At 38.2% G+C, this 131,350-nt stretch overlaps 8 protein-coding genes across 20 annotated transcripts; 5 read left to right on the top strand and 3 right to left on the bottom strand.

Moving 5' to 3' along the window:
- The first annotated feature begins 8,357 nt into the window (after positions 1-8,357).
- Positions 8,358-26,625, top strand: LOC306884354 (bone morphogenetic protein receptor type-1A-like). The gene is made up of 11 exons (XM_079440143.1): positions 8,358-8,594; positions 20,276-20,441; positions 20,551-20,653; positions 20,747-20,843; positions 20,951-21,041; positions 21,406-21,544; positions 21,624-21,816; positions 21,901-22,198; positions 22,278-22,453; positions 24,319-24,449; positions 24,573-26,625. The coding sequence occupies exons 1-11, from the start codon at positions 8,525-8,527 to the stop codon at positions 24,696-24,698; spliced, it is 1,590 nt and encodes a 529-aa protein (XP_079296269.1). The 5' UTR covers positions 8,358-8,524; the 3' UTR covers positions 24,699-26,625.
- On the bottom strand, positions 25,837-44,861 carry LOC306884341 (multimerin-2-like). Of its 4 annotated transcripts, XM_079440121.1 has the most exons (9): positions 44,782-44,861; positions 40,824-41,187; positions 33,956-34,078; positions 33,207-33,313; positions 32,750-32,824; positions 31,867-32,034; positions 29,596-30,032; positions 28,005-29,520; positions 25,837-27,427 (listed from the first exon to the last, which is right to left on the bottom strand). In XM_079440121.1, exons 2-9 carry the CDS (start codon positions 41,156-41,158, stop codon positions 27,024-27,026), a joined length of 3,165 nt encoding a protein of 1,054 aa, XP_079296247.1. In that variant the 5' UTR covers positions 41,159-41,187; positions 44,782-44,861; the 3' UTR covers positions 25,837-27,023. The 4 variants fall into 4 exon arrangements, with proteins under 4 accessions (XP_079296247.1, XP_079296248.1, XP_079296245.1 ...); XM_079440122.1 differs by lacking the exon at positions 44,782-44,861 and having other exon boundaries at positions 33,219-33,313; positions 40,824-41,264; XM_079440119.1 differs by lacking the exon at positions 44,782-44,861 and having other exon boundaries at positions 33,201-33,313; positions 40,824-41,259.
- A 5,425-nt stretch (positions 44,862-50,286) lies between these two features.
- LOC306884474 (uncharacterized protein) lies at positions 50,287-57,026 on the top strand. 2 transcript variants are annotated; one of them, XM_079440363.1, is made up of 5 exons: positions 50,287-50,572; positions 54,494-54,535; positions 54,657-54,784; positions 55,501-55,572; positions 56,168-57,026. In XM_079440363.1, the coding sequence occupies exons 1-4, from the start codon at positions 50,452-50,454 to the stop codon at positions 55,555-55,557; spliced, it is 348 nt and encodes a 115-aa protein (XP_079296489.1). In that variant the 5' UTR covers positions 50,287-50,451; the 3' UTR covers positions 55,558-55,572; positions 56,168-57,026. The 2 variants fall into 2 exon arrangements, with proteins under 2 accessions (XP_079296489.1, XP_079296490.1); XM_079440364.1 differs by having other exon boundaries at positions 50,305-50,572; positions 55,501-55,557.
- A 1,146-nt stretch (positions 57,027-58,172) lies between these two features.
- Positions 58,173-59,826, top strand: LOC306884371 (uncharacterized protein). The gene is made up of 3 exons (XM_079440166.1): positions 58,173-58,366; positions 59,110-59,352; positions 59,467-59,826. The coding sequence occupies exons 1-3, from the start codon at positions 58,294-58,296 to the stop codon at positions 59,514-59,516; spliced, it is 366 nt and encodes a 121-aa protein (XP_079296292.1). The 5' UTR covers positions 58,173-58,293; the 3' UTR covers positions 59,517-59,826.
- On the bottom strand, positions 59,721-74,430 carry LOC306884352 (glutamate dehydrogenase, mitochondrial-like). The gene is made up of 13 exons (XM_079440141.1): positions 73,849-74,430; positions 67,472-67,552; positions 67,322-67,377; positions 66,427-66,490; positions 65,841-65,935; positions 64,710-64,889; positions 63,730-63,867; positions 63,429-63,566; positions 63,217-63,297; positions 62,813-62,936; positions 62,063-62,154; positions 61,894-61,956; positions 59,721-60,878 (listed from the first exon to the last, which is right to left on the bottom strand). Exons 1-13 carry the CDS (start codon positions 74,249-74,251, stop codon positions 60,759-60,761), a joined length of 1,635 nt encoding a protein of 544 aa, XP_079296267.1. The 5' UTR covers positions 74,252-74,430; the 3' UTR covers positions 59,721-60,758.
- Positions 73,616-87,153, top strand: LOC306884343 (shieldin complex subunit 2-like). The gene is made up of 9 exons (XM_079440125.1): positions 73,616-73,759; positions 78,724-79,981; positions 82,581-82,688; positions 82,870-83,064; positions 83,342-83,488; positions 83,868-84,074; positions 84,165-84,402; positions 85,397-85,512; positions 86,774-87,153. Exons 2-9 carry the CDS (start codon positions 78,814-78,816, stop codon positions 86,947-86,949), a joined length of 2,355 nt encoding a protein of 784 aa, XP_079296251.1. The 5' UTR covers positions 73,616-73,759; positions 78,724-78,813; the 3' UTR covers positions 86,950-87,153.
- Positions 87,154-87,817: 664 nt separating this feature from the next.
- On the top strand, positions 87,818-99,538 carry LOC306884239 (nuclear factor NF-kappa-B p100 subunit-like). Of its 7 annotated transcripts, XM_079439966.1 has the most exons (27): positions 87,824-88,029; positions 88,483-88,538; positions 89,353-89,474; positions 90,169-90,344; positions 90,412-90,523; positions 90,744-90,783; positions 91,375-91,444; positions 91,553-91,593; positions 91,810-91,908; positions 91,992-92,143; positions 92,324-92,436; positions 92,532-92,690; positions 93,250-93,354; positions 93,442-93,530; positions 93,645-93,783; positions 94,296-94,430; positions 94,541-94,717; positions 94,810-94,951; positions 95,208-95,322; positions 95,417-95,624; positions 95,732-95,901; positions 96,422-96,524; positions 96,770-96,993; positions 97,105-97,186; positions 97,272-97,435; positions 98,717-98,828; positions 98,928-99,534. In XM_079439966.1, exons 6-27 carry the CDS (start codon positions 90,745-90,747, stop codon positions 99,002-99,004), a joined length of 2,715 nt encoding a protein of 904 aa, XP_079296092.1. In that variant the 5' UTR covers positions 87,824-88,029; positions 88,483-88,538; positions 89,353-89,474; positions 90,169-90,344; positions 90,412-90,523; position 90,744; the 3' UTR covers positions 99,005-99,534. The 7 variants fall into 7 exon arrangements, with proteins under 7 accessions (XP_079296089.1, XP_079296093.1, XP_079296092.1 ...); XM_079439965.1 differs by lacking the exon at positions 89,353-89,474 and having other exon boundaries at positions 87,828-88,029; XM_079439968.1 differs by lacking the exon at positions 90,412-90,523 and having other exon boundaries at positions 87,842-88,029.
- Positions 99,539-99,835: 297 nt separating this feature from the next.
- Positions 99,836-116,431, bottom strand: LOC306884240 (PH and SEC7 domain-containing protein 1-like). 3 transcript variants are annotated; one of them, XM_079439969.1, is made up of 13 exons: positions 115,944-116,431; positions 114,157-114,342; positions 113,737-113,817; positions 113,498-113,610; positions 113,283-113,341; positions 112,491-112,580; positions 107,379-107,422; positions 105,252-105,439; positions 104,834-104,904; positions 104,549-104,706; positions 103,482-103,626; positions 102,510-102,653; positions 99,836-102,431 (listed from the first exon to the last, which is right to left on the bottom strand). In XM_079439969.1, exons 1-13 carry the CDS (start codon positions 116,021-116,023, stop codon positions 102,180-102,182), a joined length of 1,611 nt encoding a protein of 536 aa, XP_079296095.1. In that variant the 5' UTR covers positions 116,024-116,431; the 3' UTR covers positions 99,836-102,179. The 3 variants fall into 3 exon arrangements, with proteins under 3 accessions (XP_079296095.1, XP_079296096.1, XP_079296097.1); XM_079439970.1 differs by lacking the exon at positions 115,944-116,431 and adding an exon at positions 115,025-115,256; XM_079439971.1 differs by lacking the exon at positions 115,944-116,431 and adding an exon at positions 114,587-115,119.
- Between the last annotated feature and the right edge of the window lie 14,919 nt (positions 116,432-131,350).

Here is a 131,350-nt window from a genome sequence, read left to right on the forward strand (position 1 = left end):
TCATTCATCACAGTATTTTTTCCCTGTACAGCAAAACTGAATCATCTTTTACGTTCATCATACAGGTTTGGAATGACATGACTATTGGTAAAGGATGAACGAATGTAAATTTCTGGGTGATCTATTATGTTAATAAATGCAAAACAGTGACATCTTGTATGTCTTGTTATTTGTGTTGTGTAGCATGTGACAGTCTATTTACAGTAACTGCTTGAGCAATTATTTGTTCAGTCTTGCCTTGAATGTTAATTAATGATCAATTGTTATGCAGATGTGATGGTCATGTGCTTTTTCCCAAAGTGAATAGATGGTTTAGTGTAGGGGTTTTCAACCCTATAAGGCAATTAAATTGTATTTTGTATAAATAGCCAGTTTTATAAATATGTCTCTCTTTTTCTGTAGGAAAACAATTTGTTTAATAATGATTATAATAATGTTATTATAATCAACCATTTATTATTTTATTTCAATCACTGTTTTATTTTAAGGTATTTTATACATGTATTTATATTAATCTTATTTTTTATTATAATTATAATTTTTTATATATATAATTATACACTTCTTTTCTCTAAACATATCCTCGGACCCCTAGGATATCCCCCCAATTTAAAAATGCCTGTTTTACCTCTTATTGACATATATTCTATTTGGCTCGGATCTGCCCTCATAATAATGTGCGAAATCAATGACTTAATTGCTTAAAAGGTTGCAATATCATACAACAATAAACACAGATGTTTTTCCCCATCTATCTGTTTTTTAAAATATCAGCCAGGCCCAGATTGAGTTGCCCTGGAGCCCTCTAGGAGTGTGTTTCAATCTCAGCCACAGTGCAAGGGATCGGATTGCAGTGGGAGTCTGTGGCGAGGTGGCAGCGCAGGGAGGCTGGAGGGGAAGAGGGGGTGTGGGGGCGGGAGGGTTAAGAGGCAGTGTAGATCAGGTTACATATCCCTGCCTGCGTTCCTCGGGCTGCTGCGCAGTCTAAAGTCAGCCCCCCACCCTCCCTGACTCACTCTGGAGACAGGATGGCTAAGCAAGAGGGAAAAACACACACGGCCACCTCAAGACCTGGCCCCGAATGTATCACCCATCCCATCTTAAAGGTGCTGATGTATCACTCCCACCATTTAGTCATATCATTCTGATCTAAAAGGTGGAAAACGAATCCTAAATGAGCACGGCAATTTGATACACGCTACTGAGCTTTTATTGAACAGACTTTTCTTTAACACTTACTGTAGGCTGCGGAGTCCTCTGTGCTTGCGCTTCCAGTGGATGGTAGGAAAGTGAGGTAGAGCCATTGATTTCTTTAACTCTTTCTATGCCACTGTTGGTTAGTATGATGGCAGATCAGATAAAGATAGATTGGATGAAGCTATGCAGTGGGAGGCTGGTGCAATGCTGGAGAGTGGTCTCTGTTTATTTAGTATGCCCCAGCTGTCCTTTAATGGTATTGATCTGCTTTAAATACACTTGGCTATCGGAGTAAATTATTTAGAGTGGCACCGGATAGGGTGAATTCAGTGATGGGTTGGGTTAGTGCAAAGACAACCAAAAAGATTTCTGTCTGGTCTTGTAATGAGTCACAATGCCTGTTTACAAATATTTAGGGTATTTCATTTGGTTGTAGAGACCCAGATAATTGAATTACATCTGCCTGTTTTTTTTTTTTAATGGCATGTAATGAATATCTTGTGAGAGTTGTAATGCTCGGAATGCTTTTGACACACTAGGCCTTGCTTATACCAGCACTTTTCTATTTGTACAGCAACTAGTCTAATTCCACTTGGTGGCAGGCTTTAGATATATGCTTTTGATATAGTCTCTTTGTTCTACTTTAAAAAGCTGATGTTAAAGGGTTACTCCACTCCAAAATGAAAATTTTGGCATTAATCACTTACCCCCATGTCGTTCCAAACCCGCAAAAGCTTTGTTCATCTTCTCAACACAATTTAAGATATTTTGAATGAAAACCGGGAGGCTTGTGACTGTCCCGGTGACTGCCAAGTAAATAACACTGTCAAGGCCCAGAAAAGTATGAAAGACATTGTCAAAATAGTCCGTCTGCCATCAGTGGTTCAATCTGAATGTTATGAAATGACAAGAATACTTTTTGTACACAAAGAAAATAAAAATAACGACTTTTAAGTTATAACCTCTTAAGTTAAGTCTTTGAAGTCTAAATGTCACTCACTTTCTGTTAGTACTGTCTGTTTTGCATATCTTGCAATACTTGTTCGACTTTGAATTTATTACATTTGCAAATAAGAATATATCTAAAAAAAAAAAAAAAATCTAAATTATGCACTGGGAGTAAAACACCTTTTAGTTGTACTCCCTTTAGTTGCTCTCCTCCATCTGATTCATCTTTTCCGTTAAGCTATGTTGTAGGTTACTCTGTGACATTATCAGGTTCAACATGATGCACTTTAAGTGAAGTTATTTAAAGTTCATTTCACAGATTTCTGAACTATGAGTTATCATGGATAGAACTACCCTATATGGCAGTAATAGAAACAAAGCAACTATGTTTTAACCCCTTTATCAAATGTATTTTCACTTGTTCATTCCTCTGGAGTATCTGTACTTCAAAACAAGTACTGTAGCAGTGCTTCGCCTTTGTTACTATAGGTTATGCTGACTGGATAATAAAAATAGTGTGGCTGATTTGGTTCCAGCTATTAACTGGGTTCTCATGTTACCTTTGTTTTAAAGATGCAGTCCAAAATGTATTATTTATAAACACTTTTACCATACCATTGTATTTGTTGAGTATATTAAACTGATAGCAAAAACAAAATTATAAAGATGTAACATACTTTACTGCATAAAGATTCTCTTCTATATTTTACAGGGTTTTGTGGTACTATGACAGAATCCAAATGCCATTTGGACATTCAGCCACCTGGATCCGGATGACACCTGTAGCCAGCCTCCATGCTTACCAAACACTATGCCAACATGCTTCACAGAAATGGATCTTTCTGTACGGTAAGCAAACCTCTGCTAAAAAAAAATGCCACTTCTTCTGATATCCCCTGCATTACAAGTAGGGCTGCCACTAACGACTATTTTTATTTCGATTAATCTATCAACTAATTTTTCGATTAATCGATTAATCTAAATGATTAATTTCTTGCAAAAAAAAACAAAAAATCAACAATTTTACTTAAAATATTTTATCAAACCAAATGAAATCCAAATTTCTATGAAATCCTTTAAAGCAAAAGTGAAGTGCAACATAGAGTGCAAGAAGCAAGTGTCCATATCAGTCCAAATCACTGAAATCAAAGATCAGTATTATAGTGTGAGAATGACAACATATCCACACATTCTAGTCTAATAATAATGAAATTATAATCAAAAAACACTTTTTAAAGGACTATTTACCAGAAATATTATTTACCATGTGCAGTATTTCTGAAAAAATACTTTTTTAAATATAAAATCAATTAATTGGAGATGCTTTTTATTATAAAAATTTAATGGAATAATTAAAATGGAATCCAGAAAATAATGGAAAACAGAATTTGGTACAGATAAAACTGTAAAACTAAATTAATTAGACAGGCTTTTTGATTAATAAAATTTAAAAAACTGAATTTGGAAATAAAACAGATTTCATGAAAGATATAATTATAATGTTTTGTGTGTGTGTGGTAATAAAAATAGATGTAAGTGAACAATAGCCTTTAAAATGACTTAAAGTACATATATAATAGCAATGATGCTATAATAATTAGTTCAAATAAAGTATCAAAAGCAAGAAATCATATGGTTTTATTGAACAAAACAACAGAGCTAATGTAGATTACGTGTTACAACAAAGGTCTGCAGGGGACGCCGACGGCCTGACGATTATTTTTACACATTACTGTTGAATATTGACCAAGCACCATTTAATTCAAACGTACACTTAATCTTTAATATTTGGCCATTTCTTTAGGACAGATTACATGAATATGTGGACATCTATCCGTGTAAACTCAGAGTGAGGGGTTGAGCTTTTATTTTGAAATCGCGATGTATTCTCCTGTGTTTGTGTAGATTTATAAATGATTTACCTTACAAATCTGATGAAATGGGGCGCGTTACGTTCCCAGATGAACGTTATAATAAACACAAACTCACAACAGCATGCAGAGATGGAGGATGAGACGCTCCACATGTAAACAATAACAGTTTCTGTGGAGCTACTGTGAACGCAGCCGCTGTGAGACGCACAAACTTAACCTACACGCATGGAAATAATTAAAGCACATATACTGTGTGAAACGGCATCGCATATAATTTAATTGAATCATAGCGTTTGTGAATTCACAATTATGCTTAATTATGATTTTTTTAATGTTTAATATATCATGCCCTTGGAAAATAGTCTAAAAATGTGTTTTATGGATTCTTGTCCGTGAAATGCGCCACTTCCGGTATTTTGCCGGTTAGTCGACGCGAGCAAAATGAAGTCGACGATTTTTAAAAATCGACTAGTCGACTAAAATCGACAAATCGCAACAGCCCTAATTACAAGCAACCAAGAAGTGTGTTTTCATGTGGTGATTACATGACCACAGTAGATAAAAATGCTCCCTACATCAGAGATGGCCGGACAACGAAGGCAACAGCCCTACCTAGGTTCTCTCACACCTGAGGGGCAGACTTATGGTTAACAGGTGCTAAGCTGTGAAATATTCAGAGAGGAATTTTCACAGAGGAAAAATTATTTTCACTTAAAAAAGAAGTAGTGTGATTAATGATAATGTATTGCTGAAAATGATATTTTTCTCTGAAAATGTTGAAAAATGTGTCTACCAAAGTCTCTTGAAGTAAAGGGTATCTCAGTGCAGGGTCATCATGTCCGGAGATGGTTCAGATTTGAAGACTAGTACGGTAGGTCTCTGCACTGGACCCATCTCTCATCAGTCCCCCAGCACACCCAAACACTCAGAACCTTTGGTGGAATGCGTGAGGCAGGTAATGGAAAATAAACGTGCAATAAACCTCTGCTGCTTCAGTAATTCCAGGAAATTTGTGGACTTTTCCATCTCCATATTTGTTCCTATATAAATTCCAAGGGGAAAAAAATTGTCTCAGTTTAAAAGCAGAGAAATATAATAACACAGCGCAGAATGTTTTTTTATGGGAACTGATCAATTTATTAAGTCAGCATGAAATCGAGATATTTATAAATGATTAATTCATGCAATTTTTAAAAATTAGTTTGTCCTTGTAATCTTGAATCAAAACCATTAAAATGTCCTACCTCTGGCACAAGACAATCGCATTTACGTTACAATAGGAAGGAAAACACAATCGCAAATTCCATTTCCTACTGACTTATGATAAACAGGAAAAAGGAATGATAAATAACATCAATAACAATGCTGTAATGTTAAATACAAACAGTAATTCTGATATAATTAAAAAATTTTATATTCATACAAATTTTGCACCATAAGACGTTCAACCATTTTTTAAATAAAACAAACAGGAGGTAGTCTTAAAGTCTTTTTTTTTTAAGCAACTGTAAAAGTAATGACAAGTCAAGCAGTCGACACTTTGAAATCATTTTGGGGTAATTAGTCCAGTTATAAAGCACAACGATCAAATCGGCTTCCTACGTGAGATTTGTTTCGTGTTTCACAGACGAGCTGTTCCGATTTTAGTTGGTCGAGCTGAATTTCTTAACTTCTTAGCTAAAATGTGCTCAAATTTTGGGGGCTTTGTTCTGGAAATGGTGTCTCAACACATTACCCCTCCAGAGGAATCTGGCCAAAGGAGCTCATATTGCACTCAAGTGCTCCACAGATTAACTTTTGTTTTCTTCTCCCGCGATCCACTGCTGTGTCACCAGTCTTGTCCTACCTTTAAAGTCTCTGCTTGACTGACTCTCTGCGATGCAGCTGCTTGTCAGTGATTGGTGTTGTCAGGAAGAGATGTGGGACTTCGGTGAGGATGAGAAGAAGAGAGGATGATAGAAGAGAGAGAGTTGGTCGTGGGGCACATCTCAATGTGCCTAAGTATTCTTATGCTAATCCTTTCCTGGGCGCAAAGCAGCCAAGCAAACAATGGCAGCGGAGCCAGAAAGTCTACCCTGCAGTCTAGCAGGCCTTGAAAGGCATGTCGGGCATAGCGCCGACACTGAGGGAAGGCACCCTCCAGTACTGGGAGCCCTGCTGTAAGGAGGGGCCCCAGGAGGGACCAGAGACCCAGGCTAAAGCAGGCCAAGAGAGCGGGGGTGAGGGAGAGACAAATACCAGACCACTCTGCTCTTCATGCGGGCTGTAGTTAGAAGTGATAAGAAAGGCAAGATTTATTTCACAGATATGTCTATTTCATAATATTATCAAACATCGGCTTTTTCTTCTAGTTGTAACCCCCATCCAAACCTTCTGTATATGTGTTGCGAACTGTCATTTATGTTGGGTTGTTGACCTGAGGGAACTCTTGAATTATGTTCTGCAGATTAGGAACGTCAGATATGACTCCCTCCTCAGGGATTGAGAGCGATTCATGGTCAAGCATAAAGCCTAAAATATACTTTGGCTGACTGCGTTCCGTGTACTGCGTGTACCATGTACATAATTTTTGTGTCAATGTGGATAGTACGTGTAAAACAGTGCACACGCAAGGTGAAATGTTGAGACAGAAGAGTGTCAAACTCGTCCATCTGCGCGTATCAAGTACACTTTAAAGGCTGTACATAAAATTGGAGCGGAATGTAGAAGATAAAGCATAACCAGGCTTTAAAGTTGACTCCAAAGGTGCACCATAGTTACACATCCCCATACAATACCCCTATTCATTCAGCCTCCTAACATAAATTTATGGCGCCATCAAAGACATTCAGAGGGCAAAGCTCCAGGAGTGTCTGATGAAACACTGAAACACAGTGTACCTTATATATTGCTTTTTAAGATCTGTGGTACTTTTGAAGCAATAATAGTGATAGATGTCCATTCAAGACATATGACCGCTGGACTTTGAAAGTCTCCAAGATTTAGCAGTTGATTTAATCAGTCTAATATTAGAAGTATAGTAAGCAATTTTCAGGGGTGTCCTTGCTACACTTTGTGTATGTGTGTGTGTGTGTAGATCCAAGTTTTGACGTCTTCACGTCAGGACATGACCCAACTTGTTCAGCCATTCACGTATAAAACATCTCAATAAAAGCTGATTTTACTTGCAGAATGTGAGTAATTGCTTTCATTTCCTTGGCGTTTGGGATATACTTTTGAACTTTCTATTCATCAAAGAATCCTGAAAACATCACGGTTGCAATAAAAATGTTAAGCAGCACAACTGTTTTCAACATGGATAAACATGGAGCACCAAATCAGCATATTACAACAACTTCTGAAGGATCATGTAACTCTGAAGACTGGGACTTTCAAAACTAGTGACTAATACCTCTAAACATCCTCCAGTACTGTGTTGCCTTTCTTCCCACTCTTTCAACCTTGAATGTTGTGGGGTTTTAGCCCCATATTTCATTCTTAAAACAAAAGACAAACTGTTCTGTTCTGCGTATCCTTAGATAGGACTTTGTGTGCTTGTCTAATATGGTATTTTCACCAAATCTGTGTACACTTATAAATTTAACATAGCTCTTTGTACCGTTCTTTTTTCTAAAGTGTTTGAAAGCGATTCCACCTGATATGTTTTGAGGCATCATCTTTGCAGCAGGCATCATCTTTGCAGCAGGCCTCAAAGCTAGCCTCAGCCTCTTGTCTCTGTGGGAAGGTGCCTTCACAGCCATCTTGTCCCCTTGCTTTGCGGAGGCTTGCTTTGTTCCCTTGTTATCCGGTCAGGGATGTGTGAAAGTGGGGCACAGGTCGGGGCTCTTTGTCCCCCTTGGGCAAATCAGAAGTGACAGACACCGGCCCACTCCGCCACTAATTTGTCCCCCCCCCCCCCCCCCAGAACAGACTTCGCTCAGGGCCACTAATTGCAGCGAGACGCACAGGCCTACAAGGTAAAAGACACATCATGTTATTAACGCTGGAAGGGGCCAACGGGGTAATTGCGGAACATACTTCATCAAATTATTTGGGCATGTTTCAGCATTCAAGAGCCAGCCTGACGGGTTGAGGGGTCAAGCCCAGAAAAAACAAGGGGGCAATGATGTTCAGTGCTACCACGAAAAATTACAGCACTGCTTAATCAAGTCTGTTTTTTCTTGTAATATTGAGTAATTATTAAGCTATAGATGATTTTAGACTTTTTTTATTTTGTGTTTGTAGACATTGTGTCTAGAAAGATGCATTGAGACGTGTATGATCTGCTCATCACATATTCTTTGTTTCTTTTATTATTTTAGTGCCGTGGACCCCGTGAGGAGGGATCTCTGAGTTTCTAGTGCCATCATCATCCCCCAGCTCTTCCTCTCATTCTCTGCATCTCTTCAGACATAATCTCTTCAGCTCCACCTGTACGTTAGTGTTCGCTGGGATTTCAGGAGCATAAGCAGCCGTCATCACTGATCTCATCTTCACCCCAAAGGTTACGACTACGCTGTTTGACGATGGCACAGCTTTTGTATGTCACTGTGGTTTTGGTCGAAGTCTGCCTGCTTCTGAGGCTCTGTGCTGGAGGTAAGGGTGTTTTCTTTACTTCACACCTGTCTTCATCTTTCATTTACAGTAGCTTTAGCTTATATTCATACTCTTCACATAAACCAAGCGCAGTCTCAAGCATGTAAGTGGAATTCGAACAAGGTGATAGGTGTTTGCCTTTTTACAACTGCTCTATGCAAACTGCTCTGAAAGTTGTTATATATTTAATTCTGAATGGAGAGTTTAATAATTCTCATCAAATGTACTCTTTTGAAGAAATTAAGAAATATATTGCTGTTGTGTAGTAAAATAATAGTAATTTAAATTTTCACGCAACGGCTGTGTTTTAACTATAGTCTCATACCACAGGTAATTTAATTTCACAGATTGGTCTTTATTTTACAAAAAAATAAGAATGCATTGCTTTGTTTCATGCTATGAAGCTCTTCATTTGATTAGAAAATAAGGCAATGTAATGTTGTAAATTGTTAGGCCTATATTTTCATTTGAACAAAATGAGATACAGATGGCTGTTTTTGTGATTAAAGTTGGTTTAGGGGAAATTCCTTCATCACTTTCTTGAAGGTACAAGTATAAAGCTGAGACACTGGTTGTTTGAAGTTTCGCATTCTCTTGCATCTATTTGTTTTTTTGGGGGGGCTTTGATGTGTTTGCAGTACAGCAGGGCAGGAATCATATGTGACCATCTGAACATTTCCATATGCTTAATAACGTGATGTTTACTGATGTCAAAGAAAACTGATACCTTTTGTTTAATAAAAACGCCCTCCCTGAGACAAACTAACTGATGGTTGCCTGTGGACAATCAATGAGTTGTGAAGGCAAACAGCAACAGCCGATTACTCGGAAAACAGTTTTAGCGCACAGAAAAAAAAATTAGTTTGCGTTGAAAGGCCTACGGCTTTGTATTTTAGCTCACATTGTTTATGTTAACATACTTTAACTCTGAACTTCTGCGTAAAGCAATACTTTGTGCTCTGGGTTAGAACACCCTCTGAAATATCTGAGGTGTGTTTACTCATGCCAGGGAGTTCAAAAGACATCTTTCCCGTCGTGACTCACTCCTGAACCACGAGCCTCTCAGAGGCCCCCCACTAAAGGAAGCTGTTGAAGTGATTGTTGCCGCTCTCTCTTCCTTTTTTAGCACATTAACCATTTCCTCTATGGCACTTCACAATTGCTAGTTAGTAAGAACTATTCCAAACACACTGTGTTCTCCGGAAATACTTGGGCCTTTTTGTGCTGTTGATCTTCAGATTTAAGCCCCTATTTAGTAGATTTTAGATATTACAAGCGGATTGCTTGCTTTCTGTTCCACACTGCCTATAAAACTTCAGTGGTTTATTACTTTTTTTTTTTTTTTTTTTTTTTAATTCACCTACATTTTTCAAATTAACAAATGAAGCATTCATTTATATGTTTTGATGTGTATGTTTGAGAAGTTTTGAATTAATCATATTTAGTCCACACTTAGATTCAACACATGCCACTCAAGGTGAAGGCTATTTTTTTTTTTAAAAGCCTAGTCTTTTATTTGATTCTGATCAATTAGTTGAAAGAAAGAAAAGTGGTCTTGTAACATGCCAAGTAGTCAGATTTTCAAACAGCTCAGTTTTCCTTTAGAGTTCATATTATATCAAACATCAGTCTAATGTCCTTGTCAGTGTATTTTTGTACAGATGCAGCAGAAAAGTAGGAGATGGTTGAAACCAGAGATGCAGTATGAAGGCGAGGACATTTGACTTCTCAATGCGCTGTTGTTTCTCTGAGTGTTACAGTTGTGTAACTGCTAGTTAAATACCTCTATAGTACATCTTTTTTACCTTGCTCATCAGATGCACCCCTGAGATGTAATTTCAGGCAGGTGTCTGCACCTCTGAAATATAATCTTCAACATGAGCTCTGTGCTCTGGGTTAGAACACCCTCTGAAATATCTGAGGTGTGTTTACAGTTAACAACATGGCACCGATGATAGCAGCTATTGTGCGTTGCTCTTCAGTGTTCGTGTTATTTTTGTTTGTTTTTCCTGTTTTTTGTTTTTCAAATACGATCAGTTTTACCAGGGATGATCTGCTGAACATTCGGCAGAACACACCACAAAATCTTCTACCAGATTTGGATTTTTCGGACGTTTTGCTGGACATTGTAGTTGGCGGAGCCGTAGCTCTGGTCAAACGCTACAGGAGGCGCAGGCAGGGAAAGCGAGCCGGCGCGCTCGTGAAGCTTCGTCAGCGCGGATTTCGAACGGCGTTGCCTAGCATCCATCTGGCGAATCTCCGCTCTCTACCCAACAACACAGACGAACTCCTTCTGCTCTCCCGGACAAACAAGGATTTTTCTAACTCTGCTGCTCTGTGTTTCACAGAAACCTGGCTGAATGGCGACATACCGGACAGCGTGCTACATCTGCCTAATTATCAGCTGATCAGAGCAGATCGGGACACGGAATCAACGGGGAAATCGCGCAGCGGCGGGACGTGCTTTTACATCAATGAGAGGTGGTGTACAGATGTAACTGTGTTAAAGAAGATGTGCTGTTCAGATCTAGAAACGCTCTTCATTAACTGCAAGCCGTTCTATTCGCCGCGGGAGTTCTGCTCGTTCATTCTTGTGAGTGTTTACATTCCACTTTGTGCACGTGAGCACAGCTTTACAGAAACTCGCTGATCTGATTACAGAGAGTGAGCAACAAAACCCAGACTCTGTTTAAATCATTCTCGGGGACTTTAATAAAGCAAATCTCTCCCGCGAACTGCCAAAATACAGACAGCACATCACATGTCCCACCAGAGACAGTAATATATTGGATCACTGTTGCACAGCGATAAATGACGCATATCACTCGGTTCCACGAGCAGCTTTAGGACTCTCTGATCACTGTTTGGTTCATCTTATTCCGTCCTACAGGCAGAAACTTAAGTCTGCAAAGCCTGTATTAAGATCAGTTAAAAGATGGACTAACGAAACAGAGCGGGATCTACAAGCCTGTTTCGACCTCACTGATTGGACTGTTTTTGAAGCTGCTGCAAATGATCTGGACGAGCTCACAGAGACTGTAACATCTTATATAAGTTTCTGTGAGGACATGCCAAACTCAGACAGCTCCATCAGGCCAAAGAAGATGCTCACAGAAAGGGGGATAAAGTATTGTACAAACAGGCCAAATACACACTGGAAAAGGAGATCAGAGTGGCAAAGCGGAATTATTCTGACAAGCTCAGGAAAAAATTATCTTCCAGTGATCCTGCTTCAGTGTGGATAGGAATGAAGGATATCACCGGTTACAAGACATCATCCCCCAGCACTCTGGAGAATCAACACCTGGCAGACGACTTGAACGAGTTCTTTTGTCGTTTTGAACGATCACCCCACACCTGCCCTGAACACCTCTTCACACAACCATTAACACCTCCAGCAACCCCTCTCTCCCCCACATCTACAATTCAAATCAGCGAAGAAGATGTGTGCCAGGTCTTCAGGAAAAACAAAAGAAGGAAAGCACCAGGTCCAGACGGTGTGTCGCCAGCCTGCCTAAAAATCTGTGCTGATCAGCTGGCCCCCATCTTCACACAGATCTTCAATAAATCACTGGAGCTGTGTGAAGTCCCCTCATGCTTCAAACGCTCCACCATCATCCCTGTCCCAAAGAAACCCAAAATTACTGGACTTAATGACTACAGACCTGTGGCCCTAACGTCTGTAGCCATGAAATAATTTGAAAGACTGGTTTTGGCTTATCTGAAGGACATCACTGGACCCTTACTGGACCCCCTGCAGTTTGCCTACAGAGCAAACAGGTCTGTGGATGATGCAGTCAACATGGGACTGCACTTCATCCTACAGCATCTGGACAGACCAGGGACTTATGTGGGGATCCTGTTTGTGGACTTCAGCTCTGCTTTTAACACCATTATCCCGGAAACCCTTCAAAATAAACTAACTCAGCTCTCCGTCCCCACCTCCGTCTGCCAGTGGATCAACAGCTTCCTGACAGACAGACAGCAGTTAGTAAAGCTTGGTAAATTCACATCCAGCACCTGCACCATCAGCACTGGAGCTCCTCAGGGCTGCGTTCTCTCCCCACTGCTCTTCTCCCTCTACACCAACGACTGCACCTCTAAAGACCCCTCTGTCAAGCTCCTGAAGTTTGCAGATGACACCACACTGATCGGCCTCATCCAGGACGGTGATGAGTCTGCTTACAGACAGGAGGTTAAGGAGCTGGCTGTCTGGTGCAGTCTCAACAACCTGGAGCTTAACACACTCAAAACTGTGGAGATGATTGTGGACTTCAGGAGAAACCCCCCTGCTCTCCCCCCACTCACCATCATGAACAGCACTGTGACTGCAGTGGAGTCATTCAGATTCCTGGGCACCACCATCTCTCAGGACCTGAAGTGGGATATTCACATTGACTCCATTGTCAGGAAGGCCCAGCATAGGTTGTACTTTCTTCGCCAGCTGAGGAAGTTCAACCTGCCACAGGACTTTCTGAAACTGTTCTACTCCGCCATCATTGAATCCATCCTCTGCACTTCTATAACTGTCTGGTTCAGCTCAGCGACCAAATCTGACCTCAGAAGACTACGGAGGGTAGTCCGGAGTGCTGAGCGAATCATTGGTACAACCCTCCCCACTCTCCAAGAACTGTACTTATCCAGAGTGAGCAAAAGGGCTGGTAAAATCACTCTGGACCCCTCACTCCCAGCACAATCCCTCTTTGAACTGTTACCGTCTGGTCGACGCTACAGAGCTCTGAGCACCAGAACGACCAGACACAGGAACAGTTTCTTCCCTCAGTCAATACAGCTCATGAACACTCAACAATAAACGTGGAACACACAACTAATACATTATCCATTCACCACACTCACTTATTGCATTTTTATTTTTCTCATTTCTAATTTGTAATTTGCACATACTTGACCTGTACATACATAGTTGTCTATATTATATATTATGTTTTTTTATTTATTTTTTTGCTGCTTTGTACATTGGTTATTGGCTATTTGCTGTTATTTTGTTTTTATTATCTGTGTCCTGTTGCTGTCTTTCTGTTGCACTGTGGAGCTTCTGTCACTACAACAAATTCCTTGTATGTGTAAACGTACTTGGCCAATAAAGCTCATTCTCTCATTCTCATTCATTCAAGAAACAGAGAGGTGACATTGGCGACTGAAAGCCCTCAGTTGCCTCCAATAGTGCAAAGTGCTTTTTTCCCAAGCAATTGTGGACTTGTACCTGGCTTGAATAGTGAATGAGATTAGCACTCCTCCTAGGGGAGAAGAAAATGTGTTTTAAATGCAGGCAGGCATTTAATTGGGTGAGGTAAACAAATAGAAATGACACAGACATTTTATCCCAGTTTATTGACTTAATTCATAATTTTTCGATATTGTCATTGAAACAATGTATTGCTGTGAAAGGAAACTGTGTAATTCAGCTTTGCTGTAGACTGAAATCTATTTTTGATTTTCTTCTTTTGCTCTTTTTCTTCCCTTTGCTCTTTTTCTCAAGTGAGAGAGAGAGGGTAATGGTGTGTATCTGCTGGAGAGTCTCATTATGGGGGGATGATCTGCCAGACCTCAGGCTCCACTGTAACTGGCGGCAAAATTAGGCACATATGTGAATGTGGAGGCTCTAATGGGCCCTTCTGACACATCAATCAACGCCCACAATCAGTCACAGGCCAGCAGTGGGCAGAGATTATTTGCCTTGTCAGAAGAACTGCTTCACAGCTATTTTGAAGAGTTTTGAAATCCTAACATTGTTGTAAGTTTAACTTTTCTGCCTCGCCCATAGATTTTTGGGCAGCTACAGTGAAAACCAGATTCAAGATCCTTCAATCCCAAAGTCATTCATCAAGCTCCGACCCTTAGTAGAGAGAATGTAGAAGAGGAGTAAAGAGTAATGGAGAGGGATCCCTGGGTTCCTTTTTGGGGCTTTGCCCATTTGATCCTTGTCCAGCCTTCTCCTAATGCGAAATTTCCATCCTAGGCCTGCATATCAGGATCTGCCATCATAAAGGGGGACTGTCTCCCTTAGCCTGCATGGACTCAAGGCCACACAACCTCTTACATTTGCTTTATGAGTAGCTCAATTACTGAAATTACCTCATTGAAATCCCTTGCAAGCAGTTGAATTAGATTAAGTCTAGACAGTGTAATAATCTTTGAGTTGATTTTTATAGTTTAGTAAAAGTAACATTAGACTGTGTGTTTGATCCACTTAAGAAAGAAAGATATGGAGTCTGTCCGCACCCTGAACGAGAGCACTTGAGAGGCTGAGTGTGTCATTTTGCGGTCTAGAATTGTTCTGATAGACTGAGCATATCAAAGGCAGTGTCTCACAGCTTCACATGCGTTATCTGGACATTTAACTGCACTGCCTCCATCAGCTCTGTTTTCTAAGGATGTTGCTCCTGCAGTCTTGTGTTGTGATCTCTGTTTCTCGCTGTCTCACATTTTGTTTTTCACTCCCATAATGCTGTTGGAGACCACCACAATTTTTATTCAGCGATAGCTGGAGACCTTTGTCCGTTTTAGAGATTTCCTGGAGTGTTGTCAGTAGTATTACTTCTGGCAAGGGTGGCCTCCGGCTTCCAGTATGAATTAAACAGTCATTGTATTACGTGTGTACTCAGTAATGCTCACAACACCCTATTTTGGGTAAAAATAGGTAATATAATACTTTTCTCTAAAGAAACAGGATTCCCTGAATTATCGTCATTGATATCATTATCGCAATAAATACCAGAAATATTGTGATATGTATATTTAAGCCCATATCGCCCATCCCTACTGCTCGTTTTCTGAACCTTAACCATTAAAGGCATGGTAAGCAATTTCTGGAAGCCAATGTTGATATTTGAAATCACCAAAACAAACACACCCCTACCCCAAAAGGGTCTGGTCCCTATTTTGATAGATCCACCCCACATATATATAGCCTACACAACCCAAGCAACGATTAGTTCTGTGAAACATAAGCCGCTTTTCCACTGAAATTACCTGGAACAATATGTCCCAGGAACATTTTTTCCCCCAGACCTGTTGCTGTCTGCATTTCCATCGCGGTCTAAAGTACCAAGAAGATTAGGCAAATGGTGACTTAACGTTAGGTCTGCGTGTGATTCTCAAGACCAAGTACGCAAACTTCGGACTTGCATCCTCGGTAGTTCAGACTTCACGAGTTAAGACTCAGGAGTGTGAGTTCCTGCCGACAGAACGACGCAAGTCCAATAATTCTGCAAACAGCAGCGTACTTGATAACATCAGTCAGCTCACCTTGGCTGCTGCAATCTTCCTCACTGTATTTACAGACGAATTATATCAAACATTGCCTCTTTTCGTTTTAATTTATACATATTAATAGAACAATAGAATAAACACCAAAGATTACCTGTTAGATTTACCCAAACCTAATTATATCTTATGTTTATCCACTACAGAGACATCAGAGCCAGCGGCAAATGTCAGAAGGACTAGCCGAGGTTATGCTCCTCTCTTCGGGATACATGAGCAGTGAGCGCCCGCTGATCGCGTGGAGCTCACGGCTCCGAAATCGGCGAAGCTCATTTTCAAATAGGCGCTGTTTTTATAAATAAACCGCAGATTTGAGTTTTAAACAACTATATTCTCGGCTCAAATACACGCGTCCAGTGTAGGCAGACTTTACGGTGTTAGATGCTTTTGAAAAATTGCATACCCTGCCTTTAACTGATAAAATTAGAATAATAAATTGGTATTAAAAATAGAATGGACAAGTGTCTGTGACGATACATTTTAACGTGCAAACAGCAGCAACCGCAAAACCTGGAATCACACATCCTCAAATTTTCACGCACCAGCAGCACTTCTGAGAACAGAGAAAAACAGAATAAAATAAATAGGCCAACAGTAAATATATATCAAATAAATAATTAACAAATTAAGATGACAAAACTAAAACACACTGAATCCTTCTGTGCGCTTTTAAGAACGGCAGTCGTTTTCCCTTCAGACATAAAAATATTTACAGGCCTATCTCAGTGTACGAGTCTTTTTCTTTTTTTTTTTTTTGCTGTAGGCCTATGGACAGACTGGAGTGCTGCCTGATAACTGTTATACCTGTGACAAAAACACCATCACAAAACAAAAATCCCCTCAATTTGCAGTTCGGTACTTTCCATCCACGGTCATATGTTTCTATTCAGGACGTGTTTGCAGCAGTGTTGAACAATATTATAGCCAATTCCAGACACATCTGTCGATTTCATGAATGCAATCCACTCACCACCCAAAATGCAGGTGTTCAGTGAAGTTCTGCTGAGTTCTACACGTTCGCAAATTCTTTCATTAAAACAAAGAAAGTGTAGACATGATGTAAGTAAGAGATTTAATTGTGCAGTGTAAAGCTTCTTTGATTATTTTTAATTAACTTTGTGAGATCGCAATGATCTACAGTAACTAAGATAAGTGACAGATTTCCAGTGATTATAAGAGGTGCGCCCATTGCACACTATAATCCGGTTAAGAATTTACTTACTTTCACTCACGAATTCACCATTAATCCAATATTGCCACTTGCCATTGTGTTACGTATACTACATCAGTTAACTAAGTGAAGGTGAAGCGGGTGCTTGCTCTGCAAAATGTCTGTATACAGGCTGCATGTGTCGACATGCGCCCACGAGTAAACAAATACTGCATGTAAAGTTATTATTTTTTTTATTTTACCATGCAGCAAACTTAAAAAAAATATATATATTTTTAAACAGTTTAACTAAATTCTTACTTTCGGTTAACTGTTAAAATATGAGCATCCCTAGTTGTTATATAAACAGTAATGACTAAAACCATTTATTTCTCATGAACCTCATTACTTAATATGGTTTGTGGAGTGTTAAAGAGATATTTCACCCAAAAATTAAATCTTTTAATCACCCTCATGTCATTACAAACCAAAAACATTTTACCGCACCGACTTTAATTGTTTGAACGAATAACATATTTTCTCCAGTGCAATATTTTGGAAAAATAAGTTACACGAGGGCAAGAAAATGATGACAGAATTTTTAATTTTGGGTGAACTATCTCTCTAAGCACCCACAGCATGGTAAAATCCATTTTAACTTCTTACATTTAATTCAATGTTAGTTTTGTTTTGCTGTGGAACATTCAACAGTTGCAAAGCAAACTGCTGCGATATGCTTACACGTTAGGAAAAATGTTTTTCACGATATCATATTTCTTTTAGGCTGCCTATTTTGTTAGACTCATACTGTGTTTATATTGAGTTGTATGTACTCGATCACATTTTCAGTGTATGTACGTTGTAGGCGATCCATTGAATTATGCAGTGAATCGAGGAGCAACAGAGGCTCCTTTATTATGCCCAGCTCTCTATTTAATCACTGAGTCCTAATAGAATTAGTCCAAGAGGAAAGTCCAGTCTAATTGTAAGATCAGCAGCACACGAGGAGGCCGTGTAAGACAGACTAGTAATGGGATCTGAGGATGGAATGCAGCTGATAAAGAGAGCGCCGTGTCGCCCTGCCGCCCAATCTCTCAAACTGCTGCTTTGTGAGTGATTAGCTGTTCTACCGACAGGTCTGGACTGGATTGGAGTCATGCTTAACAGAAAGCTACAGCAATACATTCTCATGCACTGTGACATGATGATAAGACAGTAAGATCAGTAGTGACATGTCTCCGAGGCCTTTATTGAACTGAAATTCAAACAAAAAGGAAAATGAATGGTTGTAAGTGTGTGAAACAGAAAGGGGCATACAGGGATGCACATGGTAGTTGGGCTGCATTTGAACAGGAGCAGGTTTAAAGAAAGACTGTTATTTTTTTTAGTTTTAGTATATTTTTGGTTCTTAAGTACTGGTACTTTTGGCATCACTACTTAAGAGATTTTATTAGGGTTGGGTATCGTTTGAATTTGATCGATTCCGATTCTTTTCGATTCCAGTGTAATTAAATAATATCAAACATTTATCCTGTGTCTCTTTTTTTGAAAACCATTTATTGGAGCTGAATACCATGAACAAAAATCAACAGGCTACATAAAAACTGGACTCTTTAAGAGCTGTTTGTGTGCAAAATAGAACTGCATGATTCTGAGTATTTTTTTCTTCCAATGGAGGTTGTGGTTCTCTCATTATTCTGAAGAAAAAACATTAGACAACTAAACAAAATCACATGTAATTCATGAATGAATGATTCAAGGACTGTTTCATTACTGGATGAATCAGCTTCTTGAACAAATCTCTCCTATGATGCAAAGACAAAGACATTTTAACAACCCCTTTTCGCCACCTACTGGCATAACAATGTAATTGTAAATGTAATCTTCAAAGCTTCATTTGTAGTGACAAATTACTTTCAAAAGGTGATTTACTCTATTTTAATCGCTAACATACACATCAGAGTTTAGATCTGAACTATAAACATGTATCCCAGTATTTCTGTGATTTAATTGTTTGAAACAGAAGTAATGATACTGTGTGGTTGAAAAGACTGTGAAGCTGTTTCATTCATGACAGATGACAGCTGCTCTCTTTAGGTCAGCGGCAGCACGAATGCAGATTTAAATGTTTAAATCACACTGGTGTGATGTATGCTGCACGGACAAACCAAGTGATCACAACATTTGATTGTGATCGTACACGTCAAAGGTTGAGGAATGAAACAGATGAATCATTGTAATTTAGGAATAGAATCACGTTGGTGTTTGAATCGTGTTTGGGATCTTTAAGGGTCTATTAAATTAAAATGCTTTGTCATGGTGACACCTCTCTTGCAACATGTTTAGCTATCACAGATATTATACTTGGCTTCTTTGGCTTCTGAACACACATGCAGCCAAAATATAGAGCGCTTAGATTAGCAAGCTAGGTCCTGGTAGATCTCAAGGTCGGGTCCTCACAGATGAAGAAAAAAGCGCATAGGAATCTAAATTTCTAATTTTAATTTAACAAGTATCCGATTCCAGACCTTAAGTATCCGATTCTGGAATCGGAATCGATTTCCGATTCCCAACCCTAGATCTTATGAAGTGAAATAAGATGCATATTGCTAGCGTTTAACCTAGTTTTGTCATAGTCACTACTGTACAAAGTTTGGGGTCTGTAAGGTTTTTTTTTTTTTTTGGAAAGAATTCCCTTGTGCTCACTGAGGCTTGCATTCATTTGATCAAAAATTCCATTAAAAAGGAAAATTGTGAAATACTATTAGTTTAAAATAATAGTTTTCCATTTTAATAGATTTTAAAATGTCACTTATTCCTGATGGCAAAGCTGAATTTTCAGCATCATTGCTCCAGTTTTCAGTGTCACACATTTCAGAAATCATTCTAATATGCTGATTTGCTGCTCAAGAAACATTTCTTACTATTATCATAGAAAGTTGAAAAACTGTTGTACTGTTTAATATTTTTGTGGAAAGCTTTAGAATTTTCAGGATTATTTTATGAATATCAAAGGAACTGATATATAATCAAATATAAATCTTTTGAAACAATGTAAATGTCTTTTACTGTCACTTTTGATCAATTTAATGCATCCTTGCTGAATAAAAAGATTAATTTCTTTTTAAAAAAGTTAAAAAAACTTTTGAACGGTAGTTTGCGAGTTTCTGGAACCACGACATTGGTTTATTAACAATTACTGGTCATCTTGTTTCTCTGCTCACCTGGTTTTTGTCATTTACAGCGAGTCAGAATCCTGATCATGTGCTACAGGGCACTGGAGTGAAGCCTGGCTCAGACTCCAGAAGGCCTGGGGACGACTCTACTGTGGCACCAGAGGATGCTGCCCGCTTCCTCAGCTGCCACTGCTCAGGACACTGCCCTGATGATGCCAAGAACAACACCTGCGAGTGAGTGTCATAGGCCATGGCACCTTTTAAGTGATTATTGCACGTTTGTGCATTGTTTATAGGTATCCAAAAAAAATTAAGCAGATTTCATTTCTTTAAAACATAACAGGACAAATGGGCAGTGCTTCGCCATTATAGAAGAAGATGAAAATGGAGATGTGATCTTAAGCTCAGGCTGTATGAAATATGAGGGCTCTCGCTTTCAGTGCAAGGTAAGGAACGTTGTTTCTTGTAAGTGATTTATGCTTTGACACCTTGTGAAATTAATCAGACTTTCTAAGTTTGACCCATTTGATTATTCACAGGATTCACAGTTTGCACAGACACGTCGAACCATCGAATGCTGCCAGTTTGACTTTTGTAATCGAGACCTAAAGCCAGAGTTACCGCCTCGAGACACTGGTATGCTTCAGTACGAATTGCCTGGTAGATCATACATGCCTGCAGATTGAGCCCTGGCTAACCTAATGCCTTAATGATGGACATGTTTTCTCTTGATCTCTTTACAGAACCACCAGACCCTCACTGGCTGGCCTTCCTCATTTCAGTGACTGTGTGCTTCTGCACCCTCATCTGTGTCACTGTCATCTGTTATTACAGGTGAAATCATCACGTCACTGAAGCAGCAAAACACACTGAAGCTCTTACATATAATAGCCGCTTGTGACGTGCCCATATTTTCCACATCAGTGAACTTTAACTGTAATGCTTGCTGTGGTTTTTGCATAGTACCTTTGAAAACACATGCCACCCACATCATGGCCTGTTGTTGTCAAAAGAGAAACACTTCTCTTACTGCAAGTAGGGGCAAGACTACTAACTATGGAAAAGTTTGCCTTTATAACAAATCAATCTTTTAATGTGTTTGAGTTATGTCAAAACGTGTCATGTTTGTAAAAAAAAGAAAGAGCTCTCAGATTTCAAGTATAGCTGTAAAAAATATTTAGTTTTTGACTGTCTTCAGGTATAAGTGGCAGACTGAGAGGCAGCGCTACCACAGAGACCTGGAGCAGGACGGGGCCTTTATCCCAGCTGGAGAATCTCTGAAAGATCTCATCAACCAGTCTCAAACCTCAGGCAGTGGATCTGGGCTCCCCCTGCTGGTGAGAAATCAGAAATGCAGACAGTAGGATCTTCGCAAGACTGTAGCCGCATTTTTTTTGTTCCTGCTCATTTTTACAGGTGCAGCGCACCATTTCGAAGCAGATCCAGAAAGTGCGTCTTATTGGAAAAGGCAGGTATGGAGAGGTGTGGCTCGGCCGGTGGAGGGGTGAGAAGGTAGCAGTGAAAGTGTTCTTTACTCGAGAGGAGGCCAGCTGGTTCAGAGAGACAGAGATTTACCAAACCGTGCTTATGAGACATGAGAACATACTAGGTACACTTCGTCATTCAAGATGATCTCGTTCATGCGTAGTGTTTGTAATTGTATATAAATTGTGTAATAAAACTCTGTCTGAAGGCTTCATTGCTGCTGACATTAATGGCACTGGAGCCTCTACACAGCTGTACCTGATCACAGACTACCATGAGAACGGCTCTCTGTATGACTATTTGAAGTTCACCACTCTGGACACACAGGCCCTGCTCAAACTGGCCTACTCTGCAGCCTGTGGCTTGTGTCACCTGCACACGGAGATCTACGGCACGCAGGGAAAACCAGCCATCGCTCACAGAGACCTGAAGAGCAAGAATATCCTCATAAAGAAAAACGGTACCTGTTGTATTGCTGACCTCGGGCTTGCTGTCAAATTCAACAGGTGCTTCGTCACTCTTTGTTCATTTTGAAGTGGTTTGTTCAGTCATTTTGAGGAAGTAACTTTTTTTTTTTTGTCTCAGCGACACAAATGAAGTGGACATCCCACTGAGCACACGTATGGGGACCCGACGCTATATGGCTCCAGAGGTCCTGGATGAGACTCTGAATAAGAACCACTTCCAGGCCTACATCATGGCAGACATCTACAGTTATGGGCTGGTTATATGGGAAATGGCCAGATGCTGTGTCACTGGAGGTATTCACTGGCAAATCTTTATTTTGTTTTGCTTTATACATCTGTTAATTTTTTGAAAACACTTTAGTATAGGAACCAATTCGCAATATTAACTAGTTGCTTATTAGTATGCCTATTATTAATGTATTGTCTGTTTATTAGTACTTATGAATAGTGATCATCCGATATAGATTTTTTTTATATACCGATACCAATTATTTGCATGTTTATGTGCCCGATAACCGATATGCAGAAATTATATTTATTTACTGTTATAAAGTCAATAAATGACTGAGTGAACAGTTTTATTTATAAAAAAAAGCATCAGCAGCAACAGCACTAGTATTAACAATAAGCAAAAATAAATGTAGAATGTCTTATGTTTTCAAATGGAGAAAATAAAGGACAGGAGTGATATCAACTTCATTTTAAACTACAGTTTTAGTAGGTTTATAAGCTGTTTAATAGGCCTATAGAGTAAAGAATAATTCACTGGATAATGTTAATATAGTTTTTATAGCATTTCTCAACTGGAATGTTATATCAGAATTCTTAATGTTTTCGTCCTTCTAGATTATGAAATGCCTGCTGACAGCTGCTGACAGTTTATCTATGCATTTACAAAGAACTACACTCAAACTGTATCTTTTGAATTATTTATTATCTCGCTCGCGGAGATAATAAATAATTCATTTCCATAGAGTTGTATTTATTTAGATGTTTATTAGTGAAATAATGGTTATATAGTAAATATTGCTACAATTTAAGGTGTTTTAAACAAGTGAATCTTATTAAAAGTTACATGTGGAGACCGTGCTGAAGCATTTCCTGAGCATCAACCACATCAACCCGCTGAGCAAACAGCAATATGAAGCGGCTTCACAAGACCAATGATGAGCAAATATACAACAGACAGAATTTAATTTAGCGCTTTTATTTCCAACATGCGCTCATTCATGGCTGTATTGTTTAACTCATGCAAAGTTCCGTCCTTATTGGGAGAGGACTTGATGGTTTTAAGTGTGTCGAGCTCGTCCGTACACACATCCGTGGCGAGTATACTTTAAAAGCTGCGCGGACGTGGCTGTGCACGAGACGGGACGGAACGCAGAAAGTGAAACTTTCCCGGGCCTTTAACCTACGTGACTCCGACTTCTCGTAGACTAAACAACTAACAATGAACATAGACAACAGAATTGAATTCAATTCAGCACTTTTATTTACAACGTGCTCATTCGTGTCTGCGAATTATTTAATTCAGGTAAAGTTATTAATGCATCTAATTTGTGCATTAATGGCTGTTATGTTAAATAAAGTTTACTAGCTACAGCAAATCAAGTACCTGCACGCCGTGGTTGTCTCGTCTCCCCTCAGATGCGCTGCAATGGCGATCCTGCGCGCAATTCTCAAAACACCCACAAGATGGCATTTATCGGCGAATCCGATATTACAAAACCGATATCCGATTATGGTAAAATGCTTAAATATCGGGAACAATATCGGTAAATCGGCCGATCTCTACTTATGAAGCACATATTCTACATCCCTGGTCCTACCCAATACCTGAATTTAACAACTACCTTACCTTACTAACTATTAATAAGCAGCAAATTAGGAGATTATTGAGGCAAAAAGGCCTGACTTCTCAATCATTTTGTCTGCATAAGCCCCGCCCCTTTCTTTTAATTGACCGCAAGCTTGCATTCAGAACTGCCTCCATCCAATCAACAACTGATGGATAGAACCAAGTTTTTCTTTTTGATAATTTTCACTCAGATCTGTCACTACTTCCGTATTTTGATCTAAAATGAAAACTTCCTGTTGTGGATGCTTACAGAATTGAAACCATTCGTAATTAATGAATTCATTCAATGATTGTTTCTCAGGTATCGTTGAGGACTACCAGCTGCCATATTATGAGATGGTGCCATCAGATCCTTCTTATGAGGATATGCTTGAGGTTGTGTGCGTTAAAGGACTGCGGCCCACTGTATCCAACAGATGGAACAGTGATGAGGTGTGTAATCCAGCAGATGGCAGCATATTTACATATTGTATTTGCAGAATGTTTACAGATTACTAATAAATATGTGCAGAAGAGATATGTATTTCATGATCTAATAAGAGTTTGTCTCGCCAGTGTTTGAGGGCCATGTTAAAGCTGATGTCAGAATGCTGGGCCCACAATCCCGCATCGCGCCTGACCATCCTACGAGTCAAGAAGACTTTAGCAAAAATGGTGGAATCTCAAGACATTAAAATCTGAGTGGCTTCTATTTCGTCTTTGACATCATTGTCCCCTTCACAGAGGAGGAGGAGGAGAGTCAGTGATGGTGACATCTAACACAACTAACTATGACACATAGCAAGCTCTCTTTCTCTGCTGGATCAGACAATGGTGCCTTTGCTGCTTTCTGTGAAAGCTGTATCGTTGCAAACTTGGATCAGAGGATTACTGCAACAGGCTGAAACAGTAGAGTGGGAAAGATTAACGTAAACCCCACTGCCTTAAAATACACTCAAGTTATTCAACATATGTTTCTTTAGATTCTGGGATAAACTTCCTGCCATTTGGATGAAATGCCGTTGACTTCTCATGGAATCTGTGTAAAGCATACTGTGATTTAATGTATGTGTAATATATTATAGTAATAGATGGACTGACAACAGAGCAAAACAATATGCTATCAATATAATCTCGTCCAGTTAAGAGCTGTTTGTAGACTATCTGATGTGTGGCATTTAAAAATCATAATTTAACTATACAGAAGTTCTTCTCTCATCCCCCACAGAAGGTTAAAGCTAAAGAGATGCATGCTGCTTTTTCAGTAGATGCAGTTTAATTTATCAAAATGGTTGTTGCCTAAACCATATATTGTTTGCGTTTTTAAAGCATGCTATTTTTAACATCCTCAAAATAGAAGACGGCATGCAAGCCTTTGACCATATTGTTTCATAAAGTTAAGCAGCTGCCGATACATCTCATTTTAATTAGGAAAGAAAACTCCTCATACTGAGAGGTCGAGTGGATCTCCTGTTAGCAGCCATTTCTTACTGAACTGCGGTCAGTATGAACATCTCTTCAAAGTTGCCAAACTCAGTGTAGTGTTTGTTGGGGTTAGGTCGATACAATGCTGAGTTCACTTTATTTAAGAGATGCTGGGTGCAGGTTTTTTGGTACGGATTACTATGAATGTGACTTTCGAGGATTTGGTGATATTCTGACCGTATGTCCTTGCCAATATTATGAATCTTGTGTTTGTACTGTGTTTATGTTTATGAGGAGGCTGAAGGTGAAGGGTTCGACTGTAACATCTGTTAGTCATCAGTGCTTTATATTTCAGTAAGGGCTGCCAAAATACGGTCTTAGTAACTGGTACGATCCAAAACACACATTATTGTTGCATAACATGTTTACAGAACTCCCATGCAGATTTCATTTTATTATTCTTTAGAAAAGCAGTGTTGTGTTCTAGAATACTTTTTTTATTATTATTCTCAGTGCCATTGAAAAGAGCAATGTGATTTGTACTAGTAACAGAACAATTCACAATAGTTCTTTCCACCACTATTTGGACCCTTAAAGACAGGATGTGTGAATATACAATGTGCCAGACTAAGGTGCTTTGTCACAATACTTTCACAACAGTATGCCCGGAAATGCCAAAAGGGCAACTTGATTAAAACAATATCCCAAGGTTACATGCTTACAAAAGTATTTCAAATACTCCAAAAATAAATAATAGATCTATTAAAGGAAACATTCTCACTTCAGAGTTTATAACTTCAGCATACAGTACAGTATGCTAGAGAAACACTAGATTTGGTGTATATGAATATACATTTGGTATACATTTGTTGCTCTTACTATACAAGAAATCTGCATCTGTGAAATTGATCATCTACATCAAATGCTTTTCTGTGGCTGAAAGGGATTTAAGTTAGCTTTGGCTATTCCAGAAGAATCTCATCTTTTTCGTTTCAATAATTTTGTCTGCATTTCCCATAATACTGAATTTTGCTTCTGTACTTCATCCAAAAACTGAGAATGCACCTCCTCACTGTAATCCGAGTTATATTGAAAGGACTCTTACCTTTCTGTATATACGCCTGTAGATATTTCAGTGTGCTTTTTACTATAGTATCACCCAGCCCATCGTTATGTAATATATTAAACAACCTGTCTAATTTGGAAAAATGTCTTTTTTGTTTTATTCATCCTCATGTTGAAAGGGTGCCTTAGGATTAGGCCTGTATAGTATTTGTCCATGTAATCTTTTAAAAATATAATTTTAGTACTTTTTTTTTTATGTAGGTTATTTAGTTTTTGTATGAACTGAAAAAGTACAATATCTTGACATCTTTTTAGGGCTTATAAGGAATATCGTAGTTGTTACACTGAAACCAAATGCAAGACTTATATTCCACCAAGTAGGGACGCATCTTCTAAATCTTGCTCCTTGAAAACCTGTCACAATTTCTAGCTGTTATTTTAGTCTCAGATCCTGCAAGAGAAATTTAAGTGGTGAGCAGTGCAAAAAAAGCAGTCCTCAAAAGCAGTCCTTTTTCACCTTTAGTTAGTTGCATGTTCTCAGGTGGTCTGCAGCATTAGTAGACCCGCGAACGTGTTATCTTGTGGGTTGTTGCGCTCTACAGTTCCCTGCACCAGCTCTAGACGGAGTTCCTCTCCTTGCTCCATCTGCAGGATGCAGACACGTGTTGCAGGTGCACCCAACTTCCTCGGGTTCTGTCGCAAGGAGGCAGCTACCTCTCCACCTCTCTTTAATTGAGCCAGAGATGAGCCTGGTCCAAAGTCAAGTGTCACCACAAAGAGGTAAGCGCCAGAAGTAGGAGCACGAAATATGCCTGTTTCTGGCGAGTATAACTGTCCGTGATTTAGGGACACGCTTTCAAAAAGTACAGTGCCAGATCCGTTAGCACCTTCTGTAGTGCTGGCCAGGAACATAATTGGACTATCTGGGAGCTGACGAAGCACTGTTTGAAATCAAATGATAATGAAAAGGCATTAAAATATGAATGCTGTGAGAAAAAAAAAAAGAGACAATGCAATTACAATTGACTCTCATTGGGGGTGCTCTTGTCACAAATGTCAACTAACATTTACTCTAGGTTCAATGTGAAAAATATTTGCATTACTTCAGTCTAGAAAATTTTATATTTAGTTATTTAAGGCAATGGTCTCTGAAGCATGGAAACCTGCACATGACATAAGGAGAATGAAAGTTTAATTATTGCCATATTGTACTAATTTGTTTCCTTTTTTTTTTTTAAATCATGGCCATGATTTAACTAAAACAAAGTTGTGGGAATTAATTCTTAATTTGTGGCCATAATATCACCCCCCCCCCCCCCCCCCCCCCATCATGTATTGTACAAGGCTCTGTAACTATAAAACAATAGAATATTAAAATTATTTTGAAGTGGCAGTTCTTTAATAGACAAACAGCTGTAAGTTACATTTGCAGAGGTGTAAACTGAGGATGAGTTCACAAGATATATTATTAAGTGTGAATACTTTTGCAAGGTACTATATGTTTAAATATCTCCTTACCTGCGGACTCCAGTGATGCATCCCTTTTGATGCGGTAATTCACTCGTTCTCCTGTCTGAACAGCTCTGTTATCTGCTCTCTTCTTTTGTTTCCTGTTTTGCTGTTTTGCTTCCTTTCTCATAATCAAAGCTGACAGTTTATTCAAATCCACAGACACCTCAGAGCCAGCAAGTCCCTCTGTATTACTGAAAATGCTGTTAAAAACTCCAAGGTGGGTCTCAAGGTTCTTACGCAAAGTATCCACCTCGGACTGCAGTTTCACCTCCACACCACCAGTGGCAGCAGTTTTAGTGCAGTTGCAGCAAGAAGGACAACGATGTTCCTCAAGCTGTTTAATGTCAGCTCCAAGATCTTTCACCATTTTCTCTAAAGTCCAGAAGTCATTATCAGAGTACTCTGGCAGCTCCTCGGACAGGTCAAACCTTTCATCCCCACGTCTCCTTTTGATGCCCACCGAGGCCCAGTCTGAAAGCACTGATGGCTCATCTGCTGCTGTCACCTGAGGGGTAGCAGAGTTCAGCATTGAGGCCAAGCTGCGACTGTGTCCATTGATCTGCTCTTGCATATCTCTGATGCTTTCCCTCAATTCTGGTATAGAGAAATGTATTTTTTCCTCAAGAGACCACGCCATGAACGCCAACACCTCTTCCCCAAGCAAAAGCTCCAGTACCTCTGAGTGACGAACAGTATCCTGAAGCAAGGTCTTGAAAATGCTATGTAGCTGCTGGATTTTCTCGACCTTGGTCCTATTATGCTCTTGGAGTGTTTGGATGTCCTGCTGGCTGCCCAGGAGAGAGGCCTGGAGTTGCATCACATTGAGCTGTAACATTCTGCTCTTTTCCTGTTCAAAAGCAAGAGACTTTTGCACATTTAGTAGCCCTAGTCTCAGATCTTCCACTGTTGGAATCCAAGCCGGACTGTGTAGCATCTCCTGAGCCTCACGCTCACGGGCCAGCTTATTTTCATTCGCTATCTCCTTCACATTAGCTACAGTTTCTTCCAACTGGGTCACCGATGCTCCAAGCGCGATACAGTCACAATCCCCACTTGCTGAATTTATATTCTTGTAATACTCTGTATAGAGATCGTCGACATCATTCTCCGTCTTCTGCAGGGTGCTTTGGAGAACACTGATGTTGCTGTTCAGCTCATTAATGCGGTCAAAAACTGCTACCTTGGCTGCCTCCACCTCTAAACCGGTCTCCATAAACTGAACCTGGCTATTGAGGCCAGTCTGGACTATTTTCTTTTCCAGATCTGTCCAACCATTCTGGAGGTCCTTAATGCCCTCAGTCACTTGCTCATGACCTTCAATCAAGCCATTAAGTGTCACTGTGCTGTTGACGACTTTGTTGTCCAGACGCGTGATGGCCTCCCAAACAGCTGTGCTCTCATAAGACTGACTCTGTGCAGGATCGGTCTTCTTTTCAGGCCAAATCTTCTGAAGTACCTCGTCCAGCCTCTCCTGCTCTTGCTGCACTTCAGACATTGATGTGTTCAGGGAATGGAGATTCACCTAGAGCAAGACACACATTCAGTACAATAGTTCTGCACATATAAAAGTGTCTTGAGGTTGAGTAAAAATTCTGACCTGTAACATCTTTTGGCTACGTTTGAGTTTGACATCTATGTCTGTCTTGAAATTCGTCAGGTTGTAGTGCAGCATGGTTTGCTGCGCGTGGAGCATCGCTTCTACCTCATTGCGGTGGTTTCGAAACTGAGCTTTCACGTCCTCCAGCTTCTGTAAACCCTCCCTCAACTCTGCCTCAACAGACTTCTGTGGAATGTGCTCCTCACCACCAACCTCCAGAGGCTCTGTGACCCTCCCCTGCCCCTGTTCATGTCGGAGTTGGGCCATGTCCCACTGCAAACCCTGCACCTCCTGAGAAAGCCGTTCCAGGGTTAGATTGAAACTGTCCAACATAGGTTGCAGCTGAGACATCACAGCCTCTTTCAAGATTGGTAGGAGCCCATGGTGAAGGTAAGGTGTTTCAGGTTGAGGAACACCTTCATTTTCAGCATAAGGATCTGGGAAAAAAGAAAGACATTGTGAAGAAACCAAGACACGTGAACTTTGAATTGGCCTTGTTTGGAGATAATCTTAAAACAGATGTTGTTCTCATTGGTCATCAGTTTCTATGAACATTCTAAGCAACTTACAAAGAGGGGAATCCCAGCAACAATAATGATTTGGAGGATAATAACCACATTGCCAAAAATAGAAATTTGATTCTATTGTCATTCTTGGATAATAATTTTCCCTGTGGTGCTGTTTGACTTTTTGTGCTGCTCATGAGGAAACATCAAAAATATGTTGGAAAGATTTATATGTCAATTTCCATTTTAGCCTGGGTCATTCAACCAACCTTTTAACTGACCCATCAACAGCCCAAGGCCTTTCACATCCCCTGTGTTGTAAGAAACTATGTGTGTGGTATGTTTTTGTGCACAAGGTTTAGTTAAGAGTTTGAAGCAAGAAGAGATCTGTACAATTTCCCTGCTGGGAAGCTGAATATAGAGGTCATGTGCTGTTTTTATCCTTTTTATGGTCTGGAAAAGCTTCAGAATTTATGCTCCAGCTGTTTTTTTCCTCTGTTGTAAAATCTAATATATATGATTGAGTCAACTTTTATTACCCTGACAACATTGTTATTACTAGTTGAACCACACATAACACAGACACAAAAGCTCTGCCTACCCAGAACAATAGGGTAACAAGAAAAAAATTCTCAATTCAGACTTCAAAGTTTTTTCTTTCTTTTGTCTCATTCTGTGAGAGAATGCACATTTAAAAGAGGCTCTCAAGCGTTATTTATGTGACAAATGTGTCCTTACATCAATACCACCCCAGCTGTTCAAAGTTTTTTCAGTGTTGTGTGTGCCTGGATTCAATCTATATCTGAACCTCTGTCGTTTCCATAGACCATTACATCACACTCACAACCATACAATGTTTGTATGGAGACTTTTTTCCCAGGGAAAGAGGATATCCTGTGCAGGAACTCCTAATGAGAAGGGACAGTGAGGAGTTGTCATAGCAGAGGAATGGAGGTTTCCCCCCAGTTTACAGCATTATTTACTGTTCTGTTAATCCGGTATCCTCTGGACAGAACAGAAGGATGTAAGAGAGACCGGCTCTGGACGAGACAGACAGAATAATATTCCCATAATATCTCTGACAATGCATATTACAACCAAAGTAAATGTCTGGTAAGCAAGTTTATGGTATGGACACACGTGATCTGTTTTCTGTAGTTTTTGGATGTACGAGAGAGTGGGAAGAGAGACGTGTTGAAATATATATATATATACACATACATACATATACATATATATATGAATTATAAGTTGTAAACTAACTTGGTTTACATCACCCTGGTTCCCTCAAAAAAGCCAATTGTATTGTTTCATTGGCTTTTGGATTATTGCAGAATATAAAGTCTGTGATCAACAAGGTTTATGATTCTCTCACATTATGTCACATTAATCTTTACAAATAAAACATAACTTTTACCAATTTTGAAGCCTAAATAGAATTGCGAGAATTGAAAAACTAAAGGTAGCCTGTAAACAAAGCACACATTGGTCACATGACTTTAACTTCACAACCTTTAAGCTTCTGAAAACTCTTAAAAGAAAAAAAAGTTTACAGGTTGGAAAGTTTGTGTTAGAAATAGTTTCAATAGTACAAGCATAAACACAAGAAGACTGTAAAAGTTGAATATAGAGTTGATGAGTTAACCAGTTTGGCGTGTTGCTGTTTCATGTTAACCTCTGCAAGTCCCATTTAGCAACTTGTTTGCAAGTTCTATGTGGTCAAAGCAAAGTCTGTGAGGAATATTGCATATAAAATATAGCATACCTCTCCTCTCAAAGTGGTCATGTCCAGCATGACGGCTGTGTTCATAGTCATCAGTGGGCTCTGCTGCAGTTTGATTCTCTACATCAGGTTGTTCAGCTTCATACAGTGGACCGCTAAGCATTTGGTAATCATTCTGCTCTCTGTTCTCCTGAGTTAGTTTGTTATGTCCTTAGAAAAGAGAAGAAATACAGTAGTACCAAATCTTATGTGGCGTTGTGGTTATACTGATTGATGATGCCTTTGCCATCATGCAGCTCTTCTTATTTTGTTACTCACTGCACAAATGTGACCTGTGCACTTTGACCTGTGCATTTGAATCTCAGGAAGGTCATTAGTATGAGTGCTTCGTATCAGATTAATCAGCAGCATGGGAATTTCCAAGTTTGCGTCCAAAGCCATTGTTTGTGTCCCAACAACCAGCTCAAAGGAATATTTTTAGAGCTGTGGATTTGACGGCCTCCTCTGAAATGTGCTATTATTCTAGCGTGCTCCAGTGCATGTGTGTATTTACCCAAGACCTTTTTTGTTTTGTCCATGCTTGGACTGAAGCACGGTCATACACGTTAACACCCTGTGTGGGCTCGCCCCTTGCCTTCAGAATGCTCATACGCCCTTTTCCGTCCTCCCATGTGTGGCAATAACATTCCCATAGCCAGCTAATATTTGCACAAACACACTTTTGTAATTTCCTCACTTTGTTTCAGCAGCCAGGCTGTGTCAGTCTGTCACAGGTATATAGTCATGCATGGCTAGAATGCTGTATTAACTAATCAGCATGCAGAGATACAACTATCCATGTTGTATTAGAGTTCATTCAATTACAGATGGCAAAACAGTAGAGCTTTAGCTTATTTAAAGATGAAAGAGTTTTTACACTACGTACGTCTGTTTGTCGCTTCATCTCCCCCTGGATGTGCTATGCTGGGGTCTTCAGATTTTGAGACGTGGCCGTCTGTGACTGAGCACAGAAAAAAAACAGAGAAAGAAAATTGCCTGGTTTAGCCGTTCTTATGTTTTCAAGAACATATGGCACCTCACCAGTGAAAAGCTCCTTTCACAAAAGCCGTTTTGCTTCTGTTTAGGACAATCTGGTCCAATTTACAGTAGATGAAAGAGCCAAGCTTGGTCATTAGAAGGGGGATGCTTATATACTTTTGGCCAAGCAGTGTATTCAAATCTTTAATGTTGTTACATGTACACGAGAGGAGTAACACCATGTCAAATTTTTGGTACAGTGTAGAAGCAAACCAGTTTAACAAGTCAGGCATGGTATTGCAAGCACTTTTTGTTCTTGGGTCCAGTATCACCATAAGCACCGTCGTGCCAAAGCTCACCAGTACCTGTCTCCTCACAGTTTTTCCCAGCATGCCCTGGGCAGCATCGCCACAACAGTGCAGTGTAGATTTTCTCCTTCTGTCTGTACACAGGCCGAGTGGACAGCTTGTACCTGCAAACAAATTATGTTGCATAACGATTAAGTTATGAGATGTAATACATGTTTTTATGTAAAAATACCTGTTCTATTCTAACATAATATGTAACAAACCAGTAAAAAAAACAACCAATGGCATGAGTTTATGGGCAGGACTAACTGTTTGTTCATCCAATAGAATGCACTTTTTCAGCAACCTATAGGTTCCAGAAGTGTTTTTCCCATTCATTCTTTGATAGGGATTTTAAAAAGGCTTTGTTTAGGAGTTATACACCATGAACCAAACCAGCTAGGAGATGAATTACAAGTTTACAAAAAATAAATAGGTCTTTGAGAAGTGGACAAAAAGACAAAGATACAAGACTGGACGTCTTTAATGAGACAAACTACAATCCTATAAAACATTGAGAATGACAATTGAATTAAAAACATATAAAACTATTGATTTAAAGATATTCATTTGGCACAATTTATTTCTCATAATTACGTAACTCTGATTGAGAATTGATGATTTCTCTGCAGAATCATGGGTATGAAAGTAATTTTTACTTCCGGATCCCAACTCTGGCAGGTGATGGAACAGGTGATGGTTTGGTGCTTGTAGTGTAGAATCTACATTTCACCTATTTCACTTTTAAGATATAATGTATTACTTACATGACTAGCTGGCAGTCTGGGGTGCCGTTAGGACAGGGACTCTGGGACTTGATGGTGTACTTCTCAGTTCCACAGGATACTGCCACAGAAACAGCACGCTTCTGAACAAACGCACACCAATTCCTGGAAGGGAAAGTGAACATCAGCCACACAACTTAGTAAGTATACTCTGTAGTTAGGAAACATCGGAAGAATCCAGTTCGGTCAAGGCCAGAGGTTCATTGTACCAATGCACGTAACAATAATGCAGTTATTTTTGCATACTTGTGTTTAGCTGAACCTTTTTTCTCCTAGTTCTCAGGGTCAAGCCTAAAAATATTTCATTGTCTGCAGGCAAATATTAACCTACAAATGACACATTATAGCCCTTTAATGTGTTTCTTGGAATGCATCCATGGTAATCTCGAATTAGTTTGATGAATCAATGGCCGGATGTTTTCCTCAAAGTTCTTGGAATAAACACCATTTACAGCAACATTAAGAGTAAATATGCTGTGATTCCTGCACCAGCGCTGTACATCAAGACAGCTTTTTACAAATTAAATAATAATCAGGGTCATTTTTGACCGTTTCCTTCTGTATATAAAAGTTATGTAACTATACAAAGCACATGAATATTTAATGAGGCAAGCACTATGGCAGCTTATGATTGGTTGTCTCTTGCTGAACAACTTGACTTTACTTTCTCACACACTGTAAACCTTCGTAGATATCCTCTTTTCAGGGTTAAAAGCGCTGCAAAACACCATTCAAAATTACAAGAGTGAAACTTTGAAACAGTTCCAATCATATGTGTTTGCAGAATTTTCATATCCATTTGAGCTTTGAATATGTTAAAATATTGGAACTTTTGTCCGACCGTCAAACCGGATATGATGCATCTAATCAAAGGTATGAGATTAGTGAAGAACAAAGTTAGAATTACCGAAATATTTCCACAAAAAAAATAAATATATATATATATATATATATATATATATATAAACACTATTCCTTTAAAATGGATATTTATGAATAATTACATCCAAATGATATACATTGTTAAATTAATGTTGATTAGCCCTTGAAAACCTATACTTTTCTTTCAAAGGAACTGTTTGTGTTGAATGAATAATGAATGCGTGTTAGTCTATATTTAAACATTTTATCATTGCGAAAGCAGGAAGGTAACAGCAACTTCATGACCAACTTGAAAGTACTGGCAAAATGAAACAACTGTATGCAAATGTTGGAGAAGAAAGGCAACTTTACACATAGCATGAACCAACTTGGTGCATTAATAATATTCTGTAAAGCAAACACCTAATTCAATAAGAATGAGTCTGAACTATTGGTTCTGTTAACTGGGTTTTAAAAAGACCTTAACTCAAGGTTAATTCAAATGTGAAAAACCTAACTTTGTATTTCCTCACTTTCATCCAGGTGGATGCTGCACACTGGTGGTGGATGAGGAGATACCCCCCTTACTATGTAAAGCGCTTTGAGTGCCTTGAAAAGCGCTATATAAATGTAACGAATTATTATTATTATTATTATTTCTTAGTTATTGGAAATAAAAAATACTTTGATTGTAATGACACTGCAAACATTTGCATCCCTAACAACACAATGTGTCCACCAAACTTTATTCTATAACACGATGTCTCTACCACTTTATTTTGGCACACAGTTGCTTCCTTTCAAACCAGGAACCAAAGAATAGGTGTCTGGGTGCCAACAGTCATGACTCATTGATAATAGTGCTGAAAGCATGGCATCCCTGATCTGATCTGGCAGTGAGGGAGATGAAAATTTCTCTATTGATTTACAATGCTGTAAAAAACAGAGCCCCCTTCTGACCTGGGCAAGCCCAAACACCCTGTTCCTACTTTGACCTGTTGCATACAAATTAGGAGATTTTTAAAAAATGGAAAGGTTACTGCTTCACACAAAGGACAGAGAAGGTCCGTACCACGTCAGGTTTTGAGAGGTTGGTTACATACACTGATTGACGGTGGCTGACCAGAAAGACAAAACACTAAGATTTCATTGGGTCCAGCTGTGAGGTATTTTTCTTGAGGTCATGCCAGAGTTGATGATGATGAGCTGTAGTTATTTTACATCATTAGAGCTGATCTTTGACATGAGTCTTTGTTACTGATTATGAGTTAACCGGTAACACTGAGCAGAGATCAGAGGTTTGTTGAAGTTAAAGGCTGGACAGATAAGGCTCTGTGGGTAGATGTATTTGGAAATGGTCCTCTGAGGAGGAACATCATCCTGCAATTGGTTGTTTTAACTTGCTCAATCCTCTTGATGTATGATTCATAGTCCACAAGCAAGACGGGTCAAAACCTCCCTGCTAAATCCATCACATCCACTGCCGAGTTGTGAATAGTTTTGGGTGTAATTGTTCAGTCTTTGGTCAATGGTTAATGCATTCGGTATGAGCTTGAGAATGAGAAACTCTGTATTGGTCTCTCCATTAATCAAACATGAATGTAGGGCAGATCAGGTCAAGAGGACCGAAATAATTTATATTTCGAAAGAATTTTGATGACTAAACGACTGGGAATACGCCGGGTTGAGTTTTTGATTTGTGAAACGTATTGTGTGGTTCTAAACTCACAGGCCATGATACATTCAACATAGCCAAATGAATCAGTTAAGCAAAGTTGCACTTCAGTTATAAGCCAAAACACAACACAAACATACTCACTCCAACATTATTGGTAAGTTACAGCACTTTATGGATGATTAGTAATACCTAATGCATTTTAGATCATTAGACTATGAAACTTACATGCAGCATGACTTATACTATAGAGCTTTGCGCAAGGCCTGAGCTGAAACAAAATACAATTGTGTACCATACATGCCACAGTTAGCCTTACATAAACAGCTTTAGTGCTTGTCTCCAAATAGAATAAACTGTGTGAACAAAAACAACTCACATTTTCAGTATACAAAGTGTCAGAATAAGGCAAAACATCCGAGTGGTGATTCTTGTGCAACACAGTAAATTTTCCTGGTAATGCACATAACCTGAAAATGTCAAACAGAGGGGAATCGTATTGCAGACGTAAAGGCGTTTGTCTATGTTTTGAACATTACTTGATCATTCCTCTGACATTATATTTGTCTTGATAACTAAGCTGGCCGTAATGTGCTCATTGATTAATAGGATCTGAAGGTAAAGGGATTAAAGGTCTCAAGACAAGTTACTTAAAGCATGTGAATCATTATAGTTTACAAGTCTGTGATTTTGCTTTATTCTGGGGCAGACTGGGATTAAAGGATTAAAGGATGGTGCACAACAGTCTTGCTTCTCGCTGCCTTCATGTCTGGTTTATGTTAGCTTCTGTAACCCTAAGAAGAGGTTAAATCGAGCTGGAACGGTCTGGAGCAGAATTCTGGCACCCATGATACAGAAAGGAAAACAATTCAGTTTGTTTGTCAATCCATTCAATTCACTTTTCTGTCTCCATTTAGTGAGTTTACTTTTTCAAAAGACAACAATTTCACTGCATCACACACAGAAAGTTATCTACAGAACTGGGTGTTAAATTGTGGACCACATATACTCCTTTCCCTAATCAGCACCTTTCATGCTTAAATCAGACTTCGTCACTTCCTGCCATATAGTTCTATGTATGGACATCTCTGTAAGCACACAGCCTTTTCCTTTTGCGTTTTGCCGATTAGTGTGCCCTCACAGGAAGGAAGCGTCTGACGCTCTGTCCCTCCAGCAAACTTCCATCATCCTGGGATCCTTACCAAACAAAGATACCCATGGACTTCCACACATACAGACTGACATGACCTCTAACCTTTAGCCCCTTTGTTTCATACTTTCCGTTGGTCCTATGTCATTTTCCAGAGAGTATACTGCAAAAAAAATAATTCTCTCAATCAGTATTCTGTTTTTAATCTTGTTATTAATACAAATATCTAAACATCCGTAAGACAATATTAACAATAAGTTAAACTGAACAGGATATCATTTAATTAAAGGTAATGTACACTATTGTTCAAAAGTTTGGGGTCAGTGAGATTTGTTTATGTTTTTGAAAGAAGTCTTATGCTCACCAAGGCTACAAAACAGTAAAAACACTAATGTTGTGAAATATTATTACAATTTAAAATAACTGTTTTCTATTTTAATATGTATTCATCATTACTCCAGTTCTCACATGATCCTTCAGAAATTATTCTAAAATGCTGATTTGGTGCTCAAGAAACATTTCTTCTTATCAAAACTGTTTTTGAGGAAATCGTAATACTTTTTCTAGTATTCTTTGGTGAATAAAAAGTTAGAGAGAACAACATTTATTTGAAATGGTATTCTTTTGCAACATTATAAATATTTTACTGTCACTTTTGACCAATTTAATACATTAATGTGGAAAAAAAGTATTAATTAAAAAAATATATTACTGACCTAAAAATTTTGAATGAAGTGTATTTTCCTTACCACACTGTAAAATATTGAACATCCCAAGCCATAATATATTACGAGAGAAACTTGTATACAAATGCCCGTTACAAATCAAAGAGCTTTGAAAAGCTGCTTTGATGTTTTTATCAGCAGACATTTATCCTGCTGCATATATACAAAGTTGAAATATTAAGGCTGAATATTAATGGAGGATTTAGTTTGACTTTGGATCCTCTATACAAGCTTCCCATTGCCTCTGAATGTTGTACAGCAGCTGCAACAGATAAAAGCCCATCCATGTCATTCCTCGGATTCTAGTCCAAGAAATAAAGCTCATTATAAGCAAGTGAAGTGGTGAGTTTATATTGATTTGAGCACAAAAAGGAAACAAGGATTTTCGTGTTCCTTTTCTTTTTTCACTTTTTCTTTTTTCTTGACAGACAGACCTCTGTTGAAATCGGTTAAAACCCAAGAAGTAAATTGTATGCAAAACTTTTTTAGGGCCAGGTCGTAAGCTAGAGCAGCTTCCTGAGACAGACCCAGGATGAAAGCAGATTAACTAAAACCACATCAGAGAAAGAAGAGAGGATTTGAAATATAGAAACCGAATACACAGGCATGGAGAGAGGTACACATGAGTGCCACGTCAGAACATCCACATTCAGATGAATTTAGGGGATTTCAATGACAAAAGATGTATGTGTTGATGATTTGACTTTGGCAAAACAAGGTTTTGTTTCTTAAGAACATGTAATTTGTTTTGACATTTGATTTGTTGTGATATTCCAACAGCTGCTTTTTGTTCAGAGAGCTTGAAAAACTTTGTGAAGTGAAATTTCTATTTAAATTATTTCCGACAATTTTTATTTAATTATCCACATAAGTACAAAACATTCCCTTTGCTACCGTGATCAGTGATTTGTTTTTCTCCAGCTCCCTCCAATTTTGTGCACCTGGGCATCAAAATCTCTCTTTGTCGCTCTGTCTTTCTTTCTAACTATTCAGAGCTGTTCATGCGTGCCAAGACATCACATCTCTAAAAAAACAATCTTTTCTTTCATCCACAGACCGAGACCTCCCCTAAATTCCACCTGTTATTTAACAAACTTTTTATGTTACCCTAATCTAGGCTTTAATGATAAACAAAGAATTATAAAAGACAAAATAAATGGAAGCATTGCATTGCAATTGCAATCTGTAAATACCTGTAAATGTCAAAAATTAAAGCATATAATTATCCAATATACAATTTCTGCAGGTGGCATTTAAATAACTGATCTTTAAAATCATTGAATGGTTCTGTAAATACCTCACAAGTTGTGTATAATGGTGTTTATTGCTAATTCATTCATGTTATTAAAAACTACACCTACAGAAGTTACATTTATTTGAATTAAATTACTTATTTTTTTAAATCATTAGAATTGTGTAATTAATAAAATTACTGTACAGTACTTACTACCTCAAATCAAATTAAACCCCGCATGAATTGGACGTTGAGGCAATGCTCAGTTCAATTCTGAATGGGGCCATAATGGGACCTTAATCAGACCCAAACCAGATGTTCTTCCTTTAATCACAAGGACAATATTAAATACAAAATGAGGGTGTTATCAGAGACTCAAGCATGCTGCAGAGCAAACTGGGGTGTAATGTATGCATGCAGGTTGACGTAAAGAGTGACCCAGCTCTTGTACAAAGATTAAACTCATTAAAACATTCGGGTCCTATCTGCTCCAGGTAATTAGGCTGAATTATATGGATTAGCCAGAGTGAGAAAGAAATGAGAAAGAGAAAACAAATGGGCACCCTTGACACTTTGAGGAGATGTGGGGTTAGAGGAGACCTTTAAGCACAGAATTTTCTTAGTAACAGGTACCTCCAAATGTTTGCTGGAACTATTTTCCTGTGTTTAGCTTCTATATCAGCCAAATGTTGATTGTAACAGAGATGGGGAAGATAAGAAAGTTGAGGAAGTGATGGAGAGGAACCAAGTTTATTTTGTTTTTACAGCAATTGCTTCACAAGCTGCTCTGCTTCAGCCTCATGTGGCTTTTTTTTTTTTTTTGAAAGAGATATATTCTTTTATTCAGCTAGGATTTATTAAAATGATCAAAAGTGAAAGTGAAGAAATTGTTACAAAAATGAGCGTTCATAAGAAGATAAGAAACTTGAGGAAATGATGGAGAGGAACAAAACTTCACTTTGTTTTTACAACCTCACAAGCTGCTGCTCTGCTTCAACCTGGGTGGCTCTCCAGGATAAATAATGAGCTATAAAACCATGCAAACCATGCACGTTTTTATGACATACATGTAATGAGCCAGATTATGAGAGAATTACCCTGAATTAACCTCAAAAAATTACTTTGTATTTTTGTACAATGTGGTAACGATTATGTGTTTGAATCAAATGAAGCATGTTGAATGAATGAAGAACAGCAACACTTACCCAGTGCGGAGTAAAGAGCCCCGAGCTGATGGATCTGATGGGTCCCCTGTTCCCTCTGGCACGTCTGGAGAAAGATGTCCAGGAGTGGGATCATGGTGTCCATGACCGAGTGGATGGTGGACAGATCCATAGACATCAGGGCTCTGCCTGTTTAGTCCTTGACCATGATGAGGTGCTCCAAACCCAACCAGTGGAACTCTGTGGTCCCATCCACCACCATCTGACATGTCCTTCAGCTCATCCTCCTGTTCTAGCTCCGGGTCTCTGGCTCTGACCTCACATCGTGCTGCGAGAAGCAGCCCCTGGAGTAGCACGGCCAACCTCAACACCACCATATCTGTGTGCTCCTCAAAATGCACAGGAACTGTTACAAACACGAGAGAACAAGATGTTGTAAAGCCGTTGCTCTCTGGTGCCTTGTGGAAATTCTCGCCCCCCCCCCCATCTAAAAAATGATCCTCTCCCTCCCTTCTCCTGTCAGTCCACTCCCCTCCGTTCCCTGTGCCCTACCTCTATCTATTCCCCTCCCTCATCTAAATAGTTTCAAAGACCTCCAACAATCCTCGGAAATGCCCCCACCCCACCCCCACCCCCACCCCACACACACACTTCCAGCTTACTCCCTGCGGAAAGGTTGCGCAGCCTGGAACAATGAGGCTAGTCAGCTCTCAGGCTTTACATGCTCAGAAGTGCTGGACACACACACTTGACTGTATGAGTGAGGAAGCAGTCCATTTCTCTTGGCTGGTCACCAGAGGTTTTACACTCTTATCACCTCTTGCTGCTCTTGTCTCCACTCGACACTTAAGTAGCTCAGGAAAGGGATGTTAAAGCTGAACGCAAGTGTATTACAAGAAGATAAAAGGACAATGTTTTTTATACATAAAACCATGGAAAAAACTACTCCGTTTAAGAGGAAACTCCAGTATTTCATCCCTGTAGTTCTATGTGTTTTTTCTCTTTCTTATATATTCAGTAGCAAATAGCTTGAAGGAATAATTCATCATAAACATGAAAAAGACATTGTTCAAAAAAAAAAAGTCTATTAAAATTAATGCTATATTTTTTTGAACTTTCCAATAATCAAAGAATCCTGAAAAAAAATTATTATAATTTCTACAAAAATATTAAGTTGCACAACTGTTTTCAACATTGATAATAATAAGAAATGTTTCTTGAGCACCAAATAAGCATATTAGAATGATTTCTGAAGGATCATGTGACTCTGAAGAGAAATTCCACTTTGCCAATAAATTTAAAAGGAATCCTAAACTTTTAATCTTGACATCCTGTCCTCACTGAAAAATTCATCAAAATTCATTCAAGTTAGTGAGACTAGCTAAGCTTGATTTCATTCATGTTTGATTTTAATTCAGTTATGATATTTCTCCAAAGCGTATAACAGTATGTACTGTACATAAACTTATAGATACCATTTACGTCCAGATGATTTTTGCATTATTTTTGAAGCTTGAAAGCCCAAGCCCCTGTTATTTGTAACTGCACAGAAACGATAGATAAATTCTTCAAAGAAAGTGTTTGGAACAGGGTGAAAATGATGATATAGAATTCTCATGTTTAGGTGATCTGTACCTTTAAGAGATATGAATAGCTGGGAGGCCCTCAGCTGGCAGCAGTATGTGAGGAAACAAGGATTTATGACGTTTATTGTTTAGTCAAAGGATGAGTCAGTGTTTTAGTTGAAATAGTATAGTTTCTATGCTTTACCATACTCACAGAAACAGATGTTTTAATGGTTCTGTATAAACAATGATCAATATTTTGTCTAGAGCTCATTGAAGAGAAAGACTTTTATACCTTTTATTAAGTAAACTTTGAATGTTTAGCCTATTAGAAAGATAAATGGCAAATAAATAAATAAATAAATAATCTGAGCAGTCTGGAGGTGAACAAAACCATTTGTGTGTTAATATGGTGTTCAAATATGAGCTCAGAAACAGAGATTGTATTGCTGAGAAGAGATCTAAATTTGGTCATTTTTGAATCAGGGAATATAAACTGTGATGAGTAGGCCTATGACAGACTACAACGATCAAGCCTCATGCAGGACGCTTACTTAGAGTCACCAGTAGATGCCAGTGCTGTAAAACAAAAGTGAAAGCTAGTACAGCATGTTGAATTCCTGAAGTACTATTGATATATTGCTTGCAGTGGTGGAAAGAGTACTGAAAATATATACTCAAGTAAAAGTACCATTACCTTCCAAAAAATGTAGTTTGAGTAGAGTAAAAGTACTTGTCCAAAAAACTACTTGAGTAAGAGTAAAAGAGTAGCCTATTTAAAAGTACTCATGAGTATTGAGTAGTGAGTACTGAGCTGTGGATTCAACCCCATCATAATAAACGCTGTACACTGCAATTTATACATGTGTGACCCTGGAGCACAAAACCAGTCTTAAGTCGCTGGGGTATATTTGTAGCAATAGCCAAAAATACATTGTATGGGTCAAAAATTTTTATTCTTCTTTCATGCCAAAAATCATTAGGACATTAAGTAAAGATCATGTTCCATGAAGATATTTTGTAAATTTCCTACCGTAAATATATCAAAACTTCATTTTTGATTAGTAATATGCATTGCTAAGAACTTCATTTGAACAACTTTAAAGGAGATTTTCTCAATATTTAGATTTTTTTGCTCCCTCAGATTCCAGATATTCAAATAGTTGTATCTCAGCCAAATATTGTCCTATCCTAACAATCCATACATCAATGGAAAGCTTATTTACTCAGCTTTGTATAGATTATGTTTTGAAAAATTGTCATTTATGGTTTTGTGGTCCAGGGTCACCTTTAAAAAAACGTTGTACATTCTGGAATTCACATTATCTTGTTTGTCATAAAGAATGAAGAATATCTATAATCCAGCAGTTTTGATTGATTTTGACTGCCAACTCTTTAAAACACACCAAAACAGCACGGAAATAGTATTCAGTTGAAGAAAAAAATAGAAGTTATTCTCAGTACAATTATCCCCATTTAAATCATAAAGTTTGAAAAATAGATTTAAAATAATGTGTAAGGCCACTGAGAGCATGCTGTTGTTGCTCATAAAATATTAATATTTAGAATAGTGCAAATACAAACACCATTAGAAACTCATAGTTCAGCATCACACACCATGATATGGGTTAAAATGAGAGCCCATTTCTATCCAAAACGGTGCCAGTTCTAGCGTTTTGCAATAAAGAAACAAGACTTGATCTTTTATGTTACAATTTTAACAAATGCACATTGTTCTAGAAGTATGGTATCATGTACATTACATGTACATATACATTACTCGAATTGTTATGTCGATAAAACAATTTGTAAGGAAAAATGCATTAAATAAAGTATTTCTGGGGAAAATTTTTCAAACGAAAACACAAACGCACGTCTCTTGCTGAGCCGCGGCGGTCTCGGTGAATCATTCAGCAGCATCCACAACTGAATGCAACAAAAAGTGTTGAACTTGCACGAGTGCACATGCTAAATGAAGGCAGATTGAATAAAATGGATAAAAAAATATAAATAAAAAAATCATTTATTAATGAGCTGCAGTTTTATTACATCACGCGCTGACACAGATGCAGTATTAACGCCACAGGTCATCATCAATAAGGTGCAGATTGGTCCTCAATTTGAGTACAATATTGCAAACTGTTTTACAGTGTTTCCAACACACTTTTTCACAGCGCGCATCACACGCTCAAACTCATCAAAAGTCAACAAGTTCAACAAGCAAAAACTTATCCAAGTGACTGCAGCTGAACGCGCGTGAGAGAGACGAAGCAGCGCAAATCGCGCGGCTCTTAAGTGAGTGGGAATTTACTGAACGTGGCACTTGCGGGAGTTAACACTGCACGCAATACCCGCAACCTCACACCAAATCTCAGGTCGTGTAGATAGGCAAGCATATATACAAATCATTTAGTAAGCAGAAATCCCAAATTTACCTTAATATATTAGAGGAAGATGTGACTGCATTGATGCTTGAGGAATGCACTTCCAGCAGCCATGATAGACAGCAGTTGGCGGTTAAAGTTTTCTATGCATAATTTGATTAGACGAAAGTCACGAGACACTATCTCCCTATCCAATCATATTAATGGATAAAAATAAAATTAAAATAAGCATGTAACGACCACAAACGGAGGAAAATAGCGGAGTAAAAGTACCGATACATCACTTAAAATGTACTTAAGTAAAAGTAAAAGTCCACAATTTTTAAACTACTCAAAAAAGTACAATTACTGATAAAAACTACTTAATTACTGTAACGTGAGTATTTGTAATTCGTTACTTCACACCACTGATTGCTTGCATTGCTCATGACTGAACTGTCTTTCAGACACACTAATGTCACTTATAAAAATCAAGAACTGATTCAAGTTGTTTAATTATTACCAGTAATGTTCATTTGCAAATGTCAGTAATCTTTGTATATAATGATCTTAAGCTGTGGGCAGAGAGAGACTTGGGCTGTAAAGTAGAGAATATGTTGTGGCTGAGAAAAGCTTCCACTAGCAGTGCATTCGCTCCAGTGTGGTCAGGAGCAATGGCTGATGCTACAGTTTGCACTAATGAGACCTGAGCTTCGGCTGTTTTTGTTGGTAGAGTTGCCAATAACATACACAGGTATTTGAGCAAGGCTTGTGACTGTCTCCAACTTATGTGTCATTTAGCACCACTGTGCAAATTTGGTAGCCTATATTTCAGCAGCCAATCAGAAAGCCTTTTAGCTAGCTTATGCATTTTGCTGTCATAATGAGAATGACCTCTGGTGGTGAACTACCTTTGACCCAGAGCGCTTGAAGAGCTACTTAGACATGTAGGGAAAGTGTCTTTCACAGCTCTCACCTTTGAACTAATTCTTTAGGCCCAGATTCAATGAGGGTGAAAACATTTTGTTTCCAGGCAGCACAAGCTGTTGCAATGGATTTTCAAAGTCACTAAAAGAGACAAAACATTGTTTGTGTGTGTAACGGAGAGAGAGAGAGATAGAAACTGCAGAGTTTTTAAAGAACGTATTAAACACTTAGCTTGCTTTAAATGCAATGCAACTATAACAATACACTTTTATTTCACAACAATAGCTACATGCTCTGTTTCTTATTGTTTATTTATTTATTGGGACATATACATGTATTTGTGTGTGTCTATATATGTATAAAAACACAGAAGTGTCATAAAAAGAGCTGATAGTAAGTCCCCTGTTGCCCGAGTTAAATCATTCAGTTAATGAACTGTCATTTTGTGGAATAGATACGGTACTTCCAGTGCAGTCATAAGACTTTGGAATGGAAATTATTACAAACTGAAAGTAAATGTACAACTTAACACTGTACAACCAAATGGTTTGAATGAATATTTCAATCTGTCTAGATTTTTTTATAATGTATTTCTTTTTTTTTCTTTTTTGATTTTGATTGATATTTTTTTGTCTTTTTCTTTTCTTTTCTGTATCTCCTCTGGATATATTTGTAAATTGCCGCTGAAGTAACTGGTCTGTCTGACTCATTTATTGAATTGATTAGATACATGTGTGTTGATATGAGAGGAATCGAATATAAAAATAAACCGTTTCAAGTAGTATGTGAACACTGAGGAAGGTCCTGTGTAACCGAAACCGTCTGTTGATTTTAACATGCATTGAACACGTTTTTGCACTTTATAAGAATGAAGAAGATTGCTATTATCTTGGCATGTAATCCTTTTATTTGGATACACAGCAAACTAATTTCATGAATTGAGTTTTGTATACACACAATATTTTGTAGGGCAGTGGTATTTCATTTAAAAAACACTTTTTATTATAATACACTGTGATGTCAAAGTAGAATTTTCTGCAGCCATTTGTCCAGTTTTAAGTGTCACATGATCCTTACGAAATGAAATTATCCATTTTAAGTTAATTACATTTTAAATAATGAGTACTTTGAAATTGAGTTCAATATGGTTTCAAAAGAAATACCACTGAACTAATGAAATTACTAAGTCCAAAATTTTAGCCTTTAGTCCTAAAGTTAGAAAACATGTGAGCATCACCATAGAGATCTCTAGGAGAACACATCATTTGATTTTAAGTGACATCAAAGGTCTGCCAGTGGCACTATGCAATACAAAATTTGGTACTTTGTTTTGCAAGCCTCACCCCTTCTCCTCAGTGACAGGGATGTGGTATGTGGTATGATCGCAGGCCGGATCTTTCCTTGAATCCCATTCTCAAAGCAGTTCTCAGGCTGCTCTGAACCTAAGCACATTAGGATGCCAGTTGCTTCATCACACCCTTACAGAAACCGCAGTCAGATGATCCGTTTGGTCACCCACAATAACTCCTGTTACAGGCAGAAGACTGAACAAGAGACAGAGAGAGAGAAAAGGAGTCTTAATGTCAGACAACTGAAGAGCAAAAGCAGTGTTGGGGGTAGCTAAGTAACGTAATTAGTTACTTTTCTAGGGAGTAACGCAATATTGTAATGCATTACTTTTAAAAGCAACTTTCCCCAACACTGAGCATAAGCAGAAATATGACTATGAACATAGAAAACTGACCTTCATAATGAATGGAATGTTTTCATATAGCAGCACTGATGGTAAATGCTGTAAGATGCAGAATTGTGTATGTTGTGTTTGCTCACATGAAGCAAACATTCAACATTTTGTTGTGTTGTTAATTTTTCATGTAGCATTTGTGATGGAAATATTTTATATAATGGCCTCAGGGGGAGTCAAAAGGGTATCAACATAGAAGGTTCAGAAAAGTGCAGACTAAGGATGCTCAGATCAAAGGTCGTGTCTCTATGATTAAATAATCAGTATTTACCCAAAAAGTGCTTAAAACAGTAGAACAGTCATATGACAAACCAATGACCAGATCAGAATAACCAATTACAGTGAAGAAGACTTGAGGGATATTGATTTTTACTCAACTACAAGGTATAAATGTAGTCTCTCTTGGTTGTTGTGACCAGTGGGCTCCCAGCCGTGAATAAAACTTTCATTCCTGCAAAGAGCAACTTGGGAGTGTTGTCTGGTATATGCTGTGCAGCTGAGGAATAGAAGTACTAAAGATTCTACGCTCAAAAGACCACCGCAAAAACAGTGATAGTGTTGGAAGACTATAGAGCCGTCCTCGGGCTGAGGTAACAGCGTACAGCTGAGAAGGGCGGTGAGAATGTATAGATGCTAAAGACCTGTGTGCTCATGTGTGATTGAGGTAGTGATAGTTTCTTGACGGGACGCCGTCACCTTACTTCAGGAAGGGAATTACCCCAAAGTATTGGAAATGTATTAGAAGTATTTGAGAAGGGAATTGCCTTGAGATACTGGGGGATTATATTTTTTATGTTAAATTTTGGGGGGATTTTACTGTAAATGGTATTATACTGATGTTTTTGTCACATAATTTGTTTTGTATTTTCCTGCCCAGGGACAGCAGATGAAATTTAGCTCTGTAGCTAATTCTGGGGCAGTTTCCTGACTGTCTATTGTCCCTAAAAATAAAAAAAATAAAATACTGTAGTATTATATTGTATTATATTCGGGGACAGGAATTACCTCGAAGGTACTGTAGTACTGTATTGGAACTGTAGTATTGCATTTTATAATTGACAACTGGAGGTTGTTCGAATTGACAGTGTGGTGAAGTCAGATTAGTATTGGGAATTTCCACAACACACTCCAGCTTTTCAGCATAAAAGGCCTTTCTGTCCACTGATGAATTCTATTAAATTAAAATTAAAATTAGAGAGAACATATGTTGTTGACATATGTTCACTTCAAAGGTGATTTGAGAAAGTTTGGATGAGATATTTCACACTGTTCTGTCATCATGTTGATGATTAGTTCATGCTGTTCTCCCACGGTCTGTATTTTTGCCACGTGATGGATACATATCGACCTGATAGCGCTGAGTTCTGAGCAGTCGGTATTAGATTACATTCTCTCACTGTCCTGGGAAATGCAAGGAGTTATATTTAGACATACAGAGGTGGTCATTTCGTTAGCCTGGGCTGAGCATCATCATGGAGGTGGATAATAAGGTCACATGGCTACTGGTGACCAGAGAGATCCGTTTGCAACATATCAGGAGCAGTTTTGTATCTATCAGGCACAGCTGAGAAAATAAGTTACTGTATTTCTGCCAGGATGAATGATGACAAAACCATTGCATTTGTACTTTCTTGAACTAGTGAGGTATACAAAGATACAGAAGATACAAAGTTTAAGTTTTGAATTGTGAAATATAAACTCACAATTGCTATTTCAGTTCAGAGTGGTGCAGTGACTCAGACTGCCCAAGGGATTTAACTTAATAAATATATAAAGGACAATACATAATTTGCCTTGTTCATGTTGGATTAGCCAATAAGAATTACATCTAAGAAAAAACTCATTTCCTTCTGTACTGTGTCCCAGTGTGATTTTATTAAGCTCTTATCAAGATGATTTTTGCTATTTATGGAACTGCTTGTATAACATACAAAGAGAAAGATTATTCATTGAGATTTGTCTTTCATGTACTGCATGTATCATAACATAATCTAATTATGTTTATGAGGTTCTTGCTTAACTTCACGGTTGCATATTTTACAGAGGCTTCACAGAGATGGTCCCATACAAAGAGGATCCATATTAGATTACAGCAAACATATATTTATACACTCATGTCAGACTGAAGTTATTATTTTATGAATATGACAGGCTCTATGAGGCTGAGGACTGTTGCCACTGATGCGGAAGTCAGTGCAGCCTGCACAGTTTGATATGCACATCTAAACATATAATCTAGCCACATATTAATGTTAAATTTAATTTAATTATAATGACTTCAAATAGACTAGGAATCAGTGTTAAAAACTGAAATAAATCTAAAATAAATAAAAAATATAGCCTAAATAAACTTAAGCTTAAATGAAATTAGAATTTGTTTTGACGCCAAGCTAAAATAAATGTTTAAGTTGAATGATTAAACTTACTAAAACTAAAACGGAAATAAAACTAAAACTATACAGAATTAAACAAACTAATTATAAAAATTAACTAAGATTAAAACTGAAAACCAAAAATAAAAACGAATTCAAAATATTAATACATAGTACATAAAGTATTAAAATAAAAGAGTAGACGGTTTATGACACTGGTTTTGGCTAGCTTGTAAGTGTGTTTTGTGGCTTGTATGCATATGGCAGGATTAAGGGAAGAGATTGTTTAATAGTTTTATGAAGCTGTGCGCTGATGCTGGACTTGAGCATTAACAATTTAATCTTCCAGTATGTGAATCTCATTTATTATGGGTGGCTGGAGAAAACAGGCCAAACTGAAAAAGCTTTCTTCTTGTGCAATCCATTTCTCATCATTACTCTCACCCACTTGTTATTATACCCCCATCTCTCTCTCTCTCTCTCCATGCATTCTTCTCCCCATCCGCTTGACTACTCCTCTTGTTAAGGGTGTCCCAATCTGTCTGAGCACTGAGTGCCCATCCCACTCTCAAAGGAGCTGCACACAGACTCTGGCAAACTCACTTACCACACTGGCAGTCAGAGCACACACAGCTCCATCCACCGGTTATAAGACGAGAGCCACTTCCAGTTAAAGGACATACAGCTCTGAGCTTCAGTATGGATGCGTTCAAGAAGGGATTCTCCATGGCTAAGGAGGGAGTGGTGGCTGCTGCCGAGAAAACTAAGGCCGGGGTGGAGGAGGCAGCTGCCAAAACCAAAGAGGGGGTCATGTATGTAGGTATGTACAAAATCAACTAAGGAGAGAAAAGAGAGAGAATTAAAGTGCATTTTGTACAATCTAAAAATATATAAAATGGTATGGTGTTCCATTTTCATATTTAAAAACAATGTAAATTAGAAATTTACAAACCAATTGTAAAATTACAAACGCATATTTAAAGTCAATTTTACTGATATAATTTAAATCTATATTAAATAACCTAATACAAAAATGCATTTTAATAAATTACATTCATACATATCTTAACCAAATATATTCAAGAAAGAAAACTGTTTGGAAGTTGTTGGGTTTCCTTTTTTTAATGATGCATTCATTTTATTTGATCATTATCACCATAATCTAAATAGTACATTTTTGCTTACAATTTATGATGTGTGTATATATATATATATATATATATATATATATATATATATATATATATATATATACCACTTTTAAGTATTAGACAATTGAATTATTAGCCACTGATCAGAACCCTGAAAATGAAATCCAGGGCAATGAAGATAAATGCGGGGCATGAGCCCATTATTACATGTGACTGTTGTGCTTCGTCACAACAAGTAAGTGAACAAAAGACAAACCAGCATTATCTACCTGCCTGTAGTCTCTTATTAGATCACAAATTAATTTGCCTTGATTCAGCTACTAGACAACACTGCTAGACAGCTTAACATGGTTGCTAGTACCATGCTTGTTTACTCTGAGCAGTAGCTTTACACGCGTTTCTATTGTCAGGAATGGGTGGGGAATGAGGAGGGAGACAGACAGAGATAAAGAAAGACAGGACAAGAAGAAGAAAGGAAGCACTTTGTCTTTTCAATAACTTCAGGATGCAATCAATCGATGAGCTGTGAGTGGCAGATACATTATGAATAGAAGAGCCTAATTGAACTCCATTTATTTTGCGTGTTAAAAGAATTTGTAAACTATACGATACAGTAGTTAACATACTGTCTCTTGATGATGATGATATTGCAGTCTGATTACATAAGAATGCTTAAATATGCTGAGCATCTTATTGTTTTTACATTGTAAGTAACTGTCATATTGTAGGACTAATTATACTGACATGCAATATGGGTAACGTTTTAAAGCACAGTAAGGTGTTACTGTAAACCACTGCATCTTGTACATGACTTTAGGCACAAGCATTATGTGTCTTCCTGGTTGTGCTACTATGCTGACAGGAGCACACTGTACTGTAATCCCATTCCCTTCCGGTCCACTTCACATCCCGGTCCACGGAGACCAGGGTCTGCCCGGGTCAGTACACAATCTTTGATGATTGTAATGGCTCTCAGTGTGTACACAGGAGCAGTCGCAGGAGCCTGTCACTGTACGCTTTCAGTTTTTTTAAGAGCACAACCTGTCTCACATCAGAGAAGGGAAAGAACAATGTGCTTGCTATTAAAAGGAGCTTTGACTTACGTTGGAGAGGAAGAGAAGGAAGTGTGTATGAGCCAGGCTGGAGTGTGTGTGTGTGTTGCAGCTGGAGGTAAAAGCTTTCCTCTGCACCACACAGACAATCTACTTTAATCAGAGAAATCTCAAGCCTCTCAAAGAAAAGCGAGGTCACTTTCCACTGAACTGTGACAAATTGCCAACACATACACACCTCCCTTGCCACCCTAGAGACTCAACTACTGTATAGACATAGACATCTGTTATATACAGTACAGATATTTTTTTATGCCTGCATATGCATCTTAATAATATAGATTGAATGTTGATAGACTCTCAAACCTATCTTTAATTGTCTTATTTAATGGCAGTGCTATTTTAATATCATATATATTCGATTATATACATAGTTTAATTACTGTATGGTTTTTAGTTTTTATATATAGCTTTTAGTTTTTGTCTATTTAGTTTCATTGAGTTTTATTTCGTGGCAGTGTTGCTTCATTGACATACTATTGCAGTTTTTGATAATATACTTTTATAGTTTTTAGTTTTAGTCATTCTCAAATTTGATTTATTCAAATATTTTGTTATTTCAGTTAATGTTTATTTTATTTCAAATAATGACGCGCTAAGATTATAATGCTGAATGAATAAAAAGTATTTGAGATTCTGCACTGCTATAAGTAGTTTTGTGACATTAATCATGTGGCTTTTTGAACAGACAGTCAGATGAGCTCCCATTGAAGTTTAAGATACTCTTTGTATCATCTCAAATCATGCTGGAGAACATGATCATCAGGTTTGACAAACTTGTGAAGCTGATGATGCTCGAGTGCTGCTGTCAATATAGCAAAAGTGTGACAAGCCAAACTCTGAAAAATAGTGAAATACATGTTCTTTTTTCACTCAAATTATTATAATAATGCATAAGAAACAAAACTCTAACTAAAATTCTAATAGATACAAATAAAAAAATGAAACAAGAATTTTTACTAGTGGTCTCAGACGTTTGGAGCCCTACTGTAGACCAGGCTGAGCTCACATAAACCTGTCACTTTCATTTCTGTTACATTATATAACTGTGTGAGCACAGTCCAGTTTAATTATTTTGAAGACTTAATTCCATTACGTCTCATATGGATCAGAAATTAAAGCTTCGGGATTTGACTAGAGAGAGAGGTGATGACATTCAGACTAATGTATAGAATACAAATGAAGATTAAATTTTGCCCTATCAGTACTTTTAAATATAGATCCTGCTAGCATTATCATCATTATATATTAGTATTATTATCTGAAAAAGTGCTGTGTCCTCTTTGCATGATAAAGAAATAATATCTTAATAAAATCTAATATCTTCCTCTATAATTATGCTGAACTATATTTGGTATATCGCAGTCTCCTCCTCTTAATCGTAGCAGCAAGCTGCAGCAATAGAGACGTTTTATACTTGGTCACGTAATCCGAGATGCTGTGGAAGTGACATCATATTGCAGCAGTGGTCAGGTGGCGGCAATATTCTCAATCTTTATTGATTATAACATAAATAATACAAGATTTCAGGCTTCCGTTTGTGTTGCTAGCAGAGGCTAAGCCCTGAAGAATCTGCATGTCTTGATAGTAAATCAGCTCTTTGTCCAGAACAACAAGGACAATGTCACGTCTCTCTTGAGGGGTGTATTTGTTGTGCTGTGCGTGTGCATGTTGGGAAGGAGGAGTGACTTTCACAGACACATTGCTGTGGGCTCAAAAGTTCTGGGAAAGAAACAGAGCTTACGCTTGTTCTACGGGCCATTCGTGCAACGCGTATTCAGAACTGGAGATGCCAGGGCCTTTCAGAGGCTGAAGTGGGTTTTTCCACTGTTAACATGCAGGAAGCGTCTCAGTATAAAGGATGTTTCTTGATCGTAATGCTTAATAGCACTTAGTGATGCCAATCAACAGCCTGTTCACTGACTGTGGATTAGAAGCATTTTTACTTGCCATGATTTTGTAGTCTCCTGGGTACTGGAGAAAGCTGGACCTTTAGCTGCACTGCCAGAGGAGACTAAGTGTATGGATCCCAGAACAGAATAGGAGCCAGCACTGAAAGAATCAATCGAGGATCAGACATCTGTCTAAAAATAAGATGAGATTAGTTACAAGTTTGTGAAAAAAAGCATTTGTTCACAGGAATGTATGTCTGAGAATTTAAAGGGACAGTTCACCTAAGATTCTTTCATTATTAAAATAATGTGTTAATTCCAAAACTATATAAATCACTTCCTTCTGTAGAACACAAAAGAAGATAGTTTTGAAGAAATGGCAGTGTTTGTTGTACATGTTGTTTTGGACCCCAAAGACTTTCACTGTATGGGAAAAAAAGCCTTCTTTTGTGTTCCACAGTAAAAGTCATACAAGTTTGGAATGACATTAGGGCAATAAATGTTTACAGATTTTTTTTTTTTGGGGTGAATTATTATTTGAGCTACATTACTTCACAATAACCTTTTATTTATTTTTTTCTGACAGGTGCAAAGACAAAGGAAGGTGTTGTGACAAGTGTAAACACAGGTAAAATAATTGATAGAAACAGGTCTTAACTAAACAACACTCAATATGTCATTTTCATAAATACCCTAATCTACGGAAAGTCTCAGATCAAAATATAAGAACACATTTTCATCTGTCCTAGCTGCCCAGAAAACAACTGAGCAGGCGAATCTTGTGAGCGAGACCGCCGTGACTGGAGCCAATCAGGTGTCCGAAAAGGCAGTGGAGGGGCTGGAGAGTGTGGTTGCATCCACTGGCCTTGTCAAACCGGTAAGGATTCGATTTGAATGAGGTCAATTAACTGGATGTTTTTAAAAAGTATATGTAAAATTCAAAACATTGAAGTCAGTTGCATTGGTGTCTTTAGATGCGCAATATTATTATTTGCTCATATATTTTAGTACAGCTGCAAATTGCTTAATACACTGTAAATTGCTTAATGCACTATTCAGTCATAAAGTTGGTCTATTTTATATGATGGCCATGCTTTTCTTTCTTACCCAAACATGAGCTGGAGAACACTGAGGTGCTTTTAGAAACTCAAATGCATGCATGCAATAAAAGCATGCTGAATGATTGCATTTTCCTCAAAGCCATTACCATTACAGACTAAAATCTCTACATTTCAGTACATCAAATTATCAAGATCTATTTCTGCTTTCTAAATATTGCTCTGCATTTTTAAAATACATCCTAGTTCCTTTCATTCGAGTTCCAATATTGTTTTTATTCATGTAAAATCTCATGAAGAAACAAGCCATAACCACGCGACCATTATTAGTCGATGTGCAGCAACAAAATACCTCCTGAACATGAATCTGAAATCTTCCAGAGAGCAATAACAACAAAACTGATGTATTTCATCATTTAAAAATTACAGTACTGTTTTTTTTCTGTTGCGTAAATACGTGAAGAGGTGAAAACATGATAAACAGCGATAAAGAACCGTTCATATCTGAGATGTGTTGATGTGTTTTTGCCTGCAGGGGGATGTGTCGAAGCAGGAAGGAGCTGGAAAGCAGCCTACAGACGCTGGGCAGTAGGTGAGAGAGAAGATGGTGAGCTTTTCTTGAGATGGGAATTACAGCAAAATAGCAAAACCTTTAAAAAAATAACTTCGAAAAATAATAAAATTGCAAAGTAAGGAAAATGACACTTGATTTCAAGGAATGTATTAGTCTACTTAACGTCGGGTAACAAAATTTAAGGTATAGTAGGCCTATATTCTCTGACACAAAGTAGTTCACAATTTTTCTACACAAGAAAATGTATGCAGATTAAGTACTAGCAAGAGATGTCTGACTCAGTACATGAAAATGCACAGCTTTTTAAATCAAATCATTTATTGGCGACTTTCTTTACACACTAAAGAAAATTCTTTGGAATCTTTATTTAATGGTCTTTTACTCAACTTATTCAGGGAAGCCATTTGACAGTTAGATCTCAGTGTCCTGTGATATTTAGTAGCTTTTGTAGTTTACAGTTTTACCAGACAGATTTTATGTCTACAGCCCATTACATCACAGAACATGTGCACAAACAGGTTTTGTATAAAACATACCTGTGTTTCATGTGTAGCTAGTTTCACTCAAATTCTGAAGAATCACAGTATGTGCATCGAACAACATAACTGTCCTTCTCTTTTGTTTTCAGGGTGATGCGCTGCTTCTTGCTTAAGAAGAGAGAGTTCATTAGCTGCTGCGGGCCATGGCTGAATATTATCATACTAAACCTCTGATGGACTCTAAATAATATCCAATGTCACACAAAAAAACAAAGAGACCCACCTCTCTCTCTTGCTTTGTCCTCACAAACAACCTCTACTTACCTCTTTTAATTTACCACTTTTCTTCACGTAAACCTATCCTATTCACAAGAAAAAAAAGCTCATGTAACAACACTATTATTTAGCTATGCAATATTCACATATACTGTGCAGTTCGTGCCATCAAATTTGTGCAAATATTACATGCATGTGCTTGTGATTTGGACATATTTATATAGGCAATGTCTGTCTTTCTTACCTGCCCTAAAACCAGTTTTCCTTCACCCGACACAATGAGGTCAGCTAGATGATTCTCACACAATCAGAGCGAGAAAAGTTTTAAAACATTCCAGTCCAAACACATAGTCAGTGTAGTATCTGAGACAGTATTTGAAACAAGGAGCAGAAAAAGACAATCACAGGCAAATCCAAAAAAGAGGGCAACTGATGTCTGTAAAGCATAAAGACAGCTGGGTAAATCGGTTTCAGTGTGGTTATAGCGTGATGGGGTTTTAGTAATGCTCTTATATGTAGTTTGCTATAGCAGCCTTTATAAACAACTCACAAAACCTGCGAATGATGTCAGAGCAGCTGCTTGGTTACATGATTTGTTTGTGGAAGCCATGCATGCTGCCTCACAACTACACTTTAACTGATCCTATTCACGTACTTGACTCATTGTTCCCCATGAAGTCTGAAAACAGCACATTTTTTCAATATACCATCTGTAATAAATTCAGTTTTGTGAAAAATAAACCTGTTCTCATTTTTTATTCTTACATTTAGAACAGAAAATTGCAAAAAAAAAAAGCTAACAAGTCTCATCTGCACAATATTTGAAGCATAAAGTAGCAAGTAAGTAACATTGCAAAGTATTTGTGTACTAAATATGGTTGTGTGTACATCGGTAACAGAGTACATGCTATACGAAAGAGGCAGGGCAAGCACTCCCTTTAAATATTGAGTGAAACTATGAAAACTAATTTAAGAACATTGAAAGCATCAAGACACACCCTTGAGATCAGGACGCCCCTCCTGCTCTTCCCCTCTTAGTTCCCGGCACACCCGCACACCCAATTAAATATGCATCTCATCAACAAAGACCTAAAATCCCAATTGGCCATTACAATACCAGCGAAAAGCACTATGGTTCTGGCAGAATGTCAAGGTTTATGAAGTTTTCATGGTCTTTGAAATTCGTGTTTGAAATGACAGACATTCAGCTTTTTCCACATTCCAGCAATGGGAGGAGGCAGAGAAGTCATCAGCCCATTATCTTCTTCTTGCTCAGAGGAAAGTCATTTACACCAAAACATAAACAATGTAACTGACGTTAGAAATGTTCATAACAAAATTACAACAAGAATCAAAGAATCTCCGTTTCATATCCCTGAAACTCTCAACTTCCCCAAACCAAAACAAAAGCCAAGAAAAGGCAAAACAAGAATCAAAAGGACTATCAACCCTGTATACCCCCGAACTATCTCAGCTTCCCCTAAACGATAAAAATAACAAATAAAATATGTTTTAAAAATACAATAAAATAAAATGTTACAAATGTCTGTAAAATTAGGACAAATATCAAATCCCTGCATATCCCAGAAACTCTCGACTTCCCCTGAACAAAATAAAACAATACAATAAAATAATCAAAATTAGGACAAGATTCAAAAGGACTATCAACCCTGTATACCCCCAAACTATCAAAACTTAAAGAAAATAAAATATTACACTACATAATTAAATAACTATATGCTCTTTTTTAACAAATTATGAGTTATGATAAAATCCTGTCTGATGATACAGGCAACCAGGTAAACCAGTCTAGCAAGCTTGCTGTTCTCTCTGTTTACGTCTTTCTACTCCACCCAGGCTGAAGTAGCCAATAGGCACACACATCCCTGACGTACTTTGATGGAGCACCAGCCTAATAAAACCGCATGAATCTTCTGTCTCAAAACACAGACACATACACACGCTCTTGCAAACATCAACAACCGAGGACTCTACAAACATGTCTTTCCTTTCAGGATTTTTGGGTAATAAAGCAGCAGAGTCATTTGTCGACCAGGCTGTGGACAAAGCAGGTGAGTCTCTAATGTTGGAGAATTGTTGTGTGCAAGGTTTTTGTACTTTTTATGCTGAGTATTATTATTATTAAGTATTATAATAAATCAATTATAATCAAACTTATAAGCTATTTTTTAAGTTGTATATAAATTTTTAGGGCACAGACATATAGATTAGACTTTCTTTTCCCAAGATTAAAAAAATTATTTAGTAGCTTATGTATTTTACTTTAAAAATATTGGATAAAGTATACTAACAATCACTTTTAGCTATAGTTTTTAAAAACAACTTATAATTTATTTCTAATCTTTTTAATTTTCAGAAACTCCTAACTAAATATGTAATAGTTAACATAATAATGTAATGATACCATGACTCATTTAACTGAATTAAATGATTAAAATTTACTTTAGATCAATTATTCCATCAAATCTGGACTGGGCGAGTTGTTTCCATCCCTTTTAAATTGCTTTTAAGTTTGTACTTGTTTTAGTCCTGCTGCTGTTTGTTCTCTATGAAAGAGCTAGATTAAATATTTTTAAAAAATGCAGTCATTCCAGTATCATGCCACTCCTTATAAGGAATGGCGTTAGAATAGGCCTTCAGTGCCAGTAAAGCTATCCAAGAGTCTTTTTATTTTTAGACATCTAAGAAACATTATTTTGAGTCAAATCTGATGGGAAAGAGGAGCTGTAGCGTGTGAAAGTAGACTGCCATGTTTTCCCTTTATATAATGTTGTTGTTGTTCAAATTTTCCTAGCTTCCGCAGCTAAGAGAAAAGTGAAGGAAACATTTACTGGAAAGAAACAGGAAACTGATAAGACCGGTGGCATGGGAGGTCTCTTCCCAAGTAGCGGGGAGAAGGACAACAAACCAAAGGAAAAGTCAGGAGGAGGACTATTTGGTGGCCTCCTTAAAGCAGAGGGACCTGGGGAAAACAGCGGCGGAGGAGCCTTTGGTGCTGGAGGCAGCAATGCAGCAGACAACAGTGGTGCAGACAGCAGTGAGTAATAAACAAATACATTCACAAAAAGTCAAAACCTGATGGGTCTAGCAATAATGTAAATCCACCATGCACAATATAATAATAATTCATTCATATTTCGTGTTTGATTAGGTTTCAACGATGCACTGGATGACCTTGCTAATGAGTTTGGTGAGAAATGATGTTCTCACAACTAGGAAAAATCTCTTGGGCTAACTTCTTCAGCTGGAGACCTCTTACATCAGCACCAAGTGTCATGGACTAAACAATATTAGAAGATATTCATTTGTTACTAATGTAAATAGTTTTAAACATATGTCTCTTTAATATATTATGTACCAACTACTAAAGAAAACACTAGAAATGATGCCCATTACATTCGTATTAGGTATTGTTTATAAGTTTATTTAGCATGCTTTTGTTTTTCAAAACTGTGTAACAATACATGTTGAGTGAATAAAGCTAAATAAAAAAAGTTTTTATTACTGAATGAAAAAGGTCTGGTTTTATCCACTTACAGTACATGAGCATTGAGTATAATCTTATTATTATTTGGAAAATCACATTGTTTTTTTTCTTCACTTTTTTTGGTCAATATTTTAAAACATTTTAAAGATAAAATACAAATAACCCAATAAATCAGCTGACACTGCACATTTTCATTTACATTTTATTAATTTTAGAGAATTTAAAAAGGCAATGCAAAGTCAGTTTTTAAAGGGTGTTTCATATTAAATGCTGTTATGATGAAAATAAACATTTGCTCCCAAATATATGGCCTAACATTTGCCAATTATTAAGAAATTAAACACTGACCAGTAAGGACAAAGACACATTTAAAAACAAAGGAAGCTTTGGGTTATCACTGAAAACTGTTCCAAGGACCAGCAAAACCAGATATGTAACATTTTGGTAATAGATATAAAAAAATAGCCTGAGATTCATCCTACATCCCTTTCCCACTTGACCATAATTGTGCCAAAATGGGTGGGGAGAAAAAAGTAACCATCTAGAAATTCTAGAAACAACAATGTGCGGCTGTGACTCTAAGGCTTAATGTGTTTTCCATATGCAGCGACTTCATTAACACATGACCTTGAAGAAAACATTACAAAATAGCTGTAAAATCAGTGTTTCCTGTCGAGACATTCTCGCTATGCTCTGAAAAATGGCAAGGAGAGTGCAATAAAGGTACTTTGGCATTAAAGCTTTTCTAAAAGCCATGAACATTTGAAAGGATGATAAACTAGAAAAGACCAGAGGATTCTAAAGATGCTTATTGGTAAACACATGCATAAATGATACGACACATATATTTGGTTGTATAAAATGTAAACGAGAGGAGCTAAGGGGTTAAGTGATATACCTCGGGTCTGTGCGGATAAACAGACTCGGATATAGAGTCTGGTGAATAATACAACCGTCTATGTGAAGGTAAGACCAGCCTCATGGTACACTTTGAAGACTTTCTCAATGGCGTTGACGTAGGCTGCTGTCCTCAGGTCAAGCCCAAGGTTATACCTGTTGGCTGTGCGCATGATTTGCTAAAAGAGGAGAGAGGAATTATGTGAACAAACGAAGCCTTCCTGAAACAGTATTTTACATCACAGAAGCTCTTCATAAATCATCAAACTAGCTTAAACATAGAAAGAGAAGTACGTTGCCTCCTGAGACGGCATTTTAATCCATCATACCCATACTTCTTAAAGTGAATATTGCTGTAAAATGAACCTGCCTCCAAAAATACCTCATTTTGGTCAAATTCTAATGCAGCATTGCATTTGTCCTTTGCGGAAAAGTCAATAATGAGCTCAGTGAGAAAATGAATACAAGATGGATATCGAAAATCTTACTTGCTGTTTAACACTGAAAAATATCAATAAAAATAGCTTAATTAAACAGTGTAATAGATCATTTTACCTATATACTGGGCTGAGCAGATCCTCTAGCTAATGGTTTCAATGATCCACACATCTTTGGGTGTGGTGAATGATTAACAATCGGCTGGATCTCATTTCCAATTCAGAAACAAATGACTGACAGCAAACAATAACACATGAACAAAATGCCGTTCTCTGGTTACCAGATCCCAGTTTCACACAAAAGCTGTAGCTGGGTGTGCAACAAGTAAGAGTATCTGTTTGTTTGCATGTTGAGAAGGGCCACTGATGCAGTATGACATTAAATGTTGATGGAGAGATGTTAGATGCCATCTAACACAACCATAAGCTGGTAATGGTTTATCGACTATGGAGTCATTAATCATAATCTGTAATATGTCTATCAGGGTCTGATGCCATTAGTAAGACTGGTGTAGCAGAATGCTACATTTACTGTGCATTACTATTTGACTTAAAAAAAACTTGGAAAAAGATAATTATTATCAAAATAATGATAATTATTATTATTAACAATGCTAATACAGTAACAAAAAATATTAAAAAAGATTTTATACAAGTATATACCGCAGCATATATAAAAAGGCATAATATATATTTGTATACATCTAAAAGAGTATATATATATATATATATATATTTACAGTATATATCTACTTACCCTGGCTGATCGCTCCATTGTGTAAGCCAATCCAGAATGCACAATGTCCTTTTCAGAAGCTCCCTACCAGATGAGCAAAACAAGCATATAAAACTCCAGCAGTCTAATTTAAAACCATTTAAAAAAAATAAAAATGATATGTGCCAATAGCTTCTGCGTTTATACTCACAGCAATCCTCTCCTGAAATTCAGATGTGGGAACAACAGGTATGGCTCCACCATGTTTCCCAAACTTCCTTTCCAGACTCTCCTGGACAGACACTGCCAAACAACACAGAAGACCCCCATTAGCAAAGAGCAAACTGACTCATGGATTTAAGATGGTAATGGTCAAATGCTAATCTTCCCAAAACAATGCTTATAATCTCTTAAAACTTCTGTGAGGCACAAATCTGTGATTTAGTTAAATATTTTATAAAGGGTGCAATAAAGTATGGTCATGTTTTAGTGTACGAATATGCTAATATGAACATTATACCATTCTTTTTCACATGCGTATGCCCCTGTTTCTGTCTGACTGTTTTTACCATGTGACTATCAGTGAATTGAGGTCATTGTAGGCCATTCAGATGAAAGGCAGGACAGAGCACACATTTGTGTTTTTGTGTATACATGCAAGCATGCCCAGATACTCTCAAGGGGACACCAATCCCACTATATTTGCTTGTGGGAGCAGAATAAACAAAGTGAACAAAAATACCACATGACCTATTCTAGCCCGCCTGAACACCAACATAATCTAGAGCAATTAGAAAATGGAAAACAAGCCCTTCCAGAGAGCTAAATCAGCTGAACAACAAGACTGGGAATTGATTTGCAAACAATCCCGCCATGGCTAGGGAGATTTCTATCAGCAAACACAACAGTTTTACTACATGACTATACATCACATATTCTGGAAAACATATTTTAGACTTACTAAGGAGATGGTAGTTTGAGTCCCTTTCGTATTTGAAGGTCAGTCTGCCATAACTGACGTGGTTTAGGTTCTTCAGCCACTCAAAGTAGGAGACCGTCACACCTCCAGCATTCAGGTACATGTCCTATATATGCATAATTATTTATTTTTGTTTAGTATCCTATTGGCAAAGGCTATTTTCAAGGCAAGATCAAACTAGTTTAAAAAAAGGGAAAAAAACTCAAATTTTATTACAATTATACAATAAAACCTATATAAAAATCTGTAAATAAAATCCAAATAAAGGTAAATGGATTAAATAAAATCAAATCACCTGCATATGCATATAAAACAAACAAAAAAATATTATAGGCTGGTAAATTTAGATTTAATATTAAAATAACATTTAGGATTGGAAAACGTACAGGGATCACCATGATATTCCTCTCTAGGAATATCTTGTCAGCTTCAGGGGTAGTAGGACCGTTAGCTCCTTCAGCAATGATCTGTGAAAATTATGTGTTACTCACTTTTCTTTTATATTCTCATTGCAGCTTCTCTGGAGTGGTATAATACAATTAATAACTCATCTACATTAAAATGACTATTGTTATGGTTGACTCTGTTGACCTCTAACCTTGGCCTTGATATTGCTGGCATTTTTCTTTGTAAGTTGTTTTTCACTTGCAGCAGGGATCAGGATATCACAGTCAGCTTCCAAGATGCTGCCTTCATAAGGGGTGGCATCAGGAAAGCCAACAATAGTGCCATTGGCCTGGAAAATGTGAGTATTTGATGTATTAATACATTTGGATTATAGAGTTGTATTTACTACATGTAGTACTGCTAATTGGCCACAAGGTGGCTGTGCTCTTACAGTGAATATTCTTACACTGCACTGAATGCCACTCCAAAGGAAATGAGTGGTTGATACTCACCAACTTGTAGTCTTCCAGCTCTTTGGGATCGATGCCGTTAGGGTTCCAGATGCTTCCATCCAGCTCTCCGACACCCACACACTTTGCTCCGTTACGATGCAGATAGCGCATGGAGTGCAGGCCCACATTACCAAAACCCTACCACAAAAATCAGAACACATTAAATATTTTTTATACTGACAGCGGAGCTGATGGATTTAGTGCATGAATATTGCTAAACATTTAAATACACTGCAAAACAAAGTCAGTATTTGAGTTAAAATTTAAATATCTAAACAGATTTTTAAAGAATTGTTTTTAGAGGACATAGCTTGAATTAACATACATTTTCTTACCCTTCTAACAAATAGTTAATCGTAATCTAACTATATTTTTAGATTTATGCTTAAAACAGGGATAAATACCAAATAGTACAAAAACTTAACTTAAGATATATTTATTATAAAAAGGTACATTTAGTATCTTAAGGTATTGTATCCTAAGGTATCTTAGTGAATTTGGGTTTGAATTATGTTTACACATACTTGGACACAATAGCTTATCTCTACTTGTATTTAGCACCAGATGAATGAGTTAAACCATGTCCATGCTGCAAAAAGTGCAATATTAGTCCCAATTACTTCTAAATTATGTTCATATTTGCGATATATTTTTTATTTCTCTGACATTACAATGAAGTGTCCCAACACGTAGTAAAATTAATGAGTTTTTTGTCGGAAGTGTATGCAAAAGGTCTTGCACCCTTTGAAGCATTCTTAATAAATATTGATTGGGCATCTAAAAGCACATTCTGAATATTTAAAGTCCTTAGATAAGCAAAGTCAGAATGGTCCATGTCAGCGTACACTAACTGCTGGAACAGAGCCATGAGAAAATGGACAACGTGCCTGTAAGTTCCACCATGAAAGAAAACAGAAAATACACTAGTATTGTTTTCATAAACCTGATGTGTGGTTTAAGTGTTATTGACGTGCACAAACCTGAATGACAAATGTCTTGTCTCCAAACCCTGGGCTCAGGCCCAGCTGGCTCATGTAAGCAGCCTCATTGACAAAGTTTTCAATGCCATGGAAGACACCACGGCCAGTGGCAGATATACGCCCGTGGATTCCACCCTGGCTGATGGGCTTACCGGTAACACAGGCATGAGCATTGATATCCTGATAAAGAAGAATGATATTTAAGAATTATAATTCTAAGCATTAGAAGAATGTTGTTTGCATTCAAACAGAATAACCTCAACTCTAATAATGAGGCACAATGCTATGAGGTCTGTGTTACTGTGTTATGACTATTCAATATAAGGTCCAGTTGATGTTACAGCATATCTCTCATCTCCATTCACTTATCTCGCTACAGGGCAGCCCACAAATTTGACAGAACATCACGGCTACCTAGACAAAGCAAATGACTGCCATGGGAGGACAGACTGTATTGAAAGAGTCTGTCAGTAGAGGGTGGAAAAGCACAGGGGTGCTTTGTTCTCTTGGTCCTATAAACACCACGCTCTTTGTCAGGGACAGTAAAGCTCTGGGCACTGAGTCACCAGCACAGCCACAATCTGTTTGTTAGTTCTTACAGATATCCTGTGTGATTTTTCAACATAGCTACAATATATGTAAAAGCATAACAGAAATCACTGCACCATTTCAATGTAATGCATGCATCAAATTTTCTATATTTATCTACGATATTATGCTATGAAATGGGGAAACTAGATCTGAACTTCCTGAAGGAAGTGTTTGCAAGGCAGAAAAAGAGAGAGTATATTATTTACACAAAACCAGAGTAAGTATGTCTTGTTTACAGTCAGCTAGACGGAAGCATCAACATGTAAGACAGGTATAAATAGTTAGATACATGGAAATGCATGGAAGACTAAATGAATCACCTTTTGCTATGCAAAGAGATTTAAGAAAGTGGACAGTTGCAAATATTACAACAACATTGCTGCTAGATGCATTTTGAATGCTAAAAGTAGATAAAACTACTACAGCTGAAATTACATACAAAACAGTCTTGTACTTTATATGTTAAGTGGTTTGGATTAAATTAATTTCAGAAAACCTGTTGTAAACTATATGAACACTTGGTCAGGTTCCTCAACTTACATGATGGCCCATTGTGTTAGCATATGTGTCAGCAATCCAGGACATTTCCCTTTCTCCTGTGCTCATGTCCGGGGCTGGGACGTCAATGCCAGGCCCTGACACAGGAAACAGAAATGAGTGTGCTACTGATCCGCCCTTCCCATGGACAATTAATGGCAATCATAAAATACATTGTACATATAATGTATTATGTGATAAATGTCACATTGTGGCAATGTGCCACTGCACAATTTTATGAGAAGCTACAGTACATTGTGGGAATCCTGCACAGACTCAAAAACACCAACTACCTAAGTAAAGTTGGCTCTATTACAAGCACTTTACAGACTATTGTAATATGAATACAGCTTATCTAGGCTTTTGAACTACAGGTTAAATAACTTGTAATGTAGAAGTTGTGTCAATAGCAGCCTGACTGTTAATCTTAACTGTGCCATCTGATGATAAGTATTACATGACAATTGTTAAGGAGTGTTACTGTGATGCAGTTTAATCTGCCATAGAATTCCCATTTCATTCTTGTCTAAACAGTGAAATATGCTAAACTGATGTCATTTGGGATCAACAAATATCAAGTATATCTCACCAATGAAGCCCTTTTTAGCCAACTCAATAGTAAATCTTCTAGTGATCTTCTCCAGCTCTGTGTCCTGTGTAAGGAAAACAAAAAAATGGCAGGACACCAGTGACTATAACGTGATTAACAATATGAAAGTATACATTAGGAAAGCAATGCTTGAGCATTCGTTGTTCCAGCTGTAGTCTGTCATCAGAACACTAAACTCAAAATTGCATGTTTAATTCACCAATGATTAATTACAAACAAACAAACAAAGGACAGTCATAAAACCCCATTGGATTTTACTTTGCATGTCAAGAAATAAACACCATTCTTATATATATGTATGTTATTTATTTTATTGTGTGTGTGTATATATATATATATATATATATATATATATATATATATATATATATATATATATATATATATAATTTATTTTATTATATACATATATACTTTTTATTTTTTTTATTTATCTATTCATAAATTTTTTTTCTTCTTCACACCCTGCTGATGTTATCACTGTGATCTGTTTGGAAACCCTTTATTTTGAACATTAGAGGAATTTATTTGTAACTAGTATACCGTACTATCGCTTTCCTTTTGGACCTTTGTTCTGGAAAAGCAAATGTCATATTAAAACTGAATAAAAAAAGAATAAAAAAAAAAAAAGAAATAAACACCATTCTGTATCTGGTTGGTTCCAGAGTTTCTGAAAATCTGTCCAATACTAGCAATCATACTGTTTTTTTCTAGAACAATGTCATAAAATCTTTAACATCATCTAAAGAGGATGGACTCTAGACAATGCATTCATCTGCAGAAGTATTTATTATTAGTCAAAATATCTGAAGTTAATGTCTCTTACCATCTTCCAAAATTATATTTAGTCAGAGAATCTGAAGAAAACACTCACAGAGTAATTCTTTGGGTTAATTTTCACCCCCGCTTTAGCTCCTCCAAAAGGCACATCTGTTGAGAACACAGTTCATGTGAATGATTAAATGTTCACACTAACAACCACAACCAAATAAATTTACACAAGCAAACTTAAGCAAGAACTTACCTACAACTGCACATTTGTATGTCATTAGTGAGGCAAGGGCTTTCACCTCATCCACAGACACCTCTGTGCTGTAACGAATACCTGGAGAAACAGAAGCAGTGTCCTCATCTATGAGACTTTAGGTCTATGCAAATTATGTCTGTAGATCACTCAAGTCATTAAACAAGCATCAAAATAAATCACATGCATTATAGCCTTTGTTTTATGATGCTAAGACACGATATTCTCTATCGATTAAAGCTTACAGACTACAAGACTTTGATAACCTTTTTTATATTACTTGAGTGCTTATACAATTCAGGACATTTTAGGGTGTTTTAAAGCTCTTGGGAAAAAAAGAATAAATAACAGAACGAAAGCTGCCAAATATTTGTCTGCTGCAAAGGTGGCCCTTGTATGTTAGATAAAACAGCATTGATGATCCGGGCAATATGCTGTTTAGAGTAAGAGGTTTGGAAAATTCAAATGCTCTGACGGCCTTGCATAAAAAAACAGGTCTACAGTTCTAAGAAGGGAAATTTTGTGTGGCAGGACAGGCAGTAAACCAACCACCATGATGACTCACTCTCTCCACTGAAGTACAAGAGAGGAAAATCTAGGCAGGGTCCAAACTGGGTGTGGTTAAAGCCAGTGTGACTACCCCAAACTAAACATCTCTGTTTTCAATCGGCCTCAAAAGCGCTGCTTGAACAGCAATGGCAAGTTCTTGAATTCATAGCTAGTAATTCATTTCAATTTACTCCTAACATAAAATAATGTTATTAGTGGAGATTTAAAGGGATAGTTCACACAAAAATGACATTTTTGTCATCATTTACTCACTCTCGACAGTTGATGTTAGGCAATCACTTCCATAGTATGGAAAAAGTACTATGGAATCCAATGGCTAGCTACAACTGTTTGGTTACTAACATTCTTCAAAATATCTTCTTTTGACTTCTCTTGACTGAGCCTGTTTTTATGTTTTTTTGTCATTTCATTGAATCAGAATCAGAATCAGAATGAGCTTTATTGGCCAAGTATGTTTACACATACAAGGAATTTGTTGTAGTGACAGAAGCTCCACAGTGCAACAGAAAGACAGTAACAGGACAGGACACAGGTAATGAAACAAAATAACAGGAAATAGCCAATAACCAATGTACAAAGCAGCAAAAAAAAAAAAAAAAATACACAATATATAATATAGGCGACTATGTATGTACAGGTCAAGTATGTGCAAATTAGAAATGAGAAAATAAAAATAAAATAAGTGAGTGTGGTGAATGGATAATGTATTAGTTGTGTGTTCTACGTTTATTTATTGAGTGTTCATGAGATGTATTGACTGAGGGAAGAAACTGTTCCTGTGTCTGGTCGTTCTGGTGCTCAGAGCTCTGTAGCGTCGACCAGATGGTAAGAGTTCAAAGAGGTTGTGTGCTGGATGTGAGGGGTCCAGAGTGATTTTACCAGCCTTTTTGCTCACTCTGGATAAGTACAGTTCTTGGAGAGTGGGGAGGGTTGTACCAATGATTCGCTCAGCAGTCCGGACTACCCTCCGTAGTCTTCTGAGGTCAGATTTGGTAGTTGAGCTGAACCAGACAGTTATTGAGGTGCAGAGGATGGATTCAATGATGGCGGAGTAGAACTGTTTCAGTAAGTCCTGTGGCAGGTTGAACTTCCTCAGCTGGCGAAGAAAGTACAACCTCTGCTGGGCCTTCCTGACAACGGAGTCAATGTGAATATCCCACTTCAGGTCCTGGGAGATGGTGGTGCCCAGGAATCTGAATGACTCCACTGCAGTCACAGTGCTGTTCATGATGGTGAGTGGGGGAAGAGCAGGGGGGTTTCTCCTGAAGTCCACGATCATCTCCACAGTTTTGAGCGTGTTAAGCTCCAGGTTGTTGAGACTGCACCAGACAGCCAGCTCCTTAAGCTCCTGTCTGTAAGCAGACTCGTCACCGTCCTGGATGAGGCCGATCAGTGTGGTGTCGTCTGCGAACTTCAGGAGCTTGACAGAGGGGTCTTTAGAGGTGCAGTCGTTGGTGTAGAGGGAGAAGAGCAGTGGGGAGAGAACGCAGCCCTGAGGAGCTCCAGTGCTGATGGTGCAGGTGCTGGATGTGAATTTGCCAAGCTTTACTAACTGCTGTCTGTCTGTCAGGAAGCTGTTGATCCACTGGCAGACGGAGGTGGGGACGGAGAGCTGAGTTAGTTTAATTTGAAGGGTTTCCGTGATGATGGTGTTAAAAGCAGAGCTGAAGTCCACAAACAGGATCCCCACATAAGTCCCTGGTCTGTCCAGATGCTGCAGGATGAAGTGCAGTCCCATGTTGACTGCATCATCCACAGACCTGTTTGCTCTGTAGGCAAACTGCAGGGGGTCCAGTAAGGGTCCAGTGATGTCCTTCAGATGAGCCAGAACCAGTCTTTCGAATGATTTCATGGCTACAGACGTTAGGGGCCACAGGTCTGTAGTCATTAAGTCCAGTAATTTTGTGTTTCTTTGGAACGGGGATGATGGTGGAGCGTTTGAAGCATGAGGGGACTTCTGTGTGAAGATGGGGGCCAGCTGCTCAGCACAGATTTTTAGGCAGGCTGGTGACACACCATCTGGACCAGGTGCTTTCCTTCTTTTGTTTTTCCTGAAGACCTGGCACACATCGTCTTCGCTGATTTGAATTGTAGGTGTGGGGGAGAGAGGGGTTGCTGGAGGTGTGAATGGTTGTGTGGAGGGGTGTTCTGGGCGGGTGTGGGGTGATCGTTCAAAACGACAAAAGAACTCGTTTAAGTCGTCTGCCAGGTGTTGATTCTCCAGAGTGCTGGGGGGTAGTGTTTTGTAGCTGGTGATGTCCTTCAATCCTAACCACACTGAAGCCGGATCACTAGAAGAGAATTTGTTTCTGAGCTTGTCAGAATAATTCCTCTTTGCCACTCTGATCTCCTTTTCCAGAGTGTATTTGGCCTGTTTGTACAATACTTTATCCCCCTTTCTGTGAGCATTTTCTTTGGCCTGACGGAGCTGTCTGAATTTGGCAGTGAACCATGGTTTGTCATTGTTGTAGAATAGATGAGTCCTGGTAGGAATGCACATGTCCTCACAGAAACTGATATAAGATGTTACAGTCTCTGTGAGCTCGTCCAGGTCATTTGCCGCAGCTTCAAAAACAGTCCAATCAGTCAGGTCGAAACAGGCTTGTAAATCCCGCTCTGTTTCGTTAGTCCATCTTTTAACGGATCTTAATACAGGCTTCGCAGACTTAAGTTTCTGCCTGTAGGATGAAATGAGATGAACCAAACAGTGATCAGAGAGTGCTAAAGCTGCTCGTGGAACCGAGTGATATGCGTCCTTTATTGTTGTGTAACAGTGATCCAATATATTACTGTCTCTGGTGGGGCATGTGATGTGCTGTCTGTATTTTGGCAGTTCACGGGAGAGATTTGCTTTATTAAAGTCCCCGAGAATGATTAAAACAGAGTCCGGGTGTTGTTGTTCACTCTCTGTAATCAGATCAGCGAGTTTCTGTAGAGCTGTGCTCACGTGCGCTTGCGGTGGAATGTAGACACTCACGAGAATGAACGAGCAGAACTCCCGCGGCGAATACAACGGCTTGCAGTTAATGAAGAGCGTTTCTAGATCTGAACAGCACATCTTCTTTAACACAGTTACATCTGTACACCACCTCTCATTGATGTAAAAGCATGTCCCGCCGCCGCGTGATTTCCCCGTTGATTCTGTGTCCCGATCTGCTCTGATCAGCTGATAATTAGGCAGATGTAGCACGCTGTCCGGTATGTCGCCATTCAGCCAGGTTTCCGTGAAACAGAGCAGCAGAGTTAGAAAAGTCCTTGTTTGTCCGGGAAAGCAGAAGGAGTTCGTCCGTTTTGTTGGGTAGAGAGCGGAGATTCGCCAGATGGATGCTAGGTAACGCCGTTCTAAATCCGCGCTGATGAAGTTTCACGAGCACGCCGGCTCTCTTTCCCCGTCTGCGCCTCCTGTAGCGTTTGACCAGAGCTACGGCTCCGCCAACTACAATGTCCAGCAAAACGTCCGAAAAATCAAAAACCGGTAGAAGATTTTGTGGTGTGTTCTGCCGAATGTTCAGCAGATCATCCCTGGTAAAGCTGATCTTATTTGAAAAACAAAAAACAGGAAAAACAAACAAAAACAATACAAACACTGAGGAGCAACGCACAATAGCTGCCATCAGCGGCGCCATTTTGTTTTTATTCATTTATGTTTTTACTGATTCAACGCCCCTGGCATTTGGTTTGCTTAGTTGGGACACTTACATTTCTTGCAATATTGTCAACTTGATTGAACAGATACTATTTGAACTGAACTGAGCTGGACGATGACATCACTGAATCAATGACGAACTGATTTTAACTGGAAAATTGAGTTTTTACATTATCAACACACTATTTTCCTGTTTAAAGCTGCTTTGTATAAAGTGCTATATAAATAAAGGTGACTTCATTTGTGCTCAACGGAAGAAAGAAACTCATACAGGTATGGAACAGCTTGAGGGTGAGTAAATAATAACAGTTTTGGGTGAACTATCCCTTTAAAGAAGAAGTATCCTTTCTGAGTTTATTGGTGATTAAGTGAGCAAGAAAACTCAAAAACTCAAAACTCCGTTTTGTTGGCTTTTCTGTGTGCATATTGTGGAATGAGCATGTACATATTCAGGGAGTCCAAAGTCTGCATTCTTTTTACTTATTATACTGAATGCATGTTTTGCTGAATCTTAATTTCTTGCTCATTTAATCAAATAACAGATTAGGATTGGCGGTCACATTATTCTTTACCTAGTTTACTTATACATCCATAAAAGGAAATATATAAAAAAAAAAACAGTACAGTATAAATTACAGCCACAAACTTTTTATTTCTATGGTGAAAAAAAGCCAACTTTGAGCTCCTCCCCCATGTAAACTGGTTATGAGGTCTCTTTTACATTAGCTTAATCAGAGACTTACTAGCACACAAGGTACAAAAACACATTATGTATTATCTTGTTATCCGGTTACTTGACCTCAAGGTAAAATCACTGACTAAGCTAATTTACAAACTTAAAAGTTTAGTCTAGCCATCAATTCAGTGACTGTCTCACTGAAAGCTCCATTTGAATCTACTCAATAGAAGATCAAGCAGTGTACATTATAAGATCTCTTCCAGAACTTTGTTGATCAGTTTAGCCTAACTCATCTGCAATTTAGACCACTTAAAATGGAAGTTAAAGTAAACGGGATGCAAGTTATCTTATTTGGTTATTCTACAGTTAAAGGTGAAGATCTTAGTTTGGGGGGGGGTAGTCTGAAAAAAATGATAGGATAGAGCTTCTATTAGAGCAAACTGCAGAGAGATTGAACTGCCCTGGGGGGCTTCCACCGCCTTTCCTTAATAAAGCATTGCACAGTCAGTCCTGACGAAGCAAAATCTAATGGCCTAACAACAACTCCAGAATAGGTCATGCTTGATAGAAATAGCTATTACACAAGCACATTCCACTGATAATAAAGGAGTTCACAACCTCCAAAAAGTACACAAATATCTCTGTAAAGATAAAACTGTAATTTATATGATGGGGATTGGGGCTTTTTAGCTTAGCTTTTTTTTAGCCAAGCTAAAAAAAAGAAAAAAAAGAAAGCAGAACTGCACAATAAAATAAACGGAACAAGACAGGCAGCATTCCTGCTGAAATACTGCTCAAATGTAAACCTAAAATGGTGAAGCAATGCAGGATGTGATCCTACATATTATAAAATATTAAATACAATACACATTGTGTATGGGATGTATGGATGGTTTTATGTTGGAAAACCCATTTCAAGCTGTATTTTGGAATATGCACCTGAATTCTAGCTGGTCTAAGTTTGTATAACATCTTGTACCAGAAACCAACTGGTCTTCAAACCAGCTTAAGCTGGTCAAACTATGTGTTAATGTTCTAAGAAGGCCACAAGCTGGTCATTTCAATGCAACAAACCTGTGCACATTAGACCAGCTAACAGACCAGATAAATAAATGAAGCCAGTTTATTCCGATATAACACTTATATATTAGCCGCTTTATTACCAGCTATAGTACACTGCACACTGATTTTATTATTGTGCAGCTTGAAACAGTCGCAGAGTGTCGCTGCTGCGTAAATTAACCGCGACGCAGGATTTTTTCAAAGTTCGTGGCACGCAAGGCCTATTTATCACTCTCTGTCAAATTACAAAGATAATGCGTGTAAATTAATGTGTTGGACACACGCATAATCACGTCATCACAATGCAAAACATTAGAAGATGCTTAGACAGGTAAGTGATATGTGGCTTAGTTTGCATGTTTTCTCTCGAGAGCACGTCTGCTTCCTATTAACTCCGGTGTAAATAACGCATGAACTTGCCTCCTTTACACGGAGTCCTGTGCTGGCTGTGTTGAGCTCGGTAGCCCTCGATCATCTCCCACTCCCCGTTGTCTCTCTTGATGGGGAACGACACGGACAGGACGTGGTTGCAAGGCTTGATGATTCTGAGGATCCCACGCACTCGGATCCGCTTCTGCTCGGGCGTTTCTCTCGTCTTGAGATCATGCACGAGTTTGTCCTCCACGATAGAAGCTCCGCGGTCGAAGAAACCCTCGACCATCCTAAAAAAGTTAGGGTCATCGTCTTTCTCTCCCACGGCTTCGCTGTAACGGCGGACGCGCAGGAGAGTCGCGGAAGCAGGCAAAGCGGAGTCGACGCATCCCGAGGCCAACGCGCTGTTGGCGGCTGCGCGGGTAACGAGCTCCCCCAGATACCTATACATGATTTTGAACTAAAACACTAACAGTATCTACAAAGAGAAAAAAACTAAGACAGAGTCAAATGGTGGTACGGGTGAATAAACGGACACCAGGGCTCCTCCTCTTTCTTCTCCACTCAATGAAGTGTTTGTGAGTTGTTTTAAGCGGCATGCAGGCGTGCCGTGGGTCTCCACCTCAAGCTGGGAGGCGCTCAAAGAGCAGGAACCCATAAGCAAACACTGCGTTTTGAACTCAGGGAAAAGGCATTAAAACAGTATGTATAAGTATAGTAAGTTGCTGCTGTCCATGAAATAAATGTATTGGCTAAACGTAATACCTCTTTAAAATGTTTTTAATTTTTGGGGGGAAATTTTCTTATAGAGGTACTGTAATGTCAAGGTATTTTACTACAGACTAGAACATAGGGAGGGGGGTTTAAAGAAATAGTGTAACCTATTTCTTTCTTTTTTTATAGCAAGGAATGCCACCTGAAAAAGCTTTCAAAACAGACTGATGCCTCTAAATAATATGATTAACCTACTTTTTGAAAGTATTTTTGCTTTTTGAACCATTATTTCTCCTTGGAATATTTTCTGTGTTTTAGCATTGCTAAGATTTATGAGTAAAATAAGGTTTGTGCTTAATGTTACGATAAGAGACTTTCAAGTGAACGTGAATTTTTAAGTTGCTATGTAAGGACTACAACAGTTTTCCAATTCATCATAACTCTACTTTGGTGATTGTAGTGCTTATCTAGTAACTTGTTAGAAGCCAAACAAACACACAGCACATTCATTCATTCATACTCGGTGCATATTAACAGTCAGTATTTAAATATAGTTATTTCAGTGATAAAGGGCAGGAGGTTATTCTGTTTTCGCTTAACCAGACTGTCCTTTTCTTGCGCAGCTGAGGTCATGTGAGGTCAGCAGAGGCCCTGCTGACTGTGATTATAGTGTCAGGGTTATTAGCCTTTTCCAGTCCATGACGGAGTAGCTTCATATCTCCAGTCTCATAAATCAGTTATGTCTGCTTCCTACCTGAAATCATACAGCCAAATTTACTAAATGAAATAAGTTAATTTTACTAAATAGAAAAAAGCTGCATGAACTGATTATTAAAGGATTAGTTCACTTTCAAATGAAAATTTCCTGATAATTTACTCACCCCCATGTCATCCAAGATGTTTATGTATTTCATTCTTCAGTCGAAAAGAAATGAAGGTTTTTGATGAAAACTTTCCAGGAATCCTCTCCATATAGTGAAGTTCAATGGACTCCAAACGGCTGAAGGTCAAAATTACAGTTTCAGTGCAGCTTCAAAGGGCTATAAACGATCGGTCATTTAAAAAAAAAAAAAAAAAAAAAGTATATTTTTTATAAACACACATGCTCGGCTGTTCTGCGATACGTGGTCATGACATAATGGTGTTGAAAAGGTCACGCTTGATGTAGGCGGAAGCACCGAGTCAGTGTTTACAAGTTAAACGTGTAAATACTAAGTCAAACGCCGTTTACAAAAACAAAGTTACAACTCAACGAGTTTACAAGGTAAAACAACGATGTCGGACAATTTTGAACTTGGAGGAGAAGATGAGATGGAGCCTACGTCAAGCGTGACCTTTTCAACGTACGTGACGTCACGAATAGGCGAGCATTTGTGTTTATAAAGCCTATACTTTTTTATAATTTTATTTTTAAGTGACCGATCGTTTCGCTAGATAAGACCCTTACTCATTGTCTGGTATCGTTTATAGCCCTTTGAAGCTGCACTGAAACTGTAATTTTGACCTTCAGCCGTTTGGAGTCCATTGAACTTCACTATGTGGAGAGGATTCCTGGAATGTTTTCATCAAAAACCTTAATTTCTTTTCGACTGAAGAAAGAAATACATAAACATCTTGGATGACATGGGGGTGAGTAAATTATCAGGAAATATTAATTTGAAAGTGAACTAATCCTTCTGTGAATGTTGTTTATCTTCTATGGCACGTGCACAGAAGGATAATAATGGCCAATGACCCTGTGTTCTGTGCTCTCTCTGCACACAAAAACAGATATGACTTAAATAAAGCCCAAAAAAGTGCCCTATTACTATTTTTCCTTTCACCTGCGGTTACAGTAACATGAGGAATTATGTCATATCTTCTCTGTGCAGGGCCTCTTTGATTGTTTTCCAGAGAAGAATTTGTGCTTGTTTTTTTGCAGTCTCCCAGAATATGTCTCAATGTGTACATGCTCCATTGCCTCAGAGGATCATATATGTGGACAGCAGCAATGGATTCCTTTTTTTACAGTAAAAGTGTCCATGATCAAGACAAGGAAATAGTTTAAAACACATGTGCCAAGTTTTCAAATGTTTGTATTCATGTTTGTTTCACATGGTTTTTAAAAATATTTTCAAGAAAAGCTTTGGTTTAATGAACAATGTTATGTGGTCTAACCATCGAGTAAAATAATAATAACATTTTCCTTGCACCTTGAATGCACGTGAGAATCGGCTAAAGCAAGAAAAGCTGTTTCCATCCTCTTTCTTCTTTTTAGTATACCACCCCTCCATCTCAGTCTGCAAATTCTTCCTGCAATAAATCACACTAGTTTGAAAGAAGGCTGTACTGCTCTGTTATTGGCTCATGTGGTGCCTACACCCATCATCTGGTTGGTGAAATTCTGGAGAGTCACTCATTAAACTGCTGTTTTTGTTCTTTTGCTAAGTGAAAACAACTGATCTGAGGAATGCACACTTGCACAGACACATTAAAATGCTCTCAGTTATTCCCACCAGCTGTGAAGGTTTTTAGTAGATTCTTGCTTTTCTTCCTCAATGAACTTGCTTGGAATTTTTCTTTACTGTAATTTAACATTTTCAGCAGTGTGGCTTTTGATAATATTTAAAGGGATAGCCAATGTAATTTTATTATTTATATATTCTGATAATATTATTAGCATTTTTGAATTAGTTTTATACACTCAGTTTTCATTTTACTTTTTATGTTAGTCATTTGTGTTAGTAAATTATGTGTTTTATTTTAATTTTTTTAATTTTAATATTTCTATTTGCTTTATTTTTATTTCAGTTTGAGTAATTTTAGTACTTCAGCCTAAACTTATTTTATTTTAATTTTTAAACTAATATTTATATTTTATTTCAGCTTTATTTAAATTTATTAAAATTATTTTTTAATAGTTTTAGTTTAAGTTTTAGTTAACAATATAACAACACTGGGGATAATTTGCCCATTACTGAAAATTCTGTTATCATTTATTCCCACTCATGTCATTCCAAACCTTTGTTCATACAATGAAAGTCAGTTTGATCCAATGTTGTTTTTGACATCATTGATTTTCTTGTATGGACAAATACATTGGAGATATTCTTCAAAATGTCGTATTTTGTCTTTGCAGAAGAAAATCATGAGGCTGCGTAAATAATGACAGAACTTTCATTTGTGGCTGAACTCTGCCTTTAAAGGATTAGTTCACTTCCAGAACAAAACATTATTGATAATTTACCCACTCCCATGTCATCCGATATGTCCATGTCTGTCTTTCTTTCTTTCTTTCTTTCTTTCTTTCTTTCTTTCTTTCTTTCTTTCTTTCTTTCTTTCTTTCTTTCTTTCTTCAGTCACAAAGAAATTAAGGTTTTTGAGGAAAACAATCCAGGATTTTTCTCCATATAATAGACTTATATGGCTCCCAAATGGTTTGAAATTCCAAATTGCAGTTTCAGTGCAGCTTCAAAGGGCTCTACACGATCCCAGCCGAGGAATAAGGGTCTTATCTAGCGAAACAAACTGTCATTTTCTTAAAAACTAAAATTCATATACTTTTTAACCACAAATGCTTGTCTTGCGCTAGCCCAAACTCACACATTACGTAATCACGTTGGAAAGGTCACACGTGACGTGGGTGGAAGTGCAGGCCCCGTGTTTACAAAGCGAGTGTGCAAAGAAAGTCAAACGCCCTTTACAAAAAAAAAGGTAAAACAACAATGTTGGACAATTTGAAGTTTGAGAAGAAAATGAGATGGAGTTTTTCACCCTACCCTAACTTTTTTTTTTTACCAGAGTACACAGACGAAGAACTAACTGTGTGTGACGTTTCCAACGTGACTACATAATGCGTCAAGTAATGTATGCGCATCACGGAGCTAGTGCAAGACGAGCATTTGTGGTTAAAAAAGTATATAAATGACCACCTGTTTCGCTAGATAAGACCCTTATTATGCATTGAAAGTGCAATTTGGAAGTTCAAAACGTTGGGAGCCATAGAAGTCCACTATATAAAGAAAAATCCTGGAACGTTTTTCTCAAAAAACTTTGAGACTGAAGAAAAAATAATTATTTGCGACTGAAGAACATGAACATCTTGGATGACATGGAGATAAGTAAATTATCAGTAAATTTTTATTCTGGAAGTGAACCAATCCTTTAATCATTTTGTGGACTTCTGTCTATATGTTTTAACTAACAGTTTGCATTTCTGTTTTCTTACAGATGGCCACTTTAATCTATCTGCAAATATAGTAGAAGCCCTGGCAATCTTATGACTGGGCCAATATCAGTGCAACTTCTAAGGACAGGAAAATGGCACACAAACCAAAGATTTGTGTTTTTTTGGGTGCCCCATGTCCCAAAGCACTCACTGAAGACGTGCAGGAGAGAGCAGCCCCGCCCTGGAAGACAATGGACCTCACTTGGAGTAAAGGCAGGTTGATTCCCAAGGACACTGTTAGAGAAGCCCAAACAGGTGATGAGTGTGTTGCGATGGTTAGTGGTAGAATGCAAACTGCTATTACCTCTAACAAGGTATCTAAGAGTACAGAGGACAAAACGGAAACATCCCAGGATGACGGCAAACAATCGGGCATCCAGTGCTCTCAATCTAAGGCAGAGTCCGTTGAAGAAGAGGATTTGTGTCCTGTATCAGTGACAGAATACCTAGATAGTTGCTTCTTCTCGCATAGTTTAAATAGACAAGGCAGAGATGGAAGGCCTACATCACCTGTTTCCACAGAGACTGAGTATCTGAGTACATGGACAAAGTCCCAAGCCTTGCTTCTTCAAGGTAAAGTGGCCCAATGTCCAACTTCTGACTTTCCTGATGACTTTCTTCTTGGTTCTCCACACACCCCTCCCAAACAAACGCCCTCATCTTCTATAAGTTCCCCAGAATTGTACAGTCCTGTGGTCAGCCCTGAAGAGAGGGACTTGCGGGGAACCTTGCAAAGCTCAGGAGAGTGGCATAATGAGAGTCTAAGCCAAAGACAGCAGGAGAGAGGGGTGATCCTGGAAATCACAAATGACGGCATCCTCTGCTCTCAGGGCAATGCTATGGCTGAAAAACCTGTGGATCATGAGGAAGTTGGGCTTAATATTGACTCACCATCTACAATTGCACAGACTTCACCTAGTCCCACTACTTCTAAAAGGATGAAGTTGTCTCAGACTGTAAGTAAAGCTAAAGAAACAAAGCAGAGGGCAAGAACAACTGCTGCCCCCCTCTGTGGCCCTACAACCCTGCTGGCCAGATGTAAGACTCATGGTGTGCGATATGCCATCTTGGTTGCTGTGGTGCATCCTTGCCACTTAAAAGAAGTCAAAGTGAAAACTGGAGCTTCGGCTGGAACCAGTGTACCTTTAGCAACACTGATTGTTACAGACCAATCAGATGTGGAGATGAAGGTGGTGCTATGGAGGACAGCGGCTTTCTGGGCCCTGACAGTTTTTCCAGGAGATATTCTGCTCATTACAGGTGAAACCACTGAGACCTCCTCATTAGATCTATGAATTAACGCATTTTATATTGTGTCAGGCAAATATCATTGCCAAGTATCCAAAAAAGTCAAATTTGAAATGAGCCCATTTTGTGCATAAAATTTTAACATTTCTCAGTTTAAACATTTGCTGTGTTATCTATGTTCTATTGTGAATAAAATATTGGCTCATGTGATTTGAAAGTCTTTTGGTTTTCATTTTATTCAAAATTAAAAAACGTCCCAACATTTCCGGAATTCGGCTTGTATTTATACACACAACTACGGAAGCGTATTGCATTCACTTGAGGAAAAAAAATCTACTCTGTTTTTCTGAATTAACGAGTTAATTTTTCATGAAAAAAAAGTTTTTGCTCTGTTTTTCTGAATTAATGACTTAATTATCTCAGAATTACGAGAGAATTTTTCATGAAAAAAAAGTTTTTGCTCTGTTTTTCTGAATTAATGACAATTGTCTCAGAATTAGGAGATAATTAAGTCATTAATTCAGAAAAATAGAGCAAAAACTTTTTTTTTCATTAAAAATTATCTCGTAATTCTGAGATAATTAACTCGTTAATTCAGAAAAACAGAGTAGAATTTGTCCTTAAGTGAATGCAATACGCTTCCGTACACAACATACTCTGAAACTCAGAATTATTTAGACCACATCTATTTAAAAATCCTGATTATAAGGTCATGCAGCATGTTACTTGAAAACAGTATTGTTTACTGTTTTTGTAGGAATGTATTTTAAGCATCCATTTGAACTAATCTTTGTCAACAGAATGGGTGTGAACATAGGAAATGTACAACTAAGCAACAAAACAAGAATATCAGGATGATCCTCAAAAATCATGACCTGTCAGTCCAACAAACAGTGAATCACCTCAGTGAAGCTCGTTCAACCTATACAGTGGTGTGAAAAAGTTTAATTCTTTTGCATGTTTGTCACACTTTAATGTTTCAGATCAAACAAATTTAAATATTAATCAAAGATAATACAATAAACACAACATACAGTTTTTGAATGAAGTTTTTTATTACGAAGGGAAAACTAAATCCAAACCCACATGGCCCTGTGTGAAAAAGTGCTTGCCCCCTAAACCTAATAACTGGTTGGGCCACCCTTAGCAGCAACAACTGCAATCAAGCATTTGCGATAACTTGCAATGAGTCTGAGCGCTGTGGAGGAATTTTGGCCCACTCATCTTGGCAGAATTGTTGTAATTCAGCCACATTGGAGGGTTTTCGAGCATGAACCGACTTTTCAAGGTCATGCCACAGCATCTCAATAGGATTCAGGTCAGGACTTTGACTAGGCCACTCCAAAGTCTTCATTTTGTTTTTCTTCAACCATTCAGAGGTGGGTTTGCTTCAGCTTGAGGTCACGAACAGATGGCCGGACATTGTCCTTCAGGATTTTTTGGTAGACAGCTGAATTCATGGTTCCATTTATCACAGCAAGTCTTCCAGGTCCTGAAGCAGCAAAACAGCCCCAGACCATCACACTACCACCACCATATTTTACTGTTGGTATGATGTTCTTTTTCTGAAATGCTGTGTTACTTTTACTGTATTGGGACACACACCTTCCAAAAAGTTCAACTTTTGTCTCGTCATTCCACAGAGTATTTTCCCAAAAGTCTTGGGGATCACCAAGATGTTTTCTGGCAAAACTGAGATGAGCCTTTGTTCTTTTTGCTCAGCAGCGGTTTTCATCTTGGAACTCTGCCATGCAGACCATTTTTGCCCAGTCTCTTTCTTATGGTGGAGTCATGAACACTGACCTTAACTGAGGCAAGTGAGGCCTGCAGTTCTTTAGCTGTTGTTGTGTGGTCTTTTGTGACCTCTTGGATGAGTCGTCGCTGTGCTCTTGGGGTAATTTTGGTCGGGCAGCCACTCCTGGGAAGGTTCACCACTGTTCCATGTTTTCACCATTTCTGGATAATGGCTCTCACTGTGGTTCACTGGAGTCCCAAAGCTTTAGAAATGGCTTTATAACCTTTTTCAGACTGATAGATCTCAATTACTTTCCTTTTCATTTGTTCCTGAATTTCTTTGGATCTCAACATGATGTGTAGCTTTTGAGGATCTTTTGGTCTACTTCACTTTGTCAGGCAGGTCCTATTTAAGTGATTTCTTGTTTGCGAACAGGTGTGGCAGTAATCAGGCCTGGGTGTGGCTAGAGAAACTGAACTCAGGTGTGATAAACCACAGTTATGTTTTAACAGGAGGGAGGGGGGTACACTTTTTCACACAGGGCCATGTGGGTTTGGATTTTGTTTTCCCTTCATAAAAAATCCCCTTCATTTAAAAACTGCATGTTGTGTTTACTTGTTATCTTTGATTAATATTTAAGTTAGTTTGATGATCTGAAACATTAAAGTGTGACAAACATGCAATAAAATAAAAAATCAGGAAGGGGGCCAACACTTTTTCACACCACTGTATATCCAGAACAACCGTGAATCATCTTAAAATAAAGTGGTCAAAATGGATGTGTAGTTGAAAAAAAAAAACACCCGTGAGATATGCACTCCAATGAAATGTCCTCATGCTTCACTCACAGTTGTCTTTCTGTTTTTGCTTTGGCAGATGTGACAGTGCACATAGACAAGTGGAAGACTGAGACTGTCCTGCAGTCGTCCTTCACCAGTAAGCTGCTGAATTTGGGACAGGTCACAAAGGAACGTATTCCACCAGGTAACAGAAACATAATTACTACTGAGGCTTAACCTAAGCATTTTGCCAAGGTTTAAAGGTATAGATGTCATATTGCAATGTCTATTTACATAAAAATTTTGTGAACAGATTATTTAATGTTACTGTTATGTATATAACTGTATAGGTTATTCCCTTCTTATGTAATGCTGATCTTGTCTAGCCCCACAGAATTTGAACTGTCATACATTGAGAACGCTGTGCACTCATCTGTGTGAGAAGCGCCCCCTGTTGGTGTCTCTGCCTCGTCAGAAGCCTCAGGATTTGCACTCCGTCCCATTCATCCGCCTTGGAGCATTACGTCCTGACACACTGGTTCATGCTCTGTTTAGGGTTAAACACTGGAAATTAATCACAGGTATAGAACTGCATTATAATCCACTGTTTCAGATGATATTGCTATGTCAAAACATAAAAGTAGCACTGGTTTCAATTACCCGGGTGAGTGGTCTTATAGACCACTGGATGACACTGTTGATCAACCAGAATTGAGTATTCCGGAGAGAGATTTAATAAATTGGTTTATATGTGCCTTGTACTTCACATTCACTACACATTCACATACTAAACAATCAAATCTTAAAGGTAATTAAAAGACATTTTTGTATTCATAATGCTGTTTTGCTTGATTTTAGCCTGGCGTGATGAAGCAGAGGGGACATCCAGATCAGGAGGTGTACTGAAAGCTATTTTGAATGTGGAGCAAGGAGATGGTCACCGAGGTGCTGTCATACTTTGGGGAGCTGCTCTCTCTTGGCTGCAGCGTTTGGGGAGGAACAAAGGTGTGTAAAATTCAATGGTTCAATCAAAGGGGCCGGGGCCTGGTAGGGGGCCTCAGCAACCTTAAAGAGTGGCCACAGGATGACTTAAATCATGTTTATTTAATATATTATTTAATATTAAAATTAACAAATTGTTATTATTAATAATATATTTAAATATTAAATATTAATATAATAAAATGCTAATTATGTTGTTTTACAAATGCTATTATTTTTGAAGAACATATAGTATTCAACTTCTGTAAGCACACAATTAATATATAAATACTTGCTTTTTGTGGCTTTCAGTTGTTGTGTTGAACAACCAATGTAATAAAGCAATCGGAAGTTTGAGTGTTTTTTGATTTTGTATCATTTGCATTGCTAATGCATGTTATAGATGCTGTGTGGGAGTTTAAGTTGCTGCTAGTCAGACAAGATGTGACTTCAGGTTTGCTAGAGCTGCATTCTACTCCATGGAGCAGCTGTCAGCCTCTCTTTCCTGATGACAATCGATGCAAGGAGTTTTACAACACTGTCCGCTCACAGAGGACCGCTAGCAGCATTGAGATTGATCTCAGCACACTCCTTTCCCAGAAATACTCAGGTAGAACTATTTGTTGATGCTAACAATGCATTTGTGTAGTATAATTAATTATGGTTACATTAATACTCTCTTGTTTATGCACTCATTTAGGTGATGTGGATCTGAGAGTTAAAATCACAGCGTTCCAGTTCCAGAGCAGTCCATCCCAGGAGGCCTCGCTGGTAATAGATGGCAACACGCCCTTGGAGACGATCTTGGACTTAGTCTCTGGTGACATCATCTTTGCTGGATGTGGTCAGTGCTCTGCAGAACTGGAAACAGATGAGAACAGCATATACAGACCCTGCTACCCATGTCTGCCACACACAGGAGTGCGTCGCTACTATAGGTCTGTCTCAACCAAAGTGTGTGTGTGTCTGTATATATTAATATACATATTACACACACCACCGATCAAATGTTTGGGATAATTTCCTTTTCATTTTTTCCCTCTTTTGGTCACCAAGAGTGATTTTATTTGATCAAGAATATCGTAAAACAGTAATAATGTGATATATTATTGCAATTTAAAATAAGTGTTTTCTATTTTTATATATTTTTTAAATGTAATTTATTCCTGAAATGGCAAAGCTGACTTTTCAGCAATTATTACTCTAGTGTCACATGATCCTTCAGAAATCATTCTAATAATGCTGATTTGTTGCTTATTTATGATTAGTCCTCAATTATTGATAATGATTCTTATTATCATCAATAATAAAAAAAACATTTTTCCAGTAAATAATTTTGTAGAAACTGTGATTTCTTTTAAATGTTTTATTCTCTCTCTTTTTTTTATTCTTTGATTAACAGAAAGTTCAATAGAAAATCATTTATTTAAACTATAAATATTATAAATGTCTTTACTATCATGTTTGATCAATTTAATCCACACTAGTTGAATAAGAGTAATAACTTTTTTCTTAATCTTATTGACCCCAAATGTTAGTGTATCATGGATTCCACAAAAATAATAAGTAGCAAAAAATGAATAAACATTATTTATGAAGGATCATGACACTAAAGACAGGAGTAATGGCTATTGAAAATTCAACACTATTGGCAACATTATTTTAAGTAATATTCATTTTAATTATTTTATGTTAGAAGAAAGAGACTGTAAAGAGACACATGGAACTAGCACAGCATAAGAAACTGACTGCCAGGGATAAAGGTGAATTATACAGTTTAGTGGTCATTATGTGCAAATATCAGAGAAATAAATAAATATTTATATTTATAAATCAAAATTATATAATGTAATTAAATACCACATAAGTAAAGTGAACCTGAAGTTACCCAATTATCTAGATCTACTTTCTCATAATAACTTGTCTTTGTAGGCCAGTTGTATTAACTGTTCGAGCTGGAGATGATCAAATCTGCGTGCAAGTTCCTCCTGCTCTAGTGCAGAAGATCCTCCTGAACACTCCCCCAGATAAGCTACATAAGACCATAGGTGAGGTATTTCCTCGTTTTCCCCCTTCTCCAGTGTTTACCTTTATTTCAGAGGTGTCATGCCCATTTCATGCCCCCTCAGATTTTTGAGCCAAGTGGATTTTAAATGCAGCTTCCAAAAGCAAAAAATAGCCGAAGAATTTTTTTTATAATTGATACAGTCATGATTAGAACATTCAGTGCAGCAAATTCAAATGCTAAATTCAAATCTGTGTTAGCTGGCTGGCGCTGAGCCAGAGACAGACGCTTTTTGCAGCACTGTGCATTATAACCAATCACACACGTTTCTGTGGCGCATGAATCAATAGAGTAACCAATCAGAGGCGTTCAGATGAGTCACCGCTGAAACGCCGGTGTCAGTCAGTTGTATTAACATTTTATGGCATGACACGCATATTTACATTTATGTTTACATTTAATCATTTAGCAGATGCTTTTATCCAAAGTGACTTACAAATGATGACAACAGAAGCAATGAAAACCAACAAAAGAGCAATAATATGCAATCTCGGTTAGCCTAATGCAGTACATGTAGCAGTTTTTTTTTCTTACCCATATCTGGTACTTAAGTAAAAAGCAGGTTTTTATGCATAGTTAATAGATTACACTATTAGGCTACTTTGTCCATCGCCCATTACAGATCAACTAACATAATCTATAAAGGTGCAGAATGTATTTATTTACACATTTAAGAAACAAGATATTTCATGATATAGTTTGGGAATTTTTCGAATAAAAGGAAAAAATAAATAAAACATAAGCCTATATCAAAGCCTATAAAGCTTAAAACATATGTTTAATCAACAATATCACTAAATAGCATTGTGTATTTGTCCAATTTGTTTTCTTTTTCTATGTCTTTATTACATAATCTGTGTTATATGCAGCTGCATTATTTGCTACTGAATTGGGCAAATGTCCAGTGTCCACTTAAATTTGTTTCTTTGTAATGAGTATTTGTTGTATTGGTGTACCTTGTAAAAAATCATTGAGCCTGGGAAAGGCGCCATTTAAATTAAACATATTATTATTATTATTATTATTATTATTATTATTATTATTAGTATCAGTTATACAGTGCTATCGTGGCTGCTGTGTGTCGTGACAATAATGACGAGCCCCCACCCGTGCCCCCTCAAAAATAATGAGTGCATGACACTCCTGTTTATTTGTATCATGATACACATACATGATTTGTTTCAATATTGTTACTTTAAAAGTTGTGTTTCTGTGTGTGTGTGTGTGTGTGTGTGTGTCTTTAGCCCCAGCATCAGAGGTGAGGTTCATCCAGGTAGTAGCTAACAGGATTAGTTCCATATTGATCCCCATGAAGAACACATTTCTCCTGACTGTCCGAAGCCATTTCCAGTGTGATGACAACAGCATTCCTGTCATTCAGAACTTTTTATTATTAGACTTCAGCTCACTAGAGTCATGAAGAATATATGAAGAATATTCATCTATATTTAAGATGATGCCATGTATTTTTATAGTCTATGATTAAACTGTCTTAAGGCCATATATCACGTCTAATTTTCATAGCACATGAGTATTTTTGCATCCTGGATATTCTTTGAAAGATGTATTTTTAATGTTGCTTTGGCTATAATTTAAAATCTATTAAATAAAAATTGTAAATTGTAAATAAAAATGGAGTGTCTACCCTTGGTATGGTCCATAGTGGGAAAAAAAAATATTGGGTGTATATTAGGTGTTCTCTTATGCAACTTCTAATATAAATATATAAATATAAAACATGAATAAATTAATTATATATATATATATGTGCTGTCAAACAATTAATCGCATCCAAAATAAGTTTTTGTTTACATAATATATTTGTGTGTACTGTGTATATTCATTATGTATAAATAAATACACACACATGCAAGTATAGATTTTAGAAAAATTTTGTTTATACATTATATTTATATATTATATAAATTATATGAATATACAGGTAAAAACATGTAAATATTTTCAAAATATATGTGGCATGTGTTTATTTATATATATACAAAATAAATACAATACACACATATTATGTAAACAAAAACTTTATAAAGTTATATATATATATATTTATATATATCTTCCTAAAACAATCCTGTCTGTTGCATTGTCAGTTATTATGAAATCAGATTTGCACAGTTAGTCTAACTTTGCTTTAATTATGGGATGATTCTTTTTTTATTAGCAGTTGAAATAAACTGATATTTGAGCGGAAGTTATTAAAAACAGACAAATCATGACTGGTCTAAGAACCAATCAGAAGTCTCCCACCACGCCACGTGGTTGCGGAATTCCCCTTTGAGTAGGGGCTTTCCAGCAGTAGACAGACTCACAAAGCTCGCTTAGTGTTCACTAAATATTTATTAAAGAAACTGGAATAGACTCGTTTGATGGATGGTGCATTTTGTTTATGTTTTCATGTGTTTGCTAAGATTTTATCAGTGATTTAGTTAAGTTGACGTCTAACAGAAACTAAACGAGAATAGACAAATATCACCGTTGTAAGGTAAGTGATAAGTAACGTTACTCTTGTAAGTTAGTAAAAACGAAATTATTATCATATCAGATTTGTAACAAGTAATGTGGGCCTTTATAATAGAGAATGATACTCTGCTTTCTAATTTAGAAATAATGACTCAGTAAGTTACATAGAGAAATCTATTTTAAGCTTGTTTTGAAAACATTACAGAGATGCTGTACAATATGATGTGCCCTCGCGTGCATACAGTATCGCTGCATATTAATAACAAAACCTAACGAAAATTTGAGCAATGTTCATTAATGCCAGTTATCGATAGTGTACAAGTTTTGTCCCGTGCATTTTGCTGCTGCTCGCGCGAGTAACTTATGGGGGAAATTCCCATCAAAAGTCAGTACTTTCTGGATCTGAATTGCATGTGCAGGGGAATCACATCCCTATTGAACACCATGTACTCACTCATCATTTCCAATCTGACAGGAGTCCAGAGTCGCTTCGGGTGACCCTGCAGAGCACAGAATGGCAGGAGCACTAAGGTAAGTTACAGTTTTATCCCCTGTTGTTGTCTCACGCATCCTAGTGAATTGTCTACCGGTGCTGTTTTTTTTTTTCATTGGGCATCATTGGCACATACAGGATTTAGCCCACCAATAACGCTGCTCCTGATTGACAGCTCACTTAGTTATGAGACTGTGCACACTTGTAAATATAAATCTACACCAAAAGGTTTGGACGTGATTTACATGGAGCACCTAGACTTGTAATTAGTCAAATTTGCATACTGATACTAATAAACTTATAATATGTAAATAATTAGAGAGTTTACATACAATAGTTTAACTCTTTATGTGTATGGAAGAGTTGAAACTCTTAAAATCAGATGTATTGTGATTTGTCTACATCAAAATGTATGTTTTGTTCCTTTGTAGAGAGCAAGGTTTATCTCCTTGTAGTTAGTGTTTAAAGAACTTTATAATGTGTTGTCTGTGAGGCTTAGTTGTTTGATTTTAACCTTATTATTGAGAGCAATCGTGAGTCAATAAAATTAAAAAGTTGTGATTCTGTTTCAAGAGATGTATATGTTTGATTAAAATATATTAACATACTGAAAGACATGTCAGTAATACATTTTGTATTAGTTGTTGTTAGCATTTTAATTAAATTGGATTGTTAAAATGACTTTTATTATTAATTTACAGTAATTTCACAGTTTTGGATGTCTTCCTGGCCTCTTGGCGGTCCCCAGGCCCCTGTTTGACATCCATTGTTTTAGACTGACAAAACCATTTTCACAGTCTTTCTTTTTCATTTTCTTAATGAATCTTTGTGTCTATATTTGACATTCTTTAGATGTAGGGGTTGTTTGACTGAAATGAAGATGTTGTCATTTCACAGAAGAAGGACAGGATGTGGTTGTCATCCAAGAGTTTTACTCTCTCTTCAGTGACGTCAGGATTTGCGTTTCACTCAAAGTGAGCCCTGACACCTCAGAAAGAAAATTCATAGTTTACTCTGCTAGTTGTCCCATGGGTTTAAGAATATCTGCTACTTTAGAGCAATCTTAGTACAGCTCATCCTGAAAAGTACAATGCTTCCTCATTCCTGTCAGTGGCAGTTTAAGTAAACTCTTGTGCAATCCTATCATTCAGTGTAGCCAAACCTAGCCAATGAAAATAATAATGATAATGCTATAAATATATAAAATAAAACATTACAGTTTCTCCAATTTCTGTAGTAGTTATATCATTTAGAGATCTTCAGCTACATTTCCTGTTTGGTTTACTGTGGAAGTGTTAGTGGGTTTAAAGATTTGGCTGCAAGGGCAGACCAACAGATGGGGGGCAATCCCCATCTTTCAGGGCTGTTCTCATGGCATTAGTATTGACGGCACTATGAAGATATCTGACTAATTCAGTTTCACAGACTCAGAAATACATTTTGAGTAAATTACACATGGGTGGAATTTTTTTGTTGTTTTCACAGAATTTAATCTAAATTTTGTTTTAAAAAGGAAACATTATAGGAATTTAGTTTCAAAAGTACCTCAAAAAAAAAAAAAAAAAGAGAGAGAAAGGAATTCAAAAAAGCCTTTGGAAAGTTGAGGAAATTCAGATATGAGCAGGCTTAATATCAAAGTGTGAATATGCTTGTACCTGTGTTTCTCAGGATTTGACATCAGCGGCAGCAGTGAGCTGGTATTCTGGGGGCTTTCCTCTGTTTTTTTTCACTGCCTTACTTCCTGGAAGTAACGCAAGTCAGCCAGACAGAAGGAGGGAGGCAGAATAAAAAAAAAAATCCGGTGCACATATCTTGTTCTGACACTGAAAGCGAAATAGATTTGTGTGAGTTCTTTGTGTAATAATAATAATAATTAATTACATTTATATAGCGCTTTTCTGCTTTTCTAAGCACTCAAAGCGCTCTACATTGTGAGGGGTGGTGTCTCCTCGTCCACCACCAGTGTGCAGCATCCACCTGGATGTAAATCTGAGAACCTTTTTCTCTGCATTTTGTTTGTCAGGTAGGCTAAGTGTGCGCCTTCTTGTGTGTAGGTCAAAAGGACTGCTGTGGGGAAAAACACGGGAAATTAAATTCATCTTTAGGGGTTTGCAGCTCAGTTGATGTTTTGATTCAGCATGACTGTATTAGAGCACCTTACCTCTTGGGTTTTTTGGAGTTCTGGGTTTGTCTCTGTGTGAAACGGTCTCAATAAGAGCTTCTCTGTTTCTTCTACATTACAGGATGGATGATGCACAGTATCCCATGAAGTTTAACAATGAGGTGAGCCACATGTTGTCAATATTACTGCTGTAGTTTGCTATCTTACAACAGATGTTTGATTTAGGGTGACGAATTCTAGATTTTTTGGTGTGTGGGTGTGGGGGGGGGGGGGGGGGGGGCACAATATATTGGTGCCATATTGGTTATCTCTCGTATTAGCTGATATTGCATATTTCATTTTAATGCTCATTTCTCATATTTTTACATTTAGATGACCTTTACCATTATCAAACACTAACTTTGAAAGCTAGTTTTTAAAAATGTAATAACACCGTTAAACGTAATTTTACAGATCTCAAAATGTATAGCCACACTGTACATTATAACGTTTTGATGCTTAAATTCACTTGTAGTGTGTTATTTTTAATACATTTATTTAAACAATATAGTCTACATTTTTATATCAGGGCATATTATTAGTTATCACAACATAAAAATAATTATTGGCTTATTGGTAATGGCCAGAAGTTTATAATTGGTTCATCCTTAATTTTCATACTCAGACACATTGTAATTTGTTCTAAAGGTTTGGGTATAAAACACACACAAAAATATACTTAATATAAAAACACCAACATTTTGTCCTTACAGTTTATGGTGGACATTCAGTATTTGCATGAACCTTTTGAGGTGAAGCCTGAACCCTTTGTGCCAGAGACAGGTAAGTTAACAATGTCTGAATGTATTTAATGATGTTTTTAATTTATTGTTCGTATTACCTTTTGAAAATAAGGATAATTTACTGTATATGATCTGATATTTATTCCAGTTCATGGGCCTTACCTACAGATAATCGAGGAGCCAAAGCAGGTACAGAAGTCTTCATATGCTTGTTTAATTTGCTTCTTTTCCACTGTATTTGACAGTACTAATTTGACAGTATTTTGCACATATTGGTAATGTGCTGCACTGAATGTGCAGGCAATGTGGGATAATTCCAAAACTTATACACTGGAATTCCCCAAAAACTGGGTTTTATCAGTGAGTAAGGGGTTACGTGAATGACACTGTATGTGTGCGTTACAGAGAGGATTCAGATTTCGTTATGAATGTGAGGGCCCATCCCATGGTGGTCTGCCAGGGGCCTCCAGTGAGAGGAACAGAAGGACATATCCCACAGTCAAGGTGGGTTATGCCACATGTAAATTTAGCGATGAAGTTTTTAAATTAACAGTACATTTATAAACGCACGCTTTCTCCCTCTACAGCTGTCAAACTACGTGGGTAACGCTCGCATAGAGGTTCAGCTAGTGACGCACACAGACCCTCCACGTGTTCATGCGCACAGCCTTGTGGGTCGCCATTGTAATGACAACGGGATATGCACCATTGATGTCGGGTCTAATGATCTCACAGCACAGTGAGTGAACACTATTACTGTTCATCATGCTCATATGATCTCTTTCTTTGTTATTATGATTAAAGTGATTTGCGTAAGGCATTGTTTGTGTATCATCATGTGATGCTTGTGGCTTTTAAGTGATGTTTGTGTGTAGTTGCTCAATCATTCTTAATTCATCCTCCCATCCTCTATGTCTAGATTCAGTAATTTAGGCATCCTCCATGTCACTAAGAGAGGAGTGGTTGAAGTATTATTGAAAAGGCTGAAAGAAGAGAAGAGGAAGATAAAAGAGCCTGGATATAAATTAACTGGTAAGTCTGTGATTTCATTATTCAACTGGATATATAGTAACTCTCTACTGCTTACTTTCTACATCTTACAAGCTTTCTCTATTACTCTCATTCAGATTCAGAGGAACAGGCTATTTTGCAAGAGGCCAAAGAACTGGGCAAAAACATGGACCTAAACATTGTGAGATTAAAGTTCACTGCTTACTTGCAGGACAGCAATGGGAGTTTCACAAGAGCCTTGAAGCCAGTTGTCTCCAACCCTATCTATGATAGTAGTAAGTCCTGCCAAACAACATAAGAGAATTAAAGAAATTCAGTTGAATTTTAATATCTACCAAAATAAACTAAAATATGTATAAGCACTATGATTTAAATGACAATGAGGTTTTACTCATATATAGTTTGAATTAATAAAATATCTAAGTTTTATTTTTTCCATTTTAATTGTTTATGAATTTAATTAGTTTAGCGTCTTTATTTTATTTTACAATTTAGTTTTACTGTAAAATTGTAAAATCCTGTTTAAATGTAATTGTCACTTTTTTTTTTTTAGAAAGAAATTACATTTATTCTGTAGGGATGCAATAAATTGATCAAAAGTAACAGTAAAAACTTTTATATTGTTACTGAAATTTCTATTTAAAATAAATGCTGTTCTTCTGAACTTTCTATCCATTAAAGAATCCTGAAAAATAATCTATCAATGTTTCCACAAAAACATTAAGCAGCACTTCTTTCTAAAAAATGTTACCGACCCAAAACTTTTAGAATGAGAAAAGTATGTGTTATATAATCTTGTTATAACTAAAGTAAAATGTGCTGATCTTTGCCCAGAATCACCAAATGCTTCAAATCTGAAGATCTCCCGCATGGACAAAACCTCTGGATCAGTGCTGGGAGGAGAAGAGGTCTTTCTGCTCTGTGATAAAGTTCAAAAAGGTTATTATGATTTTCTCATTTAAAAAAGGATTGACGGTCCTTCCCATCCTTTTAGATCAAATGATGTATATTCCCCTTCATTTCCAGATGATATTGACATTCGTTTTTATGAGGAGGAAGATGATGGAGGATGGGAGGCATTTGGAGACTTCTCCCCTACTGATGTCCACAAACAGGTTTGTTATAAATTGACACATGCATAAAATGGTTGACTATTCCAGATTTTGTCATCAGAGGTAGTTTAGCCTTTTACAACAAATGTTTAATAACACTGTTTTTATTCCCATCAGTATGCGATTGTGTTTAAGACCCCACCATACCACTGCACAGATATCACACGTCCTGTCACAGTCTTCCTGCAGCTCAAGAGGAAGAAGGGAGGCGACTGCAGCGAACCCAAGCATTTCACGTATATTCCTCACAATCAAGGTTAGTAGTGCTATATTAAACAGCAGTCCTTAAAACTGAAGAAATCATTTAAACCAACAGATTAAGACAAACTGTTCTAAAATACATATGGGGATCGTTTATGTCTCATTCAGTAGCGTAATTATTTCACTTCCTTTTTGGCATTATGTACATTATGCACGTCTGTGGTTGGTTTCAGCATTCATGATCCCAATGTCACATGATCCTTCAGAAATTATTCAGAAACAGTTTTTAATATCCAAGTTGAAAACAGTTGTGCTGTTTAATATTTTTGTGGAAACCCTTGTATTTTTTTTCAGAATACTTTGAAGAGAAAGTTCAGAAGAACAGTGTTTATATGAAATATAGTAGAATAGAAACATTTTTGTAACATTGCAAATGTCTTGCTGTCATTTTTTGATTAATTTAATCCATCTTGGCAAACAGTATTGAGCATATTAATTTCTTAAAAAAAAAAAACATCAGATGTATTTCTCACGTTTGATGACATGTCGGCTCCTGTTTCCCCATAGACAAAGAAGAGGTTCAGAGGAAGAGGATGAAGGCACTTCCTCAACCCTATGATCACTGGCGGGGAGGACCTCAAGGAGGAGCAGGGGCCTTTGGAGGGCCTGGATCTGGAACAGGGGGAGGAGGAATGGGAGGAGGTATAGCATATTCTATTTCTAAACACAGAGGCTTCCGGTGTAGATTGCCAGTTGAATTCATGTGTACACAAGACCGTTCATAAATGTAACATAGTCAATTTCACCCTTAGGTTTTCAATTTAATCATCCGATGGATGGTTCAGGGTATTATATTGGTGGATGTAGTGGATTTAGCGGCGGGGCACAAATGTCAGGCTCCACCCCACAGACTGACAGATCTCCGAATCAGTCGACAAACACACAAACTCAGTCTGGCTCTCAAATGCAACAGCAGCTCTTTCAGATTGGTGAGTAGAATTTGCCAGCTAAATTCAAGACATTGAGATTTTAGGTGCATATACGCTCAGTGATGTATATTTCCTTCCTGTATTGTTTCCAGCCACAGCTCTGCAGAGTCGTGCCACTTTGATGGCAAAGTTCTCTGCTCGTGCTTTATTACAGTACTGCAGCACAGGGGATGTGCGCCCTCTGCTGGTTCTTCAAAGACATCTGTGTGGAGTGCAAGATGAGAACGGAGACACGTATGTCTTTTCACATCTCTGCCTTAACACACGTCAACTATACTTAATTAAATACTAGGTTATGTGTCAACTACCTTTAAACCTTTCTAGTATAGTTAGTGTATTGTAAGTTACTTTGTATGAAGTTATCTGCTAAATGAATAAATGTAAATATTGTAGTGACATTTTAATACATTTAACAATGGTACACAGATACAATAGCAATGAATTGCTCAAACTTGAAATATTAATCTGTATTGTATTTATTTTCCCATAGGCCTTTGCACTTGGCCATTATCCATCAGCAACCTGTTGTGGTACAACAGCTTATTCAGGCCCTGAACAACACTCCACAGCAGAAGTTTATCAACAAACTCAACAACCTCAGTCAGGTAATTTAACAGATTGTTATTTATTTAATTTGAATGTTTATTTGATTTTTATTTATTATTAAGTTATTAAGTTTATCTTTCTTTTCTTCTCTAGGCTCCACTGCATCTGGCTGTGATCACAAAGCAGGCCAAGTTAGTTGAGATGCTGATGAAAACAGGTGCAGACCCAAGCCTGCTGGACCAAGAGGGCCGGTCAGCGCTTCACTTGGCCGCTCACACCGGTGATGAAGCCATACTACGAGTGATCCTGGGTTTGCTGGGAGAGCGCCATGCCCATTTAATAAACTCTGCTGACTTCTCAGGTGAGACATACACATGGTATTGTCTCTCAGTCTTCATTGAAATGGCACTTAAGGTTGCATCACACATGTGAACATACTGTGAAAATAATTTTTTTCTTCTTTCTTAGGTCAATATCCAGTCCATCTCGCAGTAAAGAAAGATGGAGAGCACTGTCTTCGATTGTTGGTGGAGGCAGGGGCAAAGATTAACATGCCAGAGCAGAAAAGTGGCTGCACAGCACTACACCTGGCAGTGAGGGACAACCTTTTAAAACTGGCCTGTTATCTCATTACCGAGGTAAAGGACCTATGGAGTGCTAAAGGGTTGAACAGTTCAGATTTCTTAGTTCTTCTGTTGTCATAGTTTCAGATTAGTTCAGTAAATACTTGTTGCATCACTATTAGGGGTTCGCTAAGTAGGAAATTTGAGACTGATACAGATGACCCACATTATTAGTTTGAGGTCTGTAGGTTTTTTTTTTTTTTTATGTTTTTGAAAGAAGTTTCTTTTTGCTGACCTAGTCTTTGTTTATTTGATGAAAAATACATTAAATACATTGAATTAATGAAATGTTTAAAAGAATGGCATTTCAGTTTTGATAAATTTAATGCATCCTTGCTGAATGAAAGTATTGATTTCTGACACCAAACTTTTGAACAAGTGTATTTTACAACAGCATAAAACAAACACAGATATGAATAGTTCTGCTGTCATTCTCAAATATCACTGTGATGAAATACTGGAGCGGTTTCACTCCGATTGAACACTTCTTCAGCATGCAGCCACCACAAAGTTTTGTTTGTTGTTTCTGTTACAGCTGAAGGCTGACGTGAATGTGTGTACCTATGGGGGCAACAGTCCTCTTCACTTTGCAGCCAGTCAGGGCTCCCCACCTCTCTGCTCCATGCTGATAGCTGCAGGTAACCGAGAAACCTTCATTCCTACAAATTTAATACAAATATGAGATACTTAAACATCTGTGAAGGCCCAGAAACCACAATGAAAAGTCATTACGAACACAATCAAGCTGCTTAGCATTTACTGCATAGCATGTGATTTTAGTAAGGTCTTTGTCCACATTTTCATAATATATGACATTCATTAACTCACTCAAAATAAATTACATTTGAACTGTTTGATTAATGATGTTTGTCTTCTTTTTTAGGTGCTGATAAACGTATGGAGAACGACGAGCCTCTTTTTTTCCAGAGCTCGTCTTCATCAGATGAAGATGACGAGAGCGAGAAGAATGAAGTCGACAGGCAGCTTCCAGATCTCATGGTTCAACAAGTTCACTGCATGTCGATATCATCTGAAAGAGGAACGTTTAACCCACGCAAGAGACCTGCTGCGGGACACACACCATTTGATCTGGCCAAATGCCAAAAGGTTTGAGCTTTTGTATCTGTAATATCCAAGTATAATGTGTGAACATTTGAAGGTGGATGAATAAATACATGTAATAGACTTAACTTTATGAAACCCCACCTTCTACCTCAGGTTAGAGATCTTTTAGATGGCAGGAAAGGCCCCAAGCCCAGTTCACTCGCCCCCAAGAGGACCAAAATAAGCACTGAGGAAGGTAATGAGACTTAGATGCATGCTTTATGTTCTCACAAACTCACGCTTCTAGCATGTGTGACTGATCTGTATTCGTCCTCCTACAGTGAACCAAGGTTTGGACAGTGAGGTGCTCACAAAACTGTGTGGTATTCTCATTGAAGACCACGTACCCTGGAGAGAGCTGGCGGAAAAACTGGGCATGCTCACACTCTCTCACCTGTACCAGGACAGTGCCTCACCCTGCCAGAAGCTTCTCGAGAACTACCAAGTAAGAGATTGTCGTTGTTCTCACAAATTGGCAGATTCTGTTAAAATGTTAAATATGCATATTGGCATATTGCTGTTTGGAACAGCATACTAGCATATTCATGACTTTATCTCAAGTATTAAGTATGTACGGCACATTTTGCAAATTTTCTATATGCATGGATTAGTTTGATGATGATTTTATTTGCCAAAATGTGCAATACACTGTATAGCTCCTTGACATCTCTCGCAATATATTGCATGTGACTAATCAACTGGAAGTACTTAAGTACTTTTTTCCTTTGAAATTAACAAAATTTAAACAGTGAGCGAATACATCCAATACATCTTCCAAATAGTGTATTGCCTTACCCCAAATCAATAACTTAATAATAATTATATATATTTTAGAGCTGTCGGGACGGTTTTCACGGGAAACTGCCGACTTCTGTTATTCATCTTTCTGTGTTTGTCATATTTGAAAATAAAAGAAAGCCAGGCTAGGTTACTAATATGCATTGTCCTAAAAGTTGAAACCACAACAAATGTACACTGACGAGTTTGCAAGCAAAAAAACAAAGCTATAGTGCTAGTAATAAAATACTGCTTTTCAGAAATTATAGTTTGCATAGCATTATATTTACTGTGCAGTGACAAGGTTGGTAACAGTACCAATCTCTAAACCAGTTTTTACTTTGGTCTGTTTGCCTTATCTACCAGCCATATTCTAATCGTTTTTACTGTCTTCACTAACGTTAATCTGATATAAATAGCAGTCATTAAGTCTAATGTTAGTAATATATAAAAACGTTTGTAAACTTGTTTTAAAACAGTCAAAACGGCAGCTACATATAAGCAACTTACCGGTTCATAAAACAGTTTTTTGGATACCAGTCTGCCTTTCGTTATTGGGGGAAATTTAATATAATCAGTGAGATTCACTCGAATGCATTTACCTGTAACCATGTGCACAGCACGCGACCCAAGTCGTTACATTCTCCCGCGCAAAATAGCAGAGCCAAAGTTCCTCCACAAAGAAAATTGAAATTTTTGTTAAATTGTCTTTTTTTCCGCTTTTTATTTAACTGAAAATAAGACTTAACAAAATAATATTAAATAATGGATTGCTATTTACAAGAATAAGTATTTTAGTAAATTTATTTAGCATATATATGCAGTATATACATTTTTCTTTAAGAAGAGTTTTAGATTGTATCTGTCTGGCTAGATGGATTTTGCATTTGTGCATCAAGTTGACATCCTTCGTGAATGATTTATTAAGCATGTTTATTTGCATGTTCAGTTGAGTGGTGGTCCTGTGGACGGCCTGGTGGAGGCGCTGCAGTCTCTGGGTGTGAGTGAAGGAGTGAGATTGCTGAGAGACAGCCAACCCAGAGAGGACAAGCAGAGCACAGGTACAGGTTCATACTCTGACAGAGAAACCTCTCACTTCTGACACAACACAAAAGCTTTAATCAGTAGATTGTGAACAAAACATTTTTCCTTTCTTCCAGATTCTAAAGAGGACAGTGGCTTTGGGAGTCAGTCCATTGAAGAGGAGATGGGAAATCCTGCAGTGGCCAATCACTGATTATCAGCATCTATTCTTTAAGGACAACTTGGCACTTTATTTGACTGTTTTTTCAGGTGCGAACTGGTGGACAGTTCATCATCTCAATAAAGTGGAAATATGGCACAGCATGGGAGAAATTGAAAAGGATCGTTTTGAGATCAAAAGCCCTTGAGAAAGACAACAAGACAGAAATCGTTGCCTTAAGATACTCAAATCTCCATGGTCTAGAGTGAAGCTGTAGTCTAATATTACAGTAATGCACAATACAGTCATTTCTAATTACAGTCATTTCACAACCACAGCTGTAATCTTGGAATATTTCTGCAGAATGTTCCAATATGAATGTTTCTAGTAAGCTCTGATTTGATATATATGCAACCTTTGGAAACTGCAAAGATGTGATTCAATTTAAATCACATTGGTTGATTGTCTGATACATCTGTAGACATATCTAATACTGTTTATTTATGTGTATGATTGGTTGCAGTTATATGCTTGTTCAGATTAAGTATGTTTGTTTTAATAAAGTTATTTCATTATTCTGTGTCTTATATGTTGACTGTATATAGTAATAATAAGAAATCAGCATATTAGAATGATTTCTGAAGGATTGCGTGACACTGAAGACTAGTAATGGCTGCTGAAAATTTAGCTTTGCCATCACAGGAATAAACTGTATATTAATATATATATAAAAAAACAAAGCAGTTATTTTAAATTGTAACAGTATTTCACAATAGTACTGTTTTTACTCAATATGCAGCCTTGAGAGACTCAACACATAAGAAAAATAAGAATATAATACTGTATTTTCAAAAACCTACATTTAAATATTAAATGGAACAGTTATCCTTTCAAAACAGATTTATTTAGCCTAAGCCTTCAAAACATACAAACATTTTAGCATTTCTTTACTGAGCGGCTGTAACATAATATTCACATTATATACAGCTAGAATGGATAACACCAAACACAAAAAGTTACATTTACAGCAAAATCTTAGGGTGACACCAAACTACTTGTAGTAGTCGAGTGCTCCCTATAAAAACTTGTATATAAATTTTTGTCAATATGCTTCAGTCATAATCAAATACTCAAGACAGATAATAAATGTTCAAAATATATAAATAACTCTTCATTAAATACACCTATTATTCATAGTGCAGTGAAGCGTAACCCTTTTGAAGTGCCATTTGATGGAATTTGTGTCCCAGATCATGTCAAAATCAGTTTTTGTATTTTGTATCCTTGATGTCTGAATTTGATCTATATGCTGGCAGTGTTAACAGTCAGTTTAGATCTTCATGACCTGCATTTGCATTAGAGTGTTGTTTTACAGGTTCTACAATTTCTTGGATCCATCATGTTTCTGATATCAATAGGACAATTCATGAGGTTATGATAAGCAGCATAGAAGCTTACCTTCACTCTCCTATAAAGCAATACTTCACATAAATTCAAATGAACATAACACACCAGTTTGTAAACAGGTAGAATTATTTCCGACCAAATCACACTTCCTTGAGCAGGTCTCTCAGTGCAATTGAGGTATTAGACTTGGTTACTCTGAACAAACCAGCTTATAGTGCCTCTTGTTTTACCACAGCACTGAATGGATCAAAAATTTGAAAATGAGTGCCTGAGAATTCAATGGCTCGGCCATATCCAAAGGGTTTCAACACAGATTTTGCATCACGTCATTCTCAAGCTCAATACATATTTTAAATACACTTTACACTACATAATATGCTGGGGTCGATTATTGTGATGGATTTTAACATCCGTTTCACATGGTAATTGGTCATTGTGCACTGAGTAAAGTTATTCTGACATTCCTGTTGAAATGATGACAGCGTGTTAAGTAATCCCTTGAGAAAAAGAAGTGCACTTTAGCATACTTTTAAAAAGAGTACTTATTGGACACCTAATTGCATGTTATTTGCAATTCAATGATAATAGTTTAAATGCAATATTTTATTAAATACAATTAATTGCATTTCACCTAAGACTTAGCATATCTTTATCTGTAGTTTCAATTGCCCTTAAAATATGGTTAATATATACTGACAAGCATTTATGGTAGAATAAAATACACTTTAATGTTCAGCTGAAACTTGTATAACATATATTTTAAGCATTTTTCTAATTACACATTTTAATAAACTTGCAATTTAGTACATTTAAAATATAATTATCTTAAATGTAATATCAAATAAAACACCACAGAATTTTAATCAAGTACTTTACTATTACTTACTCAAAATAAGTGTACTATAAAGCACAACAGCAGATTACTTAAACATAATGATTTAAAATGTAACTTTAAATCTGACATCATTACAGAGTGTTTTACGAAACAGTCAAGAAAGAGTACTCTATAAGTGGCCGTAATTTCATTAATATTATATTATCCTCGAGTACAGTTTCTTACAAATACACTTTTAAGATTTGAAGTACACTACAAGTGCACATTCATGCACTACAATTAAGCGCACCTATTTTTCACAAGGAATGTGCTATTTGCACTGTCATTATCACTAGTTCGCTGTCATGGTACAAAGAGAAATAATGCATTCATATTCTTAGTAATTGTACCAAATGAGCAACTAATTGTCTTCAAACATCTTAGGCATGCTTTGAGACGTGCTTTAAGAAGGTTTAAAGGACTATACAGACTAAGTTCTCGAACTTCCCATAAGGAGTTAAAGTGCTTGATTGACCTCAAATGATGAAATGATCTAAAAAGCAAAATCTACAATGCTTTAAATATATAAAGTGAACAACACATGTTCACATGATAAAGAGGCTCGCTTCTCATTTGGCTGTCGCTCCCAGGGCCACCAGATGAAGTTTGCACTTCTGTTCAAATGAAAAGCCACGAGTGTATTAACAGACGATCAACAAGCATAATACACAGATAAACCAAACAGGTTTGTGGTGACAACACAGACTGACAGAAATAAGACAATGTTAGGCTGGTGCTCCTTCTCATCTGCCCACTGGCAGATTTGGGTTTGCGGTTACTGGCCAGAAAAGCATGCCTTACCAGCGGTCACGTGGGGCACAGCAACCCCAACTACAGTTTCGTAATCATGACGACTTGATAACAGCCATCAAAGTAAACTGCAGCCGTCCTGGTAGCGCTCTATATTCAGCCACTGAATGATAAACAACCCATTCCGCTTGGGCTATCTCACTGTTTGACAGCCTGTCTGTAGCTGTGTCTCTGACCGTCTGAGCGTTTGGTCCTCCTGCTGCTGCCGCTGCTCCTGCTCGACTCTTTGGTGCTGCTGGCATGACTGTTGTCCTGGGGTAACGTGGGGCTGGAGTGAGCCCTCTGCAGGCCGCCGTCGTCAAACAAACGGGCCTCAAACACCTCCAGGTCCGTTTCCCCTATGCGGATCTTAGCTCTCAGCAGCATTGCATATGTTCCGTAGCATGTTTTCTATGAGATATATTTAGGAAGATGTATAAATGGAGCAAAGAGTGAAGGAAGGAAGAGTATAGTAAAAAATGTTTTTACCTCAAAGTCCAGATACTCTTCCCTTTGCTTGTACTCTTCTTGGTCCCTGCTTTTGGTCTTGCGGTCTTGGGGCGTAGAGCGCAGTTCCTGGAGCTCAGCAGAAATGGCTCGAAACCGTGTCTCGTGAGACTTAAGCTGCTCCTCCTTATATCATAATGAAGAAAAATTAACTTTAAGATTTTTTTTTTTTGTTAAAAAGTTTTAAATGTCAGTTTAGATCTAGCAATGACAAAAAAAGCCTGATTTGAGGTTGATCATTTTTTTTGTTAATTTGTAATTTCCTAAAATGTCACTAAATATATTGTTAAAAAGGGATAATAATTATGCAGTAAAGCAGCTTTTTAAAAATATAAATATTGGAAAAAATTTGTTTGGCAAATCAAATTTGTGGTGAACCCATGTGCAAAAATATTTAAGAAAAAAAATTCATATGGTACATCCACTCAAAAACAATTAAATAAATTATTATTATGAATTAATAATTCATGCTATTTGTTAAAAAAAATTTAACCTTGAAAAATGTATTTAAAAATGTTTATAAAAATAATAAGAACATTCACATGTATACACGTTTTACATTTTGTTAACACTTTAGTATAGGAACCAATTCTCACTATTAACTAGCTGCTTATCAACATGCCTATTATTAACATATTGGCTGTTTGTTAGTATTTATAAAGCACATATTCTCCATGACCATATTCTACATCCCTAATCCTACCCAATACCTAAACTTAACAAATAATTTACTAACTGTTAACAAACAGCAAATTAAGGGTTTATTGAGGCAAATGTCATAGTTAATATTTTGTTAATAGCAAGAACTGGACCTGTAAGCGTGACCTAAATTTTGCCAAACTTCTTCACATGAGCTTGCGTTTCTGTTCTTTGGCATCCTCATGCATGTGAATAGTGGTGAATTAAAGGAAAACTGTAGTGTGGCGCCTCTTAATAGAGAGAAGTGTTGGTTACCTGTGAGAGCTTGGTGTTTGAGCCTGGCAGAAGAGGGCGGCTGAACTTCCTTTGGGAGCCAATGGCTGCTGGGAAGGGAGGGGCAGAGAACATGGCTGCCACCGTGTTGATGCGAGTTATCCAGGACTGCATTTGCTCTGCGTTGCTGGAGGTGAAATGCAAGCACAGGTCAACCAGAGGGCAGCAAAATAAGAGAATTCAGTAGATGGAACAAAAAATGTCAGAATTGATCTGCTTAATACAACTGAAACAGTCTTGAAAACTGAGCAATTAGCAGGCAGCTGTTAGCAGAAGAGATGGAGTGGAACAGATGGAGCAGAATGAGAGGGAGAGAGTTTTAGTATGTGTATCTGGGACAGACAGAACAGCTGAGAAGGATCCATCCTCTTGGGAGATACACGTTGAGTCATTCATCTGAGATGAGAACATTTTGACAAGGGCTTTACCAGCCCTGCATGTAATCAACAACCAGCCGGTGCACTGGGTGCACTCAGGTGTGTGTGAGTTTGAAAGTCATTGTGTATTTTTGTGCTGTCCTGTTTCCAAAAGACAAAGCAACATGAGCTGTCCATGAGCCTTCTGCTGAATAATTCTTGTTGTCACTTATAAAAGTGACAAAGTGTCCAAGTTATGCAAAAAGTTCTATAAAAGGCTAAAAACTGATTTCATTGCCTTACTCTTATACTCTACATTTGAAATGTTTACGGTCGGTAATATTTTTATGTTTTTGAAGAAGTCTCTTCTGCACACCCTGGCTGCATTATTTAATCAAATACAGGTAAAAACAGTAATAATGTGAAATATTTTTACAATTTAAAAGAACCATTTTCCATTTAATTTATTTTAAACTGTAATGTATTACTGTAATGACAATGCTGGATATTGGCATTACAGTAGGCTACTGAGAATTGGAGAAAGGGGTTAAAAATCCTGAATTTTCAAAAAAACTGTCAAAATGCAAAAAAAAAAAAAACTTTATGGTACTTAAAAAGCTTAAAGATATAAAATTCTGTTTCTGATTTTGAAGTGAATCACTCTTATAGTACAAATAAGTCAACAAGACTTACGGGGCCTGGAAAAGGAAGACCCTCCAGTCAGCAGTGCGAAGGTAAAACACATTGGGTCGTTTGCTATAGTCTGCTGCCCGCATGGCTAAAGAATGATGGATTGATACTGCATTCTTCAAGTCCTCATCAGACAGCTGCTTATCCGGGCGATATTCATCCTGCAGACCAATCGCAAAGTAGAGGCAAATCACAAATCTTTTTTTTTTTTTTTACAGTTAATAACTGAACAACAACCACAAGAAAATATGGTCCATATAGCACAAAACATTAATGACTAAAATGTACCTTTTGAAGGTAAAGAATCAGTCCTTTTAGCATGGCATAAAATGTCTTCCATCCTCTTTTACCTCGTGGAGCTAAAATAACAACACACAGTCAAACTTTTAAACAAACAGTTAAATATTCTATAACTAGGTGAACATTTTTTATAAAATAAATACACTGAAATAATCATAATACTGATAATCACTTTTTCTGCCCCAGTAAAAATATAAAAAATTCTTAAAACATGATACATTTACTAAATTAGCAAAACTGTTTCAGATCAAACTTGTTTAAGATCTTTTTTACCCCATTGACAAATATCTTATTTTAAGCTTTATGATTAAACTACAATTATTTAGGCTGTATAAAATAGATGAAAATGAAAAAAAAAAGAACATTACTACATCAAATAAAAGGCTGCATCTGAGGAGCGGCTTACTTCTCTTGCCATCAGAATCAGCGTGAACTTTCCGCACAAGAAAGCCGTTCTTGTAGACCGGAGCGCTGCACTGCTGTGCAACACTGATGAGAGGGTTTCCACCGCCGCTGAGCCGCTTCATTGTGTGCGATGTGGAGTCTTTCCTGCCATCCACCTCAGAGAAAGACTTCAGCAGTTCCTCCTCATCGCTGTAGAAAACACAAACAAGAGCTTTATTATGAACAATAGTCTGTATTCTCACCTTTACCCACAAGACATTTTACATACTAATGCAAAATTCCCTGACTTTCAACATTTATCTTTAATTGCTGTTTTAGCTTTGGACCTTAAACACACACAGATACATACAGGTAGTGATTTAGAGAGCGAGGTAGCATAAAACTCCATCCCACCTCAATTAAAGGCATTTTTATTGTGCATTTAGAGTCACTGATATGGACTGAAACTGCATCTTTATTGCCTAGTCCTTGGCACAGTTGTATTTTATCTACAGTACATATATCCAGCTGAGTGACTGCTATGCAGGGAGTGCTGTCAGACACCCTGGAGAGCCCCTGAGGTCTGGACCGCTAAACATTTCTCTCTAACTGCTACGGAGTACAGCACATAGCCTTTGCCTTCACATGATAATGCTCTCATCTGTTGCTTAGTAACTGCTGGCCTCCACACTAGTAACCAAGAGAACCAGCTCAGAAGATGGAGCACCATGGGAGAGAAAGAGAGAGAGATGCAGAAAGAGCAGCCACATAAAAATGGTGACTGACGTGCATTGATTCATACAGTGAATGATGGCCTTTAGCTGAGAATCACACAATGCTAAATAAATTAAAGTGCAATGAAGTGAATCAAACTCAGAAATGGAGGGAGTGTGAAACAGAGAGACGAAAAGAGTGGAGGGACGCTGGGATGGATGAAGATCAAAGACCTGCTACTGAATGAAAGAGAATAAAACAATCACTCATGCTTTTCTCCTTCAAAGATAAACAAGGGTACTGCAGAACCCCTCAAGGAGCAAACGCAGTGCACATGAGAATTAGTATGTGTGTGTGAGAGACAAAGAGAGAGGGCTGTGTTTAAGTCTGCACATTAGCCAGTCAAAGATTTCAACCTGTAATTATGGCGAGGCAACTTGCGGTAACCATGGCAACAAAATCTGGAAAGCCAAAGTCGAAAGTAAGGGCTTAGAGCATCATACGGCTCTGGCCAGGTCATAAATATATACACATACAGTGCATACACTCTTTAAAAAAAGATTCCAAAAGGGGGTTATTGCAACGATGCTACAGAGGAACCATTTTTGGTTCTCCAAAGAACCTTTCAGTGAACAGTTCTTAAAAGAACATTTTAATAACCTAAAGAAGCTTTTCCAAAGAACCTTTAGTGCAATGAAAATGTTCCATGGATGCTAAAGGTTCTTCCTGAAACCATCTATGGCAATAAAGAACCTTTATTTTTAAGAGTGTATGGTTCTATATAGAACCTTAAAGGGTTTAGTCTTCATGTTTGGAACACCTAAAAGATTCCTTAATTGGGGCTTAATCGAAAGAAAACCTACTGGATTCTTTGTAGCCTGGTGAAAAGTTTCTAAATAACAACAGAACCTTTTTAGAGTTTTATGGATTCGGTTTGCTTTATTGCCACAACATTTGTGATATCTGGATTAAACAGTTTGTATAAATAGAGACTTTGACACTAGAAGAAACTAAAAAAAAAAAAAACAATACCAAAAAAATCAATAAATAATAATAAACAAAATGTAATTAAATACATTAAATTACGTATTATTTAATAGATCCTACGGAATCCTTTCATTTTTATCTTTAATGTCAAAAAGGTTTATTTTTAATAGAACCTTTCTGATTAAAGAGTTTTTTTTAGTCAAGCAAAGAACCTTTATAAAACCTTTATTTTCCCTAAAAGTGTACATAATAAGCACATCTCACTGAAGAAATGAAAGGCCTTTCCAGATGAAGGATTCTATAATGAGCTTACACCATTTTTAAATCAATAACACTTCTAAAGGCATTGAATTATTTTCAAATGTTTTGGATGACACTGGATGAGGAGGATGGTGCTCTTGAATCTGATGTAGTGAAAAGGAGCCCATAGGGAAAACATTAGACTTACATTGTCCACTGCAGCTTTTCATTTTTGATGGAGTTGTAGAGAGCCTGTTAAAAGAGGAAAACAACAGCGTTAAAGCACACAGCCCCATCAACAGTTTTGCCCTTTGCGTGTATACATGTGTGCTAAAACATCCCACTGACGTGTCTAAAAATAGCAACTGAAAGTTAACAATAACCATGAACCAGAAACAGGTTGCAGACGCCACTTTTCACCATGGAAAATTAACCCAACCATCATTAAAAGCAGAAGGAAAAAATAAGATATAAATTTCCATGGGCACATCCTGCAGTTAACAAATGTTACCTTTTGCTTTTTCTTCCGGGTTTGTGGGTGATTTTGGCCATCCTGAACCTTGCCGAGCAGATCAGGGAAGTCCAGGGGCTTTAAGGAACGCGAGCGAGGTGCTTTGGTGTAACGGAAAGGGTCCATCACGCTGAAGTCCCGTCCACATCGCACCGAGCACAGGGAGCGAGAGCGGAGACGACCAGTGGAGTGAATACTGTTTACACCAATCATGATTTTTCTAGATACAGGATCCACAGATGAGGAAATGAAGGCTTTAAAATCAAGCAATGCTAAATTAAACTTGACAGAGTCTTCATTCACTTGATTTCATTTACTTTTTTCCACGAGTAGAATCCAGAGCGGTGAGTAGAAATGAGTTCAAAGAGCACATCAAATGACACAGTGGCAAACTCAAAGTCTTTGGCAGTGGTGAAGCTCTTTGGGAGATCCTTGCGGGTGTCACATGGGCATCAGGCTTTCCGTAGTGATTCCAACTCTTGCATTATGGATCCATTCCTATTCATTATGCATGTAAAAACATCGCCGGGCCACTGCAAATCCACCAGCGCCATTTTGCATCAAACTTTCTGCTTTGACTGAAACACCAAAGACGATCAAGGCTGAGGATCTGCAGCCAACATCCAGTTGTTTCCTGGTATACATCCTCGAGTTCATCACACCTACATGCGCTCACAGGTGTGGTGCAGATGGCTTGCGAAGACCGTGATGGTGGAAGGAGATAATTGGAGAAGAGGACAGATGGATGAATGCGAACATCATTGAAGCAAATGCATGAGATAAACACACATGGGCTCATGCAGGGAACAGACTGAGATGGTCTGACTTCCACCCACTCTCAAACTGCCATCCCAAAACTGTGACGTCACCTAACGTCCCCCTCTGGGACGGAAAAATAGACATCAGACGTGTGAGAGACAGAAGGACCAGACTGGAGCAGGAAATCAGCAAAGAAACGAGACAATCCTGTTGCTTTGTGCAGTTTTCTCTATTCAGTATCAGTCGGTTGAATGCATTAGAAGTTTTCCAGAATTCTCTTTCATCCCTTTCTTTCTCTTCAAGCTTCTATCCTCATGCCGGTTATCCAGATTCTTTCACACCTGATTTTTTCCTTTACACAAAACAGAGCTCTGCTGAACGGCTGTAGGAACAATAAAGGTTTGGCGTCTGAGTCCTGCGCTCTTTTTCTTCTTCTCCTCACAGTCTTTTTCCTCCTCCGTGATGCAGATAAAAAATGGGCTGTGCGGTGAGACTGAGATCTTGTGAGGGAGGAGTGTTCACCCTCCCATCTCTCTCTTGCATTCACAATCTTGCCCGATCTCTTTCACGGTCTCTCTCACACTCTGCTTCTCAATTGATGTACCTGTCTCCAAGCATGACTGACAAATCACGGCACTTGAATGTTCCATGATCCCACCCTCCTGTGAATGTCAATCAGTTTCCAGGCTCTCAAACGTGCAAATCCTCACATCACTTTATTGCCATACTCACTGTCATTTTCAAAACGCATAATGTAGAAAAGGTCTGTTGTAATGTGTTATGACAATAAACCTGTTGCTCGAATTTATTATCATGTTAATTATGATAACCAAGTATGCTGGCACTCAAAATCAGCATTAACCTTTGAGTTATTTGATATTGAGTTTATTTTATTGGCTAGGAATAGCATTAAATAATAAAAGTATGCATTACTGTATTAATTAAAAATGTAAATAAATCAATCACTTTTTAAATGGACAAAATATAATTGAACAGTTCACACACAGGAGCAGCCAATGAACAGTCGACTTATGTTATCAATAAGAATTACGCAATTTAACAAGTCACTGGGGATATTGTAGAAGCAGTGAATTAATTTGGTTGGTGTGGTTTCTTTTGGCACGCTGCTCACTGATGCAGCCTGCTCTCTCTCTCTCTCTCTCTCTCTCTGTCACAGACAGCTCTGGGACATTGGGCATCCAATAGTCTGAGTCTAACTTTATTCAAACATGACCTGCTTTTATTTTGCCACTGTCACCAGGCAGCCAGCAGTTATCCCAGTGAGCTGGGCATAGGCAGGTTTTATCTGCTCGTGTTAGAGCATAAGAAGGACTCCATGTGTTCAGCAAAGCAGACTGAGATGCTAGCAGTTGAGATTGTAAAAGCAGTAAAGCCTAAATTGAAAAGTAAACACATCTTGGAAATGGATTACATCCATGTGTGTTGTGCAGTAGCTGCTGCATCATAGATAGTACCTGAAGAACTATAGTGAAAAAGTTCAAACTTTGTTCATTTTTAAACAATATAGTTCCAGTCCTGGATGGTAAATGATCATTACAGCATTTCATCTGTTACAAAATACACATGTTAATATTAATGATGTGTGAATTAACAATAAAAAATACTTTACAAGTTAATGATGATTTACATACAATATCGTTTAAAAGTTTGGGCCATTTTTGAAAGATTTTTTGCTAATTCTTTAATAAGGACCATTTCTCACTATCAACTAGTTGCTTATCAACATGCCTATTATTAACATATTGGCTGTTTGTTAGTATTTATAAAGCACTTATTCTCCATGACCATATTCTACATCCCTAATCCTACCCAATACCTAAACTTAACAACTACCTAACTAACTATTAATAAACAGAAAATTAGGAGTTTATTGAGGCAAAAGTTGTAGTTAATTGTGTTAATAGCGAGAATTGGGCCTTAAAATAAAGTGCAAGCGATTTTTTTTTTCTGCAAGGATGAAAACATTTATCATGGTTTCCACAACTGTTTTCAACATAGATAATTATAAAAATTGTTTCTTGAGCACTAAATCAGCATATTAAAATAATTTCTTAAGAATCATTTCCTGCATTAACAATTGAAATTAAAGAACTGAATTGAAGAATTGAACCTTATTGAAATGTTACCAAAAATGTAAAGATCAATTGTCAAAACAGAATTTTCACAGTTTGATGCTGTAAACTGTACAGTGACCAGTGGGAGGAGCATAATACATAATGCATTGATGCATATGCATATATTCATTAATCTCAACCTGGGACATAACAATAATTATGGTGTTCACACAACTGAGTGAAAGAACAAAACCACAATTCGCAAATTGAAAAAAGGGAACAAAAGAGAGAAAGAAGGAAAGGAGAGAGAGAGAGAAAGAGAATGAGCAATTTGTAACGCATTTATGATAATACCATGACAAAACCCTCATTTCAGTGAGAAGCCGTGTGCCAGCCAAATTCCCATCTGTCCTCCCTGCCACCCCTGCTGTTGCTGGCATGAAGACAGACTTGACACAGGTTTTTCACGGCCGTTAACTGCCATGAACCTAACCTGTTGGCTCAAAGACGTCTCTCTCAGCTGCCATCTCTATGTGTGCTATATTTAACCCTAAAACCTGTTGTAATTTCAGGCAGACAGAGATGAAAAAGAGGGTCAAGAGAGTAAAATTATGGGAAGGAATATCCAAACAGCTAAACACTTCACTCCCAGAGCCTAGTTATCCAGACTAACTGTCTTTACTCTGCATCTGTGTGGCCTTCACACCCTCACATGGTGGTAGGAGGAGAGAAACGGGGAGAAAGAAGACCAGAGCTGAGAAGAAGAGAGAAGGTTGCCATTCGTCAGTCAAGGCTTGAGATAAGGAGGACCATACAGATACGGAAATAACCTAGACAGACAGGCCTAAGTACAGTTCAAAATGCAAGATGGCAGATAGTTAAACGGCTAGAGCAAGAGAGTGCAGAAAACTGTGAAGAGAGTGAGGGGGTGGGAGGTGATGGAATAGAGCGAGGCACAGAGTGAGAGGGTGGAGAAGCGAACGAGGGATGAGCGACACACAGAGAGAGAGAGATGGCCAGAGGAGAGAGAGAGAGATAGAGTGGGAGGACCAAACGCTTGAAAGGCTCCCTGTATTTTAAAGCACATATTAGCAGAGTGGTTCAGATGTGGTCATCGTGTGGCTATTATTCTTGTGCAGCATGGACTGTAATTCAAGAGAAGGGACTAAAATAGACAAACCCTGAGCATCAGAACACTGGAGCACAGGAAGTTCATTGACATCAGCTGCGACAGAAACCCCCACATGGCTGATTTTAGTCACAACACTCAACTTCAATCAGGCACAGCGTGCATCTAGTGCAGCATTATAATGCAAAACTTCATCTTTAAGCTATGATCTGTGAGAATGGTTCTACCTCAGCTCCAAAAATATCTACAGTAAAAGTGCCTTTAATATGGACATTTACATGCATAAAAATATTCTGATAATAATTTTACATGCAAGAATATTCAGATATGAATCAGATTATTATGATTACAACATTGCAGATTCTATACATTTAAAAAAGGCATTTGACATATGCCTGTAATTTTGGGAAGTTTTAATCAATTCTACGTATATCAAAGCATATTACATACTATTTTTCGTCAAATAAATGCAGCATTGGTGAGCATAAGAGACTTCTTTCAAAAACATTTAAACAAATCTAATCAATCCCAAACTTTTGAAGTTTGTAGTGTATGAAAATTAAAACAATTCTACTATGAGCAATAATGAGCTGATTATTTACAGTTCAAAGTTACTAAAATGCATCACATTAAATACCAAGATTTTTCCAGAAGAGAGTAGCAGTTAAAGAATGTGCATGCCATAATTTATTTAGAATATGCTAATTACACAGGGTTATTTCATTAGCTGTGGTGCAAGTGAATGTCTTCTACGGCTTAAACACAATTAGACCTTAATGGGGTAATTCAATATGCAAACGTGGTCAGTGTGTGAATGTGTGCGAATGCTTGAAAACCTGAACAAACCTTGAGAAGATCTTTTGGGAAGTTTTGGCCATCATTTAGCCCCTCCAGGTTACTAATGAACTGCATGCAGGACATCCTCTTCCCGATGTTCTGAATGAGAGAGAGATGATAGCATATAAATTCACTGTCAGCTGATGCGCTGACCTATTTCACAGTTCCTGTGCACTCAACAACACTTAAAATACCAAGTACACAGTGGGCAGTAAACATGTTAATATTTTGTGCAAAAATAATCCTGCCTCCCCTGAGAAAAGTTTTTACTATTACATTAATGGATGAATTTCTATTTTTATTCCTAACTGTAAAACCGTCACTCCTCCTCATCCCCTCAGGGTGGTGAACAGCTCAGAGAATAAAATCCATCCTAAAAACACAATTCCAGCTCCCTTCACAGAGACTCAAATCTTATACATGCAAAAAAAAAACACAGTAGTAATTTCACAATAAATACATTGTAACTTCCAGTTTTTTAACAGTCAGGATATATTTTTTGTTTTCCACAAAACAGATATGGATATTTCAGAGATGTGACTGGCATTCATTTTAGAAGGCCAACTTTTGCACAGCAAAAACACATTGTTGAAAAATCTAATAAAAATAAAACAAATGTATTCATGCTTTATAGCTTACTGTATATAAGTCAAATTTATATGTATATTTAAAACCTACATTATCAAGTATCAATGTATATTTTTTTAAGTTAATATAACCTTGGGATTTTAACCTGAATATGATTCTTTTTCTCATTGTTTGTTATGTGTTTATAGTACATCAGATACATCTCAAACTCACATGACCATGCAGATCAGTGTTGAGCAGCATCAGGGCACAAGTCAGTGTGTGAACACTGTCTGAAAAACAGAGACACAGAACTTCCATAAGCTCACACAGTCAGAGCAAGAGCACCTCATAGTGTTAGTTATATTGTAATACACATCAGATGCACAACAAATGCACATTCATTCACACACACACACACACACACACACAATGCTGACATGGTTTACCTTCATTTAGAATAGTGTTTGGGTTGCACTGGAGGTATCTTTTCGAGAAATGGGATAATACTCGCTCCCTCTCTTGTGTCTCTCCCATTAGGGCAAACTCTTTCAAAAACACTCTAAAAAACAAGAATGACAAAAGACAATGAGAAAAACAGACTGAGAATTTGAATAAACCTGTTGGACATGAGAGCAATGAGAGCAAATATTTACTTAACTAAACATGGGAGGAATAGCAAGCTCACCTTAACGCCTGATCCATCATCATCCCCGAGAAGTTAAAATAACTGAGATACTCCTCCGCCACCATTTGACTGAAATCATTGCTGCACAAGTCATGAAAAGACAAAAGCGTAAGAAAATAAGGTTTTTGGGCCTCATACTGGGTGGGGGACCAAAAGTCAATCCTTTCATACAAAGAAGTTCACATGATCATTTTCACAAATAAATGACCTTAAAACAGTCCAGAATAGTAAAAAAAAATTATTATTCATTTTTAACTTAGATTTTTAAAATACAGTCCCCACTTTATATTTAAAACATCATATTTATTGTTATTAAAGAGAACTTCATAAAAGCTAAAAAAAACAAGGCAAGAGAAATTAACTAAATGAAATGCACACACAAAGGTCTTAGTATTTATTAATGGTTAAAATGATCCTCACTTCTTGCTCAGGTGACGTGCCACGTCTGACTTCTTAAATCCATCAAGATTATACAAACGTTTGGCCAGCCGTTTTGCAGCTTGGAGGTCAGCTTTGTTGCCATTGGCCAGAGCCTCAGTGCTGCCCACAGCCAATCGCTCAGCCACCTCTGGATCGGATTCAGACACCGGCCGTGATGGCCTCTCTCTGGAGCGGAGGAAAAATAAATGTATGACATCTACATGAAAGGTGACGCACATTTATTTGAATAGGAGTTATAGCATTACCAAGGAAAAGTATATGTTTTATTTGTAAAAAGGCAACCCAGATATGATATGTAAATATGCTTAAAAATAAGCCATCATATACAACTACACAGTGTAAGCATTCTGAACATATCAATACTGACTATTCGTTAAAGCAGTCAAATCATGAGGTTAAATTTGTTTACCTTCTATCTCTCACGTCTGAACCTGTTATTCTTAGCACTAGCAGTGTGATGTAAATAGAGTCTATCTGATCTCTCTATACAGATTCTTTCCCAGCAGATCACCTCAATCCACCATTCACAGAGAAACCAGCATTTAGTAACTAAAAAAGCACACCTGACAAACTATTTTGAGTGCATAAACCTGTACATTTGCCCTTTGTACATTATTCAAAAGCACAAAAGCTTCACATACAAACATAAAGGTCTTCAGCTGATATTCACATGTGAGAGGACAGAAAGAAGTTTAATTTATATAAAAAGTGTCAAATATATGTTAAATAAATTCCATTCAGTCTTGAATCAAAAACTAAAGCATAAAACTCTAATAACACAAAATGTCTGAAAACCCAAAACAAGAGCGGCTACCCAAAAAGTGCTAAAAAAAAGCATCTACTCTACCTCAGTGACCCAACTCTGCCTTTAAACCACCGCATTCCAAAGTTTGTTAGATGTACGAGCACCAAAAATGTTCATGCCATATGCGGATCACCCCTGTCATCTGTCTTTGGTTTGTTCCGAAGTTCTCCATTCCCAACCTACTCCAACCGGATAGTTCACAAACAAGGCAGGGGAGGAGACTCGAAGAAAGGGGATGAGGGCAGATTGTTTGTTCTTCAAACAATGCACAGATAGAAACATGGTAGCGAAAACCAGGAAGAAATATAGAGAGCTTTTCCGCCACGGCTTCTAGGATGTGGGAAGAGCTTCTACAATGATGCACAGTGACACTAACAGACACACCTTTGCTAAATCTTTCGGCTGATATATTTAGACACCTGTGTTTGAATAACAATAACATGACACACATATCATAACTTGTTTGGTGAAGGCTCGTAGAGGAGAAAAAATGTTAGAAATGCCAGTACATATTTCTACATTGTACGAATGAATGCTTTTTAGTGGACATGTTCACACCTACTCACTATAAATGGTGAGGTGAATGCAGAGAGGTATATGTGCAAACAATCACCTCACATGTGCTGAGACTCTACAACATTCCAGTGCTTTGTGAAAAACTTTTAACACACCTCTTTTTAACGATGGATGACAAGATTTACATACCAAAGAAGTAAAAAGACTGCATAATTTAAATTTTTTTTGCATGACTTGATAAGCCTTAGAGTATCACATACCAAGGAAATTATATTACCCTTTTCATTATGGTTATGAAAACACAATGAAAAAATGTTAAATGTAATTTTCCATTATGAAAACACATAATGAAAAAACATAAAAACTATAATAGTATCTGAATGATACTATAATAACACTGATACAGACAATAAGTTTCAAAAGAAGCCTACATTTTTCTACTCACCGGTATATGGCATTGTGGGGGGCATACATGTAATTATCCTCCAAGGCCCCACGCCCCCAGCAGAGCACATAATGAGCCATCACCTTAGCCCTGCCCCTTCACACCTTACAGAGCCAGATGACAGGAACTTGCTTATAAACACAGCATTCCACATTCCACATTCTCTACCCTTCCCTGAACCTCCTTTTGTCCAGAACTAGCCTGAGGAGGCTTTAGAGGAAATCTGACCCTCTGCTTCTGCAAATCCCTTGAACTCTTATTGAAGTCTTTTAGTTGCCGTGTTGCTGAATCTTTTATCCTACTCCAAACTTTTACAAGCTTTTTTCATCTTTTATTTTTGTTCATCTGTTTTATTTTCTCTCGTTCTTGCCTGTTTGTGGATGTGCATGCATGTTCCTCTCTTGTCAGCTGAGCTATTTTTCGCTGGTGGATATGGTCCGTATTTCCTTTCACAACTGTTTACTCCCCCTTTTCCCCTATTTCCAACCCTCTCTTCCTCTCTTTGTCTTGCCTTGCTACTTTTGTCCCTCCCATTAAACTCTGTCAATCTCAACATGGTTCAGAATACATAGTTTGTCTCATTAACAAATGATTAATATGTATAGATCTATAAGGAAAAGTAAAGTCCAGAATTATGTGTTAGAATAATGCTTTGTGTTTCTTCAATATCAGTGGCCTTTTGAATAAAATAATGGACAGATACAGCCCTGCTGAAACAGTAAGAGTTTCCTACTCTCTCTATTTAAAACCCTGAAATCACACGACAAGTTAATCTGCTCTCACCATGGAGACCAAGCGTGTCTGGCAAAGCTCCAGGTCTATCTGGCCCACGGCAGGAGAAGGAATGTAGCGGATGAGCCAGGTATCAAAGCAGACAGTTTCGGCTTTCAGGCCCTCTTAATAACCACAGTAAAACTCAGATAAAACATCCAGACAATGTTCCTTATTGTAAGGGACTAGAAAAGCTTATGCCACATTAAAATGCCAGTTTTAAAGTAATGAACACTGTGAAACACTGCTGTTGTCACACAACTCTTACCATGTTTTTAAAGGTCAAAAGCATATATTTTCTTCCGTCTGCGCTAGAAAAATATTTTCTTGTCTTGTGTGTGTGTGTGTTTTTAGCAAAAACATATAAATTGACAAATTGTTTTTCCTAATAAGTAAGCCTTTTATCTTAATTTTCTTACAGAGTAAATCCAATCATTTTAAATTCATTGCTTTTAAGGAGGTTTACATTTTTTATTGGAAAACACGATAAGAATTCTGATGATATTTGCAAGTGTGGACTCATATGGGATTATTTTTGTGCCTTTAAAAATGAACGTAACTTTTCAAGAAACTTATGGAAATATAAATTGAAACTAAATAGAATGTCCCTGAAACTGAAAAAAAAAAATCATAGGCAAAATGTAAAATTGTTTGAATTCTTCAGAATTAGGTGATCAATAAGTGCATATGCGTTATGGCGAGGGTTGTCAACCTTGATTGCCTGTTTGGAGTGAGATTTTCTTGACATCTGAATATATCACACACATAGTATTATCTTTCAGTTGTAACAGCACAACCTAATTAGATCCTACAATGCAAAAGAATCATCAGCAAAAAACATATCCTATGAGAACATTGGACATTATACAATATTTTCAGTATTATACTTCTAATTAAACCTCAATACACCTTCACGTTCTGTCACGTTTGATCAATCGCGCTCCTAAAAGCTTATATCGGCAGAGTAGCAGCAACAGAAAAATACAGGTTAAAAAAACCTCCTGATTTTATATCTCTAAAATGAAATATATAGCCGCTAACAGACACTCACATCCACACAGGCGCAACATTTCCAGCTTTCATTTCCAGGTCAAGAAGGTGTCAATCAAAAGCTCAGAAGCTAATGAGAACACTCCACTGCTTGCCCCGCTCCCACGAGAGATTTGTGCCAGAATGGCAAAAGAAAACTTCAGAAGCTTAAATGAAAACATAAAAAGCATAAAAAAGAAATTTTAGAAGCGTAAATGAAAACTCTGTAAGTGCATTTGTAAATACATATCAGAAAAGAAAGAGGAGAAAACAGTTAGAAAAACATGCAGTGTATTAAAAATTAAACCAAAGATTTTGCCTGCAATTTTTTTTTTCGGTTTCAGAGACATTTTATTCAGTTTCAATTTATATTTTCATAAGTTTTGTGAAGAATTACATAAATTTGTATTGGCACAAAAATAATCCCATAGACTCAGAGCTACACTCTGATTTATTCTGACAGCAGACTGGAAGGAGTAGCAAGAGATTATAGGCCTAAACACAAATCTGACCCTGAGATTGTGGGTCAGCCACAGCACCGGAAGGATCTTATGCGGTCATAAGAACTTAGTTAGGAACTTCATCCTTATGACTGCTTGCTACATGTATTTGGAGCTCATTCCAAGCCAAAACAGATCGCCTAGGGCTAGGCTACAAGCCACGCCAGCTGGTATATCAGTACAATCACATAGCTCAGCACCGCCCTCTAGTGGTAAATACTCAACTGTAGATTCTTTTTTGTAGACCCATCGTAAAACAGAAAGCCCATTAAAACCATTTTCAGTGAACAACTGGTTACTCAAATATGTCAAAATGAGCAAATTACATAGAGCTATGGGTACCATCTGTCACCAAAACAGCTGTTTGCATTTTGAGAACAAACTACGGCAGGAATGAGTTTGTCTTTGTGTGTGTGTGTCTGCGCTAACAGCTGTTCCATTTCTAATGTGTATAATTACTATTATTCTTCCAAGTGTTTATTTCACCAGGGGGGTTGGGGGTGTTTACACTACACTAACATATCTGTTAACATGCAATGATTAAATATTTATGGAAAATATACCCTGACCTCTACTAACCTTATGGCAGCATCTGTGTCAGTATCAGGCCTGCGGGCTTGATCAGAGCAGGATTCACTGCAGAATGAACTCTCTTCTTCATAGACACCGCTCTGGTCCTCCCTGTACAGGTCCTGGGAGGCCACACACTCTGTGGAATCAGACGCAGCAGGTGGTTCGGGGGACGTTAGAGGAGCAAAGTTCAGTTCGATGATCTGCTTGGCACTTTCACTGATCTGACTCTGAATCTCAGGAGTGAGGGTCGGAAAGTCAAAAGTGAAGACTGGTGGGCCACTAGGGGTGATGTCTTCACTATCCAGGCTGCTATAAGAGGTGCCTTTAGCACGGTGTGACTCCATAATGCTCTCAAAGTGTCTGCTGAAAGAGTCCAAACCATCTGATGAGATTCGGCAGGGGCTGGTGACAGAGATGGGAGACTTCAAAGCCGTGTGGCTGTCAGGCTGGCAATCTGGGGAACTACAAGAGGAACATAAGTCATAGATGTGTTCCTATGAGGGGTTCATCTGCCTCATTTAAAATTAATTAAAATGATGCCACAGTACCTTCCTATAATTTAAATGGCAGTTTTACATTTTCATGAATAAAAACCAAGTTAATACTGTGAAAAATTTTAAAATATTATCTGAAAAAAATAATTGTTAAATTCACATTTTATTTTTCTACCCACCATAAAAATACATAAAGAGAAACTACTGAAAATATGGGTGTCAACAGAATAAAATAACTGTAATTAGTCTGAAGATTTCCAACAAGTTTTTAGAAATCAGAATGAAAGTTACCCTGTTGAAAAAAACAGCATATGCTGGTTAGGTATGTTTTGAAGCATGGCTGCTGGTTTGAGTTGGTTTAAGCTGGTCAAGTGCTGGTCCTAAGCTGGTCCTAAACAGGAGCTAGTTACTTAGCACCAGCACTTGACCATCTTAAACCAGCTCAAACCAGCAGCCATGCTTCAAAACATACCTAATCAGCATATGCTGTTTTTTTTCAACAGGGTATACTGTATATGTACATTTATTCTATTTTTCTCAAAACTTCTGACCCCCTCGCACGCCATTACTGCCCTCCTGGGCGTCTCTAAGAATACAGACCCACTCTAATTTACCCCAAAGTCTTCAACATGGAGGAATCTTAAACATATGTCTTAAAGTTATCTGCTCTTGCCCATTTTGTTGTTTTTTGGTCAAGTGAAAATCCTCTGTTGCATTCACTAGGATGTGGATTGTGGATATGTGCGTGAATTCACAAATGCAATGGTGCTTAGTTGTAATCTATTCCACACTCACCCTCTCAGCAGTCGACTAAACACTTCATCTCCCTCAGGTGTGGCATTTTGCCTCTTTTTGTCACCTTGCATCCTCACACTGGCCCAGCTCACCATCTCTTCATCTTGCAGCTCCTCCTCTCCATCTGTGTGTGGGCACAGCACTCCCTCCAGGGGGCTGCTACTGCTGGTGCCTGAGGTTCCCAGCACACTGCGGTTGCTGCCAAATGCAGAGTCCACCTCCTCCTGTTCTGCCAGCATCACCTCATCAAGGTCTGTTTCCCTGTAACAGCGCAGGGGCACCACATCTATGTCTGTCTCTGAATATTTGACACTACGTTTGATGATGCCCGCCTTATTAGAGGACCCCAATGTGGGATGATGGTTTATCAACTCCACGTCAACTTGCTGTACATTGTGGCATGGGGATTTCGAAGAGCCAGTTGATTTACAGTGTCTTGAGTGTGTTGTTATAGGCCTAACGGGGGTAGACAAGGGTGGAATGGGTGTCGGAGATTCACTGGAACAACCACTGGAGCGTGCAGTGGAGGAGCCTGGAATGTGGAAAACCAAAGGATTGAGAACTGTTTGTTTACAGTAAACAGTTAATTGTTTTGGCCATATTTTAATTCTATTGGCAGAAGTTATTATCTTAATTGGCTTACAAATAAGGACATTATTAAATTAACAATGGTTTGAGTATGGCACTATCAATGCCCAGGACAAGAGTTTGATTCACAAGAAATTCATATACTGATTAAAAAATGCATAGCCAGAAATTCCTTTGGATAAAGGTATTTGCAAACTGTATAAATTTCAAGGTAAGGTAAAGGAATAGCCACATAAAACATATTTCAAGAATAATTCAAGTGACTCATTCTCTTCTAACCTCTCTCTTTGACATCAGTGAATTGAAAACACCTACACAGGGTAAAGAATTCAGAACTCAATGAACCTAAAGATAATCCATCTGAAGGCCAAAGGAATTATAGATAAATAAATAATTTTTCAAGAAATGTATACACAACAACATAAAACCACAGATAAAATCTAGCAAAGCTGACACATAAATCCATTAAAATGTCATTTTAAGTAAGGTGAAAGTATAACACCTTTAGAAGCGATGAGAAAAAAAAGAGCCAGGTTTAACAGAGAAGGCAAGTCCTAATATCATGCTTTGGGCATGAGGCTTGTTACATAATTGGATTAAGCATTCATTATGAGGCAAACAGCTTGTTTACAAGGAAAGGCAAATGAAATAAATAAGGATGACATTTCAGAAAACAGGTTCCTGGAAGTCTGAGTTGGTCATTTCTAAGAAATTCTCACCTTTTGTTTCATGTTGATTTTGTTGATCAGTGTGGGACCCAAACAGGAACTCCCATTTGGCACGAGCAATCTTCTGTGAGTGCAAGGAAGGCTTCAGTGAAAATGGTCCACTTTCAGACTACAAACAAAAACTGAGTTATCAGACAGCAAAATCAAACAGTGAATCAAGGCATAAGATGAATCTAAAGATGTGTACCAAGATCACCTGTATCGCTGTGTTTCCAGAGTCAGGACTCTTCTGGCTGGTTTTGCTAGATGTCTCTGAGGATATGCAATCTTTCTCATGTAGAGTGCTCTCTATAAGGCTCCCTGTGACCCCACTAGAGCTCTGTGATGCTGTACCACTCCACTCCTTGTTAGTCCTAGTGTCAGCTTTCATCTCATTTTTCTGCATTGAGACCCCACAATTGTTCTCTTGGGAGACTGGTGCTGTTGGACTACTCCTTTTATGACCGTCCACCTTCCTCAAGTTTCCCTTTTCTCTGGCTAAGCATTTTTCTACCCCATGCTTTTGCTGAGTGGTCAAGCTTGGTGACTCTAGGTTAGGCCTTGTGAAAGGTCTCCTGCTGCTATCTGGGCTGTCTTTGTGACCTCTGAGTGTCCCATACTGCCTACGCTCATAGCTAGGTGTATGATTGTCCCTTGTGTACTGGGAAGGAAGGTGCCGATGCAAAGTCGGGCTGTCCTTCCCAACCAATTGTGTCCTCTCTATCCGAGGGTCTCGTATGGGAGAGGATGATATTACATCTGATCGATTCAACCTTGCTGGAGCTGCTGGAGATGTACTTCCAATGTGGGGCAAAAGAGGGGTTGTCTGATCAGAGTGGTGACCAGTCTTGATAGACTCTTGTTTCGAGTTGTGCTCCTGAACAGGAAGGTTGCAATTAGAGTGAGTCCCAGGACCCTGGAAACTAGCATAGAGCTGAGCCTCTCTTGAATGTCCCAACTGGGGACTGTCAGACCTTACTGTGTCTATTGATGATGGGGTTGGGGATGGAGACCTCCTGGCTTCCATAAGTATGGAAAGTTTGGTGGCTTCTTCGGCTAGTTTACGAGCCATCTCGGGACTTGTGGCTGGGGATGCGCTGCCCCTTCCACTAAGTTGGTTAGCTCCTTCTTCTACCTTATTTTTGAAGTTGGCCAGGTTGAAATTAACTCTGTGGGCTTGCCGTGGACTATCACTTATGGAATGACTGATTTGTTGATAGCTTGATGGTTGAGTTACAATCATAGCTGGTAGATCGTGTTGAATAGCTGTAGGTTTACCAGATGGCAAATTTGGGTGATACCTATACCCTTGCACTCTTTGGTTTGAGATCTCCTGAGTGTTTGCAGTTGAGTGTGACATGTTAAAGTAAGCTTGTTTGGCATGGTTAGACAGTTGGTCTGTAGCAGGGCTCCTAGGAATTCTATTAAACTGACTATTCCGCTCATGGTCCACTATTGTTGCTTTAGTGGGTAGGGTTCTAGAACTGCATGGTATCACCGGTGATCCAGACCAAGACCGACAGCGGCGCTGCTCTCCTGTCCTGACGTCATGACTTCTATCAGGACAGTTGCCTGCCAGTTTTTGCCTTAGTTGTGGGGAACCGAATTCCTCCAATGCTCGATGGGTAGCTTCTCTGGCAATGGAGTCTAGAGTTGCCCTCCTAAAGCTGGTGGTACCCATATGTGAGTTCCCTAAACCTTGACTAAGCTGTTTTGAATTACAGTTGTTCATGGAATCCAAGTTGTTGAACCACACTGGGTCACTGAGCCTTTTCCTGAGGTGGAGAGGGGTAGCTCTTTCCTCGATGTTTCTGTTGAAAGGATTCTGAGGCTCCCTTTGGCACAAAGAGCTATACTGACCCTCTACTGATTTAATTTTAGCTTTTTCAATATAACTGAAAGTGGCAACAGATCGCCTTCCTTCATCTCCTCCCTTCATCTTAGTTGGACTGAAAGCTTTACGAGTTCCACTGGGAGTAGGAGGGGCAGTAAACCGTCCTGACAAGTGATGTTCCCTCCCAAAGAAGGGGTCACGTTCAGAAGTAGCACACACCAAATGACATGTATTTCCAGCGGGATCTGTCTGCAGGGCAGACAGTAACTGGTTTATCTCATCATAAGGTAAACATTTCTGGTGTTGGGCCACCGGTTGGTCTGAGCCATGTCCTGGATGTAGCTGAAAACTTACAGAGTGTCTAGATATTGATTTACCAGAGGCCACGCTCTGGGTGCTGCTTCCACCTTTATGCAGAACTCCACGTGGGGACGTCTGGCCATGTGGTGCATTAGGGCCACCATACTGCGATGACTGAAGGATGTCTGGTGCTGTCAACATGAGGGAGTCTGTTTTCTCCACATCTCCTAGGTCTTTTCCTTCTTCATCAGTGACAGATCTCACCTCTACATACAGGTGGAGGATTTTAGCTGACTGAGACATAACCGACCAAAAGCAAGCTACAGATCAGTCCTATAGCACAACACCTGTTCTCTGCAATTGATTAATCACACTGGTCATCTTGTATGTTCTAGAAATTTGTTGCCATTCACATCTGAGACTTTGGATGGACTCCAATTTCATTCTCAAAATCACCTATAAGAGACAAACAAGAAGACGTATTTCAACTTTAACATTACATAAACATCTTTTAGAACAGGTTCAGTATGACATGAGTACAATGGCCAGTATAACTCACTCTAACATTAACACTAGCAATATGTTATAAGTCTACAGTGTTTTGAACTCTCATTTAAGTCAATATTGATTAAAAAATAACTCTCACAATAACTCTTATGCAAAAAAATCTTGTGTAAAGAGAACTAACCACCTTGGCTCCTCTTGTTTATACTGTACTCCTCCAAAACAAGCTGAGTGTGTTTACTGAGGGCAAGAGGATCTAGATGTGACATGCTAATTAAAGAATGTAGAGCAAACTCCACATACGTAAGCACCACGGCATTGCTGGCAGTCTCTGCCTCACTCCCTCTTCATATTACATACATAGTAGTAACTAAAATCTACTGTAGGTCTCTCAGAGGTATAGTAAGGTATAATATTATTACCTAAACAGAGATACTAACAAGTACTTATCTTGCATAGTCAAGTACATTTTAACTAGCATAGTCTTTCTGGTCATCCTTACCAAGGAAACCCTCGCTGGTTAGGTTAGCTGGCACCAGCATCCAAAACATAACATATCCTTATGACCATACACCTAGAACCCCATATAAATCTTTCTCCTGTAATGTATTCAGAACGGCAGCATTAGACTGCAATCAACTTTATAAAACCTCAAAGTCAGTTCACGTTAAATGAAGTAAATCTACTGCACATCCCAATAGCTCAGGAGAGAGACGAAGCTGATCATTACAAAATGCCTTCGAGGCTTTGCTCTCTTTGATGCGCATAAGCCAGTCTAACCTCTCACATGCTAGTAGTCTCACACAGCTGCTTGTGTTCTGTCAGATTTTGTGAGAGTGGGGAGGTGTGGCTATGTTTGGACGTGTGCCAGGTGTTGCGCTCAATTGATTGAGTCGTACGCACTCAGCATCATGACCACCACTGCAGTTATGGGGGAGGAGGCAGGGAAGGATAGTACATAGTTTTCCTTCAGAGACCACACACGTACTTATTCACATGTGTGGAAGTTCTCTAGGCCTCTCTTCTCTATTTCTTTAACATACACACACACTACACACTACACAAATCCTTGAAAAATGCTATGCATCACATTCACAAACCAGACACTAATAATGCCACAGAGTCAAACTACACAGACAGGTAGGGTGACTAATACTTGAAATAACTCTCAACTCATAATTGCAGTCAGTCTGAATGACAGAAGCAGAGCGTTTGGATGGGAATAGCAGATTTTCACATTCAAAGCCTTTACTTACTTTACAGTCTTCCTGCAGTGCTTTAGCTGAAATGTATTGACTATACTGTATGCCTAGTAATTTTACCTGCTATGGTTCCAAGGTAACCTGTAACAACTTGAAATTGATCCCCCTTTAATTAACTTGTTGGATCAAATTCCTTAATTGAAAGAACACGCCACAATCATGACAAAATACTGTCAGATGTTTGTTAGAAATTAGCTAGTAGATGCAGAAAAGACTATTACTTTGTTTATAGTACTATTTTAATATATTTTTAAAATAATAAAAATAAAATAGTTTAGGTTAGGTTAGGGAACACATATTCACTATTAACTAAAAGTTTTTCCTCAATAAGCACGTAATTTGCTGCTTACTGATAGCAGGTTGTTGTAGTAATTATGTTTGGGTATTGGGTATAGGGTTAAGGGATCTGGAATATGGGAATGCAGAATAAAACATTAATATGTTCTAAAAGGTACTAATAAACAGCCAATATGCTAGACTAATAATTAGCAGCTATTAGTGAATAGTGTTCCTTAGTCTAAAGTGTTACCAAGTTGTTGCTGTTGTTGTTTTTTAATCCAAAAATTTGATCATTTTCATGATAAGTACTAATTAGTTCTGCTTTGCAGCTACTGCAAAAATCTTTAATTAAGATTACATTTACAGTTTTATTTTAATTAAGGGGGAAAAAACAATTGAGCTTTCATATGTTAAATTCTCCCAATAGTAAGAAGAGGTATATGTAATTTTAAGTTGTTTTTTTTAAATATTATAAATCCTACTGACTTTCATTCATTGCAAAACACGTCCAACATGTTTATGAATTATTTTAACTTTCCCAGCAATTTAACACAATTTTATTTCTTTAATCACTGAAAATGATAAAATTAGTTAAGGAAAGTTGTTCAAACGCATATATTTAATATAGCTACTTTATGTTAAGCAGACCTACTTTTCCTCTGCTGTAGCTAATAGGATTCCTCCAACCCCTCCTCCTGTCCTCACTCCTGTAACTGTTACATGAACAGGCACATAGAAACCAATTACAGTCAAACCCCTCCCTTTACCTGTTAACTCCCCTCTCAACCGCTCCTTCCCATCCGCTACACTGCAGCAGTGGGAACGCAGTAAATTCCCTCCTTCACAGTCTTCAGAAAAAGATGCTATTCATGTGTATGAAGTCTGTGTGCCTCCCTCTCTTCTCCACAGAAAATAAAAACAGCTCTGGCCTGCCTTACTGGCTCAAGCATACTGGATTTACGCCACCCACACGACTTAGTGCGTCTTCTCCAATGCCACTCCCCCCCCTACACTGAAAACCTGTCTTAGCCCAACAGGACTTCCTGCACTCAACCTGTCACTCATGTTCTTAAGACCCACCTCATTCTAGAAATAAGCCAATCAGGTGCGCCAGCTCTGTCTGTTCTGTGAAGTACTGCATTTCGCAGTAACAGAGTGACAGATGGCAAAAGGTTCAGCTCACTCTGAAGATGGGGGCCTAGCCAGAGGAAAGCCACTTGTAAATAGACTTATACAGTAACAGGAGTTGAGAAAAGGCCACTGGGATTACAACTAGTGATCTGAACTGAAACAGTCCTGAGTCTCAGCAAACATTTTTGTGAATTTAAAGTATATTAATGCTACTAGCTGCTGTTGTTTTACTGTAATTTTTTAGAATAGTTCTACAGCCTAATACAATTATTCTTCATAGTGAACAGGAGATGACTGTGATGCGACAGAACTGTAATTATTAGCTGTGCTTGCATTAGCGTAAACTCTTAGCTACTTACAGATTATCTGTAAGTGTAAACAGCACTAGGTTGGTGCTTTCTGTTCCCGCAGAGCATTATGGCATGAAAAAAAATTTAACATTGTTTTCTTTTTATACTTTATTTGCTGGCTTATGCTGTTGTTTAAAATGTATGGCTTTATTTATTTAGTTTGTTGAATGTTCCCGACTGCTGCTTTAAATGTTGGAGATCACTTGTGGTGCTTATTAAATATAGGCTTGTTGAAGTGTTTAAAAATTTTAATTAGCCTAACCTTGTTGAGCACTGCATTGACTACTGTTTTCAGCAAATATTGCACTATGTTTTGTGCATGCCTATATAAAGGCTGTGATTTTATTGTACTATGACCTAAGTCACCAACAGATGAAAATCAAATTACAGCACAAATTCCCTTCCAGGAACTCGAGCTGCGTCGATAACGCCAGGAGAACGTCTTCAGCGTGACCGCGCTCTGAACCAAGTGTGTAATCTGTCCAATGGAAGGGCGAGACGTCATAGGCGGGTGACGTCACCGACCGGGAAGTATAAAAGCAGGTGCGGTGGAACCGGCGTTTGCTTTTTATCATTCAGCAACCGCCTCTCTGTCTGTGTGTATTGTCATTTCATGTTGTGTGTCTTATTTAGTGTTGTCTGTCCCATATAACACATTATAAGCTCCACAAGAAAACATGTCAAAGGGTGCTCAGAAGTCAAAGCACATGGGCGACAGCAGATCACATTTCATCATCTCTAAAGGCTCCGTCCTTGCCTACCAAGCCGCTGCGCACAACTTCAGCACTGGTGGGCAAGGGGTACGCGGCTGCATGTCAGGCTGGTGCATGTCTGCACACCATGGTGGTGTTACAGGCATAACCAAGCCGACCTGCTTAAGGAGCTAGATGAGGGAGAGAAGCTCAGGCCTGAAGATATTGCTGAGCTCCGTAAAACCGCTGATTTGTCTCTCCGCGCCACCAAGGAGACCGCCCGCGCCATCAGCAGGTCTATGGCAGCACTGGTGGCTGTGGAGAGACACTTGTGGTTGACCCTGTCCGATATGCAAGAGAAGGACAGGATCTTCCTCATGGACACCCCGCTTGCGCCTTCTGGCCTGTTTGGCGACGCCGTCAATTCCGTCGTCGACAGGTACCAGGAGGCCCGTAAACAAGTGGCGGCGTTCCAGCGGTTTCTCCCTCGCCGATCTCTAGCTTGGATGGCTGCAGGGCGGGAGCAGCCCTCGCCGCGTGCCAGCTCCTCATACATGGAGGCACAAAAGCAGAGCGTTGCGACCCGCGCCCCCCTGCGGTGGGGCCGAGGCGGCAAACGCTCTTGGTCGGGAACCTCTAAGGCTAAGCCGGATCTGCGGACCGTTCTTCAGTCTAAGAGGTCCTCAGCCAAGAAGCCCTGACGAGCGTGGCCCAGGGCTTATGAGGGCAGGCCCCTCTGGGGACGAGCGGGATACACCTCATTATACGGTGTCCGTCTCCCGCCAGTGCCCTCGGGAGACCAGTCTGCCAACAACCATGCCAGAGTTCCAGGGCGCAGCTGGCTCCAGTGAGCGTCTTTCTCAATTATTTCCGCCCGGAAACGTAGCGGAGCTGAGAAGCTCACCACCCCTGTGGGGGTCTCTAGAGCTCCTGGTTCGGCCATCTCCTGCCGGTCCTCCGCTTCAGGGCACCGAGCTAGCAACTCTGAGTACATCAGAGGCCAGTCTCGAGAGACTGGTTCCCTTAGTAAGAGCGTGGAAACTACTTCCAAATGCGTCTCAGTGGGTCCTGCGTACTGTAGAGAAAGGCTATCGTATTCAGTTTGGTGCTCCACCGCCGCCTTTCAATGGGGTGATTCCCAGGTTGGTGGGCCCCGAGCAGGCTCTGGTCATGGAACAGCACACTTGGTTCAGGGCGCGATCACGCTGAAGGCGTTCTCCTAGCGTTTTCGACGCAGCTCGAGTTCCTGGAAGCCGGTACTTCATTGTTCCAAAGAAGGATGGAGGGTTGCGTCCCATTTTAGATCTGCGTCAGTTGAACCACTCAGTCATGCGACTGAAGTTCAGGATACTCACACTCAAACAGGTCGTGTCTCAGATCAAGTCCGAGGACTGGTTTGTCACGATTAGGGATGGGTACCGAAACTCGGTATTAAATCGGTCTCGGGGCTAAATTATGAAAGACCGGAGTATCGATAAGCTCTGACGTTATCGGTACTTCTGTCGGTATTGGAGAAGTTAAGAAAACACACATACATTCATTGTTGCTCTCTCTCTCTCTCTCTCTCTCTCTCTCTCTCTATATAATGTCGCCAGCTGTTTTTATGTGCAATAATATTCAAACATTTGTCTATGATGCATTTTTGCTATGCGCAATTCAGAAGCCAGATCGCGCTCACGCGGAGGAGCTTCAACACACGCAACATGAAAGTCCTGTTTAATTATGATAGAAGAGAGAACCAACTATTCAAACATCTGCTCACACTTTCCTATGGCTGTTATATTAAGCTAAGTATTTTTTTTTTTTCGATTTTGGCTTCCAAGGATTATAGCCGCATTTCTTCACAACTCCCTTCCCTTCATAGCGGCGCGGATTCGTTCCTCCGAACCAAAAATTAACATCTGAATCAGCTCAATCAGTGATTGTTATAAAATGCCGTCTTTACTGTTGCTACATTGCAGGACATATTTGATAGTAAAACGTTGAAAGTACAATCTGCTGTTCCCCAGGCTGAAATGTGTGTGCGCGCGTGTGCCTGCGCGGCAGCGTGCTCCAAAACGAACAAGCAAAGTACACTTTGAGCTTCGGGCGCGTCGAAATAACACACACAAATATGCCAAAAAATACACACACAATGTGTCAAAATGGCCGGTTATGAGAGTCTTCACTTTTATGTTTTAAGTGGACGAGAACAGTTGGGAGAAAATCCGATGCGTGTCAGTATATTGTCTTAAAGTGTCAGACTGGAGCTTGAGCCATCAATGTTAATCAAAGAACAAAATGCAAAGAGAAAATCACCCACAGCTCTTAATCTGAACAACGTTATAGCTTTAATAAACATAAATCTATCAGTACATACAGTGAAAACTATGCAGTGCTCATTTACATCTGATTACTTTTGTAACTATTACTTACCTGAACATTAATATTAGTAGACCTTCATGGAAAAATGAAAGCACTGTTTATTTCATTTCGTTTGTGTGTTTGTTTTATTGTATTTGTCAGTTTGTTTTACTTTGTTTCTTTGTTCATATTCTTACAGTATCTTATCTTATGTATATACAACACTAAAAATACCTGCACACTGGTGCATTTACAAATTGATGAAGTGCAGGCATTTTTAGTGTTTTATATACATAAGATAAGATACTGTAAGAATATGAACAAAGAAACAAAGTAAAACAAAAAGTACCGATAAGAATACCGTTAAAGTACCGGATCGATAAGCAGTATCGATAAGAGTAGTAATACCGTTAAAACCTTAACGATACCCATCCCTAGTCACGATAGATCTAAAAGACAAATACTTCCACGTCTCCATCCTTCCCTCTCACAGGAAGTTCCTGAGGTTTGCTTTTGGGGGCAAAGCATACCAATATCGGGTCCTTCCTTTCGGCCTTGCACTCTCACCCCGCACTTTTACGAAGTGTGTGGATGCTGCTCTGGCTCTCTTGCGACTCCAGGGCATCCAATATACTCAACTATATTGACGATTGGTTGATCCTAGCTCAATCAGAGCAAGTGGCGATTTGACATCGAGATGTCGTTCTCGCGCACATGAAAGTGCTGGGGTTGAGGCTGAATGCCAAGAAAAGTCTCCAGCTCAGAGAACCACTTATCTAGGCGTGGTGTGGGATTCGACCACGATGCAGGAACGCATGTCTCCTGCTCAGATCGAGTCGATCCTCACCTCAGTCAAGAGCGTGAAAGAAGGCTGGTCATTCACTGTCAAGCAGTTTCAGAAACTGCTGGGGCTGATGGCAGCTGCATTCAACGTGATACCTTTTGGCCTGCTGTACATAAGATCCCTACAGTGGTGGCTCATGACCAAGGGGTTCTCCCTGAGGGGAAACCCACTTTGCATGATCAAGGTCACACGGCGATGCCTACGTGCCTTAGACATGTGGAGAACCTTGGTTCTTGTCTCAGGGCCCCGTGCTGGGAGCTCCTTGTCGCCGTGTAATGCTAGCGACGAACGCATCCCTCATCGGTTGGGGAGCGGTCATGAGTGGCCACCCTGCCCGCGGTCTGTGGAGTGGTCGCCATCTCACATGGCACATCAATTGTCTGGAAATGCTGGCCGTGTTTTGAGCACTCA

This window comes from Barbus barbus (assembly GCF_936440315.1).
Source record: "Barbus barbus genome assembly, chromosome: 18".
Taxonomy (NCBI): Eukaryota; Metazoa; Chordata; class Actinopteri; order Cypriniformes; family Cyprinidae; genus Barbus; species Barbus barbus.

Excerpts from the sequence above, each read along its gene's own strand:
- LOC306884354 (XM_079440143.1), top strand. The coding sequence starts at position 8,525 with ATGGCACAGCTTTTGTATGTCACTGTGGTTTTGGTCGAAGTCTGCCTG. Across the intron at positions 22,199-22,277 it reads CTTGCTGTCAAATTCAACAG|CGACACAAATGAAGTGGACA; the intron begins GTGCTTCGTCAC and ends TTTTTGTCTCAG. Across the intron at positions 24,450-24,572 it reads ACAGATGGAACAGTGATGAG|TGTTTGAGGGCCATGTTAAA; the intron begins GTGTGTAATCCA and ends TTGTCTCGCCAG.
- LOC306884341 (XM_079440119.1), bottom strand. The coding sequence starts at position 41,158 with ATGGTGGTGTTGAGGTTGGCCGTGCTACTCCAGGGGCTGCTTCTCGCA. Across the intron at positions 32,035-32,749 it reads AGATGAAGCGACAAACAGAC|GACATAACAAACTAACTCAG; the intron begins GTACGTAGTGTA and ends CTCTTTTCTAAG. Across the intron at positions 29,521-29,595 it reads GTAGCCAAAAGATGTTACAG|GTGAATCTCCATTCCCTGAA; the intron begins GTCAGAATTTTT and ends GTCTTGCTCTAG.
- LOC306884474 (XM_079440363.1), top strand. The coding sequence starts at position 50,452 with ATGGATGCGTTCAAGAAGGGATTCTCCATGGCTAAGGAGGGAGTGGTG. Across the intron at positions 50,573-54,493 it reads AGAGGGGGTCATGTATGTAG|GTGCAAAGACAAAGGAAGGT; the intron begins GTATGTACAAAA and ends TTTTTCTGACAG. Across the intron at positions 54,536-54,656 it reads TGTGACAAGTGTAAACACAG|CTGCCCAGAAAACAACTGAG; the intron begins GTAAAATAATTG and ends CATCTGTCCTAG.
- LOC306884371 (XM_079440166.1), top strand. The coding sequence starts at position 58,294 with ATGTCTTTCCTTTCAGGATTTTTGGGTAATAAAGCAGCAGAGTCATTT. Across the intron at positions 58,367-59,109 it reads CCAGGCTGTGGACAAAGCAG|CTTCCGCAGCTAAGAGAAAA; the intron begins GTGAGTCTCTAA and ends AAATTTTCCTAG. Across the intron at positions 59,353-59,466 it reads CAACAGTGGTGCAGACAGCA|GTTTCAACGATGCACTGGAT; the intron begins GTGAGTAATAAA and ends GTGTTTGATTAG.
- LOC306884352 (XM_079440141.1), bottom strand. The coding sequence starts at position 74,251 with ATGTATAGGTATCTGGGGGAGCTCGTTACCCGCGCAGCCGCCAACAGC. Across the intron at positions 65,936-66,426 it reads GGCTAAAAAGGGCTTCATTG|GGCCTGGCATTGACGTCCCA; the intron begins GTGAGATATACT and ends TTCCTGTGTCAG. Across the intron at positions 61,957-62,062 it reads AATTTCAGGAGAGGATTGCT|GGAGCTTCTGAAAAGGACAT; the intron begins GTGAGTATAAAC and ends CTCATCTGGTAG.
- LOC306884343 (XM_079440125.1), top strand. The coding sequence starts at position 78,814 with ATGGCACACAAACCAAAGATTTGTGTTTTTTTGGGTGCCCCATGTCCC. Across the intron at positions 83,489-83,867 it reads GCGTTTGGGGAGGAACAAAG|ATGCTGTGTGGGAGTTTAAG; the intron begins GTGTGTAAAATT and ends TGCATGTTATAG. Across the intron at positions 85,513-86,773 it reads TAAGCTACATAAGACCATAG|CCCCAGCATCAGAGGTGAGG; the intron begins GTGAGGTATTTC and ends GTGTGTCTTTAG.
- LOC306884239 (XM_079439962.1), top strand. The coding sequence starts at position 89,410 with ATGTGGTTGTCATCCAAGAGTTTTACTCTCTCTTCAGTGACGTCAGGA. Across the intron at positions 93,355-93,441 it reads CTGTGATAAAGTTCAAAAAG|ATGATATTGACATTCGTTTT; the intron begins GTTATTATGATT and ends CTTCATTTCCAG. Across the intron at positions 93,784-94,295 it reads GTATATTCCTCACAATCAAG|ACAAAGAAGAGGTTCAGAGG; the intron begins GTTAGTAGTGCT and ends GTTTCCCCATAG.
- LOC306884240 (XM_079439969.1), bottom strand. The coding sequence starts at position 116,023 with ATGGCTCATTATGTGCTCTGCTGGGGGCGTGGGGCCTTGGAGGATAAT. Across the intron at positions 113,611-113,736 it reads ATGATGGATCAGGCGTTAAG|AGTGTTTTTGAAAGAGTTTG; the intron begins GTGAGCTTGCTA and ends CTTGTTTTTTAG. Across the intron at positions 102,432-102,509 it reads AAGAGTATCTGGACTTTGAG|AAAACATGCTACGGAACATA; the intron begins GTAAAAACATTT and ends TATATCTCATAG.